The 144179-nt window shown below is 35.4% G+C and overlaps 1 protein-coding gene and 2 long non-coding RNA genes across 8 annotated transcripts; 2 read left to right on the top strand and 1 right to left on the bottom strand.

Annotated features, from left to right (window-relative positions):
- The first annotated feature begins 4554 nt into the window (after nucleotides 1-4554).
- Nucleotides 4555-6959, top strand: LOC136789759 (uncharacterized). The gene is made up of 3 exons (XR_010828685.1): nucleotides 4555-4665; nucleotides 4879-4936; nucleotides 6293-6959. It is a non-coding gene; the product is annotated as an uncharacterized lncRNA (long non-coding RNA).
- Nucleotides 6960-25969: 19010 nt separating this feature from the next.
- On the bottom strand, nucleotides 25970-51893 carry LOC125184957 (uncharacterized). The gene is made up of 3 exons (XR_010827592.1): nucleotides 51389-51893; nucleotides 36994-37132; nucleotides 25970-27822 (listed from the first exon to the last, which is right to left on the bottom strand). It is a non-coding gene; the product is annotated as an uncharacterized lncRNA (long non-coding RNA).
- A 517-nt stretch (nucleotides 51894-52410) lies between these two features.
- Nucleotides 52411-143570, top strand: PCDH17 (protocadherin 17). Of its 6 annotated transcripts, none has more exons than XM_048080697.2 (6): nucleotides 52412-53034; nucleotides 54576-57685; nucleotides 82137-82195; nucleotides 82340-82512; nucleotides 132365-132439; nucleotides 139639-143570. In XM_048080697.2, the coding sequence occupies exons 2-6, from the start codon at nucleotides 55079-55081 to the stop codon at nucleotides 140319-140321; spliced, it is 3597 nt and encodes a 1198-aa protein (XP_047936654.1). In that variant the 5' UTR covers nucleotides 52412-53034; nucleotides 54576-55078; the 3' UTR covers nucleotides 140322-143570. The 6 variants fall into 6 exon arrangements, with proteins under 6 accessions (XP_066844168.1, XP_047936654.1, XP_066844156.1 ...); XM_066988055.1 differs by having other exon boundaries at nucleotides 54211-57685; XM_066988046.1 differs by having other exon boundaries at nucleotides 53131-57685.
- Nucleotides 143571-144179: the final 609 nt, after the last annotated feature.

Here is a 144179-nt window from a genome sequence, read left to right as displayed (position 1 = left end):
ATCTACATATTTTAGATGGGAGGTAATCCCATTTTATAATGGCAGATGACTAGCTGTGTTGCTTCTTTGCAGATATTTTTCTACAAATAGACCTTCATCTTGCCACCCCTACAATTTAACAGCACTGGGATTGCTGTTCTTAACACTACACTACAAACCTTATCTGTTTACCCAGGCTTTCTCTGAGGAGACTGTATAAAATGAGACCCATAATAACTGCCTATGGAAAATGAATGTGGTTTCCTTAATAAGTGCAGTATGTCTTATTCCTCTTCTGTCTTTCTATAGGGACTATACAGGAACTCCTATACAGGAATTCTGAGACACCTGAGGTAGCTTAAGTTGCTATCTAAAGAAATTGGCAAGGTTTTCGCAAAACAATATGTTTAAATGGAGTTGCTTAAAAACAAAACAAAACAAAAAACAACAAACAAAAAAACTGCATCCTTTTCTGCCCGTCTATTGTTAATTTTCTGATCTTTATCAGTGACTCAATACTTATTTTAATATTTCTTCTCAAAATTACCAAAATCGCCTACTGAGCAACAATCCATTTCAATGCACAGTAAAAGAGCACCTTTTATCCTACAAAGTTTGTCACCCTTATTTTAGCAGTCATTTTACATGAGAAAATTTTTCTAAGCATGACTCTCTTACCTAATATTTATGATACTTCCCTGAAAATGTAGAGACCTTGATTCTAGTCCCAGATCCAAAATTACATGTTTGCTATATTAAACAGCTACTGGAGGAGGAAGAACCAATAAGAGCTGGAACAGAATTCAAACTGAAGTTCTGTGTATTTGACTAGGAAGTGCTGCCAGGAGCACGTGCATGGTCCGTCAGCAAAGAATTTACAGAAAGTATGTGTCAGAGGCTGATGGTCATCATTTCGGATGATTACCTGGAAGGCGGTGGATGTGATTTTTAGACCAAACTTGCTCTTAGTCATAACACCATGCAAAACTGAACAGCTTCAAAAGGTGGAGATAAGAATGTATCCCTCAGGATAACTATCTTCCCATACCATCTGAATACAAACACATACACCATTTTTTTTATTGCAGTTCTCAAAGGCTGCTAGTTATTACATTAAATATGAAGACTTATTGTATGTGTCCCAAATTGTTGCAGATAGAAAATAAGAAGTCAAACAAGTTCCTGTGGAGGTCCCTTGGATGATGCTATATTGTGATAAAATTGTTTCATTGGGATACTCAAACTCATTATTATTATTATTACTATTTACCCTTAGACTTAAAAACAAAAACATGAATAATATTGCAGTTAATGAATAATATTGTAGTTAATAGAAATTTTGCAGAAAAACACTGTATTTTCTCTTTCCTTATACATGGAGAGGAGAAAGTTCTATATAACTGTGTTTGTGGAACCACGGTTTCTTGAGAATAAGGCTCAATCCAGCTCTAGTTTTCCACACAAGTATTTGTTCTTCCCAAAGCCCCCAAAATAATGATACTGTTACCTTACCCATACTCTGTAAATGAAAATTACTAATCTCTTTGCCTAAAAGAAAAAGCTTGTAGCTTATTTATTTCAGCCTAGTTGTTTTAGAACTACAGGGCTTCAAAGGGGAAATCATTTTAACTGAAAAAAGAACACAGATTCCCTGCAAAAAGATTTTCTATTTGCCAGCTGTGCAGACTACTACAAGTGTCTAAGCCTGAAAAAATAAAATATTGTGCAACATTTCAGGGCTTCTATACTGTGATTGTAAAATATCTGGGAGGTTTGCCAGACTCAGTCAAAAGAAGAACACAGGATTTTCTCATCACTAATAACAATGACCTGAAGTCACGTTGAAGATTGTAAGGTCAATTTCTCTCTTAAATCGAAAAAAAAGAAAATAGTAGAACAGATGTGGGTAGTTGCTTCTGTATTTATAAATTGCATGACAGCTGGGTTAGGCTATATGATCTCCAGTTTCTATGCATTTAAGGTGTTTTTTATTGAATCGTTCATGGTAATCAGATAAAAGCGTTAAAGTGCATTTTTCAGGTATAACATAGTTGAAGTAGCCAATTTTATTGCATATCTCTAAAATTGAACACTTCTCTTCATTAAGTCTGTTCAGACAACTTTACCAGGTGGAATGCAGATTTCAAGAAGAATTTTCTGGGTTTGCATGATCAGTTCGAAATTCACACAGCATATAGGAATGTGATCATGATATTAGTAAATTTTAAGTAGAAGTGTAAATTCCATGTAGCTGTGTGAAAGATAATCCTAATCAAAATCACCTACTACCAGATATTTGATTGTGGTTTGTTTGTTGTTTTTTTTTTTTTAAGTTTACAACTGTAACAACCACAGATGTGTAACCAACATCCTCATAATATTTATTCCACCATTTTAGCAGTGTATAATTCTATAAATAGGAATTTTTACATGTAACAGGATTTCTGTTACTCCATTTCATATACTAAATTGACCATTTTATCAGATACATCATTTCTAGTTACTGACTCATTACTTTTATATGCTGACACAAGACACGCACAGACTACACACCAGTATTTCTGGGTACTTTTTTTATTTTCATTAAAATGCCAACCATCTGCTTGTGGATGTCAGCATCTAGACAACTCTTTTGTTTAAATCCCAGCATTTTATTTGTAGTCCCTTATTGGGCAAAACACGTAAATTACATTTCTACTTTTTTTTTCTTCTTTACAGAGTGCAATTCATTTCAGCTAATCTGCACCTTTTAACATCAGACATAGTAACCTACTGTGCCTAGATCTATGAGACGAAAAAGGAACCTCCTGAGAGCAGTTTATCTGCAACATCTTAAATGTCTATCACAGAATGAGATAAATCTTTGAAGATGCCTTCTGGCTCCTTGATATAAGGAGAGAGTAGGTGAATAGCTGGACTTAAAGGATTAACTTCTAACACTTACATCACAGCACAGAGCAAGAGCTTAGAAAAGAGGTCTCAATTAACTAAAACTGGGAGCTAGACCATTTTCTAAACTTCAGTGACCACAGCTAAACATTTGATCCATAGTTGTTTCTCTAGCCTATATCATCTGTACATCAATTATTTCAGAAAAATAATTGGTGAGCAGTATGAAATACTTTTAATATTTGCCAAACAGCAAAGGAACACTTTGGTAGCCATCCAGAAACGGTAATGAGAAAAGTAAGGGAAGTAGAATGAATCAATTTTAGTACACAATATCCTCTCCCCCCAGAGTTCTAGAAAATTTGGGAAAATAAGTTGAAGCAGACCTCAAGCAGCTTAAACTTGTGCAATCAGCCTTTACAGAGCAGATTGTCCTAAGTCTCTCTGACCTTGGAAATGTTACAAGGGTGACATTTACACATAGGTGACCTGCTTCTGAATGACAAGTGAAATGCTTAGACAAGAAAATATACCTTTTTGTTTTCACAGCAGTCTACATATTACAGTCCTCATCTTTTTTTGAATTCCACTTCAATAATGAGGGTGTATTTGTTATGTACCATGCAAGGAAAGGACTCCCCTGCCATGGACAGACCAAAGTTCTGAGTTCCAGCATCACCAGCACAAAGCCCTTGAACCCACCAAGCGTGACAGCTGTACTCTCCTTCTCAGCAGATGCAGCCTCTACGGAAGTTAGAAGATAATAAGCAATCCTTGGGTTCCTTAGTAAGACCAGAAGTGGCATTTCCTCCTACTGCAGCCCCCATCAGCCTCCCAGCTGTGTTGCATCAGCTCATCATTCCTATTAGGGCCTCTGGGGACTACAATAAATAGTAAGCATTAAGAAATACAGCAAAGTCTAACAGTGTCCTTGCATCATTCGTTACCATAATGACAAACTTGCAGCAAAACAGCCAAGAATTTACACTGATCATTTTTCCATTCTCATGCTAGAAGACGAAGAATTCACATGGCTCTGTGCTTGATCTTGAGATCTCCTCCTTCTCTATATAGATATTCCATGCTTGCTTACACGTATGGTTTTGTTGGTTGAATAAACAGGGATTTAAACACAGAGTTAGCTAGTTTTCTGACATTCCTTCCTACTGCAGGTATATATAAAATCTAGTTTTGATGAACAGAGGAAGAACTGTTGAAATTTCATCTGATCTCAGCTGGTAGAGGCACACTAAAGAGCAACTGACGTTTTCACACTGCTCCTAATTCACTGCAAGACCCTGCTGCCCATTAGCTATTGATTTTATACACATCTGCTGCAGATTATAAATAGTGACTCATGAAGCCTGGATTCCTACTCCTCTAATACACGGTTAATACTAGAATTACCTTAAGATTAAGTGCACCTGAAGTAGTGCTATCAGCTAGAACAGCTTCCAAACAATAGGGTATTTTGTTGAAACTTGTCTTCTGTGCTGAATCTATGCTTACTGGAAACAAAGCAACAAAGAAGGTTTATGGAGCACAAGATATTATAACAAAAGGCCGCCCAGGTCATTGATTCCTATCCCCTGCTCTAACAAGCATCTCCTGCATCGTATAATCCCATTCAAAAATGTATTAAGCTCCACTTTAAAGATACTTAAGTTGTTTCCCTTTGTTACTCTTATTGGAAGGCAGTTCCAGACAGGTGGAAGGTGGCTAGACAGTTGTATTGATCTCTGAATTCCCTGGAAATTCTATTTATAAAATGTTAAGCACTTTGTTAAGGATTTCCAAGTGGGTGTTTCTGATTGCTCAATACATAACAATTGTTCTGCTGATAACAATCCTCTGTGTGTTTCATTTATAATGAGCCATTTTATTTTCCTTGTAATAATAGCATATTGCCATTTCATGCAGCTGTTATGTGCACTTTATGAGTGTTCCACTGTTTTTTAACATAATTGACTCAGTCCTTTCAGTTACCAAGCACCTTATCTCTGATTTCAGTGAAAGAGCCTAAAGCAATACCCTAAAGTATTCACTGTATCTAAGGACCTTATTTCAGGTAGGCATGCTTCTTTTTTTTAGTCATGCATTTGAAGTGCTCTGTCTCTGTGCATAGTTTTTATTAATACAAAGTACTGAGTATAGCATTACTAAGATCAACGTGGATTTGGTTTTGTTAAATCTTTAGCAATTTTAACCTATTTTTAAAATAAAATTTACAACTAACTCTGAAGGCCACATTTTGGTTTCATTTATCTGAATTTAGACCTGGATTAAAAAGACAAAAATAAATATTGCTTATTTCTTTTTTTTTTCTATTGTTTTGTTTTGTTTTTTTAAAGAGCCTATACATAAGAGCATATAAAGTATATACCACATATGGTAGCAGTGTGCTCACTTGCTGTGAGTCACACTTGTCTTCCTGACTCATTTGTATTTGCTCATGGACTCTGAAGTATGATTATAATGACCAGTTGTAATTATCAGAGACTTCCACTGCAGCATCCCCATGAAAGTAGATTTCTTAGCTTTCAGGATCAAAATTTATCCAGCATTTCTTCTGGCCTCATGTTTGAAGGAAGCAATGTTATACATGTGACTTTTTAAAGAGGAAATTAAGATTAAAAATGTTATTAAAAAGCTACTAAACCTACATGTCAAAGTTCTGTGTGGGTACATTTTGCATCTCACTGGCTTATAGAATACATGTCACTGATGATTTCAGCTGTTCTTTTTCTGTATCCATCTCTGACATTTTTACCACTATGTGTTAATGAGTTAACTCCTGTAAATGAAATCCTGAGCCTTTTGCAGTTGATGAAAAAAAAAAAAACAACCTTCCTATTTTCAATTGGAATTATTGTCTTTCAGTAAGGTTACTGCAAGGATCAGATCTTTGTGCTACCAGGAAGTACTGTCACTTTACTTAGAAAGGTCTCTGTAAGATGCTGAGGATCTTCTTATTAGATTCTGTTAAATGATGTGAACGCTTTACTCTAAAAACAGTATTAAAAAAACAACTAGTAATATACCACGTCAGACTGCTGTGAGATCATTTGTACAGTACAAATTAATATCTGTAAACTGAAGCACATTTGGATTTTGGGATCAAAGATTATGTGTTTAAACGCACAGTACTGAAATTCATCCCTGTGTTATTTTTTAAGGAAAAAAAAAAAAAAAAGATGAGCAATTCAGTTTAATTAGCCAACTAACAACAACAACAAAAAATGCTTAACAATCTGTAATTTACTTTTCTGAATGAAAACCATATTATGCTTAGATTATAGTCAGGATAATATTGTTAGTAGAATGACTGACTCAAATTAATCACGACTGAAAATCTGATTACCATAAGGGATCATGCTGCTATCATAGACTTTACATACTTTCTCCTTTTATCTTCTTATTACAGCACCAAATTTCTTCCTCTATGCAGAGGGTGTACAGGATTTGCAGTTCCCAGTGTTTTAAAACTGCTGCTTTGATATTATAACGTACATCTTGTGAATGATGGGCCTCAAATTAATTTTATTCTTACAAAGAAGAAACGGAAGGCAAGAACAACTGTTTTTAACAATATTATTTACAAGGTGCTAATGTGCAATTTGTTGCTTGTCAAAACAGTGGGAATTATGTTCTCATTCCATGTTAAATATAATTAGCTAATACTTTCCAAAGGAAATGCAGGCAGAAGAAGTATCTCATATTTTTAGGTATGTTGCCAATTTCATAATTTACATTCATTTGTACTCTCTCTTATAATGCAGAAGTTTAAGTTATGTCTCCAGTATGCTCAAATGAAATCCACTATAAAGAAGCTGTGTTTCCTCTTCAAGTGTATTCATGTTCTGTATATGTAGGTATCCAGAAAGATCTTCTAAAGGAAATAACTGTGTATTAGATTGTGTACAATGAATTGTTGCATTTTTTTTCCTTCTGGGATTAAAACAAAACAAAACAAAAACACTTTCATGCCTGTGTCTTTTGGAAAGCATTTTTACCCCCAAATCATATTATGCATATAAATATGTTTCTTTTGGCTAGATAAATTAGTTTACATCTTATTTAATTAGGACATAGAAATACATTATTTTTATGGCCTTGCTGAATGAAAAGGGTCTCTACAAACCTATAACAAAAAAAAAAGCCCTACCTCAAGGAGTTTACAACAAAATGTCAAGAAGAAAAAGCTTTATGAAATAAAAAGTAGAAAAAGAAGGGTAAGAGAACACCCTGATGACATGCCACATTTTCTGGTGCAGAAAAGTTGTGGGTACAATTTATAGCAAATCAGACTACATCTACTCTTCTAACTGCATCCACGCCAGGGAGTAACACTTGGCAGACAACCTCAGAAATAGTCCCTCTTGGACACATTAGTTGCATTTCGATGAGCAGTTCTTAGCTTTATATCCTTTCTGGACCCTATATGGTTTATACACACACACACACACACACACATATATATATATATATATATTTTAGCATGAAAATGCAGTCATGTATCACATACCTGGACAGGGTGATCAAGGACATGGAAGAGTGCAGGAAAGTCCCAAGCCTGACAGGGAGGACAGCTCAGGGCAGGGGGATCAAAACCCCTCTCATCTATATAAGATTCTATATTTCATCTATATTTCAGTATTCCTACTGAAAACATTTGTTGGAGTGTACTCTCCACTGAAGCATGATTGAATTTAACTTGGGAGGCAAGTGCTTGGGTCAGAAGAGAACAAACGTTTATACACAACTGGCAGTCTGTACACTAAGACCTAAACTAAGATGGGGAAAGAAATTCATTGATACCCAGATAACACTAATGAGCTTGAAGAAACCCATGTAAGTCAGGCATTTCTATACAGATCTACCAATACCACAAATAGCAAGAAATAGTGTGATTTTTTTTTTTTTTTAATGTGTGGAATTAATCTCACCTAGATTAAAATTTCTGTCAATCTTCCAACCTAACTTTTGCAGTTTTGTAATTTTAAGACCTGATTTATTAATCTAAGTTGACTGCGGAGTCTCCCTGGAGACTCTTTCACTCTCACCAGAGAATGAAATAGTCTCTGGAGAAGCGTACTTTGCTGTACCAACTACAGAGAAACCTAAGGCAATTCCAGTCTTAATTAAGTCCTTCATTTTAGATATCTATAGATAGTTAGGTAGATAAATCAGATTAATTTGGGCTACAACTCTCACTTTTGCTTCTCTTTGCATCTCAGTGGTTGTAACATTGTACAAATTGCTATTCTTAGCAATGACAGACATTTCAGGGTAAAAATGAAACAAAATATGAACCACAACACAGAGTCAAGAGATGAGAACAGCAACAGAAGAAAATGGAGAAGAGAGTACATATCGCTTTTATCTAGGCAGTGCAGAGCTTACCTGTTAGGCATATACCTATCTGGTTACAGAGCACGGGATGATGCAAAACGGAAAAGGGAACCCACCATGTCTGCTGCTGAAATATGTCAAACATGTAGCCAAGAAAACAAGAATCATGAGTGAAGGAAACAGGGCAAGGGGAAATCTGATACCACAGTTTAAAGGCCAGAGCATAAGCCTGACAGAGAGACAGTAATAATAAAACCTGATCTTAGGGACAGTATGAATTTTACATTAGATCTCAGTGGACTGAATGCTGAAGCAGTCCAGAGAACAGAAGCTAAAAGCCAAGCTTGTCCGCAAAGCCCCTAGAATGATAGAAATAAGGATATATATCCAGATTTCTTTACCTTTACTTTTGGTTTTGCTCCATTATGCTTATATTCTTGAGCATACAATACACAAGAGGTTTAATATCAAGTGACACCTCCCCACTCCATCCCCTTACCCTCCAATCCATCATCTGGCTTCTGGTCATTAGCCTGTTCTGGGAGACAGTGTTAGGAATCCTCCAGGCTGACATAACACAGGAATCCAAGTATCTTGATCTTTGGAAAAGTTGCTGTGGAACTACCCCCAGGACTTTCAGAGTCATTACATGTAACTTTTCAGAACCACTTTGTTCAATGTTTTCATCTACATTTGATGTTCCTTTGTTCCAGATCTACCTGTGTTTCTACCAATTCTCCATTTCAATTTATGTTGTTCCAGTCTCATTTCAAGTAAGTTCACTGTGATTAAAAATACATATGTTAATAGCTTTTTAAAGTACACAACAATTACATGTCTTGGAGTCTCTCCAGTGGATATGATACACTGTGCATATGAAAACAGGCAGGAGAGTATATCATTTATATACATTAAAGGTACGTTAAAGTATAGAAACCATGTCTATCAACCAAAAATAGAGAAAACCTTTCTGTTTTCAAGGAGGCTGTATATACCGATTCACAGTGATAATTTGGAGTGAAAATTATCTGCATTTCTAAGGTGAAAGGTCAACTGAAATGCTTTTATATAACGTCACTCAATATTTCACTGTTATGCCCTAATATGGGAGAAACCTTACAATAGAAAAAATACTTAACATTAACTGGTTCAATCTAGAAATACATCTCTCCATCTATATACACATATATAGATAGATAGATAGATACATCTGTCTTCTACTTTTTCAGGAAAATAGTACTTTCAGTATACAAAAACATCCAGCTTTCACTATGTATTTCACAAACTTCTTTGTCGTAACCCGCAAGATGAATTTCTCTCTTGTGATGATACAGCTGTCACAGAAACGCTCATGATGCCAGAATACAATTGCTGACATGTTAGCTGTGTTCCACCATTCGATTTCTATTTATTTTATCATTTTGAAGATCACCTTTAAAAAACAAGAAATCATTGCCACCTCTACATAAGGGTAGAACTCTAACCTTAACAAGATAAAAGCCTTCTACAGCTGTTACTCTTTTAATCTTCCTTAAAGAAACACCAGTTAATCTTACCACCATCCAGGTCCCCTCCGTTTGACAACAGCCACAGATGATAATATCCTGGAGTCCTAGCTCACTGATACTCCACTGAGGCATAATGTGCTGCCAAATGTGGGGCATCTAAAAGCTAAAGCGGGAGCAAAGGTTGTGGATTAGAACGAATTAAGCAAACATGGATTAAGAAAGATCAATGAGCCTGGACACAGACTCATCAGGCTCTGTTTAGATAATCTGCTTGCTCTGACTAACATTTTCTTCCGACGTTACAACTGAAGAAAATGTACTTGAAGCTCACTCTTGTCAGCTCCTGAGAAACTACCAGTAAATCACATGGAAGAGATAGTACCCTGAAATGTAAAAACTCTGCCAAGAGCAGATATTGACCCTGATCCCCAGATACCAACTACCATGACTGAAAAGACAGGTCTGCAGTCCCAGATGATGAAACCATCAGGTCAGTTGCTCTGCCTCAGTCAATGTATCACTGAGGTAGAACAGAAAGAAGCAACAAATGATACTGTACTACACTGCAGAAAAGGGCAACAGGGAAACTCAGAAGGGCATCCCCCAACGTTGTGCATTACAAGTGATGACAGGAATGTTGGCAGAAGAGACCTGTTGTTTCAGAGGAAATAGCTAGTAAAAAAATGTAATCCTACAAACTGATCAGAGAAAACTCTCAGGGTCACAAAAGCTGTGGGAGAAAGTTGAAATGAGTGAAGTTCCCATAAACCACATGGTGAGCAGGGACATGAAAAGTGTTAGTAGGAGTATTAGTTCATTTGCTATGTAATTGAAGTCTTGTAAAAAAGGGGGATCTGTCAGTCAGTAGAAAAAACAATGTCCTGACTCATGCATAAGGTCAAAATTGTTGGAAAAATAACAAGGAAGTGTTACCAAATCCCCTACACTGAGATTTATATTTTATTGAGTGTATACCCTGCTACTTTGTAAAGTTAGGGGGGGAAAAAAAAAAAAAAGAAAAGAAAAGAAAAAGAAAAAAAAAGAAAAATCTGCCAAAGAACTGAAAAGAAAATACACTAGACATCATACTACAGGAACCATCTCAGAAGCGATGGTATGCATGCTGAACACATTGCACCTTCTAAGATCTCATAAGGTCTCAGATCCTGAATCTCAACCCATGCCTGCTTCTTTTACTGATGCTGAGAGAATGGATATTCTGTAGAATTTAGAAATGGAAAAAAACTGTATAGTCAAGTTGCCTATTTCTCTGTCACTGCAGAATTTTTCTCAGATGCACATTTTAACTATTTGCCACACTAGTTATATCAGAAAGGTGCTAAAGAATTTTACAGATATACCAATAAGACTTTTGCTTAGGTAACAAGGTGCAATACCCATAAAATTATGAGAACTGTTGATTTCTCACAGAGTGACTGATGGAAAAATATACTTAGTTTCCTGTCAGGGTAAAAGTACAAATGGTAAAAATATATACATGTTTATCTTCCAGTCATCTGATCATGATTCCAAAGAACACAGGTGGTTCCAGCACACAAATGAACTGGAGGATACATGAAGACATTAGAATCAGCAAACAATATCAAAATTGGAATAAATAAGGGACATAAATTTGTCCCCTGTAGTAACATCAGAGTAGATAGTGACTTGCTCATCTCTAAAAACTCACTGATACTAAGAAGAATAAATAACATGATTTGGGTTTACCTTATACTATGCATGCTTTTGTATTTTGCCAGAAAAAAATAAAAATTAAAAAAAAAAAAATCTTGGTAAACTGGCTTTGTTTTCTTTTTTGTTTGTTTGTTTTCTTTTTTTTTTTTTTTCTTCCAAATTTCAGCATCCAGTGAATGACCCAGGATATCACTGAATAGTTCAGTGCTGGGTCTGAACTCAGACCAACGTAAATACTTGGATAAAACAGCAGATTGAAGGATTCATCTGCCCCAGCATCCTTTCTTTAGTAGATGTGTGTATGAGGAACAGGTATGCCTACAGACCTACAGCTCTTCTCTAACATGCTCTTGCAGCAGCTAGAGTCTGAGGGACTTCCTGAGATGAAGGCTCCAGACTTCTATGTTCAATATAGCAATGGGCCTATCCTCAGTCCTTTTAAGAATCTAATTACAGTTTTGGCTTCTACAACATCTTGTGGCAATGAGTTCCACAATTTAATTATGGACGTGATATGACAAAGTACTTCCTTTGTTTATTTCAAAGTTGCTGCATGAAACTTGCATTGAGTGCTCTGTAGATTTTGCATTGTGAGAAATAATGAACAATTAAGCAGTTTACCATAGATCTGTGATAAAAAGCAAGTTAACATCCTTCATCCAAACAACTTCAGCTAGCTGTTTTTTCATCAGGATCACAAAGAACAGCACACACTGAAAAAAATATATAAATGTAAGAAAACTTTATTGGTGAGAAAAACATCGTATCCTGAAGGGGGAAGGGAGAACGATAGCAGTTATTTGTTCACAGTTTGGGTGTGGGTTTTTTTTGTTGTTTGTGTGCTTTTTCATATTTACTCAGGAGGGCTTGCTTTTAACCATTTGCACGAGCGGATTTTAAAGTATTGAGCCTTGGGAATGTACTAAGATGTATTTTTAAAGGGTATTCTGTTAACGGAAGGGTAAAATGATTCCTGAAGGTACAAAGTTCACAACGTATATGATTACAAACTCCTTTTGCAATCTGTGTACTGCCTTATTCACTCCCTGATATTTAAGGGCACTTACTGAGGGAATGTAAGTGTTATTACTGTGAATGACATACCATATGGCAAGCAGGATCAGCTGCAGTTCTGCACACTGTTGTCATTTTTCCCCCTTGTACTACAGTTTTACATGATGTAATGTTTTTCTGTGATTGTTCAACACTCTACCATTTAAGCCTGCCATATTATAAAATGCCATTTTAGGGGGTTGCAGCTGAACCTGCTCACCATAAGTCTGCATTTATTTCACAGATGTCTATCATGCTGTCATCCCACAGGTGCACTCAAACTTTAAAATTTTCCTATGCCTCAGCTTCTAATGTAAGAAAAATGTATTATGCAAGATGAGGAAATGGCAGCCAAAAAAGTAAATGCTGCTAAATGTCACTTGACAATACAACATGGGCATGCAAATGCAAGTAACCTTACAGGGTGATAATACTTGCACTCTCAGTAAAATGTGATGTGTAAATGATAGTGTAAGGGCAAGGTCCTAAAAGTAAAGGCCCTCTCCAGGGTAAAAGTAAGAAATATAAACTTTTTTTTTTTTCCATTAATATGTGAGACATTTTATGTTATGCTTGTGCTCATTTATTATCATTGACAATTTTCTAAAACTAAATTCATCCAGAGGTTATGTTCTGTCTTAAGTTTAGCTGGGATAAAGGCAGTTCCATTGTTCCATTCTCAAAAAGTTTGTAACGTATATTAAAAAAAAAAAAAAAAAGTTCAACAATCATGTAAAAGTTGAGCATAATCACACATTTAAGGAACAAAAAATGGGTTCCTATGACTCTCCTCTCCTCTCCTCTCCTCTCCTCTCCTCTCCTCTCCTCTCCTCTCCTCTCCTCTCCTCTCCTCTCCTCTCCTCTCCCTCCTCTCCTCTCCTCTCCTCTCCTCTCCTCTCCTCTCCCCTCCCCTCCCTCTCCCCTCCCCTCTCCCTCTCCTCTCCTCTCCTCTCCTCTTTCGACATCAACATGCCATGCCTTTTTTCTATCTGTAGGTCGTAAGTAATGTTTAGTTTATAAAAAAAGCACATTTCTGAATTAGAACAGTATTGTTAATAAAAATATTTTCAGTATGAAACAATAAATATAGATTCACCAAGTGTTATTTCCATGCTCATGTACAATTTTTTTTTCAGTTTTGGCATTCTGAAAATTAAAGATTGAAGAGATATTATAATAGCAAAAGGTAAAATATAAAACAGAAGACAAAATCAAAATACAACTAAACTTTGAATAAATCACCATAATTTCTTCATAATTTTGGAGTACATATCGATATAATACAATATGTATAATCCTGTATTTTGAGACAACATTGCTTTTGGTGTCAACGTAAAATTCCCATAAAATTACTGCCTTGTTTAACGTTAAATTAACTGAGATTACATATGGACTAATACTTTTGCTAAATTCTTCTCTGATCAGTCACGAAATTGTAACAACAACAATAAATAAATAAATAAATAAATAAATAAATAAATAAAAATTTACTGAGTAATAATAGAAAACATTGGTATTGTTTCATAAGTGTAATTTAAGTTACTGTTTTCTATTGACATGTTTACCAGTTCCTTTACTTTGTTCTGGGCTGGGAAACAGAGCAGTCTGGTGACAAAAAGCACTGCAACAACAGAAAGGTAAAAACCATTCTCTGTCATTAATATGTGTATTTCACGTTTCATTTCATCTATTTTAAGTACTCATTTACCAGATATTTCCTAATCGTACTTCAACTAGCAAGCAGCACTGAAATACATGCTTAAAAAATCTTATCTTTGTTTTCCTTTCCAAACAAAATATATGATCATTAGAACGTTTCTTGGCAATAGAAAGTTTTTCTAATTAATACCCACAATAAAATTCACTGATGTTAAGCAGACACCTAAGGCCTAATTTTTTTTTCCCACTTGGAAATTTGGAAGTCTGTTAAAGAAAAAGGACTTTTGAGAAAACAGTCTTCAGTTAAAATTTTGATATTTTTGTAGAGTTATTGTCACTTTCTTCTTTCACATAATTTGATTATAATTTCCTATTGAAGGCTTTGCTTTTAAATAGCAGCAGCTGTCAAGATTTATGGCTTAAACTACTGGCACAAATATAACAGAAAAGCTCTGAAAAGTCCATTGGAATTGAACAAGGTTGGTTAAAAATTCCACTTTCCTTTTAAACATTTTAGTTCCACTGGTGAGCTTACTTGGTATTTATAAAGGAAACAGAAACATTTTTTTTTTTCCAAGCTACAGTTTGACATTTGTAATGCCAGCTGCAGACACTGTCCTGAGATAGAACAGGGCAATTCTTTTTGTTCATTCTGATTCTACAATTCAGTGAAACTTAGAGAAGTTGGGAAACAAGGAAAAAGAGAGCTATAAAACAAACACAGAAAAAAAAAGTGTGATTCCAAGAAAAAAAAAAAAGAAAGTGATGACAGCAGGCTACTGAGAAAGTATATATATTGTGATATGCCAAGTAACTTCAGAAAAAATTGTATTTTTTGTTTTGTTTTGATGCTTTCAAATTGAATTTGATTTTATTTTTTTTTTCTAGATGACAATTAATAAACAGATCTCATAATGTTGCAATTTCTACTGGAAAGAAATTATATCTGAAATATAATTTTTCTACTAATTTTCTGTTAATACATCATGTTTCTTAAATCTTTATTTGCTTGCAGGTTTATTGCATCCATCTTTCAAGAAGTGATTTACTTTTATATGAAATTAATATTTTCTTAGTATTCACTGAATTGCCAAAAATATTTGATGTTGAAAAAATGTTACTTTTCATAGTGTGTCTTAACCAAAATACTGCAAGCCATGAAAAGTTTAATATACTTTCCCAACTAATAACATTGAGATACAAAAATGACCATTTTAGTGGAATCACCAAATGGTTCTGCCATGTAGCCTTATCAAGTAGACAGTATAATAGATACACATTTTACACAGAATAAAAGTATTGCAATAGCTGAAAAAAAAATGCAATAAAAAATTCAGTAACATAATATATTTATGCCAACAGCACTTAAGTATCTGGTCAGGAGACATCTCACCTAACTCTGGAGGTCTGGAAGACATCTACATGTTAACCATTCACTTTCAATTTATTTTTTATATCCGATGGAGATCAATAGTCAGTAGAAGATGGAATTTATGTGACCAGCTATAGACTTCTACTTTAGGAAGATATGAATCACAGATAAGTGCCTGTTTCTCTCTACTAACAATAAAAGAAGCCTGCACAAATATCTCAGTATCTGCTTAATACTGATGTAAAAGTAAGTTAAAAGAATCACCATTTAGTATTTTATTTATGTAGTTTTCCACTACAGTAAATTCAGGCACTGGATTATTTACAAGGATTATAATTGGAAGTACGTATTTGTGTGGCCATAGGAATCAGATTGTTTTATATGAACTGGACTGCAGGCAAAACCTATATCATACAACACATAATAACTAAGAAATATAACATTCACAGTAATTGATCTCTCAGTATGCAGTCATTTTCAAGGTCAGTTTGAACCTATGTTTTATTGGAAAATGTGTAAAAGAACATCTAGAGTATATTATTATTTGCCAGTAATGCCAAGTGCTTTTGCAAAGTGACTTCATTTGGAACAGAAGCTTGAATGTGTAAAGCAGTACACAGAATTTGGTACACAACATGGCGTACCCAGATATGGTCATTTAACAACCATTATTCTTGAATAATTACACTCCACCATGTATCAGAGAGTTTAGCAAATTGAAAACGGAAAGTTTAACAGAGATTATCTTCCATCTGCAACTACAGCAGACACGATAAATAGAAACATTAAACATTTAAATGCAGACAAACACTGCCATGTTCGTGCAAAAATCTTGTCTTTTCTGATGAGTAATGGTAAGATTAAGGCAAATAAGGCAAGAGTAAAATCAGAAAAAAATAATCAGTAAACGTGGAAAGCTGACACAAAACAATGACAAAAAAAAATAAATTAATTCAAACTGGTGGATGTAGGGAAGACTTCATTATATGAAAAAAAAAAAAAAAAAAAAGAAAAAAGCTAACCATTCAGAAAACTAACCGGATTAGGTAGTTCAACACTTAACAGAAATTCCAAACAGTTGTTTGGAATTATCTAACAGTCATATGGGTTCATTTACAAAATCTTTTGGGGATAAGTTCCTATGCACAGAGATGATACACGTGGTGAAATGATAAGCCTCTGCTCATCTTTTTAAAACCACAGACAATCATCAGCAAGTTTGGGGTTTTATAAATGTGGTGGTTTTACCCAGCAGGGTAGCTGAGCTCCACCACAGCCACTCTCTCACTCCCCCTTCTCAAAGGGAAAGGGGGAGAAAATACGATGGAAACGGCTCAAAGGTTGGGATAAGGACAGGGAGATCACTCAGCAAGTAGTGTCATGGGCAAAACATACGCAGTGTACAGAGATAAGAGAAATTTATTACCTATTGCTAACAAGCTAGAGAAGTGAGAAGCACAGAAAACAAACTAAAGGCTTCCCCCCATCCACCCTCTTCGACCTCCTCCCCTGAAACGGCGCAGGGGAATGGGGGAATGGGGGCTGCAGTCAGTCCCTAACACTTCGTCTCCGCCATTCCTTCATGGTCACTCTCTGCCCCTGCTCCACGTGGGGTCTCCCCCACAGGATGCTGTCTTTCCCCAGCTGATCCTTCCCACAGGCAGCAGCTCTTCAAGAACTGATCCAACATGGGTCCGTACCATGGGGTCCATCCCCAGGAGCAAACTGCTCCAGCACGGGTCCCCCACATGCGGCAGCTCCCCCCAGACCCCCTGCTCCTGCGTGGGCTCCTCTCCACGGGCTGCAGCTCCGGCCCGGGGCCTGCTCCTGCGGGGGCTCTCCATGGGCCGCAGCCTCCTCCAGGCCACATCCACCTGCTCCACCGGGGGCTCCTCCACGGGCTGCAGCGTGGAGATCTGCTCCGTGTGGGACCCATGGGCTGCAGGGGGACAGCCTGCTCCACCAGGGGACTCTCCACAGGCCGCAGGGGAACTTCTGAGGCATGCCTGGAGCACCTCCTGCCCTCCTTTTTCACTGACCTTGGGGTCTGCAGGGCTGATTCTCAATCCTCTCTCTCCCAACTGCTGTTGCACAGTACTTTTTCCCTTTCTTAAATCTGCTATTCCAGAGGCCCAACCACGGTCTCTCACTGGCTGGCCAGCGGCAGGTTCTTTTGGAGTCAGCAGGCCCTTTTGGAGCTGGCTGGGGCTAGCTGTGACCTAACATGGGGCAGCTTCCGGATTCTGGTCAGAGAGGCCACCCCTGCAGCCCCCCACTACCAAAACCTTGCCACATAAACCCAGTACAGTAAGGTAAAATAAAAAGGCTAAAATGTACAAGGAAAATAATCAAATAATTAGCACTGATGTGACAAACCTTAACAAAGAAGATACTGAATCTCATATTTTTAGTAGGCTTGTATTAGTACAACACTAGTTATAATCAATACCTGTTTTAAATTTAGAATTCCTTATAATAACAGGAAAAATGTTATTACCTAGAATGCTTTTTTGCAGCAGCTCTAACAGTAAGTGTGAAAGACATTTAAGCAAGCTGAAAACTTAATAATTTAATGGCAATTCTTTACATTCTGTATCACAAAAAATAGTTGAAACACTATTCTTTATCCAATAATTTGTTCTATGAGTTGTTTCTGTGTAGTGATAGTATTGGACAGTGCACAGTGTTTTTGTGTAGAACTTCAAACATCACATAAATTCTCATGTTCAGCTATCGTGACTGATCTTAATTATTTGCTACTTAAGTATTAGTTAGCCTATTCAATTTTATTTGTCTCTGAAAAGATCAAGGTATTACAGTTGTATATTCCAAGAAGAGCTGCCAATGTCCTATGAAAAGATTAAGTAACCTGTTATTCCATCTGTAATAGCATGTAGATTCTACAGCAAATAAATCTAACAAATCTGGGAAACTGGTGGTTTGCTCAAAAAGCTAAGACATTAAAATTGTTCATGGATGCTTCTGGGTTTCAAGTTCTCTTTTTGTAATATACTGTGTTAACTCTTTGTGGGGGAAAAAAAAAAAAAAAAGGCAGAGCCCGTCTGTTTCAGGTGCCTGATTTGGGAAGTTGCGTAAATAAATATTGTCTATAGCACCCTTCATCTCAATAATTTTGTGTAACTCAGAAGTAAGCAATAAAGACACGGCACAATAAATAAATAAATAAATAGTTTATAAGTTCAGAAACTGGAGCAGAGGAAACATACAATGAGATTTATTTAATTTGTATTTACACTTTCTGGAAAGATGCATTCTTCACTTTTCTATACAATGTAGAGGACAATATATTTTGAACCAAAATAGGGTTCTGTATCCAAGTGTGTATGATGTTTAGCTGTGGGTAGAGAACTCCTATACAGTTCCAGGTGCAGTGTTTCTATCTGTGTATTCAGCACTAATTGGACAGTAACTGCAGAATACTAGTATATAAGTGTCAATTTACCGAGGCTGGTACTGGGTTACACTGTCATTTTTTCTCTTGGCTAAGCCTGCTTCTGGATCACAACCACAATCACAAACAGGTTCAGCCCCGACCTCAGTGTCAGTATGTTTCATACTGGACAGCCAGAGCATGAACTTCGCCAACTACCCAAAAAAAATGAGAAGCAGCTTTGCAGGGATGTAAAGAATTGTGAATGTGGACTAAGGGATATCACTGAAAACAATTACAACCCCCCCTCCTTTTTTCTGTCTAGCTTCTCTGTTTCTAGCTCTTGCTCTCCCCACACTGAACATTGTTTCTAACTAGCAACCTGTGAAGGAAGGAGGATTAATAGAAAAATTCATGACAAAATCAACAGACCATCAGCCTGCTTTAATTAGTTATTTTCTTACTGTAATTTAGTCTGATGTGCAAAAAGTAACTGTAAAAGCATTATTTCTTTATATATCTAGATACTAACATAAAAATATCATTAAAAAATCTTTTAGAGACTTTCTATTATGTCTCGTAATTGAAGTAATGGTTACTGTACAATGCATCCACTGCACTAGTACACATTAAGCAAACATTAGCAAAGCCAGAGAAATTTCAATGGAATGGAACAGTGTTACATGCTTTTTTTTTTTTTTTTTCAGTGTTATCATTCAACCCAATTACAGCATTGAATACACTTCAAATTCCCACTGGTCCTGAAAGATGTCATAAGAATTTGCCAGCCTGGCAACAAGTGTCACACCACTTTACCTCCAACACGGTATCTCAGCAGCCTTGCAAGTTGCTTTGTGACCCTCTGTCAGACCAGAACAACACTGTCTCAAAAAAAATATCCCACTGCTGACCTTAATGGCATCTCTTGAGTTCACCAGTTTCAGCTCTTGCATTTCTCCTACCACAAGCAACTTTTCCCTGATGGAGTCTCTTTCCCAGCACACATTCCCCAATTTACTCTCAAAGGAACTTCTCTCTGTATTGTAATCTCCCAAAGCCTGGGAATACATCAGTATTGCCAAGATGTTTTGGACACACTGGCTGCTTCTCTGTGTGGCATTAGCTCCATCTCACCCCTGCTGGTACTCCTTCTGTCTCTGTGTAGATTATCCGACAATGATCATTCGTTCCCTTCTTCCTTCCCATCTTTCTTCCACCTGATGAACATTGTGTCCATTAGTGGTGCTGAAATTACCTTTAGAAAAAGGAAAGGTGCCTTTTTTATTTAATAAGCTTAAGTTGGAGAAAAGACTTAAGCATACGTCTAAATTCATCCACTCAAATGCATTCATTAGCTTCATGGGATTATAGAATAGAATCATGGCATCAGAATCATTTAATTTGGAAAAGCCTTCTAAGATCAAGTCCAACTGTGACTATTTGTGCAAATTGTTTTGAATTTATTAGTAGGATTTATTAAGGATGGTGGGTCATATTGTGCTTGAAGAACATCACCCCTACCTATGTGAACGCAAATTGTTTTATATTCACTATTATTTCCAGATGGTGGTCAGGTTGTCCCTGAAAAGCGTCAGCCATACCAATGTGAACTGCATTACTAAAATAATACATCCGGTTTGGGGCCTTGTTGCGGTCTTTCCCTTCCACATTCCCTTTCAAGCTAATAAATACTGCTGTAATATTCTTAGATGTTTTGCTTACAGAAATATTTCAGAAACGTAGCATCAGCAGCCTCTTTGTAATTCTCTCTTCTCCCTTGAGAAATCATTTGGAGAGAGGAGCATTTGATAAAGAAGTAGTTTCCAATATGTTTCTAGTGTGCTTTACACTAAGGAGAGTCAAACTGGTGAAATAACGACTGCTCTTTTATCTCTGAAGACAGAGAGCAAAGGGAAAAAAAACTTAAATAAACAAAAAAACAGTCTTTCAAATGGCATATAGAATGTCCATCGAAATTAGGAGACATGATTCTCTGCCCTCTAACTTGAAGGAGTCAACAGAAGACTGAAATTAGTCAGAGTTAAGACCTCCCCCAAGTGCAATGGCGTGTGTAATTGTTTAACAATTTAGTTATAGAACACAGAAGAAAAGACATTCAGAAAAAGAGCTGATTTAGCTTTTATCTTCTGTGGCAACATTTTTTAAAAGTTTTTTTTTCTTTAAGAAAAGAAGAAAATTCACATTTGATTAGCACTCATGAAAATTTCTCTGGAAAATTTCACAGTACAAATCCCCATATGAATACCTGAGACAAAAATGCTAAGCTTCATTGTGGTGTGTTAACTTTGGGTAGCTGCCAGGTGCCCACCAAGCTGCTCTCTCATTGCACCTCCTCAGCAGAACAAGGGGAGAAAAAAGACAAATAGCTCATGGATTGAATGAAGTACAGAGAGATCACTCACAAACTAACATCTTGGGCAAAACAAACTTGACTTGTAGATAATTAGTTTAACGTACTGCCAATTAAAAATAGGATAGGATAGCGAGAAACAAAAACAAAACTAAAAGCACTTTCACCCCACCCTCCCATCTTGCCAGGCTCAGCTTCACTCCTGAGTCTTCTGCCTCATCCCCCAAGCAGTGTAGTTGGATGGGGAGTGGAATTGTGGTCAGTTCATAGCATTTCATCTCTGCTGTTCCTCCCTCCTCATACTCTTCCCCAAAGTGAGATTCCTTTCATGGGCCACAGTTCCTGCCAGGAGCCTGCTCCTGCGAGGGCTCTCCATGGGCCGTAGCCTCCTCCAGGCCACATCCACCTGCTCCACCGGGGGCTCCTCCACGGGCTGCAGCGTGGAGATCTGCTCCGTGTGGGACCCATGGGCTGCAGGGGGACAGCCTGCTCCACCAGGGGCCTCTCCACAGGCCGCAGGGGAACTTGTGCTGCGTGCCTGGAGCACCTCCTGCTCTCCTTCACTGACCTTGGGGTCTGCAGGGCTGGTTCTCTCGCATTTGCTTATTCCTCTTTCTCCCAGCTCCTGTGCAGCGTTTTTATTTCTTTCATTATCTTTTCTTAAGTATGTTGTTACAGAAGTGTCACCAGAGTTACTGGTGGGCTCAGCTGTGTCCTGTGATGGGTCAGTCAGAGCTGGTTGAAAGAGTTTCTGTCCAGCATGGGGGCAGCCTCTGGTCTCTTCTCACAGAGGACACACCTGCAGCTTCCCCGCTACTGAAACCTTGCCATGTGCATTTGCCCAGTGCATTATTTCAAACAGAAAACAATTTTCTTTTAATTTGGCTTAGTTGTAAAACAAAGCAAATAAAGCTTGAGACTAACTTTCTCCTGCTGGATGCTGTGATCATGGAATCTAGTCAATTTAATTAAAATAGACGTTTTCTTACAAATTCTATTGATTTGGATGAACTCCCATACCTCCATGAAATACTTTTCTCATTAAAAAATATCAGCCAGCCAATTATTATTAATGTTTTAAGCCAAAGGAAAGGTTTAGAAAACAATCTGCCAGGGAAATTTTAAGATTCAAATCTAACTAGAAAATTCCATGTAAATTTTAATATTTAAATGCAATAGAAAAAGACACTTAGCCATTTTGTACTTTAGTCTCTCCCATAGCATATTCAGTGATTATATCCTACCTAACACATGGAATTGTATGTGAAGGTGAATAAGAACATTTTCTCCACAGTTCAGAGGGAGCTAAGTGCTAGGATGTCCATTTCGGTGTTGTTGCTGAAGGAAATGGCAGAAATGAGAAAAGGCTGGGATCTTGGGTTCTGAAGGTAACAATAACTGGGCTTTTTGTGCAGCAGCATCTTTTGCTGTGTCCCCTGTCTCAGCAAATGACATCCTTATGAGCACACCTTGAAGAGGCAGATGGAGACCTGGGTCATGTGCCTTTGTGTAAGTGAAATACCTTAAGGAAGAAGAAAACCGGTTCTTTGAATTTTGAAAAATAAACATGAGATAAAAATAGTGTATATTATATTTAATAACAATCGTGTTCAGAATACCTTACAGTTCAGAACACTATGATACCATCAAGTAATTAATTTTCACATAATTAAACTAACATAATTCAAGATGCAAAGATGCAACAGAAGAGTTTTAAAATGCACAAGCCAAATCCCCAAGCACACCTGAGAAGCTACACAACTGTGTAGCCAAATTCTACTCAAATACTTGATGTGCTATGTATGTCCAACAGCAGCAGAACACATCAGCAGAACAAATTGTTTGGAAAACAATAAAGTCTCAAAGGAAATCTAGGATTATATATGGCTCTCCAGAGAGTCAGAATCACACACCTTGACATTCAGGCCACCCATACTACCAACAGACAGAAAAGAATTGACCAGATAAAGATTTTTTTTTTTTTTCTTGTAAACAGTATAAGATTTTATTGTTAACTGATTTTTACAGCTTACAGCATGATTCTGTTTTTTATACACTTGGAGGTTCCATTGACTTAAATTGGAGTAGTGAGTGCACAAGGAATGGAGAATAAAGCCTTTGAAGTTCAGTATCATTATTTAGATTTCAGGCATGCCTGGAGACAGCACTCTAGATTAATAAAATGCTTTGCTTCAATTAGCTTTGTGTCTCCTGCATCCCTCCCCAGTTCCCTCTGCCCTTGTTTAACATACTCCCTTATCCCTTCACATTATCCAGACAGGTGCTCTCTGCAACCGCAGACAGCTGGAAGTTTCACGGAGGAGATTCAGTGTGGGGAGGAGGAGGGTGTATATCAGTTTCTTGTCTCTGATGACAGAGAGTGTGTGAATCTGTACAGGAGTGTGCTATGTTCTGCCTCAGTATTGTTTCAGAGATCATTTTAAAAGATCTTTGAAAGGAACAAAATTTTAGATCTCTTAAACAGATATGTTCACTTTCATGTATGGCAAGAACATTTTCACAATCTAGCACAGAACATGTAAATAAAATGAGTATTATTTCTAGCTGATCAATTCTGGGCCAATATGAAGGAAAAAAATATATATTTTGTGTATATCAAAGAAACTTTTATTGTAGTGGGACTCATATTTCTGCAATGATTTTGTCTGGTTTTCCACTGTAATAAACCCCCTCATTTCAGATTTCTTTGAAAGAGGCTTAGGAGCATAATGCAAGGACCACTGGAAACTGACGCATCCTGCAAAGTGGGGGCAGGAAATTATAAGTTTCACATTGAGTTCAATGGGAAAGTCATAAGGCCCTGCTCCTTCTCCCTTGGGGTATTTTCCTATTTTATTGTCAGTACTATAATGGGCAATCAGTTCCTGAAATGGTGCCCTGCTGTCTAGATGAAGCATTTATAGGTCTTTTAAGCAGTCCATTTGAACACTGCAGAATAAAAAAGTCAGCCCTTGGAATTCAGGTTTTAGGGCCCTGATCTTCAATGTTGGCAAACCTCTTACACACTTCGAATTCAGCACAAGATCAGGGTCTCAATTTCTCCATTTCCTACTGCAAATCAGACCTTTATTTATCACAGCTGGAAACAACATTACAAATAAAAATGCTTCTAAAAAACAAAGTGTCTGTCCCTTTTAAAAGTTAACTTCCTTAGATTTATGCACATACATTTACATAGTAATCATCTGAATAGAGATGCTGCTTCTAATGAATTAGGGGATTACTACAGAAATATATAAATCATCACAGATGTTTTCCATACAGAAACACTTTCTTTGAAAAAAAATAAAAAAATAAAAAATCTGTTCAAAACTCAAAGAAACAAAAAGTCTTTTTTGAGGGCCTAACATTGGAAACTAGATCCAAGAAAGAACTTACGGGCTAGATGCAGGATAAGATTTAGGCCTAATATGAAACTAAGAGAATTTAGAGATCACTTAAGGTCAGTCTAATTTGGATTTAGAAGCCCAAACTTGCCTACAGCCCAGACCGTTATCTAGGTCATCACTTTTCAACACTGCCTAAACCTCACAAAAAATAAATGTATAAAATTTAGGCCTCTCTATACAGCCTTCCTCTATGGCTTAAAGTTTGCTATTGCTGAAAGTAGCCATGCTTGTTTAGAGCTGGCTGCTAAAGACATATGCCCATTGCCCAGATAAATTCTGATGTGATTCTGGTTTAATCAGAGGATAGTAAGTCAATGAGCTATCTACTTTTCCAGAAAAGTCTGAAAATATTGCTGTGGTAAAAACATCAAAAGGGAATGACTTTTTTTCACATCTGATTAATACACACAATACTTTTTTTTTTCTTTCACTTTTTTTTTTTTTTCCATAAGAGTTGGAGGCCCATTCCCAGCCCTGGGCTAACACTGTCCACAGCCTTAATGACAGCCACAGAAAAGGGCATGTTCCACCTGCCTGCTGAGGTGGCACTGATGTGAAGCAGGAGTAAGTGACTCTTCTCACTTACTTAGACTTGTGACTCTCTCTGAATTGTTACTGAATTTAGTAGGAAAGATGAAAATCTGCTTTTTTTTTTTTTTCTTTTTTTTTTCCAGGTCTTTACTCCCATTGGAATATTCCTATTTCATTGTCCTTGTAACCAAATGGCACAAAAAAAAACGTATCTATTCTGAACTAGAGCTAGAATTCCATTTCTCTCCCACTCAAAGGACTGTTGGAGAACTATTTTTTTTTTTTTTTTAGTCACTTGACTCTTCTGGATACAATGACTTAATTTCAAGAGCAAAGGCAAAAAATTATCAATAACTCTTGTCACCAAAATCCTGCTTCTCTCTTAGGAGGTCAGAGAGGCACTGCTGTTTGGGGAGAAGGAAGCATCAATTGCCTCAAGATTTGAAGATCTGCTTACTGGATGAATGGTTTAACTGCCAGCGTAGACAGGGAGTGGAATTTATCACCACTTTTCAAACTCATTCCCTTTGGTGCTTATTCCTCCAAGGTGTGTAGGCTCTCAAAATCAGCATCTCACTCTTTTCATCTGAATTCTTTCACATCAAGATTTTTTTCATGGAAACTAGCTACTTGCTCTCAGCTGAGTGACATATATATGAGTTCACCATACCATATTCATTTCCTGGGCTCAATTAACCTTGTCTCATGTAAAATGTAAAAGAAGGATGATAAAAACAGTGGGACAGATTTCCAGGAAGATTTTTTCTTTTTATTTTATTTTATTTTATTTTATTTTATTTTATTTTATTTTATTTTATTTTATTTTATTTTATTTTAATTTTATGTTTAGATACGTTTGAAGACTGAGAACAAGGCTGTATATGCAGATATAAAGATTCATGTGTCAACCTATCCCATATTCCAGCTGGCCAGCTACAAAGCAACTTCAGTTCCAAGGCTGGGTGGTAGTGTTAATATGGCACTGAGCCCAAGTTAACCTCGTATCCAGAGACTCCTGATAAAGTGAGAGCATTGGCACCTTTGCAGTTTTTAAAGGCTTAAGACTGTATTTAAGTCACTCCCTTGGCCTTAGTGAATAGCTCCATTCAGTGGCAGGTGATTATCCTTAAGAGCAAGACCTGTACGCACAGAGATAGAGAGCTCGTAGAGACACCCTACTGTGACTGTTTTTTTGGCAAGTCTCACCAGAGACTTTGGCAGCCTCTCCTCTAAAGTGATACTGTGCTTTTGCATGGCTATATTCTTCATGCAAACTAATATCACTGCCAACTCCAAGAACATGAAGAACTGATAATAATTATTGTTTTCACTGCTGGATAGCAGAGAACAACTGCAATATAGAGAAATATCATGCTTTCTGACTTTTTTTTTTTTTTTTAAGAAAATGTATCTAATTGGTTTAGTTTAAGTAATAAAACCAAGTTATCTAACAACATATTTTAATTGCCTTTTCATTATATACATGTACATTTTGCAATGGATTACAATCTTTAATTAAGGTCCCATGTGGTTATCAGAGTAGTGTAATTAGTAACTTCCAAAAACAATGTTACACTTATGATTAGGAAATAATGTATTAGAAAAAAAAATAGAACAAAATAAAATAAAATGTGTAATGTCTTAAAGATATATATACTTTTTTTAGGACCAAACTAAATGTTTCTTTTATTATTTTTTTTAAACTCTATTAAATGTTCGACAGAATGTAATGTTGGCAGATATGCATTCCTATTATTTCAAAGATGGAAATTGTTTACTTGCTTGGATTGAAAATGTCTCTTCACAGTATTCCTAATGCAAGTTTAATCTGACCTCCTCTGGACTACCTCATGAAGTTTTAATTCTGAAAAGAAGAACAAAACAGGGTCTACAAAAACTGTGAAAAAGAAAAGAGATCAAAGGAAAAGAGATGGAAAGAGATGTAAATGGAAAAGGAGCAATACATCATGTATTCTCGATGTTACCAGTGGAAATTATTTCCAACTTTTATAGCAATGATTTATCATTTGTGTGAAACTTAAAATCTAATAATAATATTGGGCAGGCATCTGCCTAATTTCTATTAGGGTTAACAGCCGTTGCAGTGGGAATACGCAGAATTTTAGTACTTGTCCACTCATAGCTCTTTGCAGCACATTTTTTTTGTAAACCTTGTTGGCCAAAATCATGGAGGAAGACCTGGAAGACCTGTTCACGAAAGGAAAAGTCCCATGTCTAAAAAAAATAATAATAAAATAATAATAGTAATAATAAAAGTCTCTGAAAAAGTATTTCTCTGAGTTCTCTGAGACACTGAAACCTTTTGCCGGCCTAACTAAAAACTTTGTTCTGACAAGCAAGTACAATTTATTCCACTGTGTGAGCAATGCCGTGGTGAGAATGCAGAGAGCAGTGACGTTTCTGCTAGGCAAGGTGAGAGTTCCCATCTCCTATAACTCTGGGTTGTGATATGGGAACAGTTTAGACTGCCAACAATATGCGTGTTAATGATTAGTCTTGCTTCCAAGATCTCAGCAGCAGATGACTCATCTCATGCATCACAGTAGTTCCTAACCCCTTGATACTGGCTAGATGCTAGACAGATTGGAGACCTGTTGGAAAAAAAAAAAAAAAAAAAAAAGTTATTACAGAACTCTAAATTATGCTGTATTCTAAATGCAGTAAGGCTGACAAGGCCTTGTAGGTGGCAGATGTCATTCTTACCATATGAATCTTCATTGCTGAAATTCCCACTCTAGCTCTTTTGGACTCCAAGTCTTTTGTTTACAAATGAAAAACAGGAACTCTAATTCGATAATTAATTTTCACATCAAGTATTTTTGACTCTGTGCCTTTTGTTTACTCATAATTCCATGCAGGTTTTTTTTTTTTTGTTGTTTGTTTTTTTTCTGTTGTAAGGGCTGAGAAACAAGGGATAAGCAAACAATGATGTAAGACCTAACCACTATTTATGTTCATTTTTGGTTGCTGTCTCCTACATGTAATCGACATATATCTGTTTGTTTGCTTGTTTATTATTACAATTTTAAATTATTTGGGCTATAAACTGGAAGCAAAGGAGGATACTGATAATTTCTTCCATTGGTTCTCCTGTAATCCCCATGGCACCAACACAAGTCTGTGTTTTTTATTTGTCTTCAACAATCTACTGATCATATATTTATCTTAGTTCTCTTACCCTGATGGAGGAAAGCCTTTGGTATTTCCATGGGAAATTATACTTTGTCAAAAGGAGTAGAATTCAGAAGTTTTCACTATCCCAACGACAGGGAGTGTATGGTCCTAAAAGTTTCAATTTAGCACCTTCATCTCCACAATCCCTCCAAATACCTTTTGTCTCAGATGGCATAACTGAATTATTTAAGTAAATAAAACTCATTGATTTGTCTTCAAGTTAATTTAAATTTGTGTGCTAATATTTACAGTTCAACACTGTAGAAGGATTTGCATGTGTGCCTTTAACCTTATTGCTTGTGAGTTAATCTATCGTAAGGCGTCACCTCCTTCTACACATCTAGTTTCACTCAGAAAGAATTCCTGTCTTTTCTGCATCAGCAGGAGCTTTGGAGGTGACGCTATCTAATACTGGCAAAAGACTTAGAGTTAAAGGGAAAGAAATTAACCAGACCCAAAAAGCTATTTCTGAAAGGTCTCCCAAGAGTCCGTATCATCTGATTCTCAGAAAAAGGTACCCTATGAAAAGTACATGTCTTTGAATAGAGGAATACTTTTAGCAGTTTGGAAGATTTCAATACAAACTAAAATTTTAGTCTTACTTTGAGTTCCTTATATGGAGGCATTATTATTTCTCTGTTTCTACATTTTGCTTGATACATCCCAGGGTTGTAATTGCCTTTTAAAGGAGAAGCTGCATGAGGGAGTGTCATTCCCTGATAGACTATTATAGCTAGTTCTTACTTTTTTTTTCACTCCTACCTGATCTAGCTCCCAGCTTATTACTCTCCAAGAAAATGATACTGTACTCAACACAAATATGTTTTGTTCTTCTATATTGCAGTCACCTATGTAATCCATTTTTTCTGATATTATGATCTTCATTGTACTGGTGACCCCTCACAGTGCTCTACAGTTCATGACATTTACAACTAGGTCATTAATAGAATATTGAAAAATTCTCATCTGTGATGTTCCTGGATCTTAATATTTTTTTCCTTTCAACTCAAAACCTTTTCTCTAAGCAATGAGCCCTTGCTGTTTTTATTAACAGAATTATTTTCAGATGTTCTCAGACAATAATACAAATCACAATAGAGATTGTCTTGTGGGAAAAAAACAACTTTCATACGTACAATCAGGTGGCAGCTCTGATATGTCACTGCCAGGATGTCCCTGAGCTATTCAGTTGTATTTTCCACTAATTTAGGAACTAAAAAACAAAAAAAACACTAGCTCTTTTCTTTTTTGGGCGGAGGAGAAGAAAATATCCAAAACCAGTAGCAGCCCAACACTTGAACAAAACATGAACAAAAATCTAATAACTGGAGAATAGTTTAATTGAAGACTTAGTGATTATAGGCTATGTCTACATTAGGAAGCAGAATAGTGCAATACGGGTGAACCTGTAGAATTAAACTATTAATTCCAGAGATCTATCCGCTGAAGTATTAGCATATAAAATGGGGTGCTTCTGACAAGCTGCAGTCTTATCCTGTGGACTGAATGCCCATTAGTAGCTGAACTGGGGGTATGCCATGCTCCTGTGGCACATTTCCCAGTGTAACGCCATCTGCAAGGAATCCAAGTTACATGTTCCTAGCGTACTCCACAGTGTGAACCAAAACATATGGCTTTTGGGAGATGATCAGAAGTTTCACTTCAAGTGAATGCTCTTAATACAAAGTACAGTTCTAATGTTGATGCACCCAGAGACACAAAAGAAGTAAGGCTCTTCATTGTTACCTAATTTACCCCTGTAAGAACCTTAATGCCAGATTTAGAGTGTTACTCTAATACTGGCTAATCCCAGGAGTTTTTAAAGTTCCTGTTTAGTCAAATCTATATTGTAAAGTTTTCCATGTGTCTTTAATTCCATTGTGAAGGCAGTTAGAACAGGCCTAAGCCCCTTCCGAAATCACCTATATGCCAACCCCCCCCCCCTCCCCAGCCCCAGGATCAGCTTTCTTCACCCATCTTCCATGTAGACCATATAAGGGATTAAAAGGTATTCTTCAGCCATCCCTGCACTAATTACAAAGACTAAGAAAATCATAGGGTGAAAAATCTCCCTAGAGATAAAGTCACTTACTGTGTACTGAATTTGACAGGTAACAAGACATCAAGGTAAATCTGTATCTACGAACTCTCCATTTTTACCAAAGATACAGTTACACCCACAGCTCTTATGACATCCTGAAAAAGTCGTCTTTGGATTTGTGTTAGCTACTTATATAAGTTAAGAGAACTAACATACCTTTCTTTTCAGAGTCTTATATAAATTTAAATTTTGAATGTTTTTTATTTGACACCTTTCATATAATTACTAGCTTGTTTAAATATCACTTTGCTATTGCCTGAGGTAAATGCAGTAGAAAATCACTACATTCAATGTTACTGTCTTAGAGTTTCATCCCTTCTGTCAAACTGCAACATTTTTTTAATTCTGCAGGATAATTTTTATTTTATTTGTAGTTCATTCCTAATGTGGATGAATAAGTCATAGGCTATCTACTTGCAGTTATAGGATGTTTCCTACATCAAGTTTAAAAAGGATCTCTGCATTTTTGTCCTTGTCAGATATTTTTTTCCTCTCCACAATGATGAAATGTAGAAATATATATATATATATATATATTTGTATTTAAGTGATTGATAGTCAAACCAACTGCTGCTCATTCTACATCAGATTCTCAAACTTAATATAGACCAACTTTATGGGAAAAAAATGAGCACATACTTAAATCAAACTTTTGCTTCAGAAAAACTTGGAGTGAATTCAAAAGGTGGGTGCCGAGCAGGAACTCTGCATTCATATACAACAGCTGCAGAACAATACAGAACAGTGCTTGAAGTACTCAATAGTAGGGGTAACTGAGCACGCACTTCTTTACCTATTTTACATTAAACTGCCATTAGATAAAAAAACATGTGGTGATGGCAAGAATATAGACCAGAATACAAATACGGCTTCTTCCTACTGAGTGCAGTATCTTTTGAAATAGGAAAAATAGGTTTAATTCCAAGTCTCCAGCTTCTATGGCAATTGCCCTAACCACTAACCATGCTACTGTGTGAAAGGCAGCCTCATCCAGGCAGCTAACTGCATCTTAGAATTGGAAGGGGAAGGATATTTACACACAATTTTTTGGCATTTGTAGCTGACTGGTCTTAAAATCACTCTACTCAGCACTCCAGCATTTGTATATTCTATTCTTAGATGCCTAATTCAGCACAATGAAGTCAGTTCATGGGATCAGCAAATAACCTGTGCTGACACATATGCTTTCATTTGGAGATGGTCCTTAGGCTACAACTACTGCATTAGGTGTCTACATCCAAAAGTTTTGTACCAGTGACCTTTGCAAATCTCTGATATCACTTAGGAGGTGACTAACATTTCCACTGGTAAAATCCTCACTATAACTAAGCTATTGCCAGAGGCCATGCATATTAACATCGAACTTCTGACAGCATTAAATTGGTTGGTATCTTGATCATTAGATTCAAAATTCATAAAATAGACATTACTCAGTGTACTCAGTAGCAAGCCTGACAAATATTCTGAGTATTTCAGCTGTACTGGAATATCTACAAGAGCTGTTGACAAGTCCCCACATCAGCCAAAGCCAGGTGGACCTGTCTTGATTTTTTCCTTGGAGTGACCACTCTGAAGGGGAATGGAAACACAGAAAAGCCAGGCTTTAATAGTCTTTCAACTACAATAGCTGGTTTTGTTTAAACCAAAAACAAACAAGCAAACAAACAAACAAACAAAAAAGACTATTATATAGTCTTTCAACTACATATATATATTACATATATATATGTATTACATATATATATACATATTTACATGTATATATATGTATATATATATAAAGAAAATATAAAGAAAGAAAAAAAAAAAGATAAGGAAAGAAAAATAAGTAAAGAATTTATAAACAGTTTTCCCACAGCCCAGCTCCCCCATGATCTTAAAGGCAGGTCTTTACTTCTACACTTTTCATCCAAAATGGCAGCTTCCTATCTGCAGAAAACGGTACAGTCCTCTGCAGTTAGTATGGACCTTGTTGCCTTGCTTCTGTCACCCCCAAAGCCTTTAACAAGGCTTTTAGCCTACCCAGGACCTGCAGGATCGTTATTAAGTGCTGTATGCATCACTGCTTCCTATTCCTTTTCTCTCACCCTTGTGCCTGCTCAGATACTCTCTAGAAAAGGTCCAAACTCCCTATGGAGGAAATCCACAAGGCCCACTCATTTTGAATTAATATAAATGTAATTTTGAACAACAATTTAAAATGACTGACTGAATGAATGAAATTCTCTGAAGTACTTACAGGTGTGTTCCTTACTCTAAGAAAATGATCTTACAGCAAGCAAACAAATATTCTCGGTCATCCCATTTCTTCATAGCACAAGAGTATTTGCTATTTCCTTGTTCAGCACACTGGCAGTTTTCTATCCCAGGTCTATCAGTCCAACACACCTCTGCACTGCAGAACAAAGATAGCATCTAATTCTGCAACACTGCAGGAATAGTCAGGGGCTGCAATATTCATTTGTACAACTGCTTTTCTCTAAAGAATGATGCCCAGCAGCCTAGAGTGCTTAAAGAATCATTGATATCATTGTTACAAAAATTGTTTGAGACACAAATTAAGAAAAACTGAAAATTGAACCTATATTCAAACTGTTTATCTGTGTATTTGTTTGATTGTTTAAATTTAGTACTGCCAACAATCTTTACCAGGCTGGTTTTATAAAGGGAGTTTGAAGCTACTGATTTTAAATGGGCATTATTGGATCTCATAGGAGTAATGAAAAAAAGATTCTAGGCAGAATTGTTTATCCATTGGTATTCATCTCTTAAAGCTTTCTGTACTCTGTGATAATGTGACCTTTGTATTTTCTATTGACCACCAGACTTGTATTCAACATAATGCCGTATTTAAATATTAATGTATTAATTCATATAACTGTACTATATGTTATCTTTTTGTTCCATTTTAATCTTAACTTATACTAGAAAGTTTAGATTTGAAAGAAATGTGAAATATGTCCTTGAAAACTTGTAACTATAACTTATAAATATTACAAAAACAATAATTTTGCATCAGTATGGTGAACAAGTAGCAAAGTGCCTGAAGAATATAAATTGAATGTTCTCTGGAAGAATTGGTAAAGGTTAAAATTCATCATTTTAACTGATAGGCTTTCTCTGGGAAATGACTAATGCAGTGAATACAAAATACTACAATAATTTTGTTTCTTCTCAATGTTTATTTTTTTTTCTTGAAAAACAATAATAAACCATATCTTTTTTTTTTCCATTCATTTTGGAATTAAAGTTTGCTATGATGCTTGTCCTCATACACAATTGATACTTTTTCCACTTTAAATGGAAATGTTTTATCTGAATGGAGTGAACACTTCTGACCATTTCAGGAAAGGCTGCAATCTGATAGGAAATGCGCTGTGACTTAGATCTTTTCCTAAAAAGACCTAGACAAGGTATGAAGACTGGTTGCTAAATACCACATTTACTATCACAGTTTCCATAGTGATTTTCAGACTATAACAGGCTGGAGGCTAAACTAGAAAAATAGGCATAAATACAATTTATGCTAGTAATAACAGCAGTATTTAGAAGCATCTGTTTGTCCTAGTCACTGCACCAATACCAATAGCCAATACCTTTTAGTTTCAAGGTATTACTAAGTGAAGTAGAAAGGTATTGCCATCTTTCTATAGATAAGAAATTGAACTACAAAGAAATTAAATGACATTTTTTTTCCACAGTTATATAGGAAGACTGTCACAAATGAACCCAGGTCAGTTGAGATTTGGTCCAGTATTAAACTGGACTTCAGTTTTCCGTCAAGTATCTTTACTTTCTTTAGCTGTTATTTAAACTTCAGATTAACTTCCAGTGCTGACAGCATGAAGCTGACTTCTATGTAAACTAGGTATCAATTTGGGAAGATTAGCTAATTCCAAGTATGAGGATATCATAGAATATATATGATACCTAATACCATATGATATATGGACCAAAGTATTGAAGTAATATTATTAAATATTACTTAAATATTATTAGAGTAATATTAAGTAATATTATTTCTTTCTACCATGTCAATACGTCTGTCTACAGAAGACACTTAGTACTGTGCACTTTGTTCTTTTGGGTTGCAGAACAGATTTTTAGTTGCTTTGCCAAATTTAGGATTACTAGTATGATTGGTCTGTAGTAAAACAGGGCATACAGGGTCCAGATTTGTACTTAGCATTGCTGGCACCCTGACTACCACTAATTCAAACATTCACAGACTTTCTCCATTAGGTAATCATCGCCCACCTTGACTGTCAGGCATTCTGTGATCCCCAAGAACAAACTCTGTGGTAGACAGACCCAACAGCTTGTCACGGAGCACCACTGTGATAAGCTAAAAAACGAGCTGCAGACACTTGTATCTAAACTCCATGTGCAGAGTCTGTACAGTAGCACTGGAAGTTATGGACAGATTTTGCCTTTTTAATTCACCTTCAGACAGATGTATCCCCCCAGCTCAAATCCCTTAAAAGTTCACCACAAAAGGCACAATGACTCTGAGTGTGTGTTTGTATGAAGTTCACCCTTAATCTTTACATGAGCTAAGAATTATTCCTGCTTCCTTTACATCTTTCTCTCCCCCTCTCTCTCTCTCTTCCTCTCTTTTTTCTCCTTTCTGCAGGCTATTCAGATAAGGATTTTCATTGTCACTGTTCCCACTTTACTCTGAATAAGTGGAGTCTATGGAAAAGTAAAACTCATAAAAGAATGACTTGCAAACACTGATGGCACCATTGGACTTGAATTTAAAGCTATCACACAAGGACACTGTTAACATTTATCCTTCTCTCTGTAGGCCGACAAATTAAAATATTACTTGAAGTCTTGGATCAGTTTCTGCTACAGCATTTCATTTTGATTGATGTCCCACATTAATATCAGTGATGCTAGTTAGCTTTAAGACACCCCAAAGGGTAGTCAACTAGTTAAAACTCCAAATGAATCTCATGCCAGCTGTTTAGCCCCTTGAAAGTTTTGCTGAGCATTGACAGAAGACCTTATCAATCATTACAATTAAGTACTTTCAGACTGTCCCTTCTAAGGGGAGTCAGTTGAAGTACCATCTGCTATTTTGCTTTTAAAACTCACTGGCCTCCTTCTCTAAGTTTCACTTTTGAAATGTTGTTTCTTGTACAGGAGAGCAATGAGCTGATGAAAAAAACTTTTTGTTTTAATAATCCGCAGTTTTTATGATGTGACATAATTTTTGCAGTGCTCAGGGCCTTTTGCAAATCAAAAGGAATCCAACTAAAACAGTAATTAATGTCAAATGACTAGTCACATACGGCCCCATTTAATTAAAGTTCTAATCTTTGATTAAACCTCCACACATGTTCCTGTGATTGCAAACTGTTGTCTGAAAAGAGAAAGTAATTGGGTACATAATCTATTGTGTCTTCTAACTGACACCTGCTAATTGTCTCAGGAGCAAATGGCAACAATTTTATTAGAAAGTTAAAAAGTATATCTTAAAATTGATTTTTATATTCAATTTTTTTTTCCTGAATTATATATTCCTGTATTACACTGTGATGATTTCTTTGTGAATTTATCCTTTCTGGGAGTTTTGTGTTAAGAAATTTATTCCATTGTCTTTCAAAAACATGCTTTCCTTTAGTAAATACAAAACGTGATTTACTGGTCTGTACTTTTAGTGTGCCGTTAATATGTAAAACTATTCATCTCATTTTTTTTCCCCTAAATATTGACTAATCTGCACAGCAGCCATTGCAAATGAGTTTCTATACCCCAAGCTTGCAAGAAGAAATACAGGAGGAATAAGCCACAAAGATGACCTCGACAGGAATTCTGGCTAATTCAGAATTCCATCTGGGGAAAAACTAGCAACTATAACATTCTTCAGCATTATGGTGAAGGAGCTTATTCCTCTTCCTTTTCCTTTTGAGATCTTCAGGACCACCAGTACAAACCAGACTGCTGGCTAGGCAAAGAAAACTTGGTCTCACTGAAGTCAGTTGCAAAATAGCTGTTAACTTCAGTGGATGCAAAATTTTAAGGCAACGGTACCTTACTGAAAGGAGGCACTTGAGGTGCTCTTGCTTCCTAGGCCTATGGCTAACCAACTCTAGATTTTTTTCCTTTGTTTCAGGCATGATCATTCGCTGTTTACAGTTTTTCTGAACTGGAGTTGTGTTACTACAAATATATTGCTATCTCCAGCTAAAATTCCCAGCAGGTATTTTGTATTCTTTATGTCTTGCTTTACCAATATTTTAAAAAGCCCTTTGGCATGTTGAATGAAGTACTTCTGGGAAGAATAGCACCACTGTCTTTTGAAGAATCTTTCAAAGACACACATAATCCCACAAGCCAACTGGTAGGTGAAGTGTGTCTGCAAATATTTTTTGGTTATGATGTTTTCAGGTGTAGTTGAGCGTCTCCTCCAGTCAAAAATAACCTACTTGGGTGCAATCATTTCTACCTTTCTAGAAACCCCAGACAAATCCAGACTCACCCTAGTACCTGGAAATGGTATGCCCATCACATCACAGTGGTTGTTGTGAAGGGGTCCATGTGGGATGTCCTGGGTGCGTCTTCTAACTGAACTCTAAAGACAATTCCAAGTTCACTGAACAGTATCTATCCTTTTTCATCTGTAATACAAACAAAGAAAGAAAATAACTGCCTTCTCTGTTTTACAGACGGAAAATTGTAACACAGCAAACCCATTCAAGATCACAGGGCCAATCAGTGTTAGAGACAGCAAACTAAACCTGTGTCACTTGCTTTCCATATTGCTGCTCTACTGTCAAAATATAAAAATAGCTGTTAATAAATGTGAATGTGTACAGACAGATAAAGATAAAGATGATCTAGATAGCTTTTGTGACTTTTACTACAGCAAGTCAGCTGCAGCATGCTGATAGAATAGTAAATAAACACAGCGGAAATCTTCAATACATTTTTTCACATATTCCGCAACTTTCAAATGTCCTAATTTGGACTCAGCTGGCCAAATAATATCTTTTTTTCCCATCTACAGTATCTTCAGCTATTCATCTCTTTTTTCCTCCCTGCTTCATGCTTTCAGTATCACTCATCTGCTGTGACCTCTTAGCAACCGGAACATTCTTGCCTCAAATCTCCCTCTTCCAGTCCACTCCAAACACTGTGGCCAAGGTTATCTTTCTTGTTCACCACTCTGATTGTGTCATCTCATGTCTCAGTCTCTCAGGTGGTTTTCTGTCTCATTACACTACAAGGTCAAATTTGTCCTCTGCAATTTCAAGGTTTTGCAAGAGGCTGCCTTACCCTACGAATGAATTTCTCTCTCTTTCCTGGCTCAGTCCTGCCTACTGTGTGCATCCTTAGCTCATGCATGACTTCCTACTTTTTATTTCCCAAAACTTTTTTCAGTGCCTAAAATATCCTCTCTGCTCTATCATGCCAGCCAACCTCACTTTCTTCATTCAGGTCCCATCAAAGGATTCATTACTAAACACCTCCCCATTCACACATCGCACTGTGTAGTTTTGTTCTTTAGTGTTGTGAGTTGGGTAAGTTACAGAGAAACAAACCTGAAGATCCTAGATGCATGCCAAACACACTGCTCAGCAATCATTTTGCCATGTTGCAATTTCTTTCCTTTCTATCCAGTTTGTTTTACATACCATGCAAATTTGGCTGTAAGTGCTCTGGGGACAGAGTCTTGTTTTGAAAATTCCAGGCATTTGTGAAGTAGCACATATACCAATGACTCTGAAGAAATTATAATTACAGAACCTCATTTGTTATCTCGCACTACACTGTAAATAAACATACAAAGTAAAATATAACCTCACGAAGTAGCATACAAATATATTTGGATTAAGTAAATAACAGAAATGTCTCCAAATGTTTCTTCCAGATTTATACTCATGCAAAGGGAAAGGAATAGTCTTATTATGTGTGAGTCAGGTATAATTGACAAATTTGATTCCCTGACCAGATTGCCTTTCCTCTCTTTCAAAGATTGACCACAGCCAGATAATACATATTTAAATCACAGCTTGGACTTTATCATGGACTAAAGCATATTTGTAGGAGTTCCCTTAGGCAAGGAGCATTTCAGCTTCTTTATCATATAAATCTTTCCCATAACTCAGCTATAAAGCAACTGGATTCTATATCCATTTTCAGTTCAATTAATGTCTGTGAATCTTTACCACTGATGACATTATAATATCAGAAGCATCTAAGGACAACTGCTTTCAGTTTTATTGACAGAAGTAGTGAGAAACAGAAGAAACTTGCAGCAACAAATAAGCAATTCCTCTTTCTTAAGAAAATGGGGTGCATGTGATTTATTTGTTTGAGCTTAGATATGAAAAGAACTAAACAGGAGGAAAAAAAAGTACAAAACCAAACAAACAAAACCAATGCCTGGCCACATAAGGTTTGCCTCTTGATGTACAATTAACTTGATTAATTAGCAGTATGCTTCTTAAACTGTAACATGTAGATAAGTGAGAAAAAAATCCCTTAAAAAAATCTGTATTTCATGCTATTATGGGAAACCAGGAACCCCCTCCCCAATTTATCAAGGTAATTGAAACAGCAAAAGAGATAAAGATGTGTCATCATAAAGGGATATAGAAATTAATCTCTTTGAGAGCTCAGCATGTTACGTTGATCATTGGCTGCCTAAATTCAAGCATGCATTCATGTTATTTGTGACATTCACTCCAAACATCTGGAGATGTAGACTATATAACATATACCAACTCATCATCTGTCTATTCTAAAAACGTTGATAAAAGTTTGCTTATTCTTTCTTGGAAATACAGCAACAGTGCTGGAAAAATTGACATCTACAATTAAAACCTTTTTACCTTTAAAATTGATGACACCTGTTAATGTCAGTTGTGATTGTATTGATCCTACTAAAAACGTATCAGAGACTCCACTCTCCACTCTGTGGTGCTAGTGAGTCAGTGTTGATAATAAGTCTAAATATTTTGATTGAAAGTGTTTCAAAGAAAATTCATAATCCACTCAACAGACTACTCTTTCTTTTGTAGCATATCTCTGAACTAAATTAGAGTAATATTTCAGTGTTGCAGCCTCATATATTTACACACAATTTTAAATAAGTTACACTAGCTTTTACTGGGATATTTTACTCCATCTGACGCGGAAGAGACCTTTTGATGCATTCATTGCAAACTAAATCATTGTTCTGCTTGCCTACATTAAGCTAAAATAAGTATTTTCAGTATCACAAGGTGTACTCTTACTTCCATGACAATCAATGGCAATGTTCTATCTGATTTCAGAAGGATGAAGACAATTCCCCAAATTTAAGTCCTCGCTTATCTGCCTCCTAGACTTTCCTTTCTAATGAATTGAACACATTTATTCACTGCAAATTACTCAAAGTTGTTTACTTGACTGCAAATAAACATCATATAATTGAAAATGAATTATTTTATGCTTTTATGAAGTGTTGCATGGGCAGAAGCAATCATGTAAAGCGATTCTGTCATTTTTACTTTTTTTTCTTTTCTTTTTTTTTCTTACTTATTTATGTTTTTAAGATATTTGTCCTTGTGTCTTAAAGATTAGGATCTGCCAATAGTCATAACTGGTTTTAGCTCATGGGTCTCATTTTCCATGTTGTGGAACACAGCACTTTTCCATTTAACATTCCATTTTTGTCCCTGTGTAATTTTCAGTCCTGTGGCATTTAGAAAGGCTGACAAAGTATCAATATTTTTTATTCTGCAGGTCAATATTCCAAATAATTGTCCTGACATATTAAAAAAGTTAGTTGCATTATTGGTAGCCTTGTCACCAGGTATTTACCCCACAAAAGGGAAGAACATGTTTTTATCATTTTTATCTTTTAAAGTGTCTAGATATGCTTAATATCAGAAAGGACATGCTAAACCCATTGTTCAGTAGGATAAGAGTTAGGCCTAAGTTATACTATAGATGACTATGAAGTGATTTAATTAATTTTAAATGTATGCCAGTCATACATACTAGCAAGTCCCCCAAAGTATTAGTATTTGACTGACTGATTATTAATCATCTTTTTTTCCTGTTATGTGATCGGGTGTGAACATTAAATATTGTTGTTTTTCTTTTTGGTCCATTGACTGGAAAGAAAATGTATATATTGGAGACCATCCACATCTTGTACACTAAATAATAACACTTAAAAAGAATACTTCCACCAAACAGAATAAAGAGATGAAGTATTAATCTGCAAATAAACTTTCTTAGTAGAGGTTTTGTATAAGTATTGTTTAGGCCTGCCAGCTGTAAATTGGTGTTGTTTCTTATTTTAAACTCGTTGAGCTAGACAGTGTAAACAATTTGGTCTCTCTGTGGTCTTTCAAAATCCTCCTGTGAATCTTCTCTATATTTTTTTATTATTATTATATAACTTTTATTTTATGCATTTACTGTAGAATAAGTGGCTTTTCAGATATTTGGGCCTAATTCACAGAGTACTGTAGCCAGTTGCTGTTTGAGACTGTTGCTGTTTACTACGGGACAAAAGATAATGCCCCCTGTTTGTGAACTTTTTCCATAAAATCTGTAAATGAAAGAGCTTTCTATATGAATAATTTAAGAATAGTCACATGATAAAATTTAGAATTCTCCTCACCCATTGGTTAGGAGAGAGAGAGAGGGAGAGGGAGGGGAAAAGGGAGAGAGAGGGAGGAAGGGAGAGGGAGAAGGAGAGGGAGAGGGAAATGGAAACTGAAACAGAAATGGAAATGGAAACGGAAACGGAAACAGAAGGAGTGGAAGTTCTAAGGAAGAACCTGTGATTCAAAGTTCATGAATTAACTAAACTTGTCTCCATATAATTTCAGTTGTTTGAGGACTTCTTTGATTTTTGCATCATATGGGACTAATGATCACAAGATGATCAGGTACATGAAGGTTTAAATCTGGCTGTACTTTGATGATCCTTTAGTAGGAAAGCACAAGTGTTTGTAAAATTATTGGTGATAAATTACCAAACTTGGTAAAATTCTGCATGAAAGCAGAATCAGGATCACACCTGTAATGCCAGAGTGACAATTTATGTCTGCAAAAGAAGTGAACGCTGTGCTAACACGATTACTGCCTTTAATAATAAAGACAATGATCAGGAATGCCTCTTTCTCTTAGGGAAGAAAATAGCAAAGCAATTTAAAATGTACTTCTTCAGCAGTTTTGTATATGATTATGTATAGTAATAAGAGCTCAATAATATCTGAACTCAGAAATTTTGGTGACCTAATATATTTCATACAGCTTAGGTCCCTGACACCACCTATTAGAAGTGATTTTATCTTTCTTCTGGTCATATGTGGCCTTCTCTTCTCTGTTATACAGGTTTTTGATGGACATTCACCACTGTAGCATTAGAGTATCTAATATTAGTGTAGCAAGAAGTACAAATTAATCTAGTCTAAATTTGTTCTCCCATCACTGCCTCAAAGAAAAAATGTGTTGGAATTAGGTTACTGTTTTGTCTGAATAAATTAAAGTTACCTACGAATACATTTTGCTGTGTATTTGCATTAAAACAAGCATAGTAAAGAGGAGAGCCTTCCATCTAAAGCAGAAACCTGCTGAGGTGTAAAATGGCCATTGTTTCTTGTGGGATTTAATTCCACTGTATCGGGTTGTGCAGGTGGAAAAATGATATGCACTTCACTTGGAAGAGAGAAGCAGCAATACTGATAACAAAGCTTATGCAACTTAACAAGGATTTGATGATGGCATGGTACACCTGATTATACTTGGGAGATACGCTTATTTACACACTATGTAAAAGATGCTATATATTACTCAAAGACACTACATGAAATACATTATGTGCTATATAGAGACTACATAAGGAACTGGGTCAGGTGATATTATATCAAGGAAACCCTCCCATTGAGTCACAAGATTCAGAGCAGACCCCCTTGCTTTCTGAACTTGAATGGATGAGGTAAGGAGCCTAGGTGTGGCTTAATCTGCTCCTAGTCACAGAGATGTCAATGTTTTATTTCTAAAGGATTATATGGATTATATGAATCCTTTATACTAAACTAAGATTATAAAGTGTGATCACAAAGCACCGTTCTAACACATTAGCATTCCGTTATGTTCCCAATCCACTTAGCGACTATCTGTAGTGATAAGGGCCCTCTCAGTCTGCAGAAGTAACCCTGGGAAGAATCCCTGCCCAAGGGGAGATCCTGGTTTGTAGCCCACTGTCATGTCCAGAGAGCTCAGAGGGCCCTATTTATGGGGTAAGATGATTGACTTATGGCCACATTTGCACACATATTAGTTTCTTCCAAATTTGGCTTGATATGGACTTTCTTCTAAATTTGGACAGCAGTGTGGTTAGTGTGTGTGGGATATGCATTGCTCAGATTAGCCCTTGGCTATTTGTCTTCTGTCTCCCGCAAATCCAGGATACAGCCATAGTGACCAGACACAGCCATTATGATTGCCATTGATGGTTATCTTCTTAGACCTCTCTAGACTTAGACTCTCTTAGACTTCTCTACTTAAGCTGGTGGTGGTGTGTGTGTGCTGCAGAGTACACTGTCACATGGGTTTCTCCACTTTAGATGTCAGGTCCTTCTCCAGATAAACTATATTTATAGCAAACTGTTTTACTGGGGTGAAAAAAAAAAAAAAAAGTGTCAACCACAGTCTTCATAAAGGACTTGGGCTTTTCAATACCTTGAATCATTAAGCACCTTCAGATAAGGGTGAGATGGGGATATTGACTGATACACCCCAAGACAGCCTTCATACTCTCACCCACCAGCCAGGAGCCCGCATCAGGGAGGAGATGCACTGCAGCACTGTGTCAGCTGAGCTTCCCCTGCAATGAGGGTGCACAGCCTCATCACTGCAGACACGAGGATATAGCCAGTGCCAGGTCACCCTTCACCGTAACAAAATGGCATATCTTAGCACCCCAGAGGTCTTTTCATGCCCTTGATTTGATATGCAAATTAAGTAGTTAATTGAGAATTAAATTTTACTTCTTCGGTAAAATTCTAACCAACAATCCTCCAAAAAGCAATTAATCTAGTTACTGCATGTTAAACAGGAACTAGTTATTAAGACATAAGGAAGTAAAATATATATATATATATATAAATCAGTTACACAGTTTCTACATCTGAATAAATATATCTAAAATAACTATCCTGTTTTATTAATGTAACTGACTCATTAGATACAAATTAAACATCTGTAGTGTAAACCAAATCTTAATATAAAATATTACTCATCTTAATACAGTATCCTCCCCTTTACACTACAGTGGACACAGCTAGTGGAACAGGCAAATGCCAGAAGTTAGCCATTTAAATACTTAATGATTGTGCACATTAAATTAAAACGGTCTGCAACATACATTTTGTAGTATTTTATTTGCAATTCAGATGTTATCTCTAGATGTATGTAAAGCTGTTAAACCTGCTAAAAATTTAAGATACTATAATAAACAGAAAATTGTAGCAATTCTTTTATGTTAATTTATTGACACTATAAATTCTTCAGGGCAGCAGCCATGAATACACTTTCCTGTATAAAACTAAAAACTACAGATAGAACCATGCAATAGAAATACTAACTAGGATTTGTATTTGCATGGATTTTTTTTCTGCTTTTCTTCCTTCCTTTCATCCTTCCTTCCTCCTTCCTTTTTCCTCTTTCTTTCTGCCTGCCTTTCTCTATTTTTTATATCATCATTCCAACAGTATGTGCTATTATTTTAAAATTTCCATAGTGACAAGTGATTTTAGGTATTCATTGATAAGATGCCTTAAAGGTCCTGATTTCCAGGACGTGGGCACTTTGTTATTTTGAAAAGCCAAACCTCTTTAATATCTTTCATAAAGACGGATAAATTCACTGTTTTTATTTTTTTTTCAGTCTCAAGGATACAGTATTTCATGTTTTAATTTTAGGATCTGTTTTTGTTTTTGCAGTATGTTAAAGGATTTTTTAAAGGTTAATTTTGCACCTTGGTTATTACATTTAGTTCTGGTGTTTTTTTAGTACTGGATTCTGACTAATCACTTATGACAAGACTGCAAGACAACCTTTTGCCTGCAGAAAGGGGGATGCATAGCAGCACCATCCCAGGAACAATCAGAGAAGGGAATTATGACTTTTAGAAATCTAATTTCCTCTCTTGCTTGCCCCTGCCTCTAAGGGGGGCACAAACTCCTACTACTCTGTGCCACCAGCCAACTGTCAGGTCAGCTCATCTCAGACGGCCGATGTGTTGAGGGGATGAAGCCAAAGCCCTGCATGTCCTCAAGTGCTGGCTGCCAATGCCCCATCAGGATGGGGATGGGTGGCCCTGCGTAGGCTGCTGTCATCACTCTCCAGCTTTTGCCATGACCTGCAGTTCCACTAGCCCATGCCAGGAAGCAAACCCTCCAGTCTTATTTTCCTGCACATTGGGGAAAAGAGTGTTTGACAATCTTATTTGGTAATTACGCCACTGAAACCAGTATTGAGGTCTCAATTTGGTAGTCGAAAAATACGAAGCAATCATATGCTACTCCGTTATCCAGTTGTAGCTGTCCTGGACACATCAGGCAAAGAAACTGATCTTGTAACGCCTGTGAGCGCTTGCACGTTTATTGGAGGTTTGGCCCTCATTGGATCCCTCTCTCCATCAGAAAATGAAAGAGAGCTTCATACAAATAAATGGATTGCGCTGCATTTACAGACATGTCAAGCTTTGAAAACCTCATGCTCTAGACAGCCTTGCATTGCTGCTAATTGGTATGTTTTTCTTTAAAATGTGAAGATTCTAACCTTTTACTTGACAGATATGTGGGTAAAATGCCACACAACATTTTGAAAGCTCATCTATAGTCTGCTGTTTATGAGCCTTGTTTATGTTGGAGCTCACACAGGAGTACACAAATGAAAAGGGTTAGCAGGAACACAACTGAATGGTTAACTTCAAATAGATGTGTAAACTAGGAAAGAAAGGTTTTCACCTACAGAAAGTCTAAAGATGTTACTCTTTTTTAAAAGTAACCATACAAACACGACATTTGACTCAGTAGATTTCTTTTATCATTACTTATCCCTAGATGTATCCCTGGACTTTTGGGGTGGTGAATAGAAGAAGCAGTTTCATTACTTTTTTTTTTTTTTCCTTTTTTCTTTTATTTTTTTTCCCCTAATCTTATGAAATTGCTACAAGGAGAGAGTAAATGGGATTCAGTTTCTCTGTGAGATTTAACAACAGAACTGTTTACAGTGTTGCAATCAGTCATGTTTAAAGTAGAGCTACTAACTGCATAACTGAATAAGGGAATACTTTGGAAACAAAAGGGTTGCATAACAGGCAAATTTAGCTTGTAGAATCTTTAGTGTGCACTGTATAAGAAATTTCATAAACCCTAGGGAGAGATTGCAATTTTGTTGGTGGGTGCAAAATGCTAACTTAGAAAAACTAAAACAACAAAAGTATGGATATAACTGACAATCAAAAAGCTGGGTTAATTTTTTTATTCTTTTTCCAGTAGGAACTTCAAATTTATACACACAGATGGCTTTGTACTTATCGTTCATGCCTATTCTCTTCAGGAAACTAAGCACTGTACTAGAAAACCAGAAGTTTCAGTGAAGTTTCATTCCAGCTAGGTGGTAAGGGTAAGAATACCAGCAGGGGTGAATCACTACATAGCATTTTAAATTGGAATTATTTTGGAGTCTTCCCCAATTCTCTTCTTCCTGACACAACTTGGAGGTGGCAGCACTGTCTCTGAATTTCCACAAAGACATTGGTCTTTTGTCTTTACAAACCAACTGCTGACCTGTCTGACTGATGCAACAGCATTCGAATCCTAAGCAGTGCTTTGAGAAGAAAAACTTTACCATAACTTCTTGGCTACTGCCAGTAACTATTGGCTCTGAAGCAACTGTAATACTGAAACACTTTAAAAAAAAAAAAAAAAGTGAAAAATAAAAACTTACCTTTCCATAAGGAGCAGTACCCTGATGATTAAAATCTGGGAAATTGTTTTGAAGAAGTGACCCAAATCTCCTGAAGCTTGAAAGTGTGAAATGTGGGAAGCCTGTGACGTTTCAGTTAAGAAAGTTATTGGTTCTGCAGAGCTAGCCAGAGATTCAGCTTGACTCAGCAACAATATCAGCCTGCTCTCAATAATATCATAACATAGAAGGTGCAGTTATTTTCTTCCTAAAAGGAGGTGCAGTGACACACTATGTTGAGATTTCAGTGAATTCCAAATTATTACCCTTATTATTAATGTCTCTAGGGACATTCCTGTGTAAGAAACATGAGAAATACCCAGCGGCTTCCTCACACTCCATTTGGTCAGTAATCTTGTTAGTTCGGGGATTTTTGTCATTGTTGTTGTTTTTATAATGAAGAGAGGAGAAACAGATTCTTTCGATACTTAAGCTTACTGCACGTAACTTTGAAGTATAACTTTGAAGTATATGGGGTAGTGTGTATGCTCCATGCCTGAGTTTCAGTGGGGTCGCAAAGGACCGTGGTCACACTGTATCAATGCCTAATTCTATATGATAATAGAGGTTTCAATATCATGTCTGTTCATCCTGATGTTATTCTCTGTGCGTTCTTTCTTTCCATTCAAGGTATGTCTTCGAAAGTTGGTATGCAGAGAAACAATATTCCAAGCAAAATGTCATGTGTCTTCCTTCCTTCAAATTTTGTATTAGTATAGTTAGGTAACTCCAGTTAACTGCTAGCTATTCGCTTTGGCTGTGACAAATGATTTGTTTCATCTGCACAATGTATGTCAGTTAGCCAGATCTTAGAGCTGGATTTGCTTCTACCTTTTCCATAAAGTGAGCACTACCAGCACTCCTACAAGGGTTTTAAGCTTCAAAGATCAGATTTCACTTCAGAATAAAGCTAAATAAATTGTTGTTTCTGTATTCTGTGCTAAATTAGACAAAATGTCTGAAAAGAGACATGAGAATCCAAGTCCTAAGCCACTTATCCGTGGCCTAACAAGTCACCCTTTCTCTAAGCTTTATGAATCTGTCTCTCTCTCCATTTTTTTTTTCTTCCTGGAATAACACAGGTATAACTGTAAATGTAATATGTCCCAGCAAGATGGAAGAAGTAGGTCTTAAATGTTTCAGTGACAATCTCAGGCTTATCCCCTTCTTGCCGCTTCCCTTTCCCTGAAGTGTTTCTAATAGCCCAATGCTCCACTTCAGCATCCTTTTTGAATTTCTGTCACTTCTTGGCTTCTGCCCTCCATTAGTCCACTAATATCATCTGCCCAAACACTTCTCTTGCCGTTACCTACTGCACTGTCAGTTCTTATTCCCCTTCTCAGTAACTATTCTCTCTTCCACGTCTTGCTGTTTAAATTGACATAAAACTACTTCCATGCAGAGCCACAAAAGTCATCTAATCTATTGTTCTGTTGGTACTTTGAAACAATACTAATAAATGGAAGAAATGTCCTTTTAATCTATGTAAGTTCTGCTACTTTGTCATGATGGGATGAATCAAATCAGTGGAAAGGTTTCTATCGATTTCATTGAGTTTCTGGACAGTAGTTCTCTTACATTTCTCTAGATGCCATACGATTTCTATTTTTTATTGTCATTTCAACTAATTTTCCTAGTACTAAAAGTAAAGCTTGCCACACTGTAACTCCTTGATCACCCTTTTAGTCTTTTTTGAAGATAAACAGATTTTGTAACTTTTAATCCTCACACATAGTAACTGATTTTAATGACAGCATATTTTTAACAGTTGATTTACTTCATTTTTAGATTCTGCAAGAACTCCTGATGACTACCATTTAGTTAGATACTTTCTGCTCTTTGAGAATCTCTTTCTTGACACCTCAATACACACCCACATCTCATCTTCGTTACTAAAAAGAAAGATGACGGGGAAATATCTTCATTTGCTATGAGTACTACAGTACAGAAATTTAATTTCTCTGCAATACTGTCTCATTTATAGCTGACCAACTAATAGGTCCACAAATTTTGTCTTATGGCTCCCCCATTTTGATAAAGCATATGTTTGTTTTTTTAGCATTTTCATTCTCTGATAGATGGATTATTTGTTCCTCAAATTCCTTCCTCCGCTTTTCTAATTTTACTTCTTTCTATTGTTTTCAAGATGATTGGATTTGGGCTTTCCCAATGATACATTTTAGGCTCAAATAACTTAAATATTGAACCTTGACATTTAACTATATTGATCTTTTCCTTGCCTTCCCATTTTCTTTTATTTGTTTAGGGATGTTTGTTCTGAGACTTTTTTGCTAAGTACCCTTCATGCTGAGACTAAAGATTTTTATTTGAAAACTTTTGATTGAGGATAATTCTTGTTTATATCCTTTTTTTTTTTTTCTTGGGGGGTGGGGGTGGGGGATGGGAGTGGGGATAAAGGTTTACCTGTTCTTGCTGAGAATAGAATAATAAACTACTAGATTTTATAACGAACATTCTCCCCCACCCCCCCCAAAAAAAGAAAAAGAATAACATTGCATTATGTTCATGTTTTATCAGTTTTTTTTAAAAGCTTTGTTTTGAGATAAGTCCTGTTATTTAGGTTGATGTGAGACTACAGCTTTCAATAAACAAACATTTCAAGTGTTAAAAATAGATTTCCAAAGCATTATTTGATTCCTCCATATAAAGATTACTGTTGGGGCTGTTATATTGGACTTTGATCCTTTGCTGAGTTTCTCCAGCATAGTGCATTTAATATATTTTCCTTGATTGGCCTGATAGTGTAATAGGAATACACATATAGAAGGATTATTTAAGATTTATAGTTTGTCCATGTATTAGCTTCTCCACACTACAGCTTTCTCACAAAACTGTTAATAAGTATTTTAAAATTCAGTTCATATTTTGTTTCTTTTTTTCAATCCATATTTAATATACAATGACATGGCACAGCATATAGGGATCATTGGCCCTCATTGGCATTAACTTCACACATCTTATTTCCGTTTTTTCTACGTGAAAAATAGAGCATAGAATAGAATAGAGCATAGAATTTCCATAGTATAGTGTAGAAAATTATGATGCTACTCTAAGCTATCAAATAGGTAGTGTGTGGTAGTGTGTGCTACAAATTTGACAGAAAAAGCATTTTAGATATGCTGTAAAATCATCGAACAAATAAAATATTCATTACTTGCACAGGTGGATTAAAATCAATAAATGCCATTTTGTTGCTATAAACTGTCTGATGTAACAAACATCAGCCTGGCTGAGGCACATATTCATATGCAGGAATAGTTTTTTTACCTGAGTTTTTCCAGTTAGGCACCTAGGTCTCTATTGGGATTAAGTGCCACAATTTTTAAAGATGTCAAGCTGATGTGATATCCAAGAAATCAGTTGAAATCGCTAATAATCATGCCTGAAAATGAGTATTAAAAAATAGGTCTGATGAAGTTAGGACTAAAACACACAGTGAATTGTAGGGTCAAGGGACAAGACCTTCACTTACGATCATCACCTGATAGTCAGTCATAGGTTTGAGGATCTAGTGTTGTGATTCAGAATTTATTTTCCCTCTAAGTATTCTATGCATGTTGTTGGCATCATTGGGATGTTGTAAGCTGCAAGGTGTTTGATGAAAAAAAAGGCAGAATTTACAAGCACAGACTCCAGTTACTTGGATAAAGGGTTATATAGTTTTCCCTTTTAATTCAGAGTCCCGAGTACTTGTTTTACAAACTGCAGAGTGCCCTCAAATGTATTGACTTCATTGTGGAGTCAGAGTATTTACTGTGTAATGCTGAGTCACATAAAAGAGAAAGGCAGTCACTAGGCTATCGAAAAAAGTGATGGAGACGCTGGCCTCCTCGCCCAAAAAGTCAAATACATCTTTTTTTTTTTCTTTTTAATTATCTTTTTAACATAAGCAGACCAAGAGATACACTGCCAGAAGCGTATTACACAGTATATGTCACTGTAATGCTGAAATTGTTTTATCCTGCTGGTGCTCCACCTGCTCCCTCCTAAAACTAGTTATCGTGCACGTACATAGGTAGGCACACGCGTGCACGGTACATACCCCAAATGCAGCAGTCTTGCTAGCACGCTAGAGGGAGCCATGACATAATTGCAATGACCACTTCTTTCCCCAGTTAGCAGAACTTGCATAGAAGATACCTGGACATCCTGAGACACCCTGCGGGCTTGGCATAGGCTACGGAATAAGGAAAAGAAAGCATAGCACTCAAATTGCGGTGATACGAGGTCTCCTGGTAGCTCAGGGGCTAACTCTGGTGTTTGTCACATTTTAAAAATAGTGCTGCTTTTTATAGGTGACTTTTCCAAATAAGTGACTTGGACGAATACACCGATTTTCATCAGCCAATCTGAAGCCTGCATTCAGAAAGCGAAGCCCATTTTGTAAACATATCCTTTATTTCGTCTGTCGCTGTCACGCAGAAAGTTGGCACGTCTGAGAGTAGTGATTTTACGCTGCCACTAATGTATGTATAGTTTATTTATACATGGCATTTTAACACAGCATTAGTTTTACAATGGTTACTAGCAGACTCGTTCTGCATGGCAAACTATCCGTTTCAAAGCTGCAAGGAGGTCTTCAGGATGGGAGATGGGTCTAGAAAGAACACTTATTGGGATTTATACATTAGTAAGACTTTCTCCAATGCGAATGATGTTTATGGACATAACTCAGATAGGGCTGGTTTTCCTATTGAGCAAGGCAGAAAAGCAGCTTCCTTAACCAAATCTTTTAAAAGCCGCTCCTAAAATAATTGCGAGGAGCGTCTTATAATTGCTCCAGAGTTGGTCTCTCCCTCCCCCCCCCCCCCCCCCTTGTTTTTTTCTTCTCATTTTTCTTCCTTAAACCTTAAATGATTCATGCTACTTACACGCTCGTCACTCACAGCTCGCAAATGGCAGCTTCCCTTCGGCACTCCGGCAATCCGAGCTCTCAGCCTCCGGCCTCCCCCCGCGCCCCAGAGCCCCCCCAGCGCCGTGCCATGGGCGGAGGCGGGCGCCGCGGCCGCGAACCCCGCACCGGGGGCTGCCGCCGTGACCGCCCCCCCCTTCCCCGGGGGGGTCCCCCGTGTTCCCCGCGGGGATAGGAAGGATGAGACCCACTCGGGGCGGCTCCTGCAAGAACCGGGGCGGGGGCATGCGGGGAGGGGGCTCCCCATCCACCCGCCCTCCCCTCCCCGCAGCCCGGGGCTGTGCAGGTCCCCGAGAAGGGGAGAGGGTGGGGGGGGACGGGGGAGTCCTCCCCGCTCACCTCCCTCGGAGCGATTTGAAGGAGGAGCGCGGCGGGGGTGTCACACCCGATACACACACACACACACCCCAAAAAAACTCGCGTCTCCTCTGTTTTTTTTTTTCCCCACCCGTCATCACGTAGGAGTTGTTAATACGTCTTAAAAATAAATAAAAAAAATAAATAATAAAAGAAAATAAAAAATAGAATAAAGAAAAAAAATAGAAATAAAAAATGAGATATTTTCAAAAATAAAAATAAAAAATAAGGAATAAAAATAAGAAAACTAAAAATAAATAAAAATGAAAATGAAAGAAAAAGAAAAAGAAAAAGGGAGGAAAACCGCGGCCGGGGGTGAAAGAGGGTGGTGAAAGGGGGAGTGAAGGGAGGGACGCGGGGGGGGAGAAGGGTGGTTGTGGATGGGGGTGTGCATTGGGGGTGCCCCCTCATCCCCCCCGACCCCCGCGCACGCCGCGCGCCCGGCAGCGCCGCGATCTCATCAATGGCACCCGCCGCCCGCCGCCACCGCCCCGCCCCCGCCCCCCCCCCCCTCCTCCCACCATTTCGCAGCCCTCCCATTGGCCGAGCGGCGCCGGGGCGGTCCGCCGGCTTGGCCGGCGATTGGCTGCGCGTGGATCAGTATCAATGTTTAAGCCGCGGCGTGCGGCGCATAGAGGCAGTCGGCGAGCGGCGCTGGGAGAGCGCGGCGAGGCGCGGCGGCACCGCCAGTGCTGCAGTGAGGGAGGCGAGGCGGAGAGAGGAGGAAAAAAAAAAAAAAAGAAAAAGAGAGAGCGGCTCCAACTGTTGAATTTTCGCTGAATCTCCACTTGCTCCGCGGGCGGCTGGTGAAATGGATCTGGCTTACCAGGGATCGGCGTGGCTTTTGCGTGCTGTCTGGCTGGGGCTGGAGACCGTCTGTTTGAGAGGGGCCACCCGTCAATGAGGCGGAGAAGAGATCGGGTGTTTCCTTGGGGTTTTGAGAGCCTCTCCACCACAGGTTGCAGAATTAACTGTGTACTTTGGGGTCCGGACTCAAATAAAGGAGAAAAAAAGCAGTGCAGGACTGAGACTCGGAACTAGATCTTTGAGCTATGCATTGGGAACTTATGGGTTGTTTTTTGTTTTTATTTTTTGCTCTTTTAATCTGAAAGATCTCTGATTATTTCACACATAACACTGAGGAAAGGTGGTTAAAAACACTCAGCAAAGCAGGAGACAGACGCGCCTCTGTGCCAGTGAGTGGATAACAGCCTTGTTTTCCTGATCCTCAGTCTCCAGGAGAAAGAGGTATAGTAAAAGTGTAGCTGGATCCGACACCCCCTTCTCTCATTCCTTTTTTTTCCCCTCCAAAACATAAATCTGATTATCTTTTTCTGTCTATAGAGTGAGTCAGAAGCGTTAGGAAGAAGCTGCAACTAATGTCTGTGAAGGGAGGAACATGAGGCGATAGTGAATGTGATTTGTTCCGCTGGATCTGACTCATCCAGCAGATTCAAACACCTGCATTTCTGGATCTGCCATTCACTTATTTCTGGTTGTAAAAAGAATCTGAAAATTTACCCTTCCCCAATATTTACTTATACAGCATATTACTGGGAAAGGTGAATCAGACAGGGTGAATGCATCTGGCATTGCCGCTGTTCTCCCCACTACACCAAGATGCCCGGAGAGACTGCTAAAGCTTGAAAGGGCTGCAAAAAATGCATCACACCAGCCACAGATCTGCATAGGCTTTAAGATAAGCGAATTAGTCGATTAAAAGATCTGCCACTTTATTCATCATCCAGATTGTTTTTTCTCTTCCTCTCCCCTCCCTTAAATGAAGAGGACTAGGCGGCAGTGTCATTGGAAGGAGATGCTGAATAGAAAGAAAAGAGAGGCACTTGACAGCGCAGCCTTGTGAATACAGAGACTGTTTCCCTTTTAGCGAGAGACTAAGAGAGTGTGTGTGTGGTGGCTTTTCTTTCTCTCTCTCCCCCCACCCCCTTAGTCTTTTCCTTTCTCTCTCGCTCGCTTTTTTTTTTTTTTTTTTTTTAAGTCTAGCCGTGCAGCCATGGGTTGCCTGTTGATTTCCTCTCGACTGGAGAGAAAAGCAAACTGGAATTAAACTGCATCTAGAAAAGTGCAGCTCCTCAGACAAGCATATGCAAACACGCATAGATACACAGAGAAAGGATGTGGTGGTGGCGGCGGCTACTGGCCTATCTTAAAGAAACCCAAGTGTGCATCTGATTGAGCACAGCCTGTGATTTCTCTTAAAAGATATATGTTTACTGCTAAGGATGATGATCAGCTGGTGGGTTTCTTAATTTTTTTCCATCCCAAACGGTTGAGTGGGAGGCTGGTAGTAGAGGGAGAGAAAGGAAACTACAAATCCTGACACTAGTTTGTTGTGTCTTTTGTTTTGTTTTGTTTTCCCCTCTACCCTCCAATTCTCATTTCCTTGCCTTCTGATTCGGGAAGGAAAGAGTGAGGGTGTACGAGACAGAGAGGGGGAAATACCGATGGCAGCGAGATGCAGCTCTCCGCCGCAAGCAATGCAAGATTAGATCTCTAAATGCAGCAAAACACTCCCTGAAAACCAACAACCCCGCGGTGCAATCAGACATTTCACTGCCTCTCACTGCACACGAAGAGGGCTTCAACAACAAGCTGAGACTTCTTTTCCCTTCTGTCTCTCTCTCATCCCTCCACTTCATCAATCGCATCGCAAGTGATGAGTAGCAAATAAGCTTTACTCCCTTTGCTTACAGACCTGTGGCCACCACCCCTTTCCCCATGTATATATAAATACACGTCTTAAAAAAAATCTTTTTGATCGTTTTTAGAAAAACAACCACCGCCGCCGATTTTTTATGATTGTTATTTTTATTATCCTTTGTACATCTGCGGAGATTCAAGGATCTGGAACACTTCGCCTGCCCGGAGGAGAAGATCTTTTTGCCAATTTTCTGATTTTTGAAATCCTCCCCCTGCCGAAGTTGGACAGCCGAAGTAACTGCGAGGGGACTGCAAGCACGGCAAGCGCTTGCTGAAAGGCTGCCGAGGCTGCTCCCCCCTCCCCCGCGGCCCCCCCGCTCGCTCGCTCCCTCCCTCTGAGCTACATGGTCCATTTGCTGCCTCTCATCCTGTGTCTCTGCAGATGTTTTAGAGCAACAGGTTCAGGAACTTAAAATATAGGGGTGGGGAGAGAGGAGGAGAGGAAAAAAAAAAAAAAAAAAAAAAGGAACGGTGCTGGAGGAGGAAGAGCAATCCCCGCGCAGGAGGCAGAGAAGACGGGGACAACCTTGGTCGCCGCTGCAGTTGCTGCCACCCCCACCCCTGCTCGGGGATGTACCTTTCCATTTGTTGCTTCTTCCTGTGCTGGGCTCCCGCCCTGTCGCTGAAGAACCTGAATTACTCGGTGCCGGAGGAGCAGGGAGCGGGCACGGTCATCGGGAACATCGGCCGCGATGCGCGGCTGGCGGCGGGCGGCGGGATGCTGCCCGCGGAGCGCGGCGGCCCCGGCGGTGGTCGCGGCGCCAAGTCCACCTTCAGGGTGCTGGAGAACTCAGCCCCGCACCTCCTCGACGTGGACGGAGAGAGCGGGCTGCTCTACACCAAGCAGCGCATTGACCGCGAGGCGCTGTGCCGGCGCAGCGCCAAGTGCCAGCTGTCCCTCGAGGTGTTCGCCAACGACCAGGAGATCTGCATGATCAAGGTGGAGATCCAGGACCTGAATGACAACGCACCGGCATTCCCATCCGACCAGGTGGACATGGACATTTCGGAAAATGCCGCGCCGGGCACCCGCTTCCCCCTTACCAGCGCCCACGACCCAGACGCTGGGGACAACGGGCTGCGCACCTACCTGCTCACCCGTGATGATTACGGCCTCTTCTCCCTTGATGTGAAGTCACGTGGTGATGGCACAAAATTTCCAGAGCTGGTCATCCAGAAGCCATTAGACCGTGAGGAGCAGAGTCACCACACCCTGGTGCTGACGGCACTGGATGGCGGCGACCCACCACGCTCAGGCACGGTGCAGATCAATGTGCGCCTCATTGACTCCAACGACAACAGCCCTGTCTTTGAGGCAGCCTCCTATGTGGTGGAACTGCCAGAGAACGCACCGCTGGGCACGGCTGTCATTGACCTCAATGCCACTGATGCCGATGAGGGCACCAACGGGGAGGTGCTCTACTCCTTCAGTGGCTACGCGCCTGAGCGTGTCCGCGACCTCTTTAGCATTGACCCGCAGAGTGGCCTCATCCGTGTCAAGGGCAACCTGGACTATGAGGAGAGTGGCCTTATAGAGATCGACGTCCAGGCTCGGGACCTGGGACCCAACCCTATCCCTGCTCACTGCAAAGTCACCGTCCGCCTCATTGATCGCAACGACAACGCGCCCACCATTGGCTTTGTGTCCGTTCGCCAGGGAGCACTGAGTGAGGCTGCCCCACCGGGCACTGTCATTGCCCTGGTGCGGGTCACCGACCGTGACTCTGGCAAGAATGGGCAGCTCCAGTGCCGGGTGCTGGGCGGTGGTGGTGGGCCTGGAGCCGTCCCTTTCACCCTGGAGGAGAACTATGACAACTTCTACACTGTGGTCACTGACCGTCCCCTGGACCGTGAGGCACAAGATGAATACAATGTCACCATCGTGGCACGGGATGGGGGCAGCCCCCCACTCAACTCCACCAAGTCGTTCTCTGTCCGGATCCTCGATGAGAATGACAACCCACCCCGCTTCAGCAAGAACCTCTATGTGTTGCAGGTGCCTGAGAACAATATCCCTGGGGAATACCTGGGCTCTGTATTGGCTCAGGACCCGGATCTGGGGCAAAATGGGACAGTTTCTTACTCCATTCTGCCTGGGCACGTAGGCGACGTCTCCATCTACACCTATGTCTCTGTCAACCCAACAAATGGTGCTATCTATGCCCTGAGAAGTTTCAACTATGAGCAGACAAAGCACTTTGAGTTTCGCGTGCTGGCCAAGGACTCGGGTTCACCCCACCGTGAGAGCAATGCCACAGTACGTGTCACCGTGCTCGATGTCAACGATAATGCACCCCTCATTGTCCTGCCTGCCCTCATCAATGACACTGCTGAGCTGCAGGTGCCACGCAACGCTGGGGTGGGCTACCCGGTGGGCACTGTCCGTGCCCTGGATAGTGACTTTGGGGAGAGCGGGCGCCTCACATACGAGATTGTGGAAGGCAACGAGGAGCACCTCTTTGAGATGGACCCCACTAGTGGTGAGATACGCACCTTGCACCCCTACTGGGAGGAGCTCAGCCCTGTGGCTGAACTTGTGGTAAAAGTCAGTGACCATGGCAAGCCCAGCCTCTCTGCTGTGGCCAAGCTCATTGTCAGGGCCTTGGCGGGGCCCCTGCCCGAGGCTGGTGAGCCACAAGTGAATGGCGAGCAGCACCGGCGACCACACTGGGACTTGTCTCTGCCCCTGATCGTGACCCTGAGCACTGTCTCCATCATCTTGCTGGCTGCCATGATCACTATTGCTGTGAAGTGCAAGCGAGAGAACAAGGAGATCCGCACCTATAATTGTCGCATTGCTGAGTATAGCCACCCTCAGCTGGGAGGAGGGGGAGGCAGTGGTGGGGGAGGAGGAGGCAGTGGCAGTGGAGGGGGCAAGGGCAAGAAGAAGAAGATCAGCAAGAATGACATTATGCTGGTGCCCAGTGAGGGCGAGGACAGCCGGGGCCCCCTCAATGTCATGAACGTGGTGAGCAGCCCATCCCTGGCCACCTCACCCATGTACTTTGACTACCAGACCCGCCTGCCCCTCAGCTCTCCCAGGTCTGAGGTGATGTACCTGAAGCCCGCCTCCAACAACCTGACTGTACCCCAGGGACATGTGGGCTGCCATACCAGCTTCACAGGGCAAGGGACTAACGCCAGCGAGGCTCCCCCGAGCCGGATGTCCATAATTCAGGTAGGAGACTTTTAGAATACCCTGGACCTCACTTTAGACGCTGGTTTAACTTTCCATTTTGTCTGCAGTGAAATCTGCTGTAAGGCACCACTGAGGAGATCAACCCAAGTCATTAAGGAGAGGTGGACTTAATAAAAGTTGAAACAGATCACATTTGATGTGTCTGGTTCTGCTGTCACACTGGCATTTCCTGTGTGGTTCAAAAGTAAGTGCTCACTGAAACAAATGGAGCAGTGTAAAAGAGGTGCATGTAAGAGTGCAGGTAGGCGCTTAATCTTGGGGAACTTTGGGTTATTTTCCCAGAAGATCATCAGACAGAGGTGGGCGCTTCCGCAGGTTTCACATTGCTTTGGTTTGGGGTGTAGAGGGGGGAGGACGTTTCTGAAGCAGTCATATCATCTGTAGTAACATGCCATGGGAGAAACTCTACACACTGAGGACATCTATTGCAACAGTGTATTATAGCCCTCCAATCCTGTATGTAAATATGAGCTATCTTTTCCAGATGTATGTTTTTAATTTTTTTAATTTCCTTCTTTAGAATATATATACATAAATATTTATTTTTGACACAGAACAGTATCATTGGGGCCCCATTGCCTCCTCCTCTCCCCATAAACAACCTCCAATTTTTGCTTAGTCAAGTAGAAAAATTGTACGTGGCAACTCCTTTCTACCCCCAAATGTTAACAAAACTCATATCCTGTCATAAAACAGCAAAACAACTAGTCAGATTTCCAGTAGCCTGAGTCAATATTGATTATTGCTTTATAGTGAAAGACTTATGTGCTCTGTCTTTTACCAAAGTTCATTTAGAAATTACAGCTGGGCTGCATTCTGCTGTCAGTTATATCCACACTGTCCTCTACTGACTTTTGTGACTCTGAGAAATGGCAGAATTTGGACCATTGGATATAGGATGCTAATCAAGTGACTTAATTTCTAGCAGATAGTTTAAAATCCAAACTCGGAAGATACATTCCAGAACAGTGAACTCACAGAGTGAAGGTGAGGGCAGAATTTGGCTCCAGTTGATTTAATTTAAAATATTACTTCATGATTAATGCAGCTTAATGTTCAAATACTACAGATATGTTCCAAAGTGATTTTTAACATTTGGATTGAAAGCAGGCTCTGGATAATGACTATTAAATATATTTGAAATGTCATATCTGTTTTGTCCTGTGGTTCTCCTAATATGCTGTTCTGAGTCATAGGGGAATGAGCTGAGTGTATCAGAAGTGACACAGGCTCATTTTGTGTATGCGGCTACTGGGAAAGAAGTTGCACTGTAGACACTTGATGTTTTGAAAGAAAATTCATTATACCTTTGAGTTATCCTACCCTACAGTCTGTGGACATCAAATGTTCTAGTTGCCAGCTGCATCTAACATTTTAAACTAAATAGAGGTGGCCATCAGTAATTGTCAAGTAACCAAAATTCTGGTAACTGTGAATTGAATATTTTTAACAGAAAAAAAAATAATAATAAAAAATCTGTCTGTACAAGGTCACTGTGAACTAATCCTCAACCCGCTATTGAGTTGTGTCACAGAAACAATTTCTTTTTATGCCTATCATGAAGTTGTGTTATTATCAATTAGGTAAGCAGAACAATACTTAAAATCTGGAATTGATTTTAACAAAAAGTGACACTTCAGGAAAAAGTTTAGGTTAGGGCACAACCAGATATAATTTGATTTATAATTCAAGCTTTACAAGACAAATAACTTTCAATGACATATTTGTTTAAGTTATGTCAACTTTTTTTTTTTCAATGTAAAATGGAGTGGTGAGAATGCTAAAAAAAAAAAAAGAATAATATATTTTTTAACCTACTGACAAGTGTAATAGTTACTAAAAGACAGAAAATTTTACCTTCCTACAACTATGTAATGTCTATATAAAGCAATTAATTCATGTATTGATGCTACTGAGTAGTAAAGATTCAATTGTAGTGTAAAATCCCTATGGAAAATATGACTCCTTTTTTACAGTGTTCACTGTATATCAGTCATGACTTTTTTTTTTTTTTTCCGTGAGACCTATATAAAGCTATAAGAGGAATTTCCTCCCTTAATAAGGTGTGTTGTGGTTTCTGTAAGTGTTTTCAACACAGGAAGTGTGGGAAATGTTTACTGTAACTTCACACAGCACATACTGGTATATCTAATATTTTGCTCTTGCTTTCCTCGAATATCTACACAGAGTGTTTGGGATGTTTAGATGGTGCAGATAACAGATTAGGAAACATTTTTTCTGTAGTGATTCAAACATAGTTTTTAATGCTATACTTTGTAGTTATATTAACAAAACACCATATGAAACCAAGCAGTTTTCTATTCAGGAAAGTCCCAGACTCAAAGTAGCTAGATGGGAATATCTGATCCTCTTCACTATGATTTTGTATTACTAAAATACATTTTGTATTCACCATCTCCAGAGTAAATATTATATAAGATTTGCATTTAGACAGTAGAATGTACATTTAGAATGTATACAGTACTTTCTGTCTGGTCCTTTATTTCTGTGTCATGTAAAATTCAAACTGCAAACTTACACAGAAACAGTAAAGGATAAGCCCTCTCTCTGGGTCTAATACATCCTTAATCACTCCAGAAAACCTGCGTCTGGAAGCGCAAATTGCACAGTTAGAATCAAAGGTATAGCCAGTGGGGGGGAAGGAAGGGGGAAGGTGCAGAATCCAAACAGCTGCTTTATCAACTCCTTTCATTAATCAATTCAAAAAAGCAAAAAGGTGTTGTTACCTCAGTAAAGGAAAGCTAAATGTTTTGTAGTGAATATTCACTTTAGTTTTTCCAGATATATTACTGAGTTGTGATAATCCTACACTATATAATTTATACAGTGGATCTGCTTTCCTTCACTCTCATTTTCTCGGCAAGAGTTTAATGGCAGATTTCTGTAGCAGGAAGCCGTTATTAAAACTTTATGTTTATATATATATATATAAATATAAATATATTTACTTATACACTATGGATTTTTATATATATATATACACTAAGTGTTCTATTATTACTTAGTACATTCAATTGAGTTTATAAATATTTAAAATCAAATAAATAATTTCTTTCTTAGTAAGATCCAAATTTTCTCACTCTTATTGGGAGTGCCTAATGTTTTGTTTTGTTTTGTTTTGTTTTTTGTTTTGTTTTTCTTTGCAATAATGGCTATTAACATTAATAAGTATTATGATTCCCCAATTTCTGATGAATAGTATTTTGTTCTACAGACATCTCAGTTTGTATCAATGTACACCTGTGGGTTAAACTCACTGGCTATGGGTTTCAGACTGATGCCAAAGGACCATCACTTGAGTAAAAAACTGCTTGATATGTGTTAGAGCTGTGTAATCTCGCCCCTCTTTAAGCAACTTCTGTTCATTAGTCACAAGGTTTAAAAACTTTGTGTTTATTCACTACTTTGTAGCATTTGGCTATATGCAGTTATTACATGTTATTTATGAACAACGAAATTATTCAGTACCATATTAATTAAATAGTTATATATATATATATGCACACATATAGGTACATATAAAATTTTGGACCAATAGACAAGGATGCTGAATACCTCCAGCATAAGAGAGGCATTGGCATAATAGAGCTGCAAATGCTTAGAGTCTGTGAAAATAGACCATTTGCGATTTGAAGAACAGTGTTTAACTGGGAAGTTAGAACAGCTACACATTAGCATGTTTCCTTGTTTTTTACTTCAGCAATCGTATTCTAAACATTCTTTAGAAACAGTGCTTTCAAATGGTGAGTCAGTAAAAAATATTTAAATATAAGCCAGTGCAATACAATTCTTATCACCAAAATCAAAATTCTGTGCAACCTTTAAATAAATTAGGGCCCAAACTATTACTTTTTCTTGGGGAAAAAATGAGAAAAGCAGGAGAAAATGGAGTCTCTTCATGGCTGAAAGACAATATGTATTCACTCTAGAATTTAAAGACTACTGGGCAAATTCTATTCATCTTGTTCTGGTGAGTACATCAACTTGATCTACTCGCCTGGTTAAGAGAAACAGTATTTTGTTTTATTTTGAAGAGCAGTCATTAAGTATTTGTATATGTAAAGCATATATATGTATAGATATAAATATGAAAAATGTATAAACTTACACACACATGTTCATATCTCTCCTACCAAAAAGTTCTGTGTTAATCAGTTTGTATTAGCATGGGAAAATCTTTCCCTGGTTGAGCAAGTCACAATTTCTTTTCCTGCAGGTTTCCAACAGATAAAAGTATGGATGGATAAAGGGAAATGAATAGGTTCTTTGAATAAATAGGTTCTGGAAAAAGATTCCTCGAAGTGATGTGATAGGGGTGTAGAAACCTGTATACATATACAAAGATTGTTGATGATCCTAGAAATTATTTTTTATGTCACTTGTAGTGCAACTTGGAGAGATTTGTATATGTATGAGGAATGAGAAGGGACTGAATAAAGGAGGCAGTGGTCATAGCTTTTGCTAAACAAACAACAAAAAAGAATGACTGTGCTGCAAGAAATTCTCAAGCTGGGAATCACTGCAGTTGCTGTACCAGGCAGTCCTGTAGCATTTTAAGATAAAGTACAGATCATTCTTAATACTTCAGGCACCTGATGTTTATGATGCGTCAACAGATTACTGTCAAATCCCAGTGCAGCTTCATTGCCAGGTGCTTGGTAGTACATAAGAAGAAGCAGTCTTCAAGGGAAATAAAAATATAATTTGTATTAATGCTGCCCTGTCTTTAGATATAATGTTGTTCCATGCTTTACTTTGAGAAACTTCAGCTCAGAAATTTTAGGATTGCAAAAAGAAGCACAAAACTTTCCTTACAGAAGTTGCATTCATTCTCAGGATTTTACATTCTTGTCATAAATCAGTCAATAAGTCTGATTTCTGTATCTTCTGCTGCAAATGAGGAGTATGATTCTCTTGCATTTTAGCTGATAAGGTTTACATTTTGCACTAAGGGGATTTGGGGGCAGTTTTACACATTTGCAGGTAGACAAGTCTGTACTGTATACATGTTTGGATTTTGCAGCTACATATTCTAGGGCCATATCTAAGGATTGTTATCAAATGTAATATCAGAACTGCCTTACTACAATGCATTATGGTAGTTTTTACAATCTGTCAAGGTTAGATTTCTTGCAAAATAACTCCTATGAATGCTTGCATTATGTAAATACAGTCTGCAATTAGTATGATTTTGTGTTTTGTAGTTCTGTAGTGTTAGGTTTACTTATTCATCGAAGTATATTGGGGTTGACTGGATAAAAATTGCAGGACAGAACCTTTTTTATGTTTTGCTGAAGCATTATCTCATTCCTCCTCAAGATACCCTGATAGCACAATGTACATACACCCTGGGACCAGATCTGACAACCTAGAGCTCATCCTTGCATCCACCCCAGCTGCCGAAATAGGCAGAGGAAGCAGGACTGGGTTCCTGTTTTATGTTACTGCTGCTCTGGTTTTGGTCTTAATCTCCTTGCCAGTATTGTTTATAGTAATATTATTTTCAAAAGGATCATTGATATATAAATCCATGTGAGATCTAAAGAACTTTCCAAGATGAAATGCTATAATATTAAACAATAAAAATAATATAGATAAAGGCAACTTAGGAGGCTGAAGTAGAACACTGATGTAAGAAAGAAATTGATGCTGCCAGAATAAAAATTCTCAATCACCAATAAATTAAGAATAATAATGTCTCCATAGAATTTGCTGTTTTATAAATTATAAGAGTAGAAGAAAGTTAGTGAAATTAAAATAAAAAAGATGAGGCAAGTCATGCAACATTTACTAGATCACACTTCTCAATGGATCTTAAAGTTGCCTGAGCTTTCCTCATCTTGGTTCTCACGCTTACTGCCTGACCTTAACGGGGGAAATTTACATACATTTGTGATTACCAGTAATTTGTACGAATGATTCTTTGATCAGTTATCTTTTAACAGTAGATTTGGTCAGGTTTATGTTAACCTTACACACACTGGTGAAAAAGGCTGGTTTTACTCAGATATCAGTCAATAACATAATTTTGACTACATCAATTGTTTCAGTGGTTCAAGAGTAAATTGTGACTAAGATTCTTACAGAGTGCAGCTAAGAATAGTATGATTAGGCCTGTTATTTTTAGACTTTAGCTTTTTTGTTTTCTTACAGCTTCTTTACAAACATTAATTGAGGAGACTGGAATTTAGAAGATTTCATAACTATGATGTAAACTGTAACATAATCAGATGTGCAGCTGAAAGGAGAAATCACACTCCATGGAACATGTTGCTGAACATATATTTTCATATGTTTTCACAAACTTTTAGAAGTGTGCAGAATACAGATTATTCTTAACATTCTGCAAATATTGTTATGTGGTAAATTATCATTAGGTACCTGTAAAAATGTTGCCAGATATCACTGGCTATTAAGAAGGCATAGGTACGAACTTACTTTTCTAAGAAGGTAAAAATATCATCAAATAAGAATACGTCCCGAGTCACAATACATAACCATGTATCCCAGCTGGGATTTTGTTTTCAAATGAAAAATATTTTTTTTCAGCATTTTTTTCTTCATTTTTTATCTTCCTCCTCAGGAAACAATAACATATATGCTAATAATTGCATTTATATTTTTAAAGATTTTGCTTTTTCTCTCTTTCCTTCATTGTTTCTATAAAAATTAACATGCCTTGCCAAATTTGTTTTAGGTTTTGCTATAGAAGACACTTATTATACGTATAAAAAGTGTATGTATTTGGCTTGTTTTCTTACTGAAGAAAACATGTAGGATGCATGGCAGAGGTCTTGAGATACCTCTTCAAGATTGAGGATTCTCAGCACATATAAAGGAAAGACATTTTGCTACTAGTACTAGTATTTTCCAACAGGTGAGAATTTTCTGTGAAAAGAACTTAAACAATGATTTGTTGACCGGAGCAGAAACACAGCTCCGTTTTTATCTTTAAAAGTATCGAAGCAATCCGTTGATGTCAAAAGGTCAGAGTAGAGCAGTTGGGACAAATTTTTGCAGCAGATAGTCTGAGAGCTTTAAGCTTTCAATTGTATCTCTACTTCAACTGTAAGAAGAGAAGTGGTGAAATTAATGCTAAAGGGTTTGAGAATCTAGGAAAAAAGTAAAAACTATCAGGGCACTGCAGGTTGTTACTTAAATAGGGAAAAATAAAAAATAAAAAGAAAGAAAAATAAAAAAGGTGCGCAGAAGAGAGTGGCAAAATCATTTTGTGCGAAAAGTTCATTGAGTTTAAGAGTTTCATTTGTTAGGTTTTTAAGGAAGCAGCAAGGAGATTAACTATTTGTTGCAGCTTTTCCTGATATGATTAGATGAAATGGAGTAATATACTGCCTGCCATAAATCATAGCCAGGGTGTGTTCTAAGCCCTTGTAATGTATTTGTCATGGTCTTTTTAGTGCATCCTTTGTTTTTTGTTCTACTGTAGTCTTTTTTTTTTTTCTTCCCTGCAGAAGAAGATTCTGGATTAATTACTGTAAATCCCATGAGAAAAAAATAGATAAATTATTAAGCATTTTAGATAAAATTCTCAGTATTAAGTACTACATTCAAGAACAAGCAAATTCATATGAATGTCTCCATTAATTAGAATATTAGGCAGTGCTTTAAATAACCTCCTTGATCAGTCATATATTTTCTAGCTAAGTCCCAAAGGCTTCTGATACAATTCCTGCTTATTAAGGTCACAGGAGAAGTATATCTTTCTTTACTGAATTGCTTCAACTAGTTAGTGGTGTTACCTGTACAAATCAAATCAGTTCATCAGTTCATCAAATCAGCATCAAATCAGTTCATCTCTTACTTGCTTGAAATAATTATTATTATTATTATTATTATTTTCCTATCTGGTGGTGCGTCCTCAGAAAAGCAGTCCATCTACATACCAAGATAAAGCTGAATTGCTTCAGCCAATTATTAATGTTGCTTGTATAGAAGCACGGCATAAAGATCAGTTTGTATCTTATTTTCATGTGGTGAGGAGCCAATTCCTCTTTCAGCCCCGAAGACAATCCCATGCTGATCTATTTTCAATTCTGTATTCTATAGGCAATCTAGACAAGTAAATACTTCAAGTGAACAGTATTTCATATTAGCTGTGGATGTTTCTACCGGCTGTCATATATGCATCAGACCAGAGTTCCTCTGGTTCAGAAAATACTTTTGCCCTTAAGAGAAGAGTTTCTAATCACATCCTGTTTGCCCCTGGGTGACTGCATGCTGCAGTCTCCATGGCATGCCAAAGGAGGACTCTAAAAGGGAAAAGCAAAACTCTTGTTACAAGATACAAATGCATACTTTCAGTTGTGTGGGTGGTACCTCTGATCGATGCATTGTAAGTTCTTGCAGTGATAGACATGTGAAATTAGTTTCAGGCAGTGTTTCAGACTGTCTATTGATATATGTGTGACACGCTTATATTTGCCTGTACTAGTTCTAGTGACACTATGATTACTGGTATTTGCAGTCCTTGCCCTGGAACACTTCCAGGCAGTTTTATTGTATTGAAATGGCTCTTACAGTTCATTGAGCATCTAGCATAACACTGCTGAATATGATTGGCGCGTTTGCATATATTTATTCAAAAAAAATCAGGCAGTTAAACTGCATAATTATGGGAAAACGAATCATAACAATAAAAGACCATTTAAGTTAACAAGCTTTGTGATCAAAGGATAAATACAGGTTGGATAAATGAGACTCTAGATGTAACTAATCTACATAAATAGGCTTTGGTCTGATTACAGGAAAGGAATGTATTAAAATTATCTAAAGGTATTAAAAATATTTTTTCTTTAGTACTTTAAAAACATTTACTCTTATTTTATCTTATTTTTAACATTTCTGCATAATAAAAATAGCTATGTTCAGAGATAACCCATGTTCCTGTTTTTATTTCTTGATTAACAATGTTTACAGTGCAGAGAAAGCCTAAACTAGCACAAGTAAACAACAACAAAGTTTTCATTCTAGCTTGAATCCATCATGTGTCAAAAAAACTTAAAAAATTTTAATGTCTTAATTTTATTTACTTTTTTAATGTTGCAATGCTTTTTTTTTTTTTCTTGATTGACTTTTAATTAAAGAAAAACATTAAAGGGAACATTTAAAGGACAATTTCTTGTTTACTGTCTTTATCAGCGGAGAGCAGCCTTTGTAGTGTTTGAAAGCTGGTGCATTAAAAATCAATTCAAAGTCTTCAAAGCTGTAAACTCTTGCTTGCTTTGTAGATATATACTGTGTTTAAAATCATTGGAAGCACACTTGACAATTGAATTAAAAACAAAAGGTAAATAATGGCTTCATCAAATTTTTGAAGGATTTTAATGTATTTTTAATAATAGCTAAAGGATTTTCTTGCAGAGAACAGACATGTGAATAACAATTTGTAGCTTTTAAATGCATAATTTGTTCCTAATGACAGTTATATGTATTCTTTTATTAATAGAGTTTTGTTTTAAACTTCTGTTGGTGTTATTCTCTTCTTCTTAATGAATACCATGATTCAAACACAGAACATGTCAGTCAGTATCTTTACTTACTATATTTCTCTCTCATTCATTGCTGATTGCTAAGCAACCACTTATGGTTAAGTTTGTTTAGCTACAATTCAGCTTTTTTTCCTTTTTTTTTTTGGAAGTTAAACCAATGTGAGCTAAACAAATTTTATGAATACTTACTGAAAATATGAAAATATTTGGAATTTGTAAAATTTTAAAGGTGACAGAAACCCAAAAGCATTGTTTTAATAAAGCACCTTAGACTCAGCACTTGGACTTTGTTCTGATATTTTTGCCTGATATTGAGGTAGAGTCTGTTCTTTCCACAAATCTAGGAAGAGCAGGACAATGTCCTTAACCAGCAGATGATTAATTTTAAGGCCTATGGACACCAACTTTCTTTTAAATCGCATTAGTATTATGTCTTCCAAGGCATGATCCTTAGAAAATATTCAGTGAATATTTTAATTTCGGTCAATAGAGGCACAGAGTTAAATAGATGGCTTACAGGATTGGAGTTACTGATATGTGTAAGCATATGCAGAATTCAGCTCAGAATCTGTTAGCTGAACTGCTCCCTGTTGCTTCTCTGCTTTGCTTTAAAAAACATTGCAAAGCTGCAAAAGCTGTTCGTAGCACTTAGCCTCAAACTGCATTCTCTAGTACTCTACTGAGATAGTCCTCATGTCTGAATATTTGATATTTTTGCTCTTTCACATAGACTTGCGTAATTTGATATGCAGATTTGAAGATCATGAAAACAATCCTGCTTTGATGATCATGAGCAAGATTATCCAGCCACAGCTGTAAAGTACCCAGTGTGTTCTTTTCTGATCTCTTCATCATTTCAGTGGATCAAATGACAATAAGAATATAGTGGAATTTAGAGTGCCTTTAATGAATTTAAATGCCTTTTAAAAATGGGTCCAGGAAGCGTTGGAAACTATTTGAATTTCTACAGTGTATGACAGATAATATAACTGCATGTGTGAATGCCTATGTGTAGGTACATAGATGTTAGAACAGCATAGATTGTAAATAACTATCTCGCTGGCTAAAAAGTATTGTCAACAACCAACGCACATTTAAATTATTTTATTTATTTCTTTATTTACATTGTATATGATCTGTGTTTTGGAAGCTTCTGTCAGTCTGCACCTTTTGCTGCACCCTAGAAAACATCAAGTTCAGAGATAAATTCTGTTGTCATTTTTTCCTGAGGCAAGCATATAAGTAAGGAAGGACCTCATTTTCCACTTCATGGTAGAAGTTATACATCTTGCTTAAAACTGTGTATCCCCCTATCAGACTTCAGGATTGAGAGAAATGATGAAAAGTAGGGATGAAAAGTAGGTACAAGTCATGTAAAATGTGAGCATAACCCTCACTTATTCACTTTGCTAAGGTATTAAAAACCAAACGATAATTTGGATCTTGTAGTTTTGAGGCAAGAATTTTATCAGTCAGCTTTGTAGTCATGGGGTGAAAAAGAGGAAAACAAAAGGTTTTGTGTTATTTCCCTCAGTGCATAGTCTTTATTTTGTCTAAGTTTGTAAATGTATTCTGTCTGTTTAAACCACCTGTAACTTTTTATCAGGCCTAACAGAATACAATATTGCAAGGGACAGAATAACTTGATGAATTTGTTTTATTAACGTATTCATCGGCCACCATGTGTTTGATCTTCCCCAATAGTATGCATCCCATTATCACAAAAATGTGATCACAATGAAATAATGATTCCTTCAGTTGTGAAGTTCATTTTAAGTATTCATGTGTTCATTGTTTCAAACAGACTACTAGATTTTTGAAGAAAACTTTAATTAAACTTTATTTAAAAATATATGCACAGAACACACATTGAGCTTCTTTTCTTCATCCCCTTCTACGCTTAGGAGCCTTAGGAGCCTTCTACGGAAAGGAACCTTAGGAGCGAGTAGCTAGATTTCCGGATTTTGACCCACTTCTTAGTCTATTTTACTTGGATGAAAATAAAGAAAAAGAAAACTGCTTCTATTAAACAAATATAAACCTTGGGTATTTTGGCTAATATTGGCAAAGATCTTTAGATAAAGATAAATTGCTTGCAGTTATACTGGTCTTGCTGATAGCAGTCACTGAAGAAATAAGTTTGCGTGTTGAAGAGCTGGAGGAGGAGAAGAGATTATTTAAAAAGGTTTTGTTCTGATTTAAATTTTGAGCCATACATTTTCTATAGTATTTTATAATAAAGACAATTACATAGTAATTTGGGTTAGAATACGTGCCCAGTTCCCAATCTCAAAACCCAATTTGTTACTACTTGTGGCTATTTTATTAAAAAAAAAAAAAAAAAAAAAAATTGGCATGAGTCTCAGCAGTCTAAAAGTAATTTTTTTATTTTTTTTTCAATTACAATTCCTCCTTTGGGTAGATATGTGAAAATGGCAGTTTAATTCTTGCCAGTATCTGTCTATTCCTTGTACATTCTAAAAATTGTTGGTAGCTTGGCTCATCATTATATTGTTGATGTTCATTATGCTATGGTTAAGTTAAAGCAGCAATCCTATTATTAATCTTTAGAAATAAGGCTTTAAACTCTTGGAAACTCTCTGCTGAAGTTTGATACAAAAGTTCCTAGGAATAAGATCCTAACTTTTTTTCATGAAAGAGGATTGATTTTGCTCTTGATCTTAGTGTATTTTTGAAGGACAGATTGTATTTTATTACTTCATGCCTGAGAAGATTTAAACGACAACTACCAACAAACCCAGTTTACTCATTCTTAGGAACTCATGTTGAAGTTAATGAAATTGCATGTGAACTGAAGCCCATATCATAGGCCTTAGTATTGTATGCTTTTTGTTTTAATCACAATGGTACAGTAGCCTGTTTATTTAGAAATAAGCATCAATGAGTTACAATGTCCTTTAATTCTGTAAATGAATAACTTTCCATGGAAATAAATTAATCCATCTCCTAATGAAATTCTCTCCCTGAAAGAAAAGAAAAGAAAAGAAAAGAAAAGAAAAGAAAAGAAAAGAAAAAGAAAAGAAAAGAAAAGAAAAGAAAAGAAAAGAAAAGAAAAGAAAAGAAAAGAAAAAAAGAACAATAAAACCCTTTTGAGGTTATACGTGTAGATTTACATTCACAGGTTCTACTCCTAGAGACCATTCTGTGTGGACAAGAGCTTTGTGTTGAGTTCCAGTGAAATTGGAAGTTGATATGGCTTCATGTGGGCTCTTGATCCACCTGCAGGGAGCAGCATTAGTCTGTTCTACGCATAATTGGTTTGTCTGTTCAGGAAGAGCAGTGGGAACAACCTTAAGTTAGTTTTTTTCCCCTTTGCATGAGTTCTTGTTTGGAATTTCATGCACTATACCTGCAATATTTCCAATTTCTTTTCCCATTTTGAAAGAGGATTCCTCCCCACACACACTTCTGCATACTGGTTTGGTACTTTTGTGATGTGGACATTGTTTATATAAGGTTGCATAAAGTCTTCTTTGAAAATTCAAATTTAAGAAAAAAAAAAAAAAGAAGACGAAAAAAGGTATACATCATTGTGTAGTGTAGGAGGGCGACGAAGATGGTGAAGGGCCTAGAGGGGAAGACATATGAGGAGCGGCTGAGGTCACTGGGCCTGTTCAGCCTGGAGAAGAGGAGGCTGAGGGGGGACCTCATCGCAGTCTACAACTTCCTCGCGAGGGGGAGTGGAGAGGCAGGTGACCTATTCTCCGTTATGACCAGTGACAGGACCCGTGGGAACGGTGTCAAGCTGAGGCACGGGAAGTTTAAGCTAGACATCAGGAAGAGGTTCTTCACTGAGAGGGTGGTTGCACACTGGAACAGGCTCCCCAGTGAAGTAGTAACTGCACCAAGCTTGTGTGAATTTAAGAAGAGATTGGACTGTGCACTTTAGTCACATGGTCTAAACTTTTGGGCAGACCTGTGTGGTGCCAGGAGTTGGACTTGATGATCCTTACGGGTCCCTTCCAACTCGGGATATTCTGTGATTCTATGATTCTACGATCATTCAGCTTCCATTGCACACATTCTATTCTTGGAAAAGAAAAAAAAAAAAGTGTTCAAGTGCTGTCTGAACATCCTGCTGATTAAATATAGAGGCAAACCCATAATTTAATCACTGTATTCCAACTATACCCTCAGTCAAATATTAGTATTCATGTTCAGTCTCTATTCCTGGTGAAACTTGCAGCAGTGTCCTAGACATTGTCCTAACACAGAAAGAGGACTTTTTCTAATCCTGCAATCTTTTCAGAGAAGCCTTTGTTGTAAGGATCTTCTTTATTTTAACATCAAAATCTGATTTCATAGTCTCAGTATGACAAGCTTTAATGAGAGGCATAATCCAGAAATTATTTTTCCCCAGGTTGTTAAGAATTTACATGTTAAAGTCACCCCCTAAAATACATATGAGTTTACAGATTACCAAGATAAGTGGGTGCAGTGTTCTAGGTAAAATGATCATATCAAGAAAGGTAACTAACTTTGCTTGTTCTGTCATCTGAATTAACTTAATATGTTATTAAATTATAATCTGTTTGAAGTCATTGCAGTATGTTAACATTAAAGTGACAGAGATATGGGTGGTTTTATGAAGCCCTATATCCAAAAAAACCCCAAACTTTTCTGTCCAAACCTACTTGTCCATTGCTATTGTATTAATAGCGTATTCAATCAAATTTTCATTTTATGAGGTACCTCATCATAGGCAAATGACTGTTATGGCTTTAAAATATATTTAGGGACAGAACCTCTAGCTAAATTTGTGCAAGCCTAAATTATTTATCTTATGTCACAAATAATAAATCAACTCATCACCATTTCACACTTGAAAATCTCCTTACACAGGCATGTGAATCTGTAAAGTTTGATGATCTACTATTTTGTCATAAATTCAGCCATTATTTTGGCAGTATATTTAGTGGTGTGTCTTTTTCTAATGCTAAGAGGAAATAATTATGCTAAGATATTTGTGTGAGAGCAGGGCTTTGCATACTGTCAGAAAGTCTTTTATAGAATACCTTGTTGGTGATTTTTAACAAAATATGCCTAAATGTGAAATTAGACATAAGGAGATATTGTAAGCTTTAGCACCTATGTTTTACTTCTTACTTCCTAAAGAATTTAAGGGAATCATTGCTTTGCTGGGGAAGGCTTTTAGGAAAAGAAAGGGGATAAGGTTGCAGCTTGAAAGGAAAAGAGGTGATCTAGATGTACTCTGTTCTTCTGTCCATCACCTTGGAAGAAAGCTTCAGTGTCCCCCTCTAAATACATTTTCTGTATAGGCAGTATGGTTTCAGAATCAGTTTCTGCTTTATCTTTAGTGTTTTTTGTTTGTTTGTTTGTTTTTCCACACTGTAGTGAAGAAGCACAGAACTGGACTCTTCTGCTGTGTGCAGTGTTTGTTGCCTAGTGAATCACCCTTCCCTGTCATTGACATTACAATTCTGTTTAAATGTTGTCCATGGAGAGGACCATATGCTGGGATAAAGGAACATTACATTTGAAAATATCTTCTCATTTTCTATCACTATCATAATCTTTCTCCTGCTCCTTTGCAGTTTCTACAGCATACAACATATGAATCTGTGGGAATGTAGCACACTATGTAAAGACTCACTTATCCCATAATTGAAGCAGACTGATCCAAGGACTACTGAAACCAATTTGAAAACGTCCATTGATTTCAGTGGACCTCAGGTCATGGCTAGTGGGAGTTTTATTGTTGCCATTAGTAAGAGTATGGGTAGGACAGAAGAAGGTAAATGTAGTGGATAGATGTTAACACAAACTTAACAGATTTAAAATATCTGGTGTCTGTGTTACCCCTTACTAAATATTATGAGTACAAAACAGTTTGTCAGTGTTAAAAGGCCATAATTTGATCTCCTCTTCACCTTATATTATTGCAGTTTTTATGAAGCTTTTATCTGTTCAGAAAGCATTTCTGATACGCTGCTCTCAGAAACAGGAAAACAGCAGTTTAAAAAGAGGACAAATTCTACAACTCTTACTGGCTTCATTGGGTATTCCTGCTGAGTAAGATCTTTCAGATATGTGTCAAAATTAAAAATAAAATGCCAAGAGCTTACTAGTGCGTAGTAGAATTTGTGTTTATGAAAGAAAGGCAGAAAAGGCAAGGTTGCTTTTACACAGAAAAAAAAAAAAAACATGAGAGAAAAAGTATTTTTGAAATGATAACAAATACTTTGATCATCTCCTTAAATTTCAAGGCAGTAGGTTGGTGGTTTTTTGTTTTTTTGTTTTTTGCTTTTTGCTTTTTTTTTAAGTCTCCATCTAATTTTAATTTGTTAACTTACAGATTTCATAGTTAACATGTGGTTTGGAATGAAAAAAAAAAGAAAAAAAGGCAACACACAAAAGTAATGATATCAAAGATATTCTCCCAAATGTTATTTTGATTTCATGGTATGATATTTTTAGAGTAAACTGGATATTCTGATGAGTGCAGATTTCATTCTAGTTAGCTAACTGTAGTTGAATTTGTTATGCAGTAAACATAATATCTGTTAGGAATACTAAGGTAGACTCAATATGGTGGGAGCCATAGATAAAAGGTGCATTAAAGCGTTTCAAATTCAATCATTAGGTTTCATTGCACCCATCTGCTACCAGAAAATATAATTGGCAACTTGATTCATTGACCTTTAACTGTCATTTTGGACCATGTTTTTTTTAAAATCCATATTTTCAAGTTAGACCTACAGAGTTAATTTAATAAGAGAATACGCAGTATGTTTTTATGCAATTACTTTTTTTTTTTTTTTAAGAAACTTTAGAAAAAATATAATTAGGTTTAATGGTCTGTTGTATATTCTACAAATCCAGTCAGAATAGTTATTTAATATTGAATGGGTTAAAAGTGACTAATGTTCAACTTCATTAAGGCTTCTATTAAATAGAAGGCTTGCTGAACTTCTACTTATATATATATAGTATATATATATATATTATAATATATAATATATATTAAAATAATTAATATGAGGTAGTAATTCACGCACATATATATAAGTATATATATATTCTACTTATATACATAGAATATATGTAGAATATATATATACTATATATATATAAGTAGAATATATATATGTTTATATATATGTGCGTGAATTACTACCTCATTAATTATTTACAGGGGTCTCTGTTACGCTAAAATTATACTTAGAATCTTCATTATATCAAGATTATACATCACAATGCAAGAGCTAAATAAATGTGTCTTATCTTTTTAATTTTCTGGCACAGATACTATCTCACGTGCAGACATCTCCTGGCATTTCTATGTGTGTGGCACAAAAGCAGACTATCTTATGATATAACAGTGTTACTTTCAGCAAACAGGAAAAATAATGTGATAAATGAGGATTATTTAATATTTCCTCAGTGATGGTAAACTATTAAAGGGAAAAAAGTGGTTACACGTTTTTCTTCACACAGTTGCACAAAACTCCTCAAATATTTATATACTATAGAGACAGATGTATGTAACCTAACCTTATAATCCCATTTCACAGCTTTCCCTGATACTGGGGAGCTCGATAAATAGGAAGCCGATTACATTGGCAGTATAACTCCATTAATAGGATTTGGATTTGCCTTATTGACAAGCCAGTACTGTTAATATGTTCCAGTATACTAAAATGACAGAAAAAATGGAGCAATAGAATGTATCTGCAGTCTAATTGACAAGGAAGCTCTTTCAAAAGGTTCTTAATGTGTTTTTTATTGACAGCGCAGCTTCAGTAAGTACATATCATTGGTGAACAGTGTAAATATATTGGATGCAACTGTACTAGTAGATTCAGGGGAAGTAGTTACTGTTCTGTTTTCCCATACTTCCATTTTTACTTTGATATAGGTTGTATCAAGCTCTCATAAGATCTTCACAAATGTTTCTTATAGCACTAGTCTAACTGCACTGCTCACAGGCGTTTGACAAGTTGTGAATTATTTTAAATGTGTTCATCATTTTTAAATGAATAGAGGCAATACAGAGCAATGCAATAATGTGTCATGAATTTCATTATGTTTATTTATTGATGCTGTGGTAGCAGAAGCAGAGCTATTGTACTTTCAGCTAGAGCTCTTTATGTGGTGTGATATTTTGCACCTCTTCCTACGTTCTGATCTTGCACCTTCTCCAAAAAAATAGTTCATTGTAAGAGTTCATATTACAATTAGATTTTCCTAGTCCCATTTGACAGCTCTGCACATTCTCTTCCCAGATTGTGTTAAATTCATTAGAGGCATACATTTCTTGTTTCTGTTCTGCAAAATAAAAAGAGACTCAGAAACCTAAAAGCATTATGAAACCAACAGCAAATAAGTTCAGCCTGGAAAATCTTCTTGATTCTCTTTTCAGTAGAAGGAATTTTGGGGTCAATTTCCACACTTTTTTCCTAGTCACACCTTTCTTAGAGAAGAAAGTCACACCTTTCTTAGAGGTCTCCCCATAAATACATATCCTATAAGCTGGTACAGGAGCTTAAGGCTTTTGTTAAGCTGATTTTCCCTCTGATGAAGAGGTAAACTTTTCCTGAAAGGTTTAAGTTTTTAATTTAATATATACACATATAAGAAAATCTGATCCTGGTTTGGTCTTGATCGTCTTTCAGGTCTCTTTTTTTTCACCAGGGCCCAAAAATATATGTCTCTCTGCAGTGACCTTTTTAGCTTCTTCAGACTTCAGGTTTGGTGCAACCATCAATGAAGTGAGAGAAAGTTTGACTGGCCCCTGTGTCAGTATGGTATTCCATCTTCTTTTGTGCCTTGTGCATCACAGAGTAAACTTGTAAAAATTTTAAAATAATTGCTTTTAGTGAGACAGTACTACAAATATAACTGAAAGGTATATAACATATTAATAGGAATTCTTAAATAATAAATCAATAATATATATATACATGCAACAAATGTGGTATATTTGGATAGATATTTGGTATATTATTCCTCTACTTACAGGAAAGAATGGTAGTTTCTGTCCCCTGAGTGTGGCTTTTCAGAATCCACACCATGCATTCAACTGAATAGCTCAGGAACTCTTCCTCACAGTTTTGCTTTTCTCACTCAAGAGAAAAAGAAAACACAAGTCACCAGCATCCTTCAGTAAAATGTACAGCATCCCTGTGAATGATGTGGCCTTATGCATCTGTTTTTCTTGTCCTGTGCTTTTCAAGAACGTTATGTATGTCAGAAATTCACATAAACACATTGTAGTTCTTGTAGCGCCAAAATACACTTTTTTGCATCAAGTGTGAAACTTCTCAAATATGTATGTCATATAAATTATACCTCAAAAATATTTTCAAAAGATTGAGAGTGGAGAGTAGATATTACGACAAGATTTGTTAAGACAGCCTACTTAATTTTGCCCTTCAGATAGGTAGAATAGTTTATTAAAATTTTATGTTTATTTATTTTTCTACATTTTATATTATTTTAATTATATTTTAATTGTATTTTAATTTATATTTTGTTGTTGGGCTAATATCTTTTATTAATGAAAGAAGTCCAATGAAATCAAAAGCTACTTCTTGTAGCTAAGCAAATACACTCAGTGGAAGACTGAGGTGCCTTTTGTGAAAATTGTATTATGTAGAACACAAACTGTTCCTAACAAAATCAAGACAATTTTCAGATCTTTCAAAACTTGGTTTGGCAGAATACAATTCTTTTGTCTTGAAAAGTGATTGCCGCTATATAGGAATTTCTTTTCTTGGGGAGAAGGGTGAGTGCTTGGAATTAAGCTTCTTAAGAAAAGAAACAGAAAGTGCATGACTTAGATATTAAATGATAGTCTGATAAAGAGGACGATATTTCATTTCATTTTTGTATTTAATGTTTAATTAATAAGAAGTTAGAGTCAGCAAAGACATTTTGCTTCATTATAGTTTCAGGTATGAACACCTACATGAAATAGAATTGTGTTGAATCATTTCTGAAAATGTGATATTTGTTCTTGTAATTCTGAGAAAAAATTATGAATATTCTAGTAGCCTAATATTCATAAATCTAATTAATGTTTTAGTCCTTCTTTTTTACATTTTCAAATACACCTTTCCCTAATATGACAATTATTTCCAGGCATTATTTGTCAAGAATACTTAAATATTGCATTTCTCTCTCTCTCTCACACACTTTTCTTCACTTTTTTTGTTGCAGTCATGTAGATTTTAAGAACAATTTGTTTTTAGAAGAAAGATCTGTTGAATTGAAAACTTTTTATTTTATTGTTCTCTAACTTTATTTAAACAGTGTGAAATAGACCAATGCTTGCTCTAAAATTTTCAGAATGATGGTATAAAGAAGGTTTTGATTAAAAAAAGGAAGAGAGCTAGAAACATCCGGTTTTTAATAGACAGCTTTCTTTTTATAGGATTTTTTGAAAGCGGAAGTCCTGCAAAGTGCTCCACCACTTGAATAGTATGAGCCTGTAATTTAATCCTAATATTCTTTTTGAAATATATTTATATAATACACATAAACACATGCAGAACCGCCATGGCTTTATCTACAAAAATATCAAAATTTTTCATTAATGTTGTGAACATTGATTTCTAAAAGAAAACAAAGAAAGAGAGATTAATGTAGCCCATTGTTAAAAATATTCCCAGTAATTCATAATTCACTGTGTGAACCAGGCTGGTTCAAACTGCTTTTAGTTATGAAGCTTTTCTTTCTTTTCTTTTCTTTTCTTTTCTTTTCTTTTCTTTTCTTTTCTTTTCTTTTCTTTTCTTTTCTTTTCTTTTCTTTTCTTTTCTTTTCTTTTCTTTTCTTTTCTTTTCTTTTCTTTTCTTTTCTTTTCTTTTCTTTTCTTTTCTTTTCTTTTCTTTTCTTTTCTTTTCTTTTCTTTTCTTTTCTTTTCTTTTCTTTTCTTTTCTTTTCTTTTCTTTTCTTTTCTTTTCTTTTCTTTTCTTTTCTTTTCTTTCTTTCTTTCTTTTTCTTCCTTCCTTCCTTCCTTCCTTCCTTCCTTCCTTCCTTCCTTTCTTCCTTTCTTTCTTTCTTTCTTTTTCTTTCTTTCTTTCATTCTCTTCCTTCCTTCCTTTCTTCCTTTTTTTCTCTTTCTTTCTTTCTTTCTTTCTTTCTTTCTTTCTTTCTTTCTTTCTTTCTTTCTTTCTTTCTTTTTCTTTCTTTCTTTCTTTCTTTCTTTCTTTCTTTCTTTCTTTCTTTCTTTCTTTCTTTCTTTCTTTCTTTCTTTCTTTCTTTCTTTCTTTCTTTCTTTCTTTCTTTCTTTTTCTTCCTTCCTTCCTTCCCTCCTTCCTTCCCTCCTTCCTTCCTTCCTTCCTTCCTTCTTTCCTTCCTTCCCTTTCTTTCCTTTCTTTCCTTTCTTTTATTTTCTTTCTTTCTCAGTTTCTCTCTTTCTTTCTCTTTTTATCTCTTTCTCTCTCTCTTTTTCTCTCTTTCTTTCTCTCTCTTTCTTTCTCTCTTTCTTTCTCTTTTTCTCTCTTTCTCTCTCTCTCTCTTTTTCTCTCTCTTTCTCTCTCTCTCTCTTTTTCTCTCTCTTTCTCTCTCTTTCTTTCTCTCTCTCTCTTTTTTTTTTCTCTCCCCTGTGAGATTATTTAAGGTTTATGGATCTTATCAGGACTTTTTTCTGATAAATGTTAAAGTGTAACAATTTTGTGTATATGACCTCTACCTTCTACTGAGAATAAAATAAATAAATAAAAGTTTAAGGGAGTTAGACATTCACATCTCTCTGTAATCCATTGTGAATCAGATCCTTCTAAATTGCCTAGCCTTAAAATTAAATGTTTGCTTGTTATCCCGTTTGTTCTATATTGACATTATCACATGTGAAACAATGCTCTTTCTGCTGCCTAGATCTTGGACTGTCCGTTTACAAGTCATCACAAGCATGATATTTCCATAATTCATAGGAGAAGGCCTAATGCTTTTAGAATAGAAGGAAAAGAATACAACTCAGAGCTGTGCAACTGTATATGTATAGTTATCAACTATTTATAGCTGTCCTTTTGCAACAATGAACTTACTGTAAGATGGCAACCAACTGTTTAGATGCAAAATACAATATGAAGGAAATTGGTCAAATTATAATTGAATTAAAGGTCAGTAACAATTACCATAAGTACAAAATTTCTCAGAAGCAATTTCCACTGTTAGGCATGTAGCTAAGATTTTGTGGTAACTTCTATTTTAAAATTTATATTTTGACTAGTTCAGGGTGTGTGATATGCTTTTATTGCTATGACAAAGTAGAAGCAAAAAGTAAGCTCAGTTCTGACTATGGTCCAGATTATAGAGAAGTCCTTAGCACCACGTTTAAGGAGCTGTTATAATTAATTGCAGGGCAAAAGTCCGTTTTGTGTTTCCTAAACAGATAGTAGAGATTTGATGAAAAGGCATTTTATAACATACATTTTGCCTGACGATGGCATGAATAATGGGTGTTGATTCTAGTAGCAACTGTGTTTAAGAGGAAGCAGATTTCTTGCATCAGTAAAAGTATGAGGTCAGTTCTCCTGGACATCTACAGTTGAAATATTAGACCTAGAAAATAAATACGAATTCTGCAATTGTATACATTTATTTGGGTCAAGAAGTATCAGGCTCTCTGTATGCTGTAACGTTATATATATATATCATATATATATGATCTGGATTTGCTGCTCACAAGAGATACTAGCTTTCAACTTGAAACGGGAAAAGAATAAAAGGCAGAATTAAGGCTGCTTCTGACATCTGTTGTATTATATTTAAGAGATTAAATATAAGAATGCTGTGCCTCTATTTTTTATTTCTTCCTTTTTTTTTTCTTTCGATATTTGTGTTTATAACTTTAAGCATGTTAAAAGTTAAGGCAAATTTTTGTTCTAATTACATCTTTTAAAACCAGGATTTTTTCTTTTCCTAAGTTTAAAGCTCCCTAACTGAAGTGGTTAGATTTCCAAAAGTTTGAATAGCTGTAGCTGAAAATATGAATACTTCTGAAAAGCTGACTTGGAAAAGCAGTGGCATTACACTGGATTTGGTATCCCATATTTTCAGAATTCTCCTTCTGTAATGTAGAATATTGTTTGCTCTTCTTGCACAGTATTTAAGAAGTTTTATAAGCTCACCCTTTAAATCTGCTAAAGAAGACGTATCTAGTTGGACACAGATTTTCAAATAGCGTGCAATTTTGATATGATAAAGTCATTTAGAATTATAAATATCAGTGTTTTATGCTATATTTTGAAAACAGTAGAGTAACAATCTGATTCTTTCATACAGTTTATATCAAAAAAAATTTGCTGCTAAAACTTCTAGTTATTTTTATAATGACATACAAAATATATATAATGTACTCTGCAGCTTAAATTAGAAATTGCCTCAAAATGTGAACACAATCTGTGTTATAATCCTAATTTTTGAAGCAAAAGATTTAACTAGCAATAAGAAGAATGTACAGTGTAGATACACTTCATAAATCCAAAATTTATTTTTTGGATATAATTCACACAAGGTACCCATGGTACACAGTGGTACCCATAGTACACAAACACATCTATTTCACATACGCCTTGAGAGTGGCATTTACTATTTACTGTTGCAACCATGACTGTTATGTTTCAGATGTAACTTCATGCATCTTTTCTGAACTCCGGTGTTCCAACCATACAAACAGTAGCAAATATTTCTGATTATTACATGCCTACAAAACAAAACAAAAAACAACTCACAAAAAAAAACCCTAAACAAACAAAAACACAGAGCGAAGCTAAAAAAATTAAATGGGAAGTGGTAGGGAACAAAAAATATCAGGGAGACCAGTAATTTGTATAAATACTTGTTGTGCAACTTTAAACCTTACCTTGGACCTTCTGCTCCATTAATTGAGCACTGTCTGTGTAACTGATGCTGATACATGAGATGCTGTTGCAAAACTCATAGCCGCTGCGAAGCATAGTGGTGTGATATGAAGTGATGCAGAAAACAATAGAAGCTCTGTCATTAGGTCAGCTGCAAGATGAAGTGACGTGTGTGAATCTACAGTATATGGGGTTTTGTGAAAGATTCAGTCTCTCTCCCAAAGAACTTCAGCTGATGATACAAGGGGAATTCAGTTCCCTTTGGCAGGACTCCATGTCGGTCTGGATGCTGTAAATACTTCTGCTTCTACAGTTACTTAGCTCATGCTGCTAAAAATATACTTATGACAGAGTTAATGAAAGTATCTTCTTTTTTAAAACCACTTGTCTACAACAATCATTTAATGTTCTTGTTTGCATGTGTGGTTCTCATTATTCAGATGTAGCTATTAATACTGATGACAGTTAAAGAGAGAAAATCCAAATATTTTCATACTTGCGCTTTTCCAGTAAAATTAAAAACAACAACAAACAGCCAAATACCCACAAACAGTCTTGATTTTTATTTATTTATTTATTTATTTATGGTAATTCACAAATTTTATAGCAATATATTAAATTACATTACAGTAGTAAGGGCTTCAGAATCCCTGTAGATGATGTAATTGTGCTTAAAAATTAGTATTACTGAATAATTCACTTTTGTAATATGCAAAAGTAATTTTTTTCTCTCATTTTCAATAACCATCAGTCTTAATATCTAACTAATGAAAAAACATAAACAGTGTCATCTGTCAGGTTGCTAACAGAGAATGCCACTTTTTGGAGCTTCATTGTTTACTTTAGCAGGTAATTTGTGGACCGGAATCATTTAATTGTTCTGAGCACATAATTACATGCCAGCATTTTCCAATTTAATTAAAATGTACAAATCTGAAGATTAAGGGAATTTTTGAATTATTAATCATTTCTCCTCTAGGAAATCTTGTTGCTCTGCAGGAGATTTGTCCAGTGTACAACTATACGTATTTTTTTCCTTCTCTTTCGCAGACAGACAATTTTCCCGCAGAGCCCAATTACATGGGCAGCAGGCAGCAGTTTGTTCAAAGGTAAGGCCTATTAAATAACTTTCTCGGCTTCCCCATTTGCATTCTTGTCAAAATTGCTTTGCCAGAGAGTACAATTCAACTTAGAACAAGTAAATACAACTCTCTCTCTCTCTTTCTCTCTCTCTTTTTAAATATGTATTTCAGTAGCTCCACGTTCAAGGATCCAGAAAGAGCCAGCTTGAGGGACAGCGGGCATGGGGACAGTGATCAGGCTGACAGTGACCAAGACACTAACAAAGGCTCCTGCTGTGACATGTCTGTTAGGGAGGCACTCAAGATGAAAACTACTTCAACTAAAAGCCAACCACTTGAACAAGGTGAGTGAAGTCTCCAATGCTTACAGAGCGTAAAGTTTAAGCCATCATTATAAACCTATTAGCATTGCTATTGCAGTGTATCAGGGTGAAATAGCCCTCTGATAATACTATCAGAGAAAACAGTAAATCTTGTAGATAGCCCAGAGCAAAGACATTCAATATCTTTCAGAATGAACTTGAAATGAAACCACAAGTATCCTCTTTTTTTTTTTTTTTGTAAATCCAAAGCAGATTAAAAAAAAAAAAAGGTACTTTTCTAAAATGATTAGAATATACTTTATCTCCATTGGCATTTCCTGTGATATATTATGTACTGTTCTTCAGCCAAAGCGTGATTTGAAAACTCAAACTAGACATGACTGCAACAGATAAAAGAACGAGTCATTTACATTCCACATGTAGTTTGGAGAAGAGGAAAAGGAAAGAGACTTGGGATATCAGACAACAGTAAAAATGGATCAGAAGGTGTTTCATTTCATGAATGTAATTTTCCTATTTGTAATGTTGATTTCGCAATTAATAGTAGCATGAGAACTGTCAAATACTAAACTAATATGATTTTTAGTATAATTTCATTCATTTTCTAGGAAGGTGTCAAAGATGAGTGTCTGTGAAACAGCTAAAATAACGTATTTTAGGACAATGACAATGATCTCTGCAAACCATTCTGACAAATAAGCATATTTATTTCTTCAAACAGTGCCCAATTAAAGTTTCCTTAGAGAAATGTATTATCTAACTATAAGGTCTTCTATTTCAAAACAAAGACTTTTTTTTTTTTTTAAGAATCAGACAATCTGACCACTCCAGCAGTGTCTGTTTGTGCAATTTCCTTCATAACCTATAAGCAATAAGGAAGTGCACCACTGAATTATTTTGAAATGTTTTATATATGTGCTTTAGTTTAGCTTGTGTGGAAGATGATTCAGTGTTAAAGACAGTTACAGATGACTAAATAAGTCAGCCTTAATGAGAAGCTACATTTATAATTAAGCAGAAATACATTATAAGCTTTTTATTAATTGCTGATTAGTTGGAACTAGATTTTTTGTCACTAGCCTAGTCTGATCTGTTGTACAATCATCAGGAATATATGTTCAAATTTTTTTTTTTTTTTGGTTATGTTGAGATTGCAATGTAATTTTTGCTGTGTATTTAGAATACTGCAGTATAATTTATTCTGTATGTACTAGAGGGTTGACCTCACATATGACCTTATTTTCCAGGTAATAAATGCCAGAAAGATTATTTTTTCCCGACCTTTTGCCACAACAACTCTCTGCTTATAATTGGACATTAATCTGTATAAAGATACAATACTAGACTTTTTTTTTTTTGGTAGTTTAAGCAGCTGTTTGAATGTGTATCTAAATTTCTCAGTTTTGTATCTCCCTGAATATCTATCTATAAAGTAATAAAGTACAGCAATGAAAGCATGAAGTTCTAAAATCCAAAAAGTTTAATTAGGAAAATAATTTACTATAAATTATAAAAAAGTTCTTTTTTTTCTTTTTTTTTTTTTAGAAAAGTACTGTATAGCTAGAGTTCAATTTTTACTGCAGTTTGTCCAACAGCATAAAGCCTAATACTGCTCAAAATATAAGAGCACTAGTCAGCATATTAAGCCAACCACTCCTATTATTTATTTTCATTATAACACAAAGAGTTATATAGAGGTTTGCACTTATCATTATATCTATATAACCGGTCCCATTTATCGAGAAACATCTCATAGCGGTGGCTTATATTAATTTCTCACATTCTCATTAAACATATAGTGAACTATGAATGTTAAGTACTGTCAGCCACTGAGTTGCAGCAGCAGGTGTTTATGTGATTTTTTGTACTGAGAAAAAGTATGAGCATGGATGGAGAGATAAACTAACTTTTTATTTCCTTTTTTTTTTTTTTCTTTTTCCCAAATATAATTAAAAATGCTAATGACATCCATTTGTTTGCTTGTATGAACTCTTCCATCTCAAGTGTCAGGTAATGAAGTCATTGGCATTTTATAAAAACTGAACATGCAGTGAGAACCTTATGGGGTTACAGATCATTACAGTAACAAATGTGGTGCAATGTGTTTTTTTCAATGAAGTCAATGATTGCTTGTCATTGAGCATAGTATGATTAGGGCTTTTAGTCCAATGTAACTTCTCTCTTTTGAAAGATAATGAACAAAATTGCTTTTTCTAGTCATTATCCTATCCTGTCCTGTCCTGTCCTGTCCTGTCCTATCCTATCCTATCCTATCCTATCCTATCCTATCCTATCCTATCCATTTGCCATGTTGATGGAGGGTGAGAAATAATTTTTGTGGGTAGAAAAAAGATAGCATTTTCTTTAGAGAAAAAATGTTTTCTAGGAAAAGGAGATGGACAGCTTGCTAGAAACAATTTTATATAGTAGCACCTGAAGCAGTATCAGAAGTGGTGGTTCTGTCATCTTTCTGGGTTGTGCTGAGGGACGGGAATTCACTGTTTTGTAGCAAAGTTTCAGTCTCTATTATTGTAATTTAAAGATATCTAAAATAGTTTAACTTCTGTTAGAACTGTGACATTTTTAAAAAATAAACAGTCTTAACAATCAACTCAGGATCTAGATTTCAGATTCCTAATTTAACAAGTGAGTTAAGCTTGAGTTTGAGAAGATGTAAATCTTCTGTATGTAGTTGTCACTATTGTCATGATTCCAGTTCCACCCAGGGCAGTAATAGGAGTCTTACAAGTACTAGTATTTTAACTACAAGTTTGAACAAATCTAGCTTAGGCAGCTTGAAAATCAGAGTAATGGAGAAATAAGACAGTATATGAAAAAATAATTTGTATAAATGACATCTGATTTTGGTATGCAATGGGTGGCAAACTCATTTTATGATTTTCATTAAAATAGTGAAATCAGTGTAAAGCCTCAAAAACTTTGCTATTAAAATATTTGATTTCAAGGAAAATATTTCTAAATAGCAAGTTTTGTCTAATGGTGATAATAAACATTAACACAAATGAGAAAGATCACCAATTAGCTATCATTATGAAATGCTTCTGGAAGCTCGTCACTTGGCCTTAATGGAAAGAAAGGGGTGGAGGTGGGGAGGTGTGTGTGTGTGGGGAGGACAACCCTTTAAATGTTATTGCGACAGTTAGTCTTGTGTTGAAATAAGTATGCCTCCTTTTAGTTATTTCAATTATGTATCTTTTCCCCCCTGTAAATTCCAAGCAATGTTCCACATAAAAATATCTGTTTCTGATCAGCTTACTTATGCTGATTCAGCTGTCTTACTAAGCACCTTGTTGTGTCTGTTACTTTTTCAGTAGAATAGTTTTGGACAAGTCTGTCTTGTTTACCTCTTTTTTTCTTTATTTCTGTTTTCTTTCTGAGAATTTAAAACCCATCACTGATTCAGACAGTTTGAGATCACCCTACTTATAAATCTTACAAGAATTATTAGTTTTGAACGTCTGTTATATAAAAATTCCTGTTCCACCTGATGTATTATATATTATTCACATCTGATGATTAACTAACAGAATAATATTTTTCTTTGCTGTCGTTTGTGTATAGCAGCAATAATCTGTATTCCTTGAAAAGATATCCAAAGCTGAAAATTATAAAGTGATATCTACAGGGATGCAGTACAGCAGAAAAAAATGTGCATTTTATACTTTTCTTGGTAAATCCTGAATATGTTTATCTGATAATGATAATTTTACTGTTATAAAACTATAGAGATGTGGAGGTTTCTTGCAGGTAAATCATTACAGTTATAAATCATTGTCTTTGTTAGATTTTTGTCAGTATTTTTTTCCTTACCTTTTTTCTCTTTTACCTCTTTTACCTTTTTTATCTCTCTCTTTTTTCTTCCCCTTCTGTTTTCCTTCTTTAACATATATTTGAATTCAGCAGCTTTGGTTTTTGTTTTTTGCTTTATCACTGTGCATCACATCCTGCTTTCAGAACAATTGCTTGCCGTTCACACCTGCATCCCGTAGAGGGGGTATTTCTGCATGTGCTGTTACCTATTTAACAGTAGCACAGTCACGAGAATAAAGGAAAACCGGAGACATCTCCATGGAGAAAGACTGAAAGAAAGCTTCAACGTTGGAGTCAGAGACTCCTCTAGAACCTGTGTTGCTTATCGGGTTTCTCTGTAGAACAGTACGCTTTTAATCTAAGACATATGTGAATAGGATAAAAGGGCTGGAGTGAATCTTCAGGGAAAAAAAAAAAAGAGTGAGAGATTAAATATCACTCAAAAATATAATTTTCTTTTCTTTTTCTGTTGTCACAACAAAACAACACATGCATTACAAGCATTACAATTGATGCAGCCCTGCATGCAACAGTCTAATCAGTTTTAGAATATTTGTGAATACTGTCAACTCGAGTTTGTCCACTGAACCTGTTCATGGAACAAAATGCGAGTAACTTGTGCATTTATATTATCAATTTCTAAAAAAAAAAAAAAGGTCTCTGAAATCTGGTATCCTGCATTATCTGCAGTGGAATAGAAATTACCAGATTTTTTAGTAATTTTTTTTTTTCTGAAATATTCATTGATTTTCTTGTTATAATTCTTTAGTCTTAGGATAACTAACATTCATTCTGTTTAACTAAATGAGAATTAGTCTAGACTGATAAGTGCAGAAAGTTCAACAATCAAATTTCTGCTGTCTAACATAATCACCAATTCTTTCTGTGCCATTGGGGATGATGAGTTCTTTTATGAGTACATCAACTTAATGAGGTAATGGAAAAGAAGACTAGAGAAATATTTCTTTACCAAGTTCTCAGAGCTAGTGAAAGACTATGCTGAGAAACTGACTGAGGCTGGGAGTGCCCCCAGAGCTGACACAACCTGTGAGATATTTTGTTCAGCATTACTTCCTCACAGTAGTGTTTTTTCTTCTGGACAGAATATCTCTTATCACATTCTCTCTGTACTTAGAACATGAATAGCTGTCAGACTGCACCACTTGTTCTGATGTCACCTAGGAGTCTTTATGTCCAGGACTATTACCCCTTCCAACTCAGTTACCCCTAATAATCTCAGGTAAGACACTACCTTGCGGTTTTATGTCAGGGCTTGAACACAATATCCTTTCTTCACTTTCATCTGATTAAGTGTTTTCCAGGCAAACTACAATAGCAACTTATTTGTATTGAGAGTCTCACCTTTTATTTAATACGACTTAGTAATACCTGTTTCTAGAGCTGTAAGTCTGGAAACAGTTAGGTGGAGCCCACACAAAATGATGTTTTTCCCCATTCATTTGTTCTTTTCTGTGTAATTTCTCTCACTTGTTTGTTCAGCTTCCCTGCTTTATGCAAGCACATGTGTGATCTTGGGTGAAGATTAAGACAGGCCAAAGACTAACTTATCTATTCTGTAGGTTATTATGGAGGAAGACTTCTTTGCAACTGTTTTCTTGACCAAGTTTATCATCAACACACTGTAGATATTTGATTTGTGCCTCATTCTAATAGTGGGATTTTTAATTTGACTGAAAAATTTTGTAGAATTATAGACTTTTATGAAGAATAAGGCAATATTTACTTTAGCTAGATGACCCCTCCAGTGCATTGAAAAAAAATTAAATCATTATGACATTTAAACTGTCAGCACTTTCCTACTTTTCTGCTATGATAACATTGGTCAAGTAAACAGTACTTCTGAATTTAAGAAAATTAACAACATTATTATGGTCTCATCCTTCTTGTGAAGTCTTTGCATTGGTATCTAAATTTTAAATTAATATTTTTCACTTTTTTAGTTAGAGGAGTACTCAGGAAAGTTTCAGATATTATTAGTGCCTTAATCTCTAATAGTAATTTAAAGCTGACCTAAGTCTTTGCAATACTTGCTTAGATAGGCTGAGCAAGGCTATGCAAATGTTCTGTAATGCCATTTTTTGAGTGACCAGAATACAATTTCCCCTTTGAATCTAAGTAACTGAACTCGACTGAGGAATATGGTTTGGTTGCGTTTGCTATATAGATGCCTGTCATAACCTTTCTCATGTTAATACCCAGTACCTGTGACATATCTGTTGCTGCATTATCTCTTGAGCAAATTATATGATGGATTTGGGAAAAATAAAGACGAAGTCTTTTATCTACAAATGTATTTACTCATAGTATTAAAGTTCTTTTATTATTATTATTATTTTTCCCCTCTGTTGCTCTCATGTTGGATATCTTCTTAAGTTTTATTTTTACACCTACTACTCTACCAGAGAATTTACTTTCACTTTTTACCTGTCAGTTATTTTGATATTGAGTCTAGGTTCATGAGTGGCACTTTGTGACATTGGTTTGAGTGATAGCCAGATGTGTTTAGAAGCAGAGCCCAGTTTGTTTGACGCTTCCTCATTAGAAATGAGAGTGTTCCCATGCATAGCTTCTCTCCATGGTGGGTTCTCCTCATATGAGCAGCTCTTGAGTTCAAGCAAGGCTATCCAGGTGAGGAAAGAGAAGTCTGATGGAGCGGGTGCTTGTCCTAGCAGAAATCAGAAAAGGATGTGAAGTGGCAACCTAATGGAGAAGGGATGGATTAGCTTAATACCTTGACTACTTAGCTGCCTTCATTGTTACAAAACAGAAAAGCAGTGCAAACATTCTGGCAGCTGAAGTGACAGTGAATACACTTTGCATCAGGGTATCTTAGCCTATTATTTCCGCCTGTTATTGCCTATTATCCTGCTTTTCAACTGGAGTTGAGTTCTGCCAAACCAGGTTTTTAATCAGACGTGTGTTTCATCATCTTGCAGATTATTATCGTGTAGTAGCAGTGAAGTTTTCTGAAGAGCATACACCACATTTAATTAATGTACTTAGCCATAGATTAGGGCAGAAATTTCTATAACTGACTTTCAATACATACAGAAAGAACTTTCTGCATCTGTACACACACAAAACATATCACTGAGACACACACAAAAAAAGGACTATAATAGTTCAGCACATCATGATCTTTGCACCATTTGATGTGTCATGCTACATTTTCCAAGTAAGTTTATTGTCCCCCTATTGTTTCTACTTATTTTTATAATTACAGATTAATTCAGTGGTCTGTATTTTTGCCCTGAATCTTGATTTCACTGGAAACTTCACAAACAAATCAATTTAGATATATTATTACTAACATGTTAAAAGGCTGAAACTGTACCAACTGAATCGTTAATACATTTCAGAAGAGATTTCTTTGATGAGCTTATTTGCAAATTAATGCATATCATGCACTTCAAGATCAAAAGTCTGTTACCATGAGTCTCATGTCTGAGATGTAGGTGTAAATTTTAACATTGGGGTGCTGTAACTGATGGTGCTTATTTCTTCATGCTTTACTTTTAAGGCAACAAAACAGAATGTTCCTCCCCTGTCACTAGTTTAAATCTCATCACTTCCTTTCTGTACTCTCTATTTTGACACTGCCTTTCCTGTGGCTGAGCTCACTTATTGTACTGCAGTTTGTTCTTGGAAGTCTTAGAATCCATAAATTATCTTTTCGCTTTATTCCCACTAGAAGAGCAAGTGAAGGATTTTTCATTCTCAGTAAAATGAAGCCCTTCTATGTCAAAATCATTATCTTGAGCTAACATTTTTTATTTTCAGATTCTTTTTATAAATTGATAGGAAAGTAGGGGCATAGAAAGATCAACAGCTTTTGAAACACGGAAATCAAAAAATTGATAGTTTTCATTGTTTCATGTTTTATGCATTTCCTTGGAATGTAACTGGATATGCTTACTTTTGTTAATGAAAATTTTAGGGCATATATTAATGTATATAATAGACAATATCACACAAACTATTTTAACTGGACTAGGGAGTCCATTTTTACTTCTTAGTCTGTTTTCTTTTAATTAAGCTAATTAATTAATTCTAGTTTAAATATATATGTGCGTTTATTTATTCAGTTATATAAAAAGTAAATTATATATATCCTGTCCTCTCTTTCTAATTTTATATCACCATTGTATGATCATATCTCCTGTTAAAGAGTCAACAAAAATACAGATATGATAAAAAAATGATATTACTCAGGTTTTCACACAATCTCGTTTCACATTCCAGCAACATTCTTGTTACCAAATTGAAGGAATATTCTGCAGATGGAGTTACTCCAAAGCTAATGCCTATTAGTTGGAAGCCTGAATTTGGATTTTAGTTATCAACAGTTTTAGGTCCAGCTGAGGAAAACATATCAACAGAAGCATCTTAAATAAAAAACAGGAATTAATTATTCCATTTAGTGATACTTCAGTTAGAATAACATTAATTGAATTTTGTTTTTCTGGAGTAAAGAATATCTTGTAATTTCTATATACAACAATCCAGTCTGTCCTTTTGCTGGCCTTTTTTGTTGTGTACATACTACTTTTCTGCTATGTCCAGGTTTCCAGAGGGAGAGAAATGGTATAACTTAATTTAGTCCAGAGTTCCAGCACATGCTATTTAGAGACACAGCCTTTGTACTCAGTTTGTGGGGACATTTTTAAGGAAGATCTGGACAAATTCAAAATAAATAGAGGGGTTAGAATAACAGCATAAAACAGTGGTTTACAAAACATGGCCCATGGGTGAAGTCTGGAAGAACTGTTTTTTGTTTAGAGTTTTTATTTGTTTAAATGAACAAAGACTGAATATAAACATAATAAAACTCTTAATGTGTATAAAAAGTTGTCATAAATAGGGTGGTAATTTTATTTAATTAATTAATTAACTAATTTGTAGTTTGCTGGGAGAACTGTTTAGGTTAAATATGAGGGAAAACTTTGCTATAAATATATTTATGCACTGAAGCTGGCTATCCATATAAGTTAAAGAATCCCTCTGCATAGTGGTTTCTAAAACATGTTAAATTTTTTAGTGATAACCCAGATTTATTTCAACCTACTGAGGGCCAGAGGATCCACTTTAGCCCTGCTTTATATGATGCCATAATTAAATGCAAGGGTGAGATGCACTGTCTAGTCCTGAGTAAAGTGTACTGAAAGGGAACATCTACACTGACCTGTTCTATACCCTTTTGTCTGTGAACATCTTCTTTTATGGGAAGAGATCACCACATGAGAGAATTGCAGGGAATGTGGACTGTGCAGTGCTTCACAACAAGAATCCCTGATATACTGTAATAGCACTTAGCATTTAACGAGGACTTTGCTCAGACACAGAGCTGCAACATGATTAGCTTATTACTGCTCAGTGAAACTTTGTCTACTCTCTTTACATCAGTGATATACACATGCATTGTGTCAGCCTCTGTGTGCCTACTGCCCATCCTTATATCCAGAATGGCATAACAGCTGGTTTCCATTCCCTGCTGCTGCTTTCTTCTATTCCAGCTGCCGCACTCAAATAACCTCCCTTCCCCAAGTGGGCTTCATATGGTTTGAAAGGGACTTAATGTACCTCAGTGCATAGGGAACTTTTGATGCATATTTCATCATGTTTCAGTTCTTTCTACAGGGAACAGTGCATGTATAACAGATGTTCCCTGACTACTACCCCTTCCTGAAGGTGACATGCCCTTTTTTGTGTTTCATCTCTAATGTATATGTAGCTGGTATTGCCTGTGTGGTACTAAAAAGTACTGTTCCACGGCTGCCCCTGTACTGCATGCCAAGCTGTATTTAATTCCATCTGCTCCCCTTTGCAGCATGAAATGGAGAGGAGCATATGCCCAGTATAACCAAGTCATAATGCGACACAGAAAAAAAAAATTACTTAAGACGTACTTTTTTTTTTTAATTTAGGACCATATTTTTTTCTAGTTTTATATACACAAATTGTCTCAAATAAATCAATAAGGCTAGACATGTGAGTAAATGTCAAAAAATCCTTCATCTTTTAATAGTTCCTCTGGTGTATATGTAATATGTGTTTTTAATATATGTACATATGTGCACAAAAAAGATATTATTAACTGATGATCCTGATTTTTTTTTAAACTAAACCTGTATCTTAAACATATAGAAAATTGAAAGCTTTAAAAGTTTGGGCTTTTTTAAGACTGCAAATATGAGATCACTTTGCAAATTAATTTCATTAATTTCATTAATTTGCAAATTATTCATTATATTCATTATATATATATTATATATATATTATATATATATATATTCATTAATTTGCAAATTATAAATTAATTTCATTAATTTGCAAATTATTTTAATTAATTTCATCAGAAATCTTGTTCTGAGAAAGTACATTTCTGAAGCAAAAGCAAACAATCCAAAATATACTATAGGTATTTCAAAAACCAAAGCTTTTAAATATATAGTTCCTAATGTATAGTACTGCACATATAATGCACATATGCATGTGTATACAGATATATTTAATATATTTATATAAACATATATATTGTAATGTAATTGTAGTATCTACTTAAATATTATCAGGATGTACAATTTTGATTTTTATAGGGTATTCTATCAACTTTTTTTAAGTTTTGGCTTAAACTTTACCATCTGAACATACAGAATTTTATTATGTGAACCAATCTTTGTTTGAACAAATAAATGCAGTTCTTAAATTAAGTGTAATTTCAGTTGCCCATGGGACATGATCGATCTCTAGTTAGTTACACAGTCCAAACCTTAAAAGCCCCAAGTAAAGACCAAGAACAACAGAAAGACAAGTGGAATTGTGTCTGTTTCAATATTGTCAAAAGATTTATGTAATTAGTCTGAAATCTGCACGGCCAAGGGAAGTGTCCACTTGGTCTGTGTGCACAGATGAATATGAATAATCCCAAACTTGATGCGCTGTTATTAGTTTTAGCATGTGATTTCTTTTCTACTATCTGAACAGATAGTAGAGGTACAAGGTTACGTAGTTTGATTTGAGCAGTCTATCACTTGTCTATGAGATTGCTGTTGCAAACAAAGTTCACACGAAGATAATGTAGGTGTGTACATTATCTTAATTTGCCTTTCCGTATAGGTAATAGAGGTTATTTCTTCTATATATTTCCTCTATATATTCTTTATATTCCTCTGTATAATAGGTTATTTCCTTAGAGGTAATAGTTTTGTTGTTGTTGTTGTTTTTTAATTCCCCCTGAGGTATATAAAATTAATACTGCACCTTCATAATAATTTCAGAAAGTACCAGCTTCACAATCCTCTTTTATAGTAATTCACATTCCTCTTTTATAGGAATATTGTACTTACAATAGAGAATATTTTTTTTACATTTAGTGTAGCCAATTGCATCCTAAAAATGTGTCATTTTTGGGTGGACACTCTTAATAAGGACTAATAATTTTTCCACAACAAAAACTGCAAAATAATTTATGAAATCAATTCCTGTCAAATTTTCAGTCTGATATCTTTTGTATGCTTGGTATTTGCTCAAAAGCAAATAATAATAACAATAATAATAAACCAAAAACAACAAAACACATTAAAAGAACTTGTTTAAAATATTTGTTAAATTTGTTTCCAAGTCACAAAATACGCCAAGTTGAACATGACCCTGGGTTAGGTCAGGTAATACTTTCTTTTCTCAAGTCAAAGTGTTACAACCAAGTAATACCAGGTGGTTACCCAGGGTGCATAGGAATGGGGAAGCTGGTAGAGCAAAGAGGGATGGAGAAAGAACTATACTGTAAGCTTCAGCCACTCGAGACCACACTGCTTTCAGGACAACTATAAACCCAGCTTAGCTTGTCAGTATACTGTGACTGCTTTTTGCTTCTCCAGAATACCATAAAGCACACTAATGAATATGACCATAAAATTTAAAATAATAAAGATCATGTAAAGTTGATGCTGCATATCCCTTAATCACTGGGATTATCATATAATTGGATTTTTTTTCTCCCCTTTGGCATTCAGGCTTATAGTAAACAAATAAGGATATTCTCAAAACTTTTATTTGGATGGAATTACACTGGAAAATACACATCATCATGTATGGTAAAATATATTACAGCTTCCAACTGTCTCTAAAGCAAGCAGTATTATATTAATTCAGGGCACTTATATTTAACATTTATTACACCTTCCAAACCCTAAAATAATAATAATGTATTTGAATAGAAGTATCAGGAACTACGAAGAATCCGGTAAAACTATTTCAGCTCTCATTATATGGGTATTTCAGGGTAAGAACAGCGTTTAAGTAGTGGGAAATTCTGAAATAAATATCTTGAAATTGAATGTCTTCATGCTTTTATTGTGGAAATAAAATCCCATGAGATATTTAAGGCATGTTATTGATATATAGTTATAAAAATGGTGAACTTCACCTACAGATACCTTTTATTTGTATGGAATTATTGATAATATCCATATTTGTATTGCATTCAAATATTTATATATCCATTCTTTATTAATAATATTTCATTTTTATTCCTTCATTTGTATTTTTATGTTTTATTTTATTTGATTTTATTTTGTGCACATTCACATTTTTTCCTCAGTATCTGGAGAACGGCAGATGTGTTTACATTGATAGAATTTTGAAACAATAGTAGTCTTTCAAAAACTGGTTAGATAATCAATAAGAATTTGGAACCCATCTTCTCTGGGAGCTTTAGAAATGCTAACCCATTGCTAATTCATTAATATTTGAAAGTGATTTCAGGAGTTACTTAGAGAGGTTAAACAAGACAAAATAAGCTCTACTATTTAAAGCTTAAATATATATATATATATATCTTTACTACTTAAAGCCTAAACATTTCTTTAAATTCTTTAAGACAGTAGAACTTCAGACTATTGTAAATTTAATAAATTTCTTAGTCTTTTCACATATACATGACAACAATAGATGGCTTATTGTTTATTATAAAAAGATTCTTGTATTTCTACTAGCATGCTTGAAAGATGAGTACTGTACAGCTGCTTTCTTCATTGTAAACTTGATTCATTTTTGTGACATGCACAAGTATGGATAGACAGAAAGATTTACAGGAAGAAGAAAAAAAATAGCTTAGAAGCTTAAGGTGTGGGAAGATAATGTAATGAGGAAAAAAAAAAGTAATCAAAACAGATTTATGAAGAAACGGGGAACTACTCAACTCTTGGAGATAATGTGCTTTTGTTGAATTTACTAATTCTCTGCAAAAAGTGATCAACATTTTTATTTTTCCTGAAGATTAACTGCAACTAAATAATACTAAACTGGAATAATGTATTCCATATTAGACAGGTACTTGCTGCTGCATAGTGGAGGTTCATCAAAGTCAGTAGGGTTGTACCACCTTGCGTATTTTGGACAAACACAGTATAACATTTATTTAGTCTTACAAATCAACTAAACATTACATTTTTTTCTTTCCCATCCAATGTCAGGTATCAGCATTCTTTTGCTGAATGATGTCATTTGTAGCTGAACAAAAATAAAATACTTTCTCAAAATATGGATATTTTATTTATGAATTTAGTGCTTTCACTAAAGTTCAGTTTGCTGTCATGATTTGGGAACAGATTACTCTGGTAAATATAACAAAAGTAGAAAATTGTTTAAGTTCAAGACAACAAAAATTACACTTTATAATCTTAACTAAATTCAGGGAATGCTAGTTTGTTATCTTTATTTACAGTGAATTTTACCTTTCCAAAAACTAAGACTCAGAGTTTCTCCTAGATATTTAGTCCTCCATAAGTACAAAGCAAGTGTAAAACCTGGATCTCAAGGTATTTAAAAAAAAAAAAAAAAAAGCTTAACATCACTAACCTCTACATTTTCAACACTTTTGAAGGAGAGAACAGACCACAAGTTCTTAGGAATCTTATCATTTCACCTGCTGTCTTACCTACATCTGAGATACCTTGATTATATATATATATAATTAGTTGACAAGCTCTTTAGAATTAACGAAGCGAGAAATAGGCACTTTTAGAGCATGATTCATTTGACCTATTTTACATGAACCATGCCTTCAAAATGTTCATTTCTTTCCACTGTCAGTGAAAGGTGACTAACTCAGATATAGTTCAATATTTGCTGATGTCTAAAGTTATGAAAGATGAATTGCAGTTAGTGTTTATTCAGGAAACAGCTTTTTACACACTGGCCATTGCTTATCCCAACCTTTTTGGTGTCTATGTCTATGTCTCTTATTTGTGCTGCAGGTGTTAATGGTTCTAGACACACCCCTTTTTTTCTTTTTTTTTTTTTTTATGATGTGGAGGTGTTGAATCTCTTTCATAAGAGAAATATGATTTCTGTTTGGACAGCTGTTGTTCTCTCTTCCATATATGTGTAGCTGGGAGCAGTTTCTTCACTCACAAAACTGTGACAAAAAGTCACAAAAGAATGACTGTGTAAGGTTCATAGCTTTTGACGCTTTAGTTAAATATTCATCTATTTTTTTTCCTCTTGAATTCTTATGGCCAAATTGCTGGTGCCAGAAGCAATAAAGTCTAGCATGTTAGAGATTTAAAGTTAGACTCTGAGATCAACCTGTACTTTGGCTTCTAAAAATCCCTATGTGCCAAAATACTTTACTGAAATGACTTGCAGAAAAGGAAAAGGATGGTCTTTGTTTACACAGACCTGTACTTAAAATAAATTTATCTGACTTCCTGAGCTATTATAATTTATGTTAATTAAATACCAAAGGATGAATAAAAACATATTAATTTAAGGATTAACCTCTATATTAGTTATCTGTATCTTACATAGTGTTAATCTTCAGTAAATTTTTATCACTTGGCGAATTGAAGTAATTCGTGATCTTATTAAACTTAACTTCTTCTTATGTCTGAGGCAGTTCTTGCATGTTCATTAAAGAGCAACGGATTCTGGAATAGCTGTTAATCCCTGGCAAATATATTTAAGCATCAACTGGCATTTCATAAACATACAGTAGCAATCTTATTTGATCTAAGTAAAGATTTACTTAAGATAATTGGGGTCTATCCTGTTGTATCACAGCCACTGTAGTGTGTGCCATTATTGGTGGCAAGGTGAAGTTTATCTGCAGGAGAACACTTGCCACTCTTATCTCAACTCCACTGCCAAAGCCATCTACTGGAGATGTAGTACATGTTGGCACAAAAAGGACTTCTACTAACCTTTCTACACCCTGTCCCCAAAAGAGATAAGCTAAGCTAAATATATAGTGATATGCCTACATACACGACAGCGCTTTCTGCCAAATAGCTGTGTGAACTGGGATTGTCTTTTTTTTTTTCCCCCCCCCACACTTCCAGATGACACAGCTTTGCCAGTAATACTTCACAACATAGATTCTGACAAGATGCTCTTCATTATCAACGTTACTAATAGTGAACATATTGTTCTTTCTTACAAGGCTCACACAGATAAAGATTGAACTGCATTTTTGGCAAATTTGAAAGTTGACTTAAGTTTTTTTTTCTTTTTTTTTAATCTTCATTTCATAGAAAATCATCAGAAAGCTTCATCTTAATAAATGTGAGAATTAAATATTATATAAGTATAGTTAAGTATTATGTTTTCAGGAATAAAACAGATGAGGTTTTGAAACAGAAATTCAGCTTAGAACACTAATTTTGTAATAATAATGATCATACTAAAAAAGTACTGAAAGGGGGGCTAAATTTTCCATTGGTTATTTGATTTTTTCTTCCATGATATATATAAAAATCACGTATGCTTTCTGTGACTTTTCATAATCCTGATCCCACCTGTCTTTTGTTTCATATCAGTATAGTGGAATCCACTGTGAAATTCTACTCCCATAAAATGCATTTCGTCTGGACTAGTCATGCAGTTAGGTACATATATATTTGATTTTATGAAAAAAAATCTTAATAAAGAATTCATTTAATTTTTGGGGGTGTACAAATATTTCAATATATTTTATTAAACTGAACTAATCTAGTACTTAAAAAATAGCTCTCTGACATTCAGAGTAATGGACATGAAAGCAAGAGTAATAAAAATTGCTAGGAAGATGCAGTGTAAGCACTGATTCAGCAAATACCTGACTGATTTAAACATTTTCTTTAATACATAAGATATACATCTGCAGGAATTTAAAAACATATGAATATAACTGTCTAGTAAGGCTTGAGATGTGGCAGTTTCTGTCAGCTAACAAATTAATACTCATCATCCAGCCTAGGGCAGTTGTATATGTTTATATACTTCATTTATAACAGCTGTAGGTAACTCAGTCATCCACCTAGATGTAACATCTAAGTCACCTTGTGGAATTTCCTATCATTCTCCAGCAATTAAACAAAGACTTTAGGTTGACTACACTTCTCTGTATTTAAAGTTCTATAGAAGAGAATCAATGAAAATAAAAAAAAAAAATTAAAACAATTGCATCATACTTGGATGGATTTTTCTTCCAAGAATTTGGAAGAAAAAAATTGCACTGTGGACCCTTCACATCCATAATGGCTTGTGTAATAATCTCATAGAATCATTAAGGATGGAAAAGACCTTCAAGATCATCTGGTCCAACAGTCACCCTACTACCAATGTCACTCACAAGTTACTTAGGTGTGTGTACAAACACAATTTCGTTGACTGAAGCTTCCATCTGATAATTTTTGGCAGTTCTCTTGCATTAGGAGAAATAGTAAATAGTTGTTTCCATTAGGTTTCTTAGTGACAATCACAAATTACAAATTTTTTCATATATTTACTTTGTTGTGTTTTCTCCAAGCTAAAAGAAAAATCTTACCTTATTTAAAATCATTAAACTTATTTAAAACCTTATTTTATGAAAGCCTTTTCATAACTTTGATCATCTTTGCTACCCTTTTTTATCCTTTTGGTTTTATTATATTCTTTTTAATGTGGAATGAGCAGAAACGCATATAGGAGTCTAAACACAGCAGCTGCGCATTTAAACAGAACAATGTTTTGTGTTTAAATCTCTACTCCTTTTCCAAGATTGCCTCCTATCCTAACTGATCTCTGCATGACCTGACATCTTCATTTAACAGTCCAGAATAATACTAAAATCTGTGTTAGAGTTCATAGTTTGCATATAGACAGTTGCTACTGTTTTTCGTCATGTACATTACCTGCATGTGTTGACACTGAGTCTCATGTGTCATTTTATTACAGTTATATGATACCATGACAGCTATTTGCAGCTCTTCACAACCACTCTCAGATTTTACTACTCACATTTGCCATGTTTCATTTGTTTGGCACCAAAGTTAATTTAAGTGGTAGTGTTACAATACTCCAATTTCATATTTGGGTTCCATCTGGTCTTCTCATTTGTTGGGAGTCATTTTACCCATTTTCTCTAAAACTTAGAGTATTAATCTTTCAGTTGCAGGCAGTTTTTATGACTCATTTCTATTCCATAATAACTGCATTTTGGGAATCTTTCTAAACTACCTGCAGTCTAAAGTCAAAAAATAAACCTTTTTTTTTTTTTTTTTTGGAAGGGTGGTGTTGCTTGTGACCTTTCTTTCAATGTTACTTTCATATATGCTGATATATGTCAGCCGCACCGATTAAATAATTCTCTGGCATGCTTTCCTTTATCTTTTTTTTTTTTTGGGGGGGGAGGAGGGGGGATAAAACTTCTATATATTACTTGTTATGTCATGAATAAATTGTCTTCAGAGTCTTTTCCATCCTTCCCTAAAATATTGTAACATTTTATTAGTTTGACTTTATGCATTTTTCTCTTCCTAATTTGCACATGATTCCCGCTTTTTTAAAGGGTATTTTTTTACTTTTAATAGCCTCCATTATGCTGCTGTCTCACATGCTGGTTATTTTTCTATCCATTTAGTGTTTTTGATAAGTGGTATACAGTTACTCTGAACTCCTAATATAGTATCTCTAAGCAGTCTGTTATGCTATCTGCTAGCATTTAGTCTTTTAGTTGTCCTTTTCAACTTCCTTTTAAAAAGCTTTGTCATGTTCAGGTAATTCCCGTTTTTGAAGTTAAATGTTACTGTAGTCAATTTCTTGCCTTTATCTTTTCTACAATGACATTGAATTTGAGTGCTTTATGGCCAGCATTACAGTGTAGCATGTAGACAATTATATTTTCAGCCCAGCCTGTTGAATGCTAAAAACTAAATCACACAAGCAATGTTTATCCTCTCGTGAACTCTTTGACTAGCTGCTTTAAGTGCAATATACTTCATCATTCCTATGTAATTTGTATCTTGGCACTATAATTACTTTGGGTTCCGCTGGGTATTTTCTTTCCACTTCCTCTGTGAAATATCTGTTACATCAGATTCCTCACTTAGAACCAGCTGCTGCAATTCTTTTTTTTTTTTTTAAACAAACAAACAAAACAACAACAACAACAACAAAAACTAAAATTTGTATAGAATCAAGTAAATATTTGGTCTGGTTACAAACCTTTATGTGTCCTGTTCAATTAGGATTTTATTTGTTGGAGTTCTTTGTTATTTTTTGCCCAAATATGGTAAACGTTTATTCTAACCTTTCTTCCTTTTTGAGTATAAATTGGGAGTTTACTGTAGATGACAAATCACCTAAGATTGCGTGTTTTTCTGTGCATGTGACTTGTTTTTAAGAAAAGAAAGAAAGAAAGAAACAAACAAACAAAAAATTATAACAAAAAAACCTCTTTCACAACACTTTTAAAGGTTGTCAGCATTTTATTTTATTTTTACTGTGCTGGCTTACTTAATTCCTATCCCTCTTGAATACATTCCATCCATTATAAACATTTCCTTGGTCACTAACTACCGTCCACTTATCTAAATCAATTTTCAACCCCAAAAATGTATATAAGTCTGTGTCTATGACAGAAAGATGGCAAAAGGAAAACCACATGTATACCAAGTCAATTATAGAGATCCATATCTGTCTCATTTTCATGTTGAATTTTACCTTTCACTTATGATTCAATTGACTCAAGTCCGTCTCTTCATATTTTTTATTTATTTTTTTTTTTAATGAAAGAGACTTCGTTGTCATACTGAGTTATAAGGTTCAAGTAAAAATATTTTACTTGCTTTTTTTCTTCTGGAAAACAAACAAACACACAAAAACAACAAACAAATGACATCAAATTACATCATATTGCTAGCCTTCAGTCTTTGCCACTATTTTGTATTTTCTGTTCCTTCAGATTTTTATTCTCACACTTAATGGGTGTTTTGTTAAATAACAATAACAAATACACATAGTAGCAACATCCATTTTGCTTTATATATGCATTATTATGATGCATATCAAAGACAACATTTTTCTGACATTTGAATTGTTACTTTGTTACACAACATATTGAATGCTTATTTTAGGCCTGTTCCTTGCACTGTTGTCATTTTGATTTTCCTTACTCTTGGAAAGATATTTTTAGAGCTCTTTCATGAGTTATTGTTGCAGAATTCCACTCAGGAATATAAACATCAGTTTATTATTTTCACTGTTTAATGTTGTCACTGTTTTTCCCATTCTAGTGCATGTCTTAATGTTTTTGTCTTTTTCTACATTGGCGCAGCTGTGAAAATTTGTCCAAATTAGCATTACATGTGGATTAGTTAAATCACTCTAAATCTCTGTATAGATATCTTCATTTGTGTTTAAAATACAGCCAATTTGACTAAGCTTAAATCAATTCGAAAGTCAACTAGACTAAACTGAATCAGGAGCATTTTATTTCTGAATAGGAATAAAAATAAGAATAAAAGAATAAGAACATCCACATTAAATCTTCTTTAAATTCACCCATGTAATTGATAAGGATTAATTTGCCAGAGTGTTTCCTCCCTTGCTTGCATCAGACATGCTTACTTTCCTTTGCAATCAGATACGTATGAACTTACACGCTCTGATGTTCAGTGGTGTACCTTAGAGATGTTTCATCAAAGCAATATGTTAAGGTTGTTTCTCCACCAGATGCCCTGCTTTAAAAATCTCTGCTGTGGGATCCATTCTCACCATGGGTCCTAACTGGGCTGCCACAGCTTTTTGGAGTTTTCTGCAGCTTCACAGCTGTATCTGATACAGGGAGAATCAGAAGATACAAAAGAAGCATGTTGTCAATGCATCCATATTCACGGTTGCTCAGGTCCCTCAAAGCTTACCTTTGTAGAAAGAGACTATGGAGTCTCTGACTACAATGGTTCTAAGTCCCCAAAACCAACCGTTATGATCTGGTCACATAAACACTTTCAGTCTCTTTTACCCTGAAATGCAGAAAAGTCATGTTCCTTTGTAATTACTGTGTTTTTCACTCAGAATTTTCATTAAGGTGAAAAGTAATATCCAAGAAGAAAATTCCACTTGTCAGAGTTACCACAAATCTCTGATTTTTGTCTATGCTAACTTCTGAATCTTGCTTAAAAATGCTTGTCAGAATAACTGGTTTAGACCAAAGGTATGCCGGGTAGACAGATTCCAGCCATACAGATGCTATAGGTACAGTAGTTAAATGGTATAGACCCTACACTCCCTGACAAATAGTCCCTCCCCAGCTTTCCTGTAGGACCCCTTCATGTACTGGAAGGCTGCTATAAGGTCTCCCTGAAGCTTTCTCTTCTCAGGCTGAAAAACCTCAACTCCCTCAGCCTGTCTTCATAGGATAGGTGCTCCAGCCCCTCAATCATCTTCATGGACCTCCTCTGGACTTGTCCTAATACTTCCATGTCCTTCTTGTCCTGGGGGCCCCAGAGATGAACACAGTACTCAAGGTATTCATGCTATGCAACTTTAATGCTATGACACTTCTAATTTGCTTACTCAGATCTGACCAAAGAATCTGTAAAGAAGGAATCAACATTTGAGCTCCACAGATTCACAACTTCTTAGAGAAGGATGGCAGTCTCAGCTAATCTGAGAGATTTTACCTTCAATTTCAATATATATTTATTTTAAATTCTTCATGTGGAACCTTAGGAAAAGCAAACTTCTATCAATTTCTGTTCTAAAAAGTTGTTAAAGTAAAAACTGAAATTTATAGAATCACAAACTCACAGAATCACAAGCAAAGCCATGAGCCCTGTATTCAGGTTCTCCTTACCCAAAAGAACAGAAAAGGTCTGAATATAAAGCTATGGTACACTGCACTGTCAGGCTGAAAAACTCAAAGTTAGACAAGGATACCTGCAAATTTGTTCAGCTGAGCTTCAATTCCACCCTGATGCATGCTGAGAATTAGCATTATATGCTTTTTTTTTCTCAGTGGTGACTGCTAGATGTGTAACTCTTCAAGCATACCCCGCCACTTTTCCTATACAGGAAAAATAGCTTTTCCAGCTATTTTGTAAGAATAGTGTGCAAGGTGAGTGAATTTCAGTGAATAATAAATAAAAATTGACAGTAGCAACATATGAAAGGAAAAAAAAAAAAGAAAAAAGAAAAAAAAAGACTCCTGTTTCCTTGTAAAACGCATGAGGATGTCAAAAATATTAAAGTCATATTTTTAGTGAAAAGACAAAGAAATATACAGCACATTCATTTTGGTAAGTATGGTATGCTAAATTCCATTGGATTCAGATCTTACCTACCCCTTAATCACATTTCCAGATGTCTCTTATCACAATCTGTGAGAACTAGCAATCCAAATCATTTGGATATATCCATCCTGTGAGACCTGACAGTGCAGTGTACCATAGCTTTGCGTTCAGACCGTGAGACCTGCTTGTGCTCAGCTGGTTATTGGGACAAAATCCAGAATGGGTCCCTATGACTCTACTGAATTCATGTTTTTGTCTTCATTTCACCTGAGTTTCCATTAGAAGAACGAGAATTGGATATGTGGATATGGAGCCATAGGCAAGGTGTACATCCTAGTAGATCTACATCACACTGTAAAGTTTGATGTAACCATGGAGGAATTAATGACAGGATCTGATTTCCAACCCCTAGCTTATAGACAAGGCAGTTTTTATTTACTGCTGTTTAGCTTCCATTTTTGTTAACTTTCATTATTTTTCTTGGCTTTGATTACTTCCTCAGTGTAGGAGAATCTGACTGGAGCCATTGTTTATTTCTGGTGATGTGTCTTTTCCATCAAATGGCAGTCATCAAACGAGAACATTTTACTTCTAGTCTTGAGAGGTTTACACTCACAAAAGTGGCCTAGAGGGACACAGCTGTCTCACTGTGCAGTGAGCAGAGAATTATTCTGTGATGCATCCTGCTCAATAAAAGCCTTCAATATTATGACCAGGTTCTTGAACTGGCATTGAAAATTAATTGAGAACCAGTGGAAAATATGAGCTGTTGATATGATCTGTTGTAGTAGCTTTTCCTTTTAAACAGCTAGTTGTCTTGTTCTGTGCCAATTATACATGCTTCCTCCACTCTGATTTCCACATAATGCTAATGACAACAGGAAGAGATTGTCACACTGATAGTTGCTGTCAAATCCAACTTAAAAAACAAACAACAACAACAACAAACAATAATATCTTCAAAGGTAAAAATAAGGAATTCCTGTTCCTTTCTCTGTATTTTTAATGAGATGTAATGTAGAACTATAGGACCTTTGAAATTTCCTTCCAACTGAAATATTCTATTCTATTCTATTCTATTCTATTCTATTCTATTCTATTCTATTCTATTCTATTCTATTCTATTCTATTCTATTCTATTCTATTCTATTCTATTCTATTCTATTCTATTCTATTCTATTCTATTCTATTCTATTCTACTCTACTCTACTCTACTCTACTCTACTCTACTCTACTCTACTCTACTCTAATTCTGTTCTATAGATTTTGTGCTACCTAGGTAAACAGTAAGTGTATGATTTATGAAAACAGAGGCCATTCGTAGTATTTAGATATTCAGATTTCTTTTTTTTTTCCTGCCATCATCACTTCTTTCATTCTCTGGCTAACACTGAATGAGACAAACACTTTACCAGGGTGTGTAATGATAGGACAAGGAGTAACAGCTTTAAAATAATATAATATAGTAGATTTATATTAGATATGAGGAAGGAATTCTTTCCTATGAGAGTGGCTAATTACTGGTACAGGTTGCTCAGAGAGGTTGTGAATGCCCTCTCCCTAGAAGAAGAGATGGGACCTTCAGCAACCTGATATGGTGGAAAGTGTCCCTGCCCATGGTAGCGGGTTGGAACTTTAAAGTCCCTTTTAACTCAAACCATTCTGTGATTCTATGAATTAGCTATTTTTTGTCCTTTAGATTTAATGACATCTGTGTGATGATGTAGAAGAAGTAGATATAAAGCTAGGATCCTTCATTTTGTGGATGACCCATTAGGTATAGATTTACAGTCTCACTCATGCATGTGGCTAGTAAGTAACTTGTGGTCTTAAGTTGTATGGGCAGATTCATGCTCTCATCATGAAGAATTCACGTCCTAGAAATCTCTTGTGTACCCAGGTTTCTTTGGCAGTGGAAGCAGTTGATGCCTAGGAAGGCCAGTACTTGGGATGGAATTAATGCACTTGAAACAAACAAAAGCTTTCTAAGGGTGGGACTGTCCTTAGCAAGTGTTAGCTCCTGATGAGCACATGGTCTGTCATGTTCTCTTGAATGTCAAAATGTTTGTTTGTTTGTTTGTTTGTTTGTTTGCTAGTTAATTTGTTTGGTTTTTTTCCTGGCATGGGTGTTTTTTCTCTTTTAGCCACTTGAACCAACTCACCATAACATTAAAGTTATACCACAAAGGTACAGGGTGGAAATGCATTGAGAGCAGTTTCCATACACTACTGATGCATGTACTAAGCTACTTTAGCTTTACGTATTGGGGAACCATGTCCCAGAGAAAGGAAAATATTGCTTCTGTCAGAACTAGGTGTTTTCTAACAACACTTCCTAGGCTGAAAGGTCAAAAATTCATATTGCTTAGAGGAAATAAATATGTATTTTTATTTCTTTTTACAATTTTGCTAATGAAGAAGTGAACAGTTTTGTAGCCTGATGCAGTTTATAACATCTTGGTACAGATTTTTTAATGTACATTTTCACAGATGCTGTAACTGAACATAAGAGAAAAGAAAAAAAAAAAAAAAAAGGAAAGATCTTTGCAAAAATCACATCCTTTGAACAGAAGTCCCTGATAGATGTAGGTAAGATGTTGGATGATAGGCTCAAACAATTAGAATAGCTGTTCCTGCAATTTTGTCCTATTTTATTATGTCTTTTAAATGTAAGCTACTTGGTTTGCATACCCCATGAATGAATGTCCATTCTGAATATGCAAAAAAGGTAGGTCTTAAGGTGTAAGCAGTAGGTTATATTTTCAAATTACCAAACCAGAATTATAGCAAGATGGAAACTATCACTGAGTATCATATGAGATGTCAAATGCTTAAACTGAGCAATTAAGGAGACATTTTAGCTATAAATAATATTTACAGATAAGATTTAACTATAAATAATATTTAGAGACAAGAGCATAAAAGTTTCTCTATTATTCCGTGTTTAATGTTTTATGTTTATATTACAGATTTTTTTTGATAGAAACTACCCAAACAAATTGTACTTTCATCATTCTGAGATGAGCATATGGTACAGATTTCTGTTCAATTTTTATTCTTGTTTAAAGTAATGGCTTTATGCTCTCCTAACTTAAAATGGACATTTATATGGAAGATATAACAGAATGACTTCTTTTTCTTGTAAACTATGAATGGCTACCTTGAATTTATTCCTTAATAGAAAGTTCAGACTTGTACTACGACAAAATATTGAAAAGAATTTTAAATATTGTTGAATAAAACAAGATTGCAACACCTATAGTCAGATTTTACAAAATGTATTATAAGTGCAGATACAATGCATCTAGTCAAATGTGTTAGAAATTCTAAGGTGTTAATAGCAAGCTTTAAAATCATTTCTATTCAATTTCTCTGGATAAAGAAAGTAGGTATTCCACTCCCAGAACATGAGGTTTCTTAACATCTATGGTATTAGAGGAGATATCTTATGAAAGAATTATAAATGGAAATCTACATTGTGAGCAAGCATCTAGTTCCAATACGGGTGCAAGACTGAAATTTTTTCCTTAGTAAAACAAGAAGAAAAAAATCAGACATGAGGACTGCCAGTACTTACATGTGTTTAAATTCTTCCCACATCTTCAATTGATTGACATCTTCAACAAGCTGTTAATGACCCACTCCATTTGCTTTAAATGAGCCTTAAATTTTTAGATCTGATGTAGTTTTGTAGGAAGAGGGAATTAAGTAGATTTAATTGCCTTTTTCAGTTTTTGTTTTTGTGTTTGTTATTCACTATTCAAAGTAACAGTATGCTTTGCCACTGTAATAAAATTTCTCAGTAGTCCTTTCTTTGATTTGAGTTCTAGATGCAAAACTGTGTGCTAGTTTTAATGAATTAGTATTCTTATCCAAGCTAGGCTGTTTGTGTTAGGTAACAGTTATTCATAAAATAAGAGTTTTTCTCATACTGTCTTTCAGTGTTTTAAAGTAGTAATTTAGCAGCTGTCTTGGATAGGGCTGTGAGCATGTTGGAAATCAAAGGTGACTTTGATTCTGTTCATGAGATGGGTTGGTACCGCATTTTTATTAGTGTATTTTCCTTCCTTGTACTTTGATAGTTTTAGTCCCTGGGGCACAGAGCTGAGAAATAGAGATTGTAACTATCATGCTAGATGAGGAAAACAACGTAAGTGATGATGCAAAATGTATTGTCTCTGATAGTGAACAAGCAGAGACTGGCTTGTGTAAAACAAATTTTTACAGTCTAACTGTGATGGGTTATTCTCACCACAGTGGTACCTGCTGAGGAGCTGTGTTATATTTAGTTCTTTCTTTATTTCTTTATTTTTTAGTTGCATGTCTGTAGAGAAGTGATGATACAGGCAACCATGGCTGTTAATATGCACTCAACATTTTATATTTAGGCATGAACATCTATATTGGCGCCAGACACCAGTTAATTTGTGATTGTGATTGGAGAAAAACATTGGCAAGAGGGCTGGGAAGTGGTGAGCTAGACATCAAAGTGCCTATCATTGTAAGCCTTTATTGTTTCAAAATGAAGAGCTCACAATCTTTCCCCATTAGGAATGAATAAAAACTTAGAAGATATGATAAACAGTGAGCTATTCTACTTCCTCTTATGCTGGGCATCCACATGGGCAGTACTTCACAGTATGAAATTTGGACACAGTCTTCTGATGCAGGCTTATTAATAGTTTAGTTCCTGAATATGTATGTTGTCAATTATCCACAAATATTTATGGTATATAGAATTTGCATAAGATGGAATGTATACAATCACAAATTTTACATATATGATATGGGGAATAGTAGTACATATGGTTTTCAGGTTTGAGCAGAGATTAACCTCCCTATGCCTGTCTGTAAAACGTCTCCTGTCTGTATCTCCCTTCTGAAGAAGGATAGCTGTGGATTGCATTTATCTGGTAGACCACACTTTAGGCACCCTGCTTTGGAGAGAAGGGAGTATGCCGTTAACTGAGTTAAAATGAAATACAATATCTGGTATAAAGTAGTCACCATGCTCTCCGTGACCGCATCCCTGCAAGGCAGCAGCTAATCATTGTTATCTGGTGGGTTCTTTCTGTTATGTCCCCTCTCTTACAATTCCTATCTGCTCAACAAATGACATATGATCTTTCATCTGCCTTTGTGCCTCCAATAAGCATAAAGTCTGATGGGGGCAGGAGGGGAAGGAGACTAACCTTTTCAGCTCGATTACAGAGAGAACAATTTGTTTTTGTAATTAGAGCTCAGCAGTGATCTCTGTTTATTTCACTGTTACTCAGCTCGGTGTAAACAGAACTCAATTTTGACAACTGTTTAGCTCACGGCACAGTTTTAAAGTATTAAAGGATAATGGAAGACTTATTAGATTAGCTTTTGCCATGATCTTTTAGTGTCCCAGATAATTATTATTTGTGATACAGCTGAATGGTTTAGGCTTGTATTATTATTATGCATGCATTTCTGTGTAATACTTTATATACTGTTGATGGGCACTAAAATATGCATTAGGAAGTATACATTTAGTCAGATTGAACAGATATTACTGGCATTTCCAAGTGGCTTAAATTGTTCTTTGTGTATGTGTGCGTATGTGTGTGTGTGTGAATTTCATTTCTTTTCCATTATAACTGTTCTTAGTTCCTGATTTTTCTTTTTAAAACAAATCAATTTAATCATCTTCTTCATCATTATTATTACTATTAATCATTCTTAGTAACACTTGTGTGACTTCTACCACACTCCTTTGATCCAGTCACTACATTACATTTCTTCCCCAGCATTTTACTTTTGTCATTACCTCCATTTCATATACTTCAGTATTGCTTATTTTTTCTTGCACAAACTCCTTTTTTATCTTTCTTATTTAGTATTTCAGATCATTCCTGCTAGTTACATACTGTTTTCACCCTTGTATTTGATTTTTCTCATTATTACCGCTTAATTATATGTTGCTTATTTCTCTGATCTTATAATTAGCTTTTCAGCTTTTGATCACCTTTTCCCTATTTTGCATAAGGCATGTCTTTTTAATCATTTCATTGCTTTCCTTTACACACTGTTCCCATTCTTATTCTTTTTTGCTGTCTAACACCATTCTATTGGTTTGACTGTCTCTGATCAGAAGCAATGCTTCTAATCTTATTTTCCATTTCTAGTAAGAATTTTGTATACTGTTTTGTCCTTGTTTAAAGCTATGCAATTTTCTCTTTTTTTTTTTTTCCAGTAGTAGAAGTTTGCAACTTATTGTCAGTTCTCTACATTTTAGGGCAACAATTTGAAGGTGATTACATGATCACCCTAAATTACTGGAACATCTGAGCAAGAAAAAGATATTTTGAGTTTTCACATTTGAATAATTGTATTTTCTCTTAAGATGCATCATGAAAAGGAGCCTATGTCAGTGACTAAGTGGATACATTTAACAAAGCATGAATATTAGTTCAAGAGTGAAATACTGTTGTATTTTCATTTCAGTCTTAATGAACATTGGTGGTTCATGCTATGAAAGCACAAAGATTGCTTGCTTAGGGCAAAGAAAGCTCTGTCACGGTTAATGGCCCCAAATCCTTCCTACCCTAAACATATATACATATATTTTAACTTAAATTTCTTACATTTGTTTTGAAAAAAAAATAAAGAAAAAAATATTACAACAGGAAAATAAAGTGCCACAACAACTGCACTGTGTGGTCCACCTCCCTCTTTTTCTTTTATATATTAATTTTTATGCTGCACTCATTCCAGTGCACTACCACATAGCAGGATGGTTTATTACTAGTTTTGTTCAAATTAGTTATCTCATGCTTGTGATTAGAATTCTTGTTTATTCAGGCAAAACTTAGTAACTTAAAGGCATCCAGGCCTTTCAGACCTATTTTCAATTTGGAAGTGAAAGGCATGTATCTCTTTCTGAAGAAATCAGTCTTGTCAAACAGGAGTATAGCAAAAGAGGAGATTGCTATCATCACTGTGTAGTAGGAAAAAAATATATATTATAAATATATATGCACATCTTGCACATATACCGCCAAGTTATCATGAAAAGAGCAGGTAGTTTTCTGAAAGACATCCTTCTCCCACATTTTCATTATCTATTAGATATTCCTATTCATTCTGTTGACACTCATCACAGTAGTCTCTGAGTACCTCCCAGTGGTGTGATAAGCTCTTGACTTAAGATCTCTCATTTTCTTTCCAGAAGGAGAAAACACCTTAGTGCCTCAACTTTAAATTCATGCATTTTTGGTATCCTATGTCCCAGAGGGCTCCAATTCTAGCTAAAATTCTTAATTCTGGATGTACTATGAAACACCATATTCAGATTTGTGGCATTTAATCTGAAAAATGGAATAATAACTGAGCAAGAGCAGATCACTTTCTGCCTGGCTGAGACAGTTTTGTAGCCAGCTAGCAAAAGAGGAAAATATTATTTATAAAATGCTTTTTTTGTGAGAACTTTAGAATAGAGATGCTAAGATACATGGTGTAGTTACTACTCCTCCTCATTTATTTGATAGCCAAAATAGAGTGAGAGTTTGTTCCAAAAGAATTTTAGCCACTATATCAAGAACTTGACCTAAATAACCCTCTCTTTTTCCACTAAGTAGGTGGGGATCATAGTAAGGGTAACTTCCTAATTTACTTATTTAAGTAATGTACCCTTCCCCGAACACATATTACCTTATTCTTTATAGTGGTACAATTTTATCCACAGGAGACTACGGTATAACTGTGAGAGCTTTACAATACTTTCGGCACCATTTACTCTGTTGAATTTCTGCTGAACTAGTTAATATTCCTTCATGAGATGAATTCCTTCATGAGTACCTTCCTGATGAAGGTAGCATCATTTTTCTGAAATATAGAGGTCAAACTATCTGCTACACATGAGGTGTTGGCTTTTCAGTCCATATCATGTGAATTATGTAACATAATATATATCATATGTAACCTGATCATGATACATATATCTAGGACCTGAAAGTATACTGATCATTATGCAGTTCACCAGAAGTGCAGGTTTTTGCCATGCTGGATACACATGGAGGTTCTGCTATTGCTCATTTCTGTCAAAAAGGTATAGCACATTCTCCCTAGATCAAATAAACTAGACAGACCTCATGGTTGACAATATTAAATAATGCAGAAATACAGGAGTATAAGAATAATGAATGTCTTGTCTTCCTCTTTAGATCCGTCATCAATGTGCTGTCAAATCTATGCCATGACCCGAGTCCAGACTGAATTTTCAAGAATATTAAACTTGCTTAGATTTTTTTAGTTAACTAACATCTTCCTGAGCTTGCTTAGGATTTAGACAATTGGATAGCTAACGTCAGTTTGCTATAGTTGGTGTGTCTCAGCATTTACTGGAATACTGTTTTTGCAAAGAAAGGAAATATGACTTCTTTGACCAACACACTAGTCAGCATCAATTCTAGTCAGGATCAGTACCAGACAACTTCCAGTTATCACTCTATCTTCTAAACTGCAAAGGGTATCATTCAGATTTCTTAGATCATCAGTTTCTCAGGATATGCACCACATCTCTGGTGAATAGTTATACTGAATTTGGGGATTTCTGATAAACACATAGCTGGTGCAGAAGTATGATTGTGGAAGTATTATTGCGGAAGTATATCCAACAACTTAGAAAGCAATTGAATATGAACTGCTTTTAATAAAACAAAAGTTTACAGTTCAGCTGTATACTGTAGGCATTAGATTGATTATAGAGTTTATTGTTTTTAATGGCGATTTGGGGTGAGATATGACATACTTGGTAAACGTTGATGGAAATAAATCAAAAGGATTTCTTGGTCTTAGTCAAAAAAACAAGGGAGTCTCTATATCTGATGAAAAGTAAGATTTTCTGAAGGATAGACTATCAGTGGCTGAGGCTCAGATAAAGTTACAAAGATTTGTTGCATCTTCATCTTGTGACTAACCACTTTTTTTTTTTTTTTGATGTGGCCTATGGAATTTCTTAGACAGCTGGGATATATATAGATATTAATTTTATCTCTCTGAAATCACGATAATTTGTTTTTCTTTCTGAGAGCTGAGAAGTATTTGATCACTACCAAAATAAGTATGGTCAAACCAAGGCATTTGCAGACTAGTATCCTCAAACATTATATGTAAGAACAAAGGTCAGGGCAAGATTAACTATGATGAAAGCATCCATGTAAGAAGGTAAGGGCTACTTCAAAGCTATGAAGATATTACTTTCCAACAGCTAGCATGTCTTGGTATAATCCTGAAGTGGTGTTCGGTATATATAGTAATTGTGTCTTCTTTATTACTGCATACTAAATATAACTCAACAGCAATTACAAAATCTCTGGTTTTGATGAAATATAGGAAAAAAAAAAAGAAAACATTTATAGGCAGGATTTTTCTTCTAATAAGAAATAAATTTTATCTACATTTATACTTAAAATTTAAAAAGAGATGGTTTTGCAAAAAAATTAGTTCCCCAGAACTACTGCAACTTGCATGCAAAGATCACCTTTAATAAGTGGACATCCACTGTCAATAGAAGCATAGTGTATTGTTCCTCCTTTTTCAAAGACATAATTCTGCTTTTATATAATCATTTTAAGAAGATATAACTGTGTATCTTTTTCAGTTCAGTGTAGTGGGTAGAGGTCCCAATATCATAAAACTGTAGATTAACTAATCGTATTAGCTAGTCACTATAGAAATCCATTTAGTAGAACTCCCATCAGTAACTGCTGAAAATGAAGAAAATTATGTGCTACTTGGAAGAGGTTATTGACGCTACCTGAGGAAGATGTAATTTGCTGTGTAAAAATACAGTATTGCAATTTTGTTGATAACGTGCAGAAAGACTTTACCATAAATGATAGTATAGTTGTATCAATCTCTTATAAAACAGGTCTTTGTACTTTCATTGAAGATGCTGATGCATTTATTATTATTACACACCGATAACATAATAAATCTAATAAATCTTTAGTAAATCTAATAAATATCTAAATTGCAGTCTGTCTGGATCAGTTCCAAGAATCCCTGTTTTCTAGGTACACTTGACTGCACAGTAAGTAGCAATGCACTACATGACAGGTAGTTCTAAGCAGTCTTCCAAGGTAATTTCAGTATATACAAGATGCAGGATGTCTTTCAGTTACTTTTAACATTCTTTAGCATTTCCTCTCTGCTCCTAAACTGTCTCTTCTACTTTGATTCCTTTGCTGGGAGCAGTTAAAATTGGTGTGGAACAAAAAGAGTTTTCTGCAACTTCAGTAACTTAAAAGTGTAACTACAGAGTCCTTTCAAGCATATGCTGAAGAAATCCTTCATGGATTTATTTATCTATTTATTTCCCACAAAGTAAAATTTTGCATTACAAAAGACTTTCTCCTGTTATGTATACACATATTTATAGCTAACTTTACTAGGAACATTGAAAAAGATGTCCATGTAATCTTTCACTATTAAAGCAGGTTCTAGCATTAGGCCCTGTTTAAAAAAATCAAATCCTTTTTTTTTTCCTTTTTTTTTTTTTTAGTATTCATACATATATATTAACACAAAGAGGGATTTGAGATTGGAAGTGTTTTGTTTTTTTTGTTTTTCATTTGAAAATGATGTTTTTTAACCTTCTATTTGGGGAGTAAAACAGACATCTTTTAGAAGGACAAAGGAATGAAATAATCTGATAATCTGTAACTATCCTACATGTAATTTTGCCTAAAGAAAATATATTAATCTTTTTTTTTTAATTCATATTTAGTTAAAAAGCATTCTTTTATTCATCTGTGTCAAATCTACTATACTACTTAAATGGCTTAATTTCTCTTTTCCTTAAAGCCTGAAGTTCAGGATCTGCAGCTTTGTGACCCTCTTAAAGAACAAATATTTCATATATGTGCTGGGAATTTATGTGCGTCCTCCATGGTAAATTTTAACTATTAGTCACCTTTTGGGAGAAAACAGAAAACAGATAATATTTTTCCTCCAGCAGGAGCCATCAGCCATCTTATTAATAAAGAGCAGTATCTATTCCAATTGTAAAATAATAAATATGCGAGCAAAACTTCACATAAATGTAAAAAAAATGTCATGCAGCAGGCAGACTGTAAAAATATTAAAAATCATCATTATTTAAGCAAGTCTGACAGAAAATATGGAAAATATACAATAGTGGCCTCAAATACCAAGAATATAAAAATAAAACTGAAAATATAAAACCAAACAAAATAATTCAATCCACAGAGCACAAATATGAGGAGTTATCTATTGCTAAACCCATGGGGAAAATGTTCAACTTTATAAACATGTTTGGATCCCATCTTTTATAAACTAATTCAACATTCACTGAATAATTTCAGTTCAGGTATTTATGCAAACCTGAAGACAGAATTCTCTAATTATGGTAGGCTGTACTTTCACATTTATTTTCCACATTTTGTTTGTTTAAATGTTTCACACAAAATGAAATCCATTCTATTTCTGCATAGTATTGGCTTTTGTAATTTTTCTCTTCCTCTTGTGTGTGTGTGTGTGTGTGTGAATTGAAGATTTACTACAATTTTACTAGTTCTTTCTCATTTAATTCCAACTTTAAATAATGTTTCCAGAATTAGGACCCTTATCTTAATCAGTGAATTATTTGGAAATTCAGGGAAAAACAACATCTTGTACCTTTTTCAGTATTGAGGAACTGCTATATTTTAGTGGACCTTTTGAACATCTGTCAGTATAACATTTTCCATCTCTTTTAGGCTAAATGTCAAGTGCTACTTACTGAAATGAAGTATTAAAAAATGAGGATTTATCATGAAACCATGATTACTTTTGGGAGGTATACTGAATTTATGTCAAAATTAGAAAAGCAAAGTGAACCTATTTTTGAGATAAGAAAACAAATACATAGATAAATACTGAGAGACTGTCAACCTTTATACATAATGTCTTAAACAGATCTGGAAGTCTTCCTGGAGTGGGCATGGTGAGAGAATTCCTTCTGCTTTAAATGGACAAACTCTGAATTTTGCTCTCTCCCTTTATATGCGCTAGATATCACAATAAGAACAATATGAACATACGCATTTCCCAGACTTATTTTTCGGTGTTTCCATATGTTGTAAAAACATACTTCAGTAAAGAAATATATACAAATTGAATGAGAAGCCAAAGGGAAAAAAAAAGAAGAAAAAGAAAAAAAAGAAACAACTGCAGGGCATCAGTGTGAAAAAAAATTTAAACTGCCTGTTATTAACTGCTCAACCTGTTTTATGCTGGATTTCTGCATAATTAGTGTTAGAGAGGAAGGGGAAAGAACAGATGTTGAATAAAGATTGAAAATAAGAAAATGAGACTGTTCAAAATATGTATTTTTTAAAAAGTAGCTATGGTTGCTCTCAGCTAGACTTTTTTTTTGTTGTTGTTGTTGGCAAGACAGCAATCTATTTCTCAAATTCATAGCCCATTTCTGCAAGATTAAAGCAAAACAAAGTGTTTCTTTTTCAGTCTGATCAGTTAAACAATTATACAGCTCCAATAATCCCCAAGTCACTCTTTCAGAAAGCAGCAGAATGTTTCCTCAAGCAGTTTCATAAAGTAGATTAAATGAATATGATATCAGGTCAGAAACCCTATAATCTCTTTCCATGGGAAGTTTTTTGATTGCTTATGCAATTAGTCTTTTTTCATACTTAAAAAATAATATCTAAATAATCCATAGCAGATGCATTATTTTTCCACCATCTTTATAGAATAAATGCCACTAAATTAAACATCATTGTTTTTCCATCCCTTTTTCCATTTCTTGCATCATGATTTAAAGCAAACTGAACTATTTTTTTTTAAGAATGCCCCTCACCCCCTTTTTTTTGTTTTTCCTTTTTCTCTACTTAGTTGTTCTTTTCTACACTGAGATTGAATACATTATGAAATTGTGGACTAGATAGAGGTATCTGAAAAAGATGGCTGCAAATTACATGCAGAGTACATTACATTCAAATACATTAAATAATTTAATAAATAATAATTTAATACATTAAATCCTTTTCATTACTACCCTACTGTACACCCCTTTTTACCCTGTGTAGATTATTTGTTTCAATGCAAGTTGAATAGGCCCTGTGGGTTTGACCAGTGACCCTTAACTAAAGAAACTGAGCACTTGAATGGCATTGCTGCTGCACTTTTTCAGAGATCTTTTTTCACAAGGTTAAGATAAAAGCGGAGACCATTCTGGGAGAAGGATTCAGAAGTAAAATGAATCCTTTCCCCTGTGTTTTAATTTTCTGCTTGCTAATGAAAAAAATTATTTTTCAAGCATTCTCAAATTTGCTTTTTGTTGTTGTTGTCCTCACCCTACATACCATCAAAAATGGGCTTCGGTCTGCTGAACTGTCTTCAGGTGAAGAAATATTTTCTGCTATTTTTTTTTTCTATTGTGATTCAAATTTTAAATGTAATATTATAAAGCTATGTAGGATTTGTTTTTTTGAAAAGTCACAGCTTAAAAAGTAACAGCTCACAACTCGATAGACTTGTTTCTTGAAAAGCTTACAAGTAAACTGATGAAGAAACTATAGATTTTTAAGCATCTTATATTCAAATAAAATTTGAATATGACAAATTTTATCTGAAAAAAAAAATATCAAACTAAGTCACTGTCTTATTCTAGTTCTCTGGTATAGCTTCTAATAGAGAGTACACCATTTAGAAGAGGTATTGTAAAAAATGACCATGTCAACTTGTATGACTGCGGGTATGTAGTGTGTGCATGTACATTTTCTAGATACATTCTTATTACAGATTTTCACTGTAATTGCAAGCAAATAGCAGTAGCTCAATGTTATAGTATGCTTGATACTGCAACTGTGCCATTACTACCAATTTCTGTAGGAAAGCATGGTTTGTGGATACCAGCAAGTTGATGGATTGTTCTGTGGAATCAGAACAAATCTTTCTTATGATTCATTTTTGCCACAGATAAGCCATAAAATGAAGACAGTAGATTGATGGAGGTTTAGTTTTTCTGCTCTTGTTTTAAACAGTAGATGTAGAACAGGTTCTTCTATTTTATAGCCTGAAGCTGAACTGTCAACATAAAAGATATACAGACTTAATACCTGAGATCTGGGCAAAAGAATTTCTTCCCACTTTTTTTTTTTTTTTTTTTTTCCGAGCAGATTAAGCAGCACACGTTATAGCTCATTACTGCCTCGTGTAAATTTATTGAAAAGGCAGTTTTTGCTAAAGAGCCTGAAATACTTTGTCTTGTTACTACCTGCCCTACTGCAAAACACAGATACCAGCTAAGAATGAAAAAACATTTTCATTTCAAGTCCGCCTGTCCATATTGTGAGAACTCCTATATCTCACTAACATGTATCAAGCTTGAAACCTTATTTGTAATTTTTTTCTCTGTGATTGCATGTGACTGACTCCACATCTCACTTGATGTCATATAATTGTAGTCACTGTACAATTATGAGTTTATTAAATCCATAATAGTAAAATAAATAAATCAATAAAACAGAATTGAACATAATATGAAAAGAAAAATAGCCAGAGATGATAACCATTCAGATTTTTTTATATATATTTTTCAGTTTTGGATATTGATTCTCTGGCTTATTTTTAGTTCTGGATATTTTTATTCAATGAAAAGTAAAGTTATGATGCTTCATAAAACTATATGTCAAAAATCAAAAGGGCAGTGTGCTACAAGTTTTCAAGGTGGAACAAAAGAAGTGAAAAATGAACCGATAAACAGAAGAACAAGACTTGAAACAAAAGAATTAAGAATAAAAAAAATAATAATTATAAGAATATACCATTTTTCACACACTTGGCAGCAGTTTAAATTTCATTCAAGTTAACATACTTTTCATGTGGATAATTCTCCTGTTCATCACTACATATATCTACAATCAGACCTCTTACAGGCATGCATAGGATAAAAAGTACTACTATTTTCATTCCTGGTCATCTCCTGTTGGGTCAGTTGCAGGGATGTGTGGAAAACTTATGTTAATGCTTAACTAGAGTCCTGGTTTTTGGACATCTTTTAAAATGAATTCTGGTTTAAGGCTTACTGGAGATAAAACTTTTCTGTTACATACACCTTCTTTCAGTTTTGGTTGATACCATTAAAAAAAAAACAAACAAACAAACAAAAAAAACAATCAAACCATAGCTGAGCTTAAATACAACAATTTAGAACAAGTAAAACTTATAGAGGAATAGAAACTGTTTTAAGAGGTGAACTGGGAATTTTTGATAATTAGCAGGTTTTCGTTTGTTTTTAATAGGATTTTACCCTTAAGCAATACATATATACACAGGGTCTTCCCTCTTACTCTGTGTTTCATGTGGGTACTTACATTTTTTTGTTCGTGCTTTTGAATTTTTCAGAAAGACCTATTCACAAATATTGCATTATAAAAGAGTTTTTTTGTTTTGTTTTGTTTTTTTCCTACTCATGTAAAGTATGGTATGCTTAAGTTTGCTAGGTTTAAAGTTTGTTTTACCTTGACATTTTTCTCCATAGTGAAATTCTGATCTGAAAGTTTATATTAATAAATTTCCCTTCTGTGTTTGAAATGATCTTGAATGTCCATTAAAATTGTATCCAAATAAATATCTAAATTATTATAGGCTGAATATTTATAAAACAGTGCATGCTGCAGAATGATGTCTAAACTTGCAATTCTTATTTAGAGAAACAGTTTAGAAGTATTGCCTGAAATTTTTACCTTCCCCTTCCCCACCCTATTTTTATATATTGATCTGATATGATCTGATAGAAGTATGTTGGCCTCTTATGACTAATTTTGTCGTATAATCTCTTAAAACTTCACCTTTCTCAACCTTCGCTCAAAGTACAAGAGTACGAAAGATAACATGCTCATTTTTTTGCAAGTATCACTAGGAAATCTGTACATGTGTTCCTTTTCCCTTATGGAAGAGGTAGGAATATGAACAAGTTAAATTAGTTCTTTCTTGACTGGTGTAGGAAGATATGGGTTTCATTAATCATGTGATGTAACACAGCTGGGCATGACAAGCTGGAGCATGTCTTCCAAGAAATTTCAAAACAGCTTTCTTGAAAACCGCTGTGAATGAAATAGCACATTTTTATAGTAAGACTGATTAATCAAAATAGGCCTTTCCTAACACAGAAATAAAATGAATCCAATTAGATGTCAGTTCTGTAGCTGTGCTCAGAATCTCTGCCAAAATTCTCTGCAAAATACATTACCACTAGAGTTATAGAATACAAATAATTTTGTATTTAGGGTAGAGAAACAAACATTGTCATATATTTCTATTTAAAGATGGTAACCTACATCTATATTTAGACATTCAGAGTGGAATTTATTCATACAGCTAATTAGCAATGGGATTCAACTCAAATGTAGGTATCTAGATTAGGGTGAGCATTGCGTTCTCTTTTAAGTAGATCTCCATTTACTATAATGGGAACTTAGACACCTGTCTGACATATGAACCTCCTTCCTTAGAGGCACCTAAGTATCTGAATCTGGGGCTATGTCCCACTTACATTCCTTAGTCAGGTAAAAATACATATACCTGTCTATACGAGCAGCACTAAATAGTACTACATGTGGAGTGGAAGTGTCTGAGTTAGTTCAGCATCAGAAACAATTTGGACACATTAATATATTGGTTTTCTCAGGCTTATTATCTTCTCAACAAGGAATCATTTTAAGAGACTTTACATTGATTAGCCCAGAGAGTGATATTTGAAAAACTTAGCCACTATGTAATATATGGTAGTGTCCATGATCTCTTTGTGCTTTGCATATATTCAAACAAAAATAAGTGTTATGTAGGGAGGAGATCAGCCTTTCAACTACAATTATAGCTTGTTGTTGAAAATCATTTTAAGATGTATTTTCAAGTTTTCATTTATTTGTTTATTTATTTATTTATTAAAGAAATATCACCATAGTAACTCCAATAACTCCATGAAATTGCAAAATGTGTCTGACTGTTTCCCTGATTACAAGTAACTTTTGAGACAGTGTCTATCCAAGGACACAGGACTTAGAAATAAGTTTCCACAATTTTTGCATTTATAGACAGCTGTAATAAACTATATAATTGCCCAACATAAGCGAAAAAACAGTGTCACAGAATATTAGACACTGGAGACTCTTGACTGAAGAAAGCCATTTTCAATGCCTCAGTTACCAAAAAAGTTTCAAGCAGACTGTGCCTTCCAAGACGTGTTAGTCAATAACACTAATACAAATAATAAATGCAGAAAGTAAGTATTAATTAGTTCTATTGCTCACAGAACTGTGTGTTTTTGTTACCATGTTATCATTCAGGTGGTAAAGTGAAATTCTGTGAATATCTAAAATTTGTGTGTCCTTGGAAATTTAATAGAATTACCTTACTGTAAAATGAGAACAGCTTGGTTCTTACGGAAAAAAAAAAAATAAAATCTATTTTTATCTCACATGTAGGCTTTTATAAAATACCATCATATTCTATTTTATTTTTTGCAGACAGTATAATCACCCCTGAATACATCGTTTCTTTAATACATTGTTTCTTTAAAAATTTTGCTTAAAAACACCTCAAGATACTCAATCTTTTTGAATATGTGAAAGATCCCCAGTTTGTGGCAGTATGGGACATGGTTTAGCAATGAGACTCAACAAGTCAGGTTAACAATTAACTTGAAGATCTTGAAGGTCTTTTCCAATCTAAATGATTCACAAACTGTGGAAAGGCTCATGGAGGGCAAAACTGTTATGACCAGGAATATCAGCAGAAGGAACATGCTAGAAGGCCAGTGAATGAGCAAAGCTATTCAAAGTTTTGCAGAAGCTTAAATTACCTTTGGTGACAAATGGAAAGTCAGAGGATGGAACTGTAAGTGAAATGATGCTCTAAAAATCAGGGACAAACCAGCTGACTTCTGAGGTTCTTGAGAGGCTGAAAAGACATTTGATTAAAATACTGAAAGAATATATATATGCATTTAAATCAGGGAGGAGTTGTCTTTTTCTTTCCATTCTCACACTCTTTAATCAGACAACTTGTATTTAGAAGAATAAATTAGAGAAAACTAGTAGCTCCTTAGCTTCTCCTGATCTGCTTGCAGGTTTACTTCACTGAGCCTCAGATTCTGCATGCCACTCTCCATAAAAGAAAGCAAAAATGCAAACACCACCAGAATGTTTTGAGAATGCTACAGATTTTGCTCTGTAAATGAAAGATAAGCAGATGGTTCTTGGTACAACTATTAGCTACTCACAATTATAACTGATGGTGTCCATGGGACATGACACCTTTCTACAATATAGTAAGATTATAGTATGTCCGTTCTGTTGCTTTAAAGCATGTTGTTAAATTATCCTCTATTTTTGATCCTTTACCTGCTTTACTGAAGTATCTGTAAAACTGCTTGTTAAGAGAAAGCATGTTAACAGGTGTCCTTGTGCACTGGAGATGAATGCATCCTTGTGGGATGAATACATTATGGATATAGAATTGTCTTCACACTTCTCACAATCAACTTTTTTCACCTCTTCACACAGTGAACACTTCCAGATTGTTGTCACTACACTTGATTGCAGCATAGGAGGCTTACAGGGTCACAGCCAGCCTTGTATCTTTTGTTCTGTCAATGAAAGTCTTGTGAGCTTTATTCTCACACTTTCAATTTTAATGTGGCTTTTTAAAAATTATTTTTATAATTACACTACATTAATAGCATAATTAAGTACTTTTCATATATGTGTACAGTGCCAGCTTTGTTTCTGTAATGTATATTCAAACATATCGTTGTGAACATCTATGTTTATTTATGCATATGAAGATGATTTTTCTGACAAATAGTCAGTGGGATACAAAAAAATCTCTTTTGCTTTGTAATTTTGCCAGACTCACCTGCACACATTGTACCAGTCTCTTTTGCGAGGATCTGTTTTACAATTCCAAAACTATATGCACATCAAAGAGAAACAGTAATAATAATAATAAAAATACTAGATAAATCTCTTTTAAAATTTGGGGCAAACATGAATTTTCACAGATGAACTTCATGTTTTCACTAATAGCAGTTTTTCTGTGTAAACAAGTATCAGTATTATGTGCACTAATTCAGGAAGATGATGAGTTCATGTTTGATTTTAATTATGTGTCATCTCACTGAAAATGAGGAAATTTGTGTATTCCTGCTGAATGTCAATAAATAGTGAAAGATGAAAGTACATAATGTAAAGAGTTGAACAGCAAATCTGATGCAACTTACCCAAAGGGGCACACAGCATACCTGAAGATGTTGAGAAAAGAGAATAAATAAGATGTTTTAAAATATTTTTGCCTTTTTCCTGTTCAAAACACTTGATGAATTTCCCATAATATTGGTGGGTAGAGAGACATTTAAGACAGGCAAAAGAAATCTTAAATTCAGGTGTATTTTAGCCCTGGCCTATTACTACATTTTGAGATAATCACATGGCATGAGTTGAGGATTTTATCTATATTACAGATCTGTTCTCAGAAGGCTTTACATTCCCCATTGCAGCCTTTGATAATTCAATTAGTCTCTCAAAAAGTTGGGAGTAGCTGATAAATTCACTTTAATGTTAAATCAAGTACCCCAGCAGGTTTCTTTTAATATGATCGCTTCTCAGGGAGCTGAGCTCTAGAGGTGATACCTCCCAAATGGAGCCTTTTGCAAGGAATATGTGGGCCTCAAGAACAGATTAAAAGAACTGTCTGTACCAACATAGCTTCTCGCTATTAATAAAGTTACTTCAGATCATGACAGTGATCTCATTCACTCAGATGGTTGTCCATCTAGTTTAATTTAATTTAATTGACAACCTTAGCTCTCTCCATGGATCAGATTCCATGAATATGACGAATGATCTCAGGAACAGAGAATGTCTTTAAACAAGCTGATTTTAACCCTTCCCTTTAAACACTGTCTTTTGGGATTCCCAAATCTTATTGGCAGACACTGATTGCTGAATAACAAGTAGGAGGGGATTAGCTACATCTGCATTGACCGTGTCTTCAGAGAATGCTAACAATAATGCCAGTTCTGTTTGTCTACCTCTAGGAAATGAACAAAGAGTATGTGTTAGATGAACAACAGGATTTAGTGTGGTAAATAGATGTATGTCCCTGTAGAAATCAGCTAGCAAAGCAGAGAGAAAAAAGTCCTAATAAGAAAATGCTGCTTAGTACTTACAACCAGTTGGCCTTAATAGGCAGATTTTCATTGACCTTCTGTACAGGATTACAGTCTTGTTAGAAGGAAGACTTGAATTTTAGATGCATTCATCCATATCATCAAAGATGCATGTTGTCATCATAGTTGGAGCAGGCTAACTGTGACACTGGAATTATACAGAAAATGCTTCATTTTCCTATCCAAAGGTAGAAAATAAAAAGGGATGGGGAATGTAAACCTCTCTCTATGTGTGAAATGCTTTATTCTGTATTTTTATTCCACATTTTCCTCTTTGAAATTAAATAGGCAATTATATTCAAAGATATCTTTTGCTGATTGCTTTATAAAACATATTCTCACAGTAAGCAAAATTAAATGTTACTTTAGATATGTTTATTTCAAAGAAAGAGTTTGAATGAAAACAAATTTATTTCTAATGAATAAATTCTATGAAACAGAAATTTTACATAAACATTCAGATTTATTTTATAATTTCTTGTCTTATTTTATTTTTACTTGAAAATTAGAGACTTGCAAAATAGCTTCTTTCTATGCTGAGTAATTAACTCATTAAAGACTGTGCTGGTTTTATATACTTTTCATGCAATTATTATTTTCTCCTTAATATGCCCCTAGATTTTTTCTACAAAAAAAAAAAAAAAAAAAACCACACTCTAAAACTGACAATATCTATCCCAAGATATGTTGTAAATGTCAGCCTAGCTAATCTGTCCAATATGGCTTTAAAATACTCCTTGCAGTTATTCAGGTGCAATGAACTGTGGCTGCAAAATATTGGAGGCAGTTTGTAACACCCAGCTGCAATTGAGTTTATCTGAATATCATGTAAAACAGTAAAATAGTGTAAAATAGTGGCTAAAAGTAGCTGTGTTCATATAACACAGGAGCATTTGATAATGCAGATATGCTCTACAGGGTTATCGTCATTGGTTTTCATCATCTTTATACAACAAAAACAACAAAACTGCTAAATAGGCATGTCAGCTTTTCAGAAGACTGTGACTGATGTTTTATGAACAAAGTTGTTGACAGTTTGGAAATCCTTGTTTATCATCCCAGCCTGACTTTCTCAGAAATGCCATCATTAAATCAAAAAGCACATTCCAAATTTAAACTGAGAATTTATTTAAAGAAGGAATGAATATTTGGGCTGATGTTTGAAAGACACAGACTAAATGAATGGGAGAGTTCAGTCCTACTGAACTTTTAAAATAGGAATGTTGAGCTCAGAATTGTTTTCAGGAATGGAATCAGCAGTTGATGGGAATTTGAGATATGCTGATTTATACCAATACTTTCTATTTTGTCTTCGGAAAGGAGAGAAGTGGCATACTGTGATTTACTTTACTCTTTACTTTTCAGACAACCCAAAATCTGGCTCTAAGATCCAGGGATAGCAATTCTATATTCTCATGATGGACAGAAATGCATGAAAAAATCTGACACAAAAGTATGGGCTGATTCACAAAAATCCCTGTTAACTTTCTTGTTAAGTAAAATTTTAAAGTATGCTTTTGTAGTGTTTGCAGAAGATTTGTAGGTTTGAACTACAGCTAGAAGTAAAAACTGAAATTTAGCATTTTTGCAAATTACCCAGTACTCTGCTGTGTTTAAGATTCAGCTAGATCTGGGAGCCAACAGAGCCTGGGCAGCAAAAACAAGGTATGGTAGCTCAGAGGAATTAGTGAGGAGCTTGGCTCTCATCTTCCTCTGCCTCTGAATTCAAGCAGGAGATAGGACAATGTTTTGGACATAGCTATTATGTTAACTTGCTCTGCTCACAAAGTACAGCTGATCAGCTGCTCTGCATTTTTCTTGCTAAGTTTCTGGAAACATAAAATATAAAATAAAATAAAATTAAAATAAAATAAAATAAAATAAAATAAAACAAAATAAAATAAAATAAAATAAAATAAAATAAAATAAAATAAAATAAAATAAAATAAAATAAAATAAATATAATAAAGGGTTCTTCATACCATGTAAAACATTTTGCTTCTGTAAAGTTAGCAGCACCTGTACATCAGCAAAGCCACTCCCTGCTGTGACTCTGACAAGTTGGAACCAGTGCTGTAACCTCAAGGACAGACTGGATCATCCACAATTTCCCTCAGAGAAGAGCAGCAAATCCCAGTGTGTTCTTTCAGGCTTTCAAGATAGAACACTTTGAAGCAAATTTTACTTGTGTAAAAAGAGTTGTAGTTTGGCATAAGCATGGTAGCACAATATTAAGAGGAGAAAGTAATCTGTTTTACTTTTGAAAGGAAATATCTCAGTGGAAAAGTACCAGAAATTTTGATCTGACTATATAGTGAATGAAATATTCAGTGGGAATCCCAGAAGTTATAAATGCATGTAATCACTAGGATATCTCTTTGCAAAGGGACAATTTTCTTACCAACAATGTCACATTTTGGAAAAGGGGACTCAAAATGCTGAGTTACATGCTTAAATCTCACCTACATTAAATTAGGGGAAATTAGACTCTCAACAGTTTGTTGAGTGATGAAAAGCTTCAGCCAGCTAATTAGAAAAGCCAAACCAATGAGTGTGTATGACTCTAATATAGAAATAGGTATCTTCAGGATATGAACTCTGTGCATTCATTGAAAATAGGTAGGCCTGTCTGGGAAGTATTTTAGATCTGGAGTGTATCACCAAATACTGAATGACTTTCTGAATCCATCCTTCTCCATTGTCTCTAAAGACAACATAAACATTCTAGTTAATTTTAATTGCAGGAAATTAGATTATGTGTTTTTCTCTGTTTCTTGAAAGACCGTATTATCTCTCTTTTAGCTGCTGTTAGGCATCTGATGAAACTAATATTCTTTTTTTTTTTTTTTTTTAATCCTTTGATTGACAGGAACTCTCCTAGAATTTTATTTTAAATTAGATGTAAGATCTAGTTTTCTACCCTCTTGCATTCTAGTAAAAGCTTGAAGAGGAGGGCTGACAAAACCATGTCTTGCCTTCCTATTCACTAGGATTTAATGTATGTGGTAAGAGCTACAGGTTCAAACAAGTCTTCTGGTGAATGCATAGTTAAATTCTCCCACTCTATGGGTAAATTTCTGGGTGTGCAAAAGGTGCAGACCAATGCTATTCACAATAAAAAATTGAAGTGACCACCATGTAAAATGGCACGTTAGAAATGTTTGTTTGTGTCCAGTAAATGAGACCTTTCAAAAAATGGCAGCTGTAGGAATGCATATCTTTTCCGTGAATCCCAAACAGACTTAGACTGGCATATTAGTTAAAAGCTATGTAAAAGGAAAGATCATGCTCAGTGGTTGTACTTAACACAAATAAATTCTAGTAAAAGACTTATCTTGAGCATATTTTATTTGTTACCATGGATAACGTCAGATGTCAAATTACCAGTTCTTTTAAACTTTTTTATTTTTTTTTTAAGAATTAATTTCTGTGTTTTTCCAATTAGAAGGAAAAAAAAAAAACTTTGCTGGGGGTTTCTGAGGTGAACATTGACGCAAAGGCTAAAATAACTTCAAAAAGTCTTCAGGTTAGTGTTCATCCTATGCAGCTACCTCCATCTTTTAGATTATTACTGTTCTGCATGGTCTGCCTGACCAAAGAATAGGATTTGCCATGCTCTTTGATCTCTTCAAAATATATTGAAATCTGAAATCAAGTGCTTTGCCTGAGTTTGACTTCGCTGGCAACAGTGAGCTGAATAATGTACTAGGATTTAGAGTCTTCCTAATATCATCTTAAAAAAAAAAAAATCTTCAGAATTGGTCTGGCTATAACTGGGTGCTCTGAAGACATGATGTGTGACTAAAAGAATGAGGAGCAACAATCAGGAAAGTTTTTAAAAAGAGAGAGAGAGAATAAATAGAAAAAGGAATACCAGCTAAAACATTTATAGAGGAAACAACCCTATATGTTTAAGAGGCTGTACAAAGTGCCAAATGTCATTCTAAGAAAAGAGCACAATTTCTATGTAAAATATTCAGAAGGCAGAGCTAAAATATTTTGTTGATAGCCATAGTGCAGAGCTCTTTGCATATATTGTCAGTAATGCAAAAATAGTTCTACAAAACACAAATATCCTTTCATTTATTTCTTTCACATTAATCATCTAGGTTAGAGGTTTTCTACATACTAATACTAGGGACAATTAAGACTGTTTAACACAGAGACAGATGCCAGATGTACGCATGTAACAGTTACAGAGGAAGCATATGCATAGTATCAACTCTACAAATAGTCGAGCTCCCTAGGCACTCAACAGTTTTGAAGCTAAGGGAGGTAATGTTTTTATGTTATAACATTTTCCCTTGGTGGTAGCAAATTAGCTGCCTTGTATCCATCTTCAGCTGCAACTGCAGAGTCACTTGAGAGCTTACAAATAAGTTTAGAGCTCTGCTAAACTGCTTCTTAGATACCTAAGAAGCAGGATATGCACCATGTGTGTGATGTAACAGATGAACTAAAGAAAAAGAAAAAAAGGTTGATTTTTTTCTTCACATAAGACAATTTTTTCATACCTTAACTACTTACAGAATTTGTGCAAGGTCATTGTAAAGAAACCTTTCCAATTACTGGAATCCATCACTATAATATTTACTTCATTTACAGTTTTTTATATGCTTTCCACCATGACTTTACTTTAATGGGTGCCCCACCTCTTAGCCTTTTTGTTGTCTTGGAAAGAAAAGACAAGAGACTACTACAGATATTCTTGGCCTGAAATCTTAGTATCACAGATAATGGAAAGAGGAGAAAAATGGACCCCGATATCTACCTCATGGCTTTTCAAAACCAGCCTCTGGGTTTTCTATAAAAAATAAATAAAATAAAATAAAATAAAATAAAATAAAATAAAATAAAATAAAATAAAATAAAATAAAATAAAATAAAATAAAATAAAATAAAATAAATAAAATAAAATAAAAATTTAAAATAAAATAAAATAAATAAATAAAATAAAATAAAGTAAAATAAATAATAAAATAAAATAAAATAATAAAATAAAATAAAATAAATAAATGTTGATCATGTTTCCATCTCTACTGTGGGTTTGGCAACATTTTATAGCACATCTGCCCCATTTCTAGGGGTGTAGCATCTTCATAATCTCTACAGAGTACGGATTTCCTTAAAGGAAGTCTGCAGATAGACACTGACTGACATATTCTGAATCCTTCAGCAGTTTTAAAGGTATCAGGTACAGCTTCTACTTGTTTTGCCAGAACAATATTTAACTCATCTAATGCCTTGCTGTTGAATTTTCTTTGAAGGATATTCAGACAAGTAATCTGAGGGCAAAGCTAAGACCCTGACTGCATTTTACTTGGTGGCATTTTTTGTACCTTGCCTTTAAATATATTTCTAAAACTAAAACACATTTCTTATAGGAACATCACTCAGATGAGGGATTTCTAGAGACCAGAAAAAGAGCTTCTAACAATTAACAGGCTTAAAAAAGTAAACATATTAGTGAAGACAATGAACACATAATGACAACATCCTTGGACATAGACCCCAAATTATCAATTCTTTCTTAACGGTATGTTTGGTCACATCAGAGTCCTCTGACATCAGCACAACAGATTAAGCTATAACACATGAAAAGGTGACAAATAAAAATATGACAGTCCGTTGAGCAGCTCAGTTACTGCAAATAAAAGTAACTAGCAAGAGAGATTTTCTGTGTTAGTGTTGTTTATATATATAGTCTTCTTGCTCCTGGAAAGATAAGAACATGATATAGATTAGGGTTTTTGATGAAGGATCTGTGGAAATCAAGACACAAATACTCTGAAATCATCTTCAGTGTCTTTCAGAGATTCATTTACAGTTCACGGAGACCCTGAAAATATGTTATTTAGTCTGTTTATATGTACAATCCTCTTTGCCAAACTAGTTTTATTTAGAGAGTCAGATTTCAAAAAGGCATCATTCATTATTCTTTCTGATTGATCTAATTAGAGCACCATTCAGGCAGAAACTAAGTAAGATAGCATTATGAAACTAAAATTCCTAAAAGAGTGCGGGTGCTTTATAAATTGGCATAAGGTTAATCCCATTCTGGAAATCTCTTTTGAAGGTGGTAATAAAACACAACACCAGCAATCTGCTAAACAATAGTCTAGGGCACCATCTAATCAAACAATAATGAATATGCTACTTATCATGCCATAAGGGAGACTCCGTATGAAACCGATAAACCAGTTCTTTTTCTAGGAAGACATTTCTGTGTCTGTATGTCCAAATGAGATTTCCTTAAGGAGAAGCATCAAGGAAAGTGTTCTTCCTCCTGTTCTGTCAGATGCATTTCACCTCCCATGAAGCCCAAGTGTATGACCCTTACACATCAACCTTTTGAAGCAGAGAATGATACCCAGTGGGTTTTTCTATCTATCAGTATAAAACAGACATGGTCTTATTATGTCTTGTAAAGGAGATTTTAAATGTAAATCCAGGCATGCTGGCAGGGATGTGGGGAAAGCTGTATTCTTTTTCACCAAAGTAGCCAGATTTTGAATGGTTCAACATCTGTGGTGCTGTTAAATTTTGTTGTTGTTGTTGTTTGTGTGTGAAATTTTGCAAAGGAAAACAGATTATCTGAAAAGCTTTAATGTGTTGATTCTGTATTGGACAAAATCCTCCTCCTACACAGAACCTGATACACTTCCATTCAAGAGAACCTACCTACAGTCAGGATGTAAATAGAGCTATTGGAGGATATAGAAATAGATTTCTTCAGAAGCCTGTTTCTCCACACAGTGGCACCCTCATCAGTCAATGTCTGTAAACAAGTTGTCATATCCAAATTTGAGACAAGCTTACAAAGCAAAAAGCTTAGTGCCTTCTAATTAAAGATCTGTATATTGAGATAATTGGCAACTGGTGGAGAAGGTTCAGTAGTATAATATATAGCTAATCATTGGTGGCTTGATGGTGTGACAGATGGGGATAGCCTCTTTAAATTATAGAGTTTTTATATTGGTATTTTCAGGAAATGTCAACAGCATGATTATATTTTCATTAATGTTGTCTTTCCTTCCCATTCATTGCTTTTGTTTGTCATAATCACTTGTCTCTAACTGTACAGTCTATTATTATTTGTATAGGACACAGCATAATGGGGCTGCTTAATGATTGGATTCCTAAACATTGCTGCGGTACAATATACAGTGTTTAGCATTTACTAAATATTACAAATTAGATATGGAAATTATTGATATTGCAATTATGACTAGCTCACAAAAAAGTTAGTAAAATTTTATTTATTTATTTATTTATGAATGTCATGCAAATTCTGCTAAGGATTGCACAAATTCAGCTAGGTTTAAGATATGAGTTATTCCAGTTTATGTGTCAGCACTGAAAAAATTCCAGTATAAAATCTGTGGAACTGCCTTGATCAAGAATAAGAAAATGTGTTATACTAAAAATATTATTCCTAACAGATCCTCAAACTTATTCTCTTATGTTAATCCCTGCAGTTTTCTTTCCCTTCTTTTCCAGGAAACAGCTTTTGGGCTCTACAACAAAGATTTACTGTTTAAAACTGTGAATTTGTCAGGTCACTAAAGTCTCCCTGTAGCTTCTCAGCTAAGTGCAGAGCTGGCATAGCTAGCCCTTGTACATTCCTGCCTGCAGTGCTGGGCTAGGAAGAGTTTTTTATGGTGGGATGGAGAAGAGGCCAAAATATCTTTTCATGGCTATCATATGGTAATTTTACTGCAAATTAGAGTAGGTGCCAGTCTGACTTACAGGCAAACTTTGGAAAAAAAAAAAAAAAAAAAAAACTGGGTTTCCAAAGGTTTCTTAGCCTCTCCTTTTTCTCCTCTAATGGGAAGAAATTATTACTCAGATGGGCACTGTTTTTTTCACTGCTGCCCCAGACTGATAGGAAAGCAGATAATGAAGCACCCAGAAGCATCTCCTCTCCTTTCTTCTATGTACTTTTGTCAAGGTGCAATAGAAAATGTGTCAATTTCTAAGGCAGCTCCTCTCCCATTAGGTCTGTTGGAGTTTGTTGGGGAGAAGTGTCCCTTGCATTTGCCATCTCAGTGCATGGGGCTGGAATATGCTTTCACTTCACTATCAACTATAAATGACCGTGTTTGTACAGTCACTTTTGAGAACGATAGCAAGAAGTGTCAAGGGCCATGAGCTATGCCCAGAACACAGATAAAAGCTGTTTTTCTGCTTTGGAAGTTTTGACATTATTGGGAATTTTGGAAGCAGAGCCTATCCCTGTCTGTGACTCACAGGTTTGATTTGCCTCCAGAACAGCAAGGCAGAGGCCAAAGACCCATTGTTGGGATCTGTGGACCAGCCCGCTGTGAGGATGGAAAATTTTCAGGTAACAGAAATATTTTCTTGCTGTTATGCTGTCTTTAAGTAAAAATATATGATTGTCATTAAATTGTAAATATGAATTTAAAGCACATTTCCATAAAAGAAAATGTTAAATATTCTGTAGTGCTTATTGTAATCCTGCAATATTTCTCTAATATTTATGGTCTGGGACAACTCTGAGCTAGAATTAAATCCATAAACCCACTTGTTTTTTATTGTTTTTAAAGTGTTTTATGCTATGCCAATATTAGAAATATAATTTATTTATCCTCTGTTCAAAAAACAAGCAAGCAAGCAAACAAAACAAAACAAAACACAATGACAACATAAACAACAACAACAAACAGAGGAAAATTATAAGGATTACAGGCATAAATGTTTTAGTTATAATATCAGGAAAGGACTGCATGATCCAAGGGGTTTACAAAGTGGCAGCCCGTTCTTATTTTACTGCCAGTCATTTTGCTAATCTGAGCTACATAATTGCTTTGCCTAACTGAAAGGAACTTTTAAACAGACAAGCCAATAAAAATACTCAGATCGGAGACAGTTCTGCTTAATAACAGTAAGCATGTGCATAGAAGTATTTGTTTACCTCTGCTCATTTATGTCAAAATCAATTGTAATTAAACAGGAATCTAACCACAGAAATAGGTGGTTGTTCTCATCAAAAGTGTCATATAGCCCTAGTCTTTAGGCCATGTCAAAGAAGCCCATTTATTTCCATCCTGTAATAAATACCTACTTATAGTCCTTTCAGTTCTTTTGTAAAGGCAGTTGTCTGTCTCAAATCAAAAGGTTTTCAGGTATATTGCAGGAATTACTGAAATTATGAAACCAGAGTTATTTATATTCTCCTTTGGACATCAGATATAATTTATTGTCCATTTGTTTACACATGTTTACAGAAAATACAGACCTTCCATATCTATTTCATGGTATTAAAAGATATAAATTGTACTTTATCAGTGTAAAGCATATACTACCTCTCCCCCCCACCCCCACCCCCCACCCCCCCACAATGCACACCCATAGTATGCTTGTCATCAGACCAGAGGAATATGCACTACAGATAATTTTATACCTTGGTTCATTACTGATTGAATTCTAAATGGAAATGTTTTTAGTAATGAACACAAATTCACAAAATTAAGGGTAAAATAAGTCTGTCTCATAGGGAATCAGTGTGAACTCCATGCGTACATTCAAAGGTTAATCCTTTTCTTTGTAATGTGAAACAAGGGCCAGAAATACCTGAATTACTGCTTATTCTGTAAAGTAATGAAGGATAGAACATTGCAAGAGTGAAGGTGAATAGCATCATCAGTGTGAAACTGCATGCTTCAAAAAGAAGATGCACTTTTTGCTATCAGTCCTCTCCTGTATTTTTCATTTGGAGCCGTTAGTCCTCGAGACGTTCCAGTGAACCATCCTTGCTTATTTTTTAGCTTCCATATTTATAGAAGGGGAAAAAAAATGAAAGTCTATTAGGAGGAGGTGTTCATGTGATAGTAGAAACTAGGTGTCAACTGCTGGTAGAGAAAAAAAGAGTAAATGGGTAAGACAAGAAGATTAAGTAGCATTTCCTGGGACAGTCAAATACAACAAAGGCTACTGTCATTTGAAAATATTCAGTATTATTTGTGCATTTATTTGGTCATATTTTTATTTATCCTCCTTTGATGAGCAGATGTTAATATAGAACTACATTTTTTTTACATTTTGTAACAAGTTCTTAGAAAAGAATGCACTTAAACAACCATTTAACAAGTCAAATTTTATAAATTGTCAAATTCTGTCTACTTTGCTTCACTTCTAACACAATTTGATAAAAACATTTACCAGTTTAGGGAGGAATATGATTATATATATATATATGCATGTGTGTGTATATGTTCAAGCTTACATGTACGGGATGTATACACATATACATATATTTAAAATCTGATTTTCACTATACACAAACATGGACATTTACTATTACATTATATAGAGTACTTTCATACAAATTACAGTGTTCTTTATGTTAAAAACATAGCACATTAAATATTTCTTAGAAGTATTTAAATGGTGATGTTGTACATGTATTGTTTACTTTCAATTCTCTTTGTAGCTTCATGTGTGTATGTGTAATTTAAATAATTGCGGTCCAATTAAACTGGAAAACAATGAATTTATGAACTCTGTTTACACTGAGTCACTGCTTTTTCTTTTCTTTTCCTTTTTTTTTTTTTTAGAAAAAAAATCCTTTTTGTTACCATGATTAAAATTGTGTATAATTAAGGAATTAAGCTGTGATATCACAGTTTTAGCTATTGAAGGGAGACAGATATCGAAAGCATTGATTAATTAATTAACTTTATAGTGAAATGTATTTATCGTGAACTCAAGTACCTGCTTTTAAGTGTAATCATAGTATTTGTGAGGAAAGGGTAGGAAATTAAAAGCAGTGCAATAAAAGCATCTTTTGCTTTAAACTTGCTACAGAACACAGCTGTTAAATGCCAGCTTCTCTGGTAATTTAGAATAAAATATGCAAGGTATGTCTAAGGTTACACCAAAATACACATCTTGCACTGCAATTCATATTTTTTCAACATAACTTTCTTCCTAAACCGTCTTAAATTTCTGTCCACTAAATTTTGCTGTGTAGATGTCTGTTGTTTCCAGTTAGCTTCTTTCTTTTTATTTGTATGGCTGACAATTTAGCAGTTCTATTTTTGTGTGTGTTCTCCCTGAAGTGCATAAAACACTTCTGACTGTTTAGCCTTAAAGCTCCAGAGAATCTGGAAAACCTCTAGGCTGCTTCTGTTTATTGTACACACTTGCACTGTTAAGGGTTTATTTTCAACAAGAGGGAAACAAGTATGGAGATAAAGACCGATGGTGCACATCACTCTACCAGCACATCTTGCTGTATAGAACAGTGTTTGACCTATTTTACATATATATATGTATATATATACCTTTAAATTGATTCTATTTTCTCATAAATACTAATTTGGTCCTTGGTGATAGTTCACTTCATGTTTATAGTTTTTGCTGCTAGTACAACAGGGCCTGTTCGATTTTCTTCACTGCCTGCTAGCTGTAACAGGCAAAATTACAGGCTAATGGTGAGATGAGCAACTTATTATGCATGATAATCAATACTTGAAATCCATTTCCCGTGATGTGACACAAAAGAGTGAAGTGAAAAGACAGATTTTCAAAACTAGAATACCAAAACTCATGCAATACAGGTGGTTTTCACTTCAAGGTCATTCAGGATTTGTTTCTTCACAAAACTGCCTTCTTTTTTGGCTTCATATTTAATTCACTCACTGCTAAGATGCCCGGGGAGCAGAAATGGAAAGTTAGTCAATACTGTGAGTATGAATGCAAGTATAAAAACTGCTTTAGCAAATGCAGGAAATGGGAAGGGGAAGGAAGATATTACAGCCAATATATATGATATATATGCTGTATGGTATATATCTCTTTTACTTAAAGAGCTTTCCAGCAAAGTTTGTATTTTATTGGTGTGAATGAATAATGCAAGTACTGTATAAGTTATCCTCATACCCAGTGTATGTGTAGGCAAATGAGTTAACAAATTCAAATCTTAGAACACAACTTGGTGACAAAATTAACCTAATCAATTTTGAAAATCTCAAAGCATAGTTTTTGGCACAGTACTGAGTACCTAGCATAGTTAAAATATTTCCACTGGCTGAGAAATTCTCTGATCTTTACCTTTCATCTTAAGTTTATTCATTTCAACAAATGAATCAGTTCAGGGAAGTATTTTGTTAATAATGTACAGTCAATTTTTAGATTAAGAGAAAGGTTTAAAATAGAATATCCTATTACATAAATTATCCAGCTGTGTATTTTATACATATATATATATATATTAAATGCAGATAGGAAGTTATGTAAGTTAATTTTCAGACACTATGACATAAAGCTAGTACCTGAAAGACTGAAAAAGCTTCCCTTCTTCAGATCTTCTGATGCTCTTCTAGTAAACTGTGACCTTTCAACATATTAAATATGGGAGAGCTATTTTCCTTTTTTTTTTTTTTTAATTTTTGTCTTTTGCTAAAAAGAGACCAAATTATATGCAAAAAATGGTATAAATGATAGTTAAGTTTGCAAAAAATAAAAAATAAAAATTGTTGGCAAATAAATTACTTGCTTAAGGGAACCTTCAAAAATGCCTGCAGACTTTTATTTAGCATTGTCATGCATACCATATAAGAAGAAAGTAATTTTAGATATATGTTAGAGAAAATCCTGAATGAAGCAACTATTATTTCTCATTACTAGATAGTTACACTTCTTAAGCCAGTGGCTAAGTTTACCACAAATCCACTCTGTAGGATTAGGAGGAAAAGAAAAAATAGCAAAATCAACTTAGAGAAAGCATTTGCAAAATCTAAAATTCCCAAATTGCTATAGAAAGGGTTTGGTTTGCCTTGGCCTTGGAACACTTTTTTGTTTATTTCCATTTCTTTTTCTTTCTTTCTTTTTCTTTCTTTCTTTTTCTTTCTTTCTTTCTTTCTTTCTTTCTTTCTTTCTTTCTTTCTTTCTTTCTTTCTTTCTTTCTTTCTTTCTTTCTTTCTTTCCTTCTTTCTTTCCTTCTTTCTTTCCTTCTTTCTTTCCTTCTTTCTTCTTTCCTTCTTTCCTTCCTTCCTTCCTTCCTTCCTTCCTTCTTTCTTCTTTTTCTTCTTTCTTTCTTTCTTTCTTTCTTTCTTTCTTTCTTTCTTTCTTTCTTTCTTTCTTTCTTTCTTTCTTTCTTTCTTTCTTTCTTTCTTTCTTTCTTTCTTTCTTTCTTTCTTTCTCTTTCTTTCTTTCTCTTTCTTTCTTTCTCTTTCTTTCTTTCTCTTTCTTTCTTTTCTTTCTTTCTTTCTTTCTTTCTTTCTCTCTCTCTCTCTCTCTCTCTTTCTTTCTTTTCCTTCCTTCCTTCCTCCCTCCCTCCCTCCCTCCCTCCCTCTTTCCCTCCCTCCCTCCATTCTCCCCCCCTCCCCCCCTTTCTTTAGAAGTTTCACTTGGTTGCTTTACAGCTTTGAGGCTGTAGAAGCTCTGGAAAACTACATACAGAAAACCTTAGTGGTGGTGAACTAATGGTTGGAATAAGGTATATGTTGTTTTTATGTATTAAATGTATGACTATATTTTTCATTAAACAGTTTTCCCACATATGTTGTGCCTATGGGTGGGCATATATGTCCATTCCATTTTGTTCAAGTGAAGTAAAATCAGAATTTTTCCCAGTTCTGTCAGTGTGCTGTAGTCTCAAAGTTGGGGATGTATTTTACTCTTGCTTTTCATTATGATTACTCTAATTTGTATTCTACATTAGAACCAGAATATGGTTTACTTTTCCTTGGAGGTCCCCTAGAATTTTTATTTTTTAAGCCTGTGTCTTAACATTTTCTTCTTCAAAAATCACTCTGTGTCCTCCTCATCATTCTCACTTGATTTATTTATTTATTTATTTATTAGATTTTAAACTTTTCAAGGAAGGGAGCATATATACAGAATAACACTCTTTCATAGGACTTCATCATTAATAACTAAAAAATCTGAGTAAATTATCTCTTTCTGATTTAACTGATCATTGTGACATAACACAATTTTGATTAAATTTAAGTCACATTATATTCATGTCTATTGGACTCACAGAAGAAGTGTTTCTTCTGTGTTAGGTTTTTGCAGTGCAGCTGTCCATGAATCTGGTGGTTATTTACAGACATCATAAGATTACAAGGAATTTATTTTTTAATTTAAAATTTACCCTATTTTCAGGTCAACAAGTTTGCTCAGTTTTTTTTAAGAGCTATTGTACATTTGTGTGCGCGTGTGATTCATCCTTACATATGAATACACAATTACAGGTTTTTGTTTTTGTTTTGTTTTGTTTTGTTTTGTTGTCCAGCTGAAACTTCAGGCATTTTGTACATACTGAATTCCTCAAATCAAATTTGAAACCCATTTGTCCATTTCTGTGGCTGAAAATACTTAATAGTTAAAAATCAGAGTCAAAATTCTGATCAAAACCTAAAGATGGTAAAAGGATTAATTTTGTCAGTATTGACTGAAGAGTACTGTGAAATTAAAGGAAGAGAAGGTAACTCACATCACAGTTCTGCATTCCTGAAAAAATAAAAATAAAAATCATTTAAAGAGCATTTCTGGAATTCTCCTGCTTCCTGAAATTAGGATAGAGTTGTGTAAAGAATTTCAGAATGGTGAAGGATGACCCAAACATATCCTCTTAGTGCAAAATAACAGACAAACTAAGTTTTTTAAAACAGAATTTTTTCTTTATGTCTTTGAACTCTAGGACAGGAACTATTAAAATTTATGTTCTAAGACTGTAGTGAACTATATATATATATTATTTAACTATATATTTTTTGAAAGAAATAAGACAATAGAAATCCTGATAACATTATCAGTTCAAATAGCATGTCATGGTTTGTCATTCTTCCAAACTGTATGAGGAAATACATTTTCAGTTATTGCACCAAAACAAAAAATGGGAAAGCTGATTACATGATCCATACTCATGCCTAATAAAATTGCAATATGCACTTTTTGGCAAGCTTATATTTAATGCATACTGATGGAAAATTTTAGTTCTCTGTTCTCAGCAGGAAAAGTAGGCTCTTTAACAAAACCTTTTTATTTCATGACTGTCACACAACATAACAATTACAAAAGAAATGGAGGTGACAAAAATGAAAAGCCAGCTTGCTGATTTTTATGAAGTGTTTGTATTTCCAGAAAGGCAGTCATTGCTCAGTTATTTGATTTGAAAAATTAATCCTGATAATGCCTTTTGAGTTCCTTAAGTACTGTTCACTATTTTCTAGGATGAGTTTTACAGAACAAAGCCTAACAGATTTCTACAGCAGATTAGTTTACAGATGAAGCTCAGTTCCACCGAGAATGATTCTCTAATGACCCCTTTTTGCTTCCATTGGGCTGTGTGAATGCTTTAATACCTAGAGAATAGCATTAAATAAATCTATTGTCTCAACTAGACAGTCTATGCAATCCTTCTGAAATATTTTACTTATAGCTTTTCTTTTTCTCCATAATTAAGAAACCAGATGTCAAGTAAATCCATCGCAAGTTGATCATAGACTCTCCTTTAATGTAAAGAAAACCACTTATAACTAGAGTTTTTCTCTTTCTTTTTTTGTTTTGCAGAGCAAGAAGAATGTGTTAACTGCACAGATGAATGCAGAGTGCTTGGTCATTCTGACAGGTGTTGGATGCCACAGTTCCCTGCAGCCAGCCAGGCTGAGAATGCAGATTATCGCACAAATCTCTTTGTACCCACAGTTGAAGCTAATGTTGAGACTGAGACTTACGAAACTGTGAATCCCACTGGGAAAAAGACTTTTTGTACATTTGGGAAAGACAAGAGAGAGCACACTATTCTCATTGCCAATGTTAAACCTTACTTAAAAGCCAAACGTGCCCTGAGTCCTCTGCTTCAGGAGGTTCCCTCAGCATCGAGCAGCCCAACCAAGACATGCATTGAGCCTTGCACCTCAACAAAAGGACCTCTGGATGGTTGTGAAGTGAAATCAGGAGCCTTGGCTGAACCAAACAGCCAATACTTGTCAACTGACAGTCAGTATCTATCGCCTAGTAAACAGTCAAAAGACACTCCCTTCATTGCATCAGATCAGATGGCTAGGGCATTTGCAGATGTGCATTCCCGAGTGAGCCGAGACTCGAGTGAGATGGACTCTGTTCTGGAGCAGTTAGACCGTTCAGCCCGGGATCTAGGCAGGGAGTCGGTGGATGCCGAGGAAGTTGTCAGAGAAATAGACAAGCTTTTGCAGGACTGTCGGGGAAGCGACCCTGTGGCCGTCAGAAAGTGAGGGGGAAAATAAGGACAGGCTGGCAGTTACGTTCCTCTTCTGCTGATTAAAAACAAAACAAACAAAAAAAAAGAAATCATAAAATCCCCTGGTTGTAACAGGTTTACAAGAATGAAGGAAGACCAATGCTGCTTTAAGGCTTTTAGTGAACATCTGAAGTGCCCACAAGTATGTTCTTTTCACTGATCTTTCTTTTTGACAGATAACACTGGTTTCATTTTGACCAAACTTTCATTAGGACAGAGTCAAGTACACTAAGAACTATATGAATGAAGGAAAGATGGTGCCATTTTGACAGTCTGATAGGAAGGTGTGAGAAAGGTGGAATGGAAATACATCTGATACTTTGAGACTGTCCTCAATAGCTGATGCTGACTTTACTGTTTACGTATAAACCCCGAGAAAAACAGGGTTGAATATTTCTGATCTGTGGTGAATTTCCAGCAGTCACCGCAGGCTTCTACTGAAAGTCCTAAAAAGAGTTCTTGTAGTAGTCCAAGTGACACCAAACATTAACATTCATTTGTGGTAAACATTTATGTACAAAGTTATCTGCCACAAATATGAGAGAAAAAAAAAAAAAGGAACAAGAAAACAAACAAATAAAAACCCACCATTCCAAATCATTACTCAACAAAACATATCCTGATCATCAGTAAAACACTTCATATCACATTAAGGTTAAATGTAAAATGATATAGTCCATCTTGTCCTGCACACACATAAGATAATTCACTTGATAAAAAAGAAAAAAAAAAGATTTTAATATCTATTTAGCATTTTAGTGTCCAACAAACTATAAATAGTTAGTGATAAGTTTAAAAAAAAGGGGGGGTGGGGGGAATAAATTTTGAAAAAGAAAATAGTTACCTTCCAGGGTACTACGCAAAAGAAATTAACATTATTAACATTTCTATATTCATTTGTGGACACTAAAATAGCTCAGGAAAGTGAAAATGTCTTAGACATCCACACAAATCACATGATCATTTAAATGTGCAAATGTAAGAAGATTCAGTGTGTTTACATCAAATGACATATTTTTATTGATTTATTGCAGATTCAGTGCATATGAGCCAAATTGTTGAGTGTATAAGAGCTATATTGTGTATTTTATTAAATTAATATATAGTTGTGTTGCAAAAATATTTGGGCTTATATTGTAAATGGCAAGTGTTGCCTCGGTAGCTGTCGAACTCTATGAGTTTTGTTTTTTCCTGCTTCCTTTTCCCCATGGATTGTGGGAAGCAGTGCCTCAGAGCAAAGTCTCTTGTTTAATGTATGGTCTACGAAGTACTGCAGTACATAATCTGTTCAAAATGTGTTTGAGTGAGCTGATGGAGCTAACTGAATGGCCTACAAACACATCCATCAGTCATGGTTATGTGCAAGTCCTTGTAGAAGCTTCTATTGCAAATCCATGTTTAATAACAAAAATTACACTCAAACCCACACCTGTAACCTCCTTGTTTTTTTGTTTTGTTTTGTTTTGCTTTCCCAAACACATGCAGACAGTCTGTTTAATGTAGGATATTTGATTGACTTCTTAAGAGATGACACCCTTTTCAAAGTTTTGCTAATAAGTTGAGAGAGCTGCAAAACAAGGTCAATGCCAAAACATGTTAAGTCATGAACAGTATTTTCTCTCATTTTTTAGAGTGTGCAATTGATTACTGCAGTTCTAGTTATACATGGTTTATTCTGGGGGGGATGTTTTTAGTTTTGTTTTCATTTTTTATGAAAAATATTTGCAGAATAACTTGGAAAGAGTTTCAACTTTTCAATTATTTTTTTCTAAGGGTAATTTTATTGCATTTGAAAAATTCAAAATTACCTTCAGATGGAAGTTGAAAAAAAACAACCCACGTTCAAAATAAAATAACAGACAGAACACGAAAAAGAAAAAGAAAAAATGTTTAGCTCAGGATCTGTCCCTTATATGCCTCAGATATTCTTGGACATATCGCTATGGTACATTTTTTAAATATAGTGTCTGGGTTATATTAAATTTAAGCTCTACTATACAAACACAAAGAGGTTATTTAGGTTGGCAATCTCGAATCTCACAAAGCCATACTTTTCATCAATTCAAGGAAGAACAGCAACACATTTTCATGTTGGCATTGCTGTTAAAGGGTGATTTTAATTAGCCAGTCCTACAATGAATTGTCTTTGGTTGTTGGAAACACACATTCTGAAAGTTTGCTCTTAGCTCCTGCTGTTAGAAGAAGTCTACAATTACATGTAAACAAAGGATCTTGTACATGTTTTATCAAGCTACTCTCCATGTTTTGGACAATTTATGTAACTAAAATGTGGTGTTGTCTGTGTTATATATATTTTTTTCTTTTTGGCCAGGAGACCCAAGATTGATTTTGCTTGATAGCTTGATAGCTTGAAATTCCATAGTGGAGAGGATTTCTTATCATTTGATCAGTCTTTTATACGTATTTCTGTGGTGCTCATCACTTCAGTGTCTGTGCACCAAGTCTTTAGCTCTGCCAGTGAGATCCATTATTCAGCAAAATCTAAGCCAGTATGTAAATGCAGTCAAGTGATAGAGATTTGTGTATTTTATAAATGATTTTAACACTGAGTAACCAATTGTACAATTCATTGTATATGTCTGAAGACATAAACCCACAATATTCTGAGAAAGGGCTGTGTCAATGTAAGAAAAATTTACCTTAAGGCTCTCTGTCAATAGTGATTTACTAGCTTTAGCTGTTTAACACATTATCTGTATTTAGTAGTGATTATTTATTTACCACTCTGAGGTAATTCAGAATTCATGACTCACAGCTTTACGGAAGAGTTTAGAAAATCTTGCTTTTATTTAATTTGGCTGACAACTGCCTTGTGTTGTAGATCTTTGGCATATTGCTTCCAGTTAGCATACCCGAGGTTTAAAAATCTGTTTCATAATTTAGGATTCATAATGTACCAAAAAAACAGTGAAGCTTATACATTGTGAGTTTTGCTGGTTCAGTTAAAATTAACGTGATTATGTGTGAAGGAAATACCACACACAAAGAATTAAAATGTATGGTTTTTTTCTCTTTGGTATCTATCTATCACCACTGGAGGAAGAGACAGCAATGGAAGATGGAGTTTGAGTTACTTCTCTCATTCTTATGTACATGTCTTATAAAACTGAAATAAAATGTCTGTCACATGACTATAGAGAGAATGGCTGAGCTTAGAGAAAGCAAGTAAAGTAACTAATAAAATTGTACTGTACACTGTGAATAGAGCATAAGACATTTTGTATCTTTTCTTTCTTCTTTTTTTTTTTTTTTTTTTTTTCTTTATTTTTTTTTTTTAATTAATGAAAGCCAGCAACTGAGAGTTCCTTAAAAGATTGGCCAATCAAATCAGGACTCAAAATAAGACCTTATTTTTTCCCCTCTTTTTTCCTAGCAGGAACATCAGGAAAGAGATTCTTCTAAACTATGATTTGCCACCTGAGGGGATAGGCTTCGCAGTCCAAGCTACTCCCAGAAGTTAAATATTGCTCACAATGGAGCAACGTACATCAGCCAAACAAACTTTTAAGCTGTTTGTTGCTTAATGGAAGGGAAATTGCTAAGGTCAAGAAGAAGTCGGAAGCCTAGTGTATTATACACCCACCTATTATTGTTTAATTACTTTCTTTTGACATGAGGCAATGATTAGTATTGCATTAATTCAAATGGGAGTTTTGGCTATCAAGATTTGTTGATTTGAGGTGTAATTGAATGAAACCTGATTAAGGTTTTGACTTCTCTGGCCCAGTTGTGCTACAAGTTGGCATTCACATTTATCAGTCCATGTCTCCCCATATGGCTCAAAGTTGCACCAATGACTGGTGAAAGATAC

Source organism: Anser cygnoides, chromosome 1 (assembly GCF_040182565.1).
Source record: "Anser cygnoides isolate HZ-2024a breed goose chromosome 1, Taihu_goose_T2T_genome, whole genome shotgun sequence".
Classification (NCBI taxonomy): Eukaryota; Metazoa; Chordata; class Aves; order Anseriformes; family Anatidae; genus Anser; species Anser cygnoides.
The sequence above is the reverse complement of the archived record's forward strand: the minus strand, read 5'-3'. Positions and strand labels throughout refer to the sequence as shown.

Excerpts from the sequence above, each read along its gene's own strand:
- PCDH17 (XM_048080697.2), top strand. The coding sequence starts at position 55,079 with ATGTACCTTTCCATTTGTTGCTTCTTCCTGTGCTGGGCTCCCGCCCTG. Across the intron at positions 82,196-82,339 it reads AGGCAGCAGTTTGTTCAAAG|TAGCTCCACGTTCAAGGATC; the intron begins GTAAGGCCTATT and ends TATGTATTTCAG. Across the intron at positions 82,513-132,364 it reads AAGCCAACCACTTGAACAAG|AACAGCAAGGCAGAGGCCAA; the intron begins GTGAGTGAAGTC and ends ATTTGCCTCCAG.